This window comes from Eumetopias jubatus, unplaced genomic scaffold, assembly GCF_037043125.1.
Source record: "Eumetopias jubatus isolate StellerSeaLion01/CBP00866 unplaced genomic scaffold, mEumJub1_p1.0 scaffold_5, whole genome shotgun sequence".
NCBI classification, from domain to species: domain Eukaryota; kingdom Metazoa; phylum Chordata; class Mammalia; order Carnivora; family Otariidae; genus Eumetopias; species Eumetopias jubatus.
The window spans coordinates 21,827,196-21,971,374 of record NW_028274811.1 but is presented as its reverse complement, the minus strand read 5'-3'; the positions used below and the strand labels follow the sequence as shown (position 1 = coordinate 21,971,374).

Sequence of the window (144,179 nt, the reverse complement as noted above, 5' to 3'; positions counted from 1 at the left end):
ATGCATATGTCACAGTTACTTTTTATCAAATTTTCACTATGTGCCAAACCCCTTAGAGTTGCGTTACATGTAATGATTTATTTAATCCTCACAAACTAGGTATTGTTGTCCTAATTTTGCAGCTGAGACAGACTGGTTATATGACTTGCCTGATATCACACAGGTAGAAGGCGATGAATGAGGGATTCAAATGAGGGCAACTGGCCTCTGGAGGCCATTTGATTATCCTCTATGCTATTCTTGATATGGTTGGAAAATTCCTCATTTCAGTTCCTGAGCTAATAGTTACTAGTGTGCAATCACAGACAAGTCAGTTTTAAACAACAATTCTTGGCAGAATTGCCCAAGTTCAGACCCTTTACAAGGGGCACGATTTTATTCAATGGATGAACTTTTATAGAATCTAGGTCCTATCTCCTAATTACACGTCAACCTCCAGGAGGAGCCTTATATCCTCCAGAAAGTTGAGTTTGGTCTAAGGCATATAAGAGGCGCTCCATAAATATTTGGGCTTATGGGATGCTTTCCCATTTGATTGTAATTCCAGAATTCAGGCTTCATGAGGTGACCTTTCCACTTCTGATTTAAGACTAGTTTCCCCCTGGCAGTACTTCTCCCTCGCACCATACATCTGGTCAGTCTGCCCTGCGTTCCCTAGAGGTCCCCCCCTGGCAAGGCTTTGTCTTCATTCTTCTGAGAGCCATCTGCCTCTCTCTTGCTTTTATTTATTTTTTTAAAGATTTTATTTATTTATTTGAGAAAGAGAGAATGAGAGAGAGAGCACATGAGAGGGGAGAGGGTCAGAGGGAGAAGCAGACTCGCCGCCGAGCAGGGAGCCTGACGCGGGACTCGATCCAGGGACCCCAGGATCATGACCTGAGCCGAAGGCAACCAACTGAGCCACCCAGGCGCCCTCCCTTGCTTTTAAAAACAAAGTTATCACTCAGCCCTTGATGTAAATCTGCAGCTCTCCAGACCATGTTAGCTGAAGAGCTGAAGTTGTCAGGTGTAGCCTTCAAGATCGTCCCAGGAGGTCTGGGTGGGGCAACACAGGTCAGAACATGCATCGAAGGGCAACTTCCTTGCAGGAATACAGTGTGCTAAGTTCATATCTTTAACCTGCGTCCAACAGAGACAGCTAAATCTAGACATGTAGCTTTCATTATATTCTACAACAGCGAAGTCGCTGTGATATAGAAGCGGCCCAAAATTTCCACTCAATAGTACAAATGCCAATTCTGCCAGTTTCCAAATTCTATATACTTGGGCAATTCACTAATGTTTCCGAGCCTCGGTTTTCCCAGATGTGAAATGAGGATGGGTGTGCTAACCCTCCCCGTATGCTCTCCATGAGCGTGTTCTGGCACTTACTTAACTCCTGGGAACTCTTCAGCAGCTGAGTACGCCTTTTTAAAAGGTGATAATGAGGAATCAGGATCATCATTCTTGAAAGCTGGTTCTTTCTTCCCTTCCTCCCTGACTTTTTCTTCTTTTTTGTAACATTAACCAGGAGACAGGACTTTCAGAAACTTCACAGAGGAGTGAAGCGTTGAAAATGTCCATCTGAAAGCTAAATCGTGATTAAGACCTGTCAGCCGAAAGCAACCTGCAATGGGTTTATGCATTGTAAGTGTCCTCAACCTCAAAGATGTGGCACAGTCGAATGCAAAATGGCTAAGTAGGTAGAGGGGAAGAGGCTGGGGGTTTGGAAGTCAGCTGTGTGGGGGAATCTTCAGGAAGCATTGCCTCTCTGCCCATCATTCTTTCAGATGTAAAACTCAAGGCTCAGAGTCTTCTTCAGCCACTGAACTGCTAAGGCTCCACAGGGGATGGTGGAAAATTCTTCTCCAATTCCGTTAGCAACACACATTTTTGGATATAAAGCAAACGTTTCCTCTCCTATGGATTCAGTTTTTTTATTCCAGTGGCAAAAGCCATTTCCTTCTGACTCACTCTAATTGTAGAGCTGCCTTAGCTTGCATTTGGTTGTGCTGGTTAAATACTACTGATGGAAAAAAACTCCACAAATATGAGATGTCTTCAAAATATTAAGTACTAATAACTGATGATGGAAAATGTAACCTCCCCAAGGCAGTGAACTCATTCCCCCTCAGGGCGTCACTTTCTTAGTGTCTGCATTTTAGCACTCACTATTTTATAGTGTAATTCAGGGGTCAGCAGACTTCTCATAAATGGCCAGAGAGGAAATATTTTCGGCTTTGTGGGCCAGACAATCGTGGTATTTACTACGGAACTCTGTTGGAGCAGGAACCTAGCTAACACATATGCAAATGACTGCGTCTGTGTTCCAATCACAGTATTTACGGACACTGAAACTTGGCTTTCATATAATTTTTCATGTGTCACAAAATACTATTTTTCATTTGATTTCCCCCCAATCATTTAAAATTGTAAAACCAGCCATAGCTCCTCAGCCAGACAAAACCAGGTGGGCCAAATCTGACTCCCAGGCCATCGGTCCTCTACCACTGTTTTAATTCGTCTGTAAGTGCTTTGAAGGCAGCAACCCTATTTTCCTCAAGGAAGTACATGAAAATCAGCTGTTTCTAATACCAGCAATGAGTATAAATGATAAGGATCACAGGAATGTGCAGAGCAAGACAAGGAAGGAGAGAGGAAGGAAGAAGAGGAATATAAGTAACAGAAAGGTCACATCTTTAAGAGATGCTCGAATTGGACTGTACTACTGTGCAAGCATTTCTCGGTAAGTTATTTGGAAACATTACCTTTCTTTTCACTTTTAGAATTCGGGTCACAGTTGAACATGGATTGCTCAGCAGTGCTTCAAGAGGCTGCTGGGGCCTCGCCGTGATTAGCATCAGAACTGAAAAGATGGGATATGAGCCATGATTGTTAATGGAAGCAGCAGCTTCGTCCCATTATCATTCTGCATGACAGAGAGAAAAAAAAAATCCATATAGAAAGAAAGAAATCTCAAGCTTGTTTATGTGCCTTGACTAGCCTTAGTGTTGAAGAGCATTTTCAGAATAATTCAAATAAGGCTACATCTCTCTGAACCTAGAAAAAATATTGAGATGAAGAGATTTCTTCAGAGTTGCATGGTGCTTATGGGTTTCAGCTAGGCATCTTTAACCACAATGAACTCTGCTGATAATTTGTGGTGTGAGTTTATCTGGTGCCCAGGGGAGAAATGGGCTCAATGCCAGTTGAGAAAGTTTCCTGCTTGTTACTATCCTGATCACCATGGATACGTTCTTTCCAAATGAAGAGCAAGATCTCTAGGAGAGCTAATGCAAAGCCTAAGACAAAATCTTTTACTTTCAAATCTACATTTTAAAAAAAAATCACACTATTTCAGCTAGAAATTCATACAAATGAGTGCCTATCTACAAGTCTCAGGGCCTCGAAAACTTTAGCAACACCAAAGACATAGAAACTCTAGACTATTTTCATTCCAGGAGGAAAAATCTCAGAATTACCAGGTTAGAATAAGCTTTGGGTATCAGGTAGCATTCTTCAACATTTATTGGAAAAATACTTAGGTCACTTCAGTTGGAAGAAAACCCCAGATACCCTCCACACACACTAGATCTCCTGTCTCACTATTTATGGTCCCCCCACAGTAGATAATATGTTTGTGCCTAGTTCCCATGCTGGAAGACAGTTTACCTGTTAGACCCATTTTTTTTTTTTGGAAACTCACTGAAGATTTTGCTAGCCCACCAATAACTGAGAAAAGAACTTTAAAAATTTTGATGAGTTTGTAAAAAATCTGTGAGTCTTTTTCTCCCTCTGCGTTGGTGACTAACAAAAGCCTGGGAAATTTTGCTACAGGAAAAGCAAGGTATGAACATGACTCAGAAAAATCCAATCAAAAAGTGAGTTCCTGGAACACTCCTCTCATCTAGAAATTGAAGGGAAAAATAAATTTAGTTTGTTTGGTGCCTTTCGGGAGCAACCAGTTTTGAACCTGCAGCTTTTTCTTTGGCACAATATAAGCTCATTTTCTACCTCTCATAATGCAAGCTCTTCTTTCATCTTCCTTAGGCCAACCATACTTCTATCTTCTGTCTTCAAATATACAGCTCCTCCAACAATATACATACCCTAAAATCTTGCTAGCTACCCCTGAAAAAATGTGGGGGTATCTTCCAAATCTACTTACTCTGAATATGTATTCTCATGATTCTTAGTTTACCTACTAGAATAAGTAAATTTCTACTAAAGTAGCTAGATTATAATCAACTTTTTTGATGATACAATGTGAATATTTAGTGGAACTGTTGAATACTTAACATGTCTATCTGTGCACAGATTTTATATTTTAGATTGAAATTTAGGGTAGTGTAGGAACTGAGTTTAACTTATTTTGTTTCTCAGAATTGTCCCTAGACACAGTCTTCAGGGTTGACCCTTTGTATTGTCAGCTCACATGCTGACTTATAAGAGAGCTTTCTGTATTTCCCTACACCAAAACTTAACAACCTTGGGAGCACCTGGGTGGCTCTGTCAGTTAAGTGTCTGACTCTTGATTTCAGTTCGGGTCATAATCTCAAGGTCATGGGATTGAGCCCTGCTTGGGGCTCTGCACTCAGCATGGAGTCTGCCTGAGATTCTCTCACTCCCTCTCCCTCTGCCCCTCCCCCTGCTCCTACACACTTTCTCTCTCTCTCTCTCTCTCTCTCTCTCTCTCAAATAAAAATAAATAAATAAAAATCTAAAACAAAAACAAAAACTTAACCAACTTCATCAGCACTCTGCTCTGAACTAGCCGTCAGGAGGGAGTTGTGATTAGTACAATGATGTTAATGGATATTAATGTCTTAACATTATTACTTTCTCTGGAATATTGTGCTTTAATCAGGATTATATTGAAGAAAATCAGAATGGCAAGAATGAATCTATATCAGAGATGGAATTATAGGCAAAGAGGGAGATATATTTCAACCTGAGAGCTTTCTCAAGGTTCTCATATACAAGGAAAGAGGCACCTCACTCCCCACCAAAGCTAGCCTAAATAGCCCAGCCCAGAGGAGCACTTAACGCACAATCTTGATAGTAATGACTATGCACACAGATTGTAAGTGAAAAATATTCATGGCAAATAGTATACATGGCAATATTTTTAAGGTTATGATTGTAAAGGGTCTCTTAACATAATAATTCTAAATAATAAAAAGCCTCTATGTTGAACTTATTTAAATAATGCTGTAATTATCTGAATGTCATCACATTGGCCATATGCTTCAGCTATGCATGGACTTAGCATAATTACTCAATTCATGAATTTCAACCCACTGATACTTCTAATATCAAAACTTAATTTAAAAAAATTTCTTGGGGCGCCTGGGTGGCTCAGTTGTTAAGCGTCTGCCTTTGGCTCAGGTCATGATCCTGGGGTCCTGGGATCGAGCCCTGCATCGGGCTCTCTGCTCCGCGGGAAGCCTGCTTCACCCTCTCCCACTCTCCCCGCTTGTGTTCCCTCTCTCACTGTGTCTCTGTCTGTCAAATAAATAAATAAAATCTTTACAAAAAAAATAAAAAAATAAAAAAATAAAAAAAATTCTTGTATAAGTGGCTCAGTCATAAGCAGGTCATTAGTTGCAGTGAGAAAGGGGAAGAAAATCATTTATTTGCCTTTCAAGTAGCTCATATTTCAACCAGGCTTAGTTAATATTTGCCCCTGTGGTCTCTAATAAGGGCATAAGCAAATGTTTTTTAAATATGTGTTGCAGCCAAAGACAAAACAGTGGTGAATGACTATATCAAGGAAAATAGTTAGAAAATTCATAAATTAGTGTTCAGTTTATATTCCTGTGATTAAAAGGACAAACGATTTTCAGGTTAAGCAAAATCCCTGGCCTTGATTACAGGTATAAGTATTTGAGATTATTAACTGAACTTGTCACGGCTATTAAATTCCTATGAGCGCTCAAAATTTTAACAAAGGCAGAACATTTTTGCACTAAATAAACAAATGATTGGCAATGAAAATAAATGGATCTTAAGTCACAAATGTGTTTACGTTTTCCCTAGATGCCTGTAATAACAAGAATTCCTTTTTTTAAGTGTGCCATGCATAAATATATATTTATTTAGACAAGCTCTCAGGAAGAATTTAGAAATGTCTTTAGAAAAAGTGACATTGTTTAGAAACAGTGACAAATACATTTCATAAATATATATCCAAAATATTTAAAGGGGATGGCTCCTCACATTTTTAATTATATTCAGACTTTTCTGATGAGAGAAACTCTTTCTGCCAGAATTCACTATTTATTGCTTAAAATGTCTCATTTATTCTCACAGACTCATTTAGAAGTCATTTATTTTAGTAATTACTTTATAGCTGAAGGTAGGGAATATAAGTCTCTCTCTTTCTAATTCTTTCTCTTCTTGTAAGAAGGCAAAATGATCTGAGGAGTAAAGAAGAAAATCTAGCCTTCTGCATGGCAATGCAGTGTTGCAGTCTGCCCAGAAACACTACTTTGTGTCTAATTCTTAAGATACTTGTATCCATTCAGGTTTGGTTACTCTTAGTTGGATGCTCCTGGGGATCAACAAACAGGCTCCCAGATATCGAAAGGAAAAAAGAACACAAGCTTTTACAGGACCACATTCGTTTCTGGATCCCTTACCGGCCTGTGGGGAGCCGCGGGCCTGGTGACGGAGCACGACAGGAGAACTGACTTCAGGACCTGAGTAACGACAGGATAGGAACACGCTTTATCCAGACTTAGCTCGCTTTTCCCTGGAGTAAAGGGATCCAGCCTCCTTCAGACATATTATACCAAGTATTTCTTCCCGAGCCCTGCCAGCTCATTTCTGCGATCCCTCTAAATGTACTGACGAGGCGGGAGCGATTCAGTATGCTGGGAAACTCTAAAATCCACACTCTTTCAGTAATAACAAATAAACCTTTGGGGTTCTGATGGTCAGGCAAAAAAAAAAAAAAAGTCACTTTACACAGAGTATTGATGATTTATATTTTCATGCCAGGAAGGCAAAATGGACAATTTGGAAAAGATTATGTTGTTTCTGAAGGGTTTCGATTCCAACAGGACAGCAAAGGGAAATTCCCTGTCACCTCAAGGCCCTGCAATCCGAGCTCTCTGCAGGATTTTGCTCTTTAAAAGTCCCTCGGGGCGCCTGGGTGGCTCAGTCGTTAAGCACCTGCCTTCAGCTCAGGTCGTGATCCCGAGGTCCTGGGATCGAGCCCTGCATCGGGCTCCCGGCTCCAGCTCGGCTGGAAGCCTGCTTCTCCCTCTCCCACTCCCCCTGCTTGTGTTCCCTCTCTCGCTGTGTCTCTCTCTGTCAAATAAATAAATAAAATCTTAAAAAAATAAATAAAAGCCTTTAAGGCAGGATAGTTTTGGTAGCTTTCCCTTTCTCCTCTCTTGCATAAAATTAGGTGAGGAAACCTCCAAGCCTGAGGTATTGGGGTGTGGGGACAAGAGTGTGTCCCCTCTTGACCCCGGGCCTTCGGAGCTTAGTGGAGAAGATGAGGCTGCAGCTCCTCAGGGAATTTTCCACGGCAGCCGATCGGCTATACACTTGCAATGGGGTTGTTATTCAGGGTCTCATTCTCTTTTATCTCTTTGTGTCCACTGGCACACACACAAGACAGCAGAGAAAAGTGCGAGATGCACCCATGTTTGAGCCGGGCCGTAGGTCCTCAGAGGACCCCGAAGGCCTAAGGAGAGGCCACGCTAAAGGACAATGGACAGGCCGGGGAGGCATCAGCACGTTAGTCACAGCTCCCAGCAGGAACACTTCTGGGGTGAGTGGGTGCGGTGGTGCAAGTGTGAATGAGAAGTGAGAATACTCTAACACTTCATTTATGGATTTCACAGCGCGGCAATGGGGAAGTGAGAAGATTATTCACAGGAGTCTAACCAAAGTTTTCTTCTAGACTAATGGTATTCCAAAAACATATTTACTTAAGTCTCTTGAATAATGGGGAAATGTTCAAATGGATACAACTAATTGCTTTGTGTGAGTGTATGATATATACACACACATATAATCTTATAGAATTTCAAACATATATAGAGTTACAAATGAAAATGCTGTTAAGTTCCAAAAAATAAAAAAATAAAGATAATAAAAATGCTCTAAGTTCAATTAATAGAAATAGCGTGTGTATATGAATATGCAAATTCACATATACGTATGTATGCAATGTGAAAATCTGTCATAGGTATAATATGTAAATACCCATTATTTGTTAATATGTGGGTTCATATTCATATATACATATATACATGTATACATAGTCTGATTATTCTAATCATCCTATCTTAACATTAACAGGCCAGTCAGCCTCCCTCAGCAGTATTTTTCCTTCCATGACGAACCTAGAAATTCTCAATGACCAGGAACTTGAAATCTCCTCAACCACTTTACATATTCTGGGATCTTTAAATTAGACTCCAAATTTGTATTCCAAAATATAACAGTTCATAAAATCGTCCTTCACAATCCAATCCAAAGTGGTAGTACAAAGTAACAGAGTCATACATTAAGCACAGGGTACTTTGCTCCCTGATACACACAGACATACAGACACACAGACAGGCACTCAACTGAGTGACAGGCTCAAGTGCCTTTGCACATCGGGAATAAAAACACCCACCCCTCTCAATCCCACCCCTGGGCATGGCTTATCCCTGGGGGAGGAGGGAAAATAAAGAGGAGGTGGGAACCTTAGATCTGACTATTTACCCAAGAGACTGAGATTGAATCTACAAGTAGCTCAGATTGCCTAAAAGTAACTTGGATAAAAAATTCTGCTATTGGGCAGAATGAGAAAACAAAAGCATTCTATTCCAAGTTCAGAATTAAAAAATAAATGATGTTACATTTATTTTTCACCCCTGAAGTTTATGACTGTAAGTTACACAACCAACGGTGTGATTCTCCACTTCATTCACATTGTAAGATTCAAAGCTGATATTCAGAAACTTTGGGAATATCACATGGTACTCAAAAGAGTTGGTTGTACATAAGATAGGAGTTTTGGTGGGTGAACGCAGAGCAGACTGCATTAAAAGCTCTTAAGTCTTTAAAAACAAATTTTGATATATCTTTGAATTCACATGCTTTGTGAAAGTTACTGTCTGAGAGTATCACAATGGTCTTGTCTCATTGTTGATTTTCAGCTAAATAACAGGATTAGAGCGTATGTTTTCTAGATATACCAGAGACTCTACAAAATCGCCCATGACAAATACTATTTTCTTGAGTATAAACCACAGAAGATATCAGCTAAGAAATATATTTTTTAAGTCTGACATCAGGATTTGGGACATAAAACATAAACATAGAAACTACTTTGTCACAGGGACAATGCAAGTCCTCTATGTCAGCAAATAATTCAGGTAAAATGCAACTGAAGTATTCTGATCTCTCCTAGTCACGTAAAAATAAACTTAAATTGATTTTTTTCTTTGACAAAACAAAGTCTTCAAACTTCATTAGTAACTTTTATAAACAAAAGTAAAGAAGATCTTTTTCATTTCAAAAATTCCCATTAGTTATCATTATTTTATCTGTCAAATCTCAACACAAAAAAATTAAGGAGAGAAGACTTTAATAAACTGAATAGGTTCTTTGTGACAGCACTGTTCAAATTCTCTTGGAGGGTGAGCATGGATCACAATCAATTAGGAAGAGAGAAGACCCACCGTTGTGGGTGTGGAGGCATGTTCTACTTACCGGGAGTCGTTGTGGCTGGTGGGGCCATAACATGTCCTCCTGATGGGCTGAGGCAGAAAGAAAAAAACAATATGTCACCAGTGAAATTCTCAAAGACATTCCCTAATACTAGTATCATCCTAACTACTTACATATTCGGAAAAACTGACTGTAGTTTTAAACTAAGTAGCATTAATCTATACAAAAGGAAACATACCAAAACCATCTAATAACTGCATATTTCTTTGACAAAATCACTAGGACTCTAGATCTTAAGACTAGTAAATATAGGGGCATGCTTTTGGAGTGGCCCATGTGAGGAATGGCAACGAGAAATCTCCCAGAACTGAAGCGAAAATCACAGATTCACAGAGAACACCTCAGTTGCCAGTGTAAAACCAAAGATTCTATGTCCTTCAGCGTTGTTCTCCATATAAAGAGGAGGAGATTCCTTAAAGCACAACTGAGCTACAGACCTGGTCCTTCGTTATAAGGACCCTGTTCTCGCCCACTGCTTCATCAGAGAAAGAGGTTCCCAGCCTTCCAGATTTCCTGCCAGGAGTAACTTTGATACAGTCCTTGAGTCCATGAGGCATAATTATTGTGATCTCTTAAAACAAAAGTGGCAACCAACACATTCCCGGAAGGATACCCAACCCTCATTAATGGAGAAGTAGAGTAGAGAGTGAATGACTGCATATAAAGAGATTTATTCTTATTCAGGCAGAATTGTGTTTTCTTCTTCATTCTTGTCTATGGGAACCACAAGCTCTTACCGAGATTTCAATTAAAAAAAAAAAAATGACACCGATCTTTCGCGTGCACCATAACATTTTATTATGTCGTCATTTGTTCTCATCATATACCATCGTGGATCTCATCAGTGTTTCAGTGACTTCCACTGTACCCGTCTCTTCCCTCTGGGTGGGGGGAAGGATGGCAACAGAGTAAAGCAGGTGGCACTGTCCTTGGCTACAAATTTTCCATCTGAAGCTGTGGCCCATTCACCCTGCACGATGGGGAGAGAGCAGCCTTCTCGGAATCCCTCCTCACCTTTGTCCTAGAGGTCCCTTTCCCCTTTCTTCTGTGTGGGATTTCCTGTTTCCTGTGTCCCATGTTTTTTTCTCCCACTCCCTCAGTTTGGGTGGATCACAGTTTCTGGAAAATGACGTCTGTCATGTTTGATCATGTCTGTATTCTCTCCTCTCGTTGGATTGACATTTTGGCTCTGTATTGAATTCTACGCAGGAAATGATATTCTTTCTGAGTTTTGAAGGAATGCTCCCTTTTCTTGCTTACAGAATTGATAGGATATTTAACACTTTGTGTATGACTGTTTTTTCCATCTGGATGCCTTGAGAATCTTCCCTGTGCCCAGTCCTGACATTTCACACTGATGTGCCTTACGTGGGCCCACTTTCACTCATTGTTTGGGCCTCCTGGGAGCCGTTTTAATTTGGACATTCATGACTTTCAGTCCTGGGGAAATGCCTTCAATTCTTTTCTTGATGATTTCCTATCTTCCATTTTCTCTATTCTTGTTCTTTTTAAAATTCTGTTGTTGCACACTTAAATTTGTATTATTATAGATTTTCTGGACTGTTTTCTAAATTTCTTATCTCCTGTCACCTGTTTTCTGTTGTTTTTGCTCTACTTTTTGAACTGTTTCTCTGACTTTGTTTTCAACTCTTCACTTTCTTATATTTTAATCTCAAAAAAAATGTTTTTTGTTTTCTGAATTCTTTCTAGCATCTTGTTCTCAATTCATGGATACACTATCTTCTCTTAACTCTCTAAAATATGTATTAATAGGCTTTGGAAGATGTCTTTTTCCTCACCTGTTTCTTTTTCTGCCGAGTTGTTCATTCCCTGTTTGTTCTGGTTTTTATCTTCCACCTTGAAGGTCTTCTCTGGTTGGAAGGTCTGAATACGCTTGTGAGGCTTGTGGACTTTGAGCTTCATTATCGAGTGATGTGGTATGCCATTTGTCAGAAAACTATGACGTCAGTCTCTTTTAGGCTGCTCACACTCCCCACAGGAGAATCTTTCTCTGTCCTATTTGAATGATGGAAGCCTAGTGGGGCATCCAAGCACTTAGCATCCAATATGCATGAATTCACCTGAGCCTGTTGTTTGTGGGGTGGACAGCATATCCTTCATCTGCAGACTGGTGGTCTAAACTCTCATTACTGCCGCCTCTTTGGCCTCCCCATTTTGTTGTGGAATCCATTTGAAATTTGCTGCCTTAAAGTATTAAATGTGAGGAATATATTTCCTTCTCATCGACCACATACAGTCATTGACTCATTTATTATTCAGGTATGACAGAACACATAAAATGATCTCTACATACTGATGGGAAAACTGTGTCTCAGTGGTGACACAGGATCTCCTAACCAGTCCTCCGTATTTACTGGAAACCCTGATAATCATCTTGTTTCTCAATATGTCACCCTCTCTCAAGTTCCAATGCCAGCAAACTGAAATTAAGCAGTGCTTGTGCAAAGTAAGCACATAAAGCTACGGCAAATGTTTAACGTTAACTACAAGCTAAACTTGCACTTTCATTTAGTGCTGTTGATTAACAATAGCCTTCTTTGCCTTAAAGAAACTAGCTAAGGGAAACAATACAAAATGTAAGTGCTGGTGACAGTCATGAGAAATTCTTCAGTAGTACTTGTCCTTCAGTCATTTCTGCACTAATTTTCCACACCAAATACTCATTTTCCTTACGGCTTCCACTTAGTCTCTATATTTTTATTTATTATGACTTTTCTCTTCTGTTTGGCATTTTCTATTAGTGTTTTTCATTTTCCTTTCTTCTCCTCCAGCTCCTTTTCTACAACAGTTTCTCTTCTCTGTTTACAGAGTAAACCCATGATCAGTGACATCTTCTAGCCAACAGAGTCCACAATTCTCAATGAACCAACCAATAAATGATTGTCTGAACAGAGAGAGAAAGTGTGTGTGGGGGGGGGGGATGGGAGAATGTATAAATCCAGGAAGTAAAGCATGAGAGGGGTAAGAAGCCATCTTCATGAATATTCTATGGTTGCAAGGTGTTTCCATGCAAACCAGTTATGCTAAATGTACATAAAATGTAACACAAAGATGTGGAAGATGGATCCCTGGTTAAATTTCCTCCAGCTGGCGCTTTGCCCGACCCTGACATTGTTAGTGATGATTAGCATTCCACAACAGCCAAGTTCACAGTGTCTGGGGTTGTGCGCTTGTCTAGATGAACAGAAAGTCGTTCTGATCCTGTTAATATCATTAACAAAAAAATAACATGCTGGCAAGATTTGGGTTTGAGCTTCCATCCTTTATCTGCCAAATTTCCATTTTAAATGTAATCAGAACATATTTTTAATACTGAAAGCAGCTCGGTAATAGCTGACATTTTTGAGCATTCACTACAAGCCGTTGAGTGTACAAAGAACATACATTATCATATTTCATCCCTTCAGATCTCTGTGAGGTACTTGTGATTACTCTGCATATTTACAAGTGGGAAAACTGGCTCTTAGATTAATCATGCGCCCAAGGTCACGTAGCTGGAAAAACGTAAAATCTAGTTTCCATGGCTCCAGGGTCCATGCTCTTAACCACGATGCCTTAGTGTCTCTGATATTGGATAGAATATACTTTAAACAATCCATTAGAAACTCAGGGTAATAGTTTACTGTGTTTCTCCACATCGTTTTATTAAGAAAACATGATAGATGCTAATAAATAGTCATCCAATCCTATGAATCCTGAAGCATTCTTCATATGCCAAAACCGAGTAAGCACCGGGTGGCTCAGTCGTGAAGCGTCTGCCTTCGGCTCTGGTCATGATCTCGGGGTCCTGGGATCGAGCCCCGCATCGGGCTCCCTGCTCCACAGGAAGCCTGCTTCTCCCTCTCCCTCTCCCCCTGCTTCTGTTCCCTCTCTCGCTGTGTGTCTCTCTCTGTCAAATAAATAAATAAAATCTTTAAAAAAAAAAAAAGAATGTATTAGTTACATATTGTTGCCGGATGGGAAAAACATCCCTGGGTTTATTCTACTCTACTAAACACTTCTGACACCAGCGATGTGATTATCCTCACCAAGCAATTCTGACACTAACTGCCTAGAGTTAGCATCATCCCCAGGGTCAGCTGACTGCCCCCCTACTTCACATGCCAATCACAAGTAGTGGGTCCCCAGGTTACTCCCAACCTCTGTCTGACTCATCTACAAATCAGAGGTCCCAGTGACATGATAATGATTCTGAAAGACCAGGAGTTCTGACTCGGTATAAAACCCTGGCCCCACAGCCTGAAAGCTCAGTAATTCAAGCATGAGACTGTATCTGAATTGAAGTCTTACCATCTGTAAAATGGGTACTTACATTGCAGGTTTGTGATGAACAGAAAGAGAAACAACATATAAAAGTACTCAGCAAATGGCCGGCACTCAGTACATGTAGGTTTGCCTTTTCCTTTCACATAACTGGAAGAGGTTGAGACCCTAAGACAGAGAAGAAATGTTACCTGCTCCCAAACTCTTTAAATCACCTGGCCTGCTCTAAATGATAGGAATGGGAAGAGATGTCTAGTCTATAAAAGCTCTGTCTAGGGTAATCAAGGTGTATCTATATAAAAAGAAAATTTCTCTGAACTTCCAGAAAGTTTATAGGCAATGCTGTTTTAATAGCAGTTGATTCTATACCATATTCTATCATTTTCTAACGGTCTTTATGGGAGGGTGTTTTCTCCCTAAAATGTCTCTTAATCCTTCAAGGAATATTCCCCAGGTTCTTCTGTGTTCTCTACTGTTTATAGCAGTTTATAGCTACCATATTTTTCCCCAGTGCTCGCTTCGGCAGCACATATACCATATTTTTCCCCGTATCTTTTTAAAAAAAAATTTATTTATTTTAGAGAAAGAGAGAGAGAGAAGGGGGCAAAGAGCAGAGGGAGAGGGACAGGGAGGATCTCAAGCAGACTCCCCGCTGAGCCCAGAGCCTGAGGCTGGGCTGGATCTCAGGACCCAGAGTCAGGACCTGAGCTGAAGCCGAGAGTCTGACACTTAAGCAACTGAGCCACCCAGGTGCCTTGCTACCATGTGTTCTGATAAAAAATGGGGGCACTTAGTCTGATAAACAAATGGGTTTTTAGAATTTTTTAATTTACATATGAATCCTGCTAACATTATACAAATTTAATTGCATTCGTTATACTTTTAATTTCCCCTACAGAAAAAAAAAAAAATCCAGAAAACTAAACTCTCCATTAAGATCATAGTGTGTGGCCATGGCACTCATCATCCCTGGCATAATTCTGGGTACTCTGTACCTCTTGCTTTTACCTAGAAATCACAGCTCTCTGGAATTAAGATGAACCCTCAGACTTCGGGGTACAAAATCGATTTCTGGGCTGGAGGAAAAGGCATCCTTCCACTGAATGTTTGAAATCTCAACTCAAAAACCAATCTAATAGCCATTAAATAGCCACTTCTTTCCTATCCCAACATTTTTATCTAAAGAGGGTACAACAAGCACATAGTAAAAGGTATTCGAGACTGGAGAGCCTGACCTACAAAATCAATACTTAATAGTAAGAGCATAAAAGGAATGTTGCCAAGACAAAAAAGCCCAGCAGGCTCAAAGGTTTTCAAATTAATGGTCTTAAAATCTCAAACTAAGTAATTAAATGGGCAGTGGACCATGTGGAAAAAGAAACACTAAGGCAGGAAGAGCTCATGGCCACACTGTGGCTGTGTTGATTCAGTATGTCCTGGGAGGAGGTCAGCTGCTTCTCAGGAAAAGGACTTTTATCACGGAGATGTTTTCTTTTGAGGAGAGTATGAGCCCCAGTTGTGTCCAGCTAAAAAATAATTCAAATTTAATCACTTCCTGCTTTGATTTCCACTTACCTCCCCATTATGGATTTGCCTTCTAATACTAGGAAAGAGGCATCCAAGATATTAGATCCAACTCCACCAAGACATTATAATAGTCATGAACATTTACAAAACTAATCACATTGCTTTAATATAAGCCAAAAGCTGTTAGATATTCAGGGGGGATATCGGCAAATCCAAAATCCTACTGAGAGAATTGAAGATAAATTTCTCAGAAACTGTTTAAGACAGTAAAGTCATAGAGGATTCGAGGTTTATCATAACAAGAATAAACATCTACATTTAATCCAAGAAATAGAGACTATACATTATTTTCAAAATAACTGCAAAGTAAGAACTTCACAAAAACTGACATAGCTGGACCAAAATAATCTTCGGTAATCAAAAAGCAAAAATCACACAGACCACATTCTTGTGCTATGAAGCAATAACTCTATAAAATAGTGAAAGGAACAAAGCCTATGAAAATCGCAATTTAAAAAAATACTTCTCTCAATGACTCAAGTTCAAGAAAGAAATTAAAACCGAAGTGAAGAGCCTATTGCCCTCAAAGTAAACTGTGATGTTTTAGTCATTAAAGCAGAAATATAGATCAAAAGAACAGAACCCAGAAGCAAGCACTGGGGTTTTTGAGTCAATGGGGGAAGAATGTATAATTCCAAATGACTAGTAATTTGGAAAAGGAAAGAAAGCTGAAGTTCCTTTTCACACTGTGGGTAACAACTAAGTTTATCTGGATTACAAAGCTATCTTTTAAACTATAATTACATTAGAAGGAAATGTAGGAGACATATGTTGTAATATTATAAAGAGGATGGCCTTCTTAGGAAAGCTACACATTTTCAAAGTCATAAAGAAAAAGATTTGCTTACTTAAAAAGCGTAAAACTCCAATACGAAAAACAACAGTCTGGGAGAAACTATGGTTTGCGATATACAACAGACAATGGGATCCTATTCAGGATATGTAGGAAACCTATGAATAAATAATTACCTTTGGTCAGAGATGCCATATACAGACAGAAAGATCAGACCATAAATAAAAGTAGAACTCTGTAGCCAAGAGCCCAGGAAGTCACTTCCCTAGGCAGCAATTGGTCCAAAACAGCCAAGACTTGATTATTAACTGGCAGCTTCCCTAATTTTAACCCTGCTCCCATCTTTGGACCAACAGGAAAAAGCCAAATATGTACCCCCAACCAATCCTATGGGATGCCCTACTCTGATGAGCCTGCCTGCAGCTTCCGCACGCCAGCAACCTCTGATCAGGGCTTATGTGAAGCCTTCCCTTTTCCTATGCTAGGCTTTCCCTCTCCTTTGCCTGCCTTTGAATCTCTGCTAAAGGCAAGCGATGGTGGCTGGCTCCCTTGCTCTAGCAAACTCTGAATAAATAGACTCTGGGGGCGCCTGGGTGGCTCAGTCAGTTAAGCGTCTGCCTTTGGCCCAGGTCATGATCCCAGAGTCCTGGGATCGAGCCCCGCATTGGGCTCCCTGCTCAGCGGGGAGTCTGCTTCTCCCTCTGCCTGCAGATACTCCCTGCTTGTGCTCTCTCTCTCTCTCTCTCTCTCTGACGAATAAATAAAATCTTAAAAAAAAAAAAAAAAAATAGACTCTGCTTACTCTCCTGTGGGAGAGTCTTCATTTATTTCTGCAATGGGGACTCTATTCATTAATTTTCTATGTAGTTAAACTTAGAGGAAAAGCCGCGTAAAGACATATTCCTGGGTGCACATCGGTTGAGGATTGAGGCGTTTTCGCTTTTCTCTTAAACATGTCCGTGTGATTTAAAGAAGGACCTTTCTGTTGTGTTCCGCATTTCCCTGGTGGGAGCAATGCTATGGTTCCAGTGCTCTTCCAGTGCATCCCATGGGAAGGAGAATAAAAGTAACCCTGACCCAAAACTATGGTTTAGGTCACATGGCAAGGTCCTGGAGTTTCTCTGTCTCTGTGGCCCAGTGGCACAGCATGTCCACAGGATGCCATTTAAAGGGCTCCGCACACACACTTCTTTTGCCATTTTACACACTCTAAAGCAAGTACTGAGCTGTGCTAGTCAGTGCCTGTCTTAAAAACAGCAACTGAGGAAAGGGTTAATCATGGCAGAACCAGGGAGAGCCGTGTTTAACCTGTTTGACGTTTTTTGGTTGGTTGGGTTGGGATCGGTTTGCTATGTGGTCAGAATGTGCCAGAAAGAGAGCAGCATAAACAAGGGAACTAAAAACATCTGGACACCAAAGTCCTGGATGACTTTCCCCCAAAACACAGTGACAAAGGACAGGAAGCAGAGCTGGGGCCACGGGAGAAGAGGGACTCGGGCCTGGGGAAGCCTCATGGCTCCTGAAACCATTTCATTTAAGGAACATGGCACCTAAAGAGGGCAGTGAGTCCACGACCAGCGAGGCTCATGGTCTGTTGGCAGGATTTTAAAGTGATCAGTATCCAGGGCCCCTGGGTGGCTCAGTCGGTTGGGCAGCTGCTCAGGTCATGATCCTGGGGTCCTGGATCAAGCCCCACATCGGGCTCCCTGCTCCGCGGAGAGCCTGCTTCTCCCTCTCCCACTCCCCCTGCTTGTGTTCCCTCTCTCGCTGTGTCTCTCTCTGTCAAATAAATAAAATCTTTCTAAAAAGTAAAACAAAACAAAACAAAAAATTAAGTAATTGGTGTCTGCTAGGACTCTGACAGGTCTGAGCAGACCCGGGGCCACTTCTGTTTATTGAAAAAAGAAGAAATGCCAAAAAGGGGATGCTGTGTCGTGTCCACATTTTGCAGTGTAAAAAGTCCTGACTGTGTACCTTTATGACTACCTGAACAATGTTTGTGAATGAAGCCTGGGAGCCACACAGAGGGGAGAACCAAAGGTTCTTGAAGATGAGGATCCGTCCTATTAAGACGGGGCCATACATGTGATGAACAGTTATTTCTTTTCCATGTTTTGTTCTAGGTGGAATGTACTTTCTTATTTTTAAGGAGGAATTAACCCTCATTAACTGATTAACCTTTCATTTTGGTCTGATTTGCGTTTGTTTTCTTCCGCAGTGTCTATGCTTTCCTCCAACCATTATCCCCCTGGGATATCAGCTGGTAGGCTGCCACCTTCCAAATAGCCCCATGTCACCTTCCTAAGCAACCCGAGGCCACTGGAATGTTATGTCTTACTAGCCCTCCAAACTTACCATTTAAAAAATTCTGCGTAGATATCAGCTAAAATCAAAGTTACTTCAACCTCTATTCCAGCCCAGGGTCTTCAAGCAGATTTTGTTCCATTCAGATCATTTATTCTGAGAAGTAAAAATGTTAGAGAACATATTCTAATTCCGAAACATTATCACAGATGTCAGGAGCAAAGTTACTAGGAAATAACTATAAATTCTTGGAAAGGCAAACTGAAAGTAATTTGTCTCCCATAGAATCTTGATGAGTTTCAGTTTGTAATTTATAAAGATGTTTTCCTGCACCGGGACATTGTAGTCTAGTGAATAATCACCCAGTAGCAAAAATATTGAAAAACAGATTACAAAATCATGCCGAGGGTACTTTTAGGATCTTTACAAGTAAAGGTGAACTAGAGAACTTATGGAATCATTCCATGAAGCGCAGAGAGGTTTAGTCTTCTCTTTTTAAGGTATTTCCAAATATACAAATGTTTAACGAATTTGTTGCAAAAATTTTTAAGTCTTGACTCCCAATTTCAATGTGTAACTAAAGACTATATCTTAAAAGGAGAAGTTTCCTTGGGGTTACTTCTCTTTTTTTCTTTTCTAATTTAAATTTTAGATAGTCAACATACAGTGCGAATTGGTTTCTGGAGTAGAACTTGATGATTCATCGCTTACAGACAATACCCAGTGCTCAATGCGTCAAGTGCCATCCTTCGTGCCCATCCCCCATCTAGCCCATCCCCCCCCCACCTCCCTCCATCAACCCTCAGTTGGTTCTCTGTCTTTAAGAGTCTCCTATGGCTTGTTTTCCTCTCCTCCTTGGGGTTATTGCCTTTTATTAAATTTTTTTAAACAATTTTTTTTATGATGTTATGTCAGTCACCACACATTACATCATTAGTTTTTGATGCAGTGTTCCACGATTCATTGTTTGCATATAACACCCAGTGCTCCATGCAGTACGTCCCCTCCTTAATACCCACCACCGGGCTACCCCATCCCCCCACCCCCTCCCCTCTAGAACCCTGTTTGTTTCTTGGAGTTTGTTTCATGGTTTGTCTCCCCCTCTGATTTCCCCCCCTTCATTTCTCCCTTCCTTCTCCTAATGTCCTCCATGCCATTCCTTATGTTCTACAAATAAGTGAAACCATATGATAATTGTCTTTTTCTGTTTGACTTATTTCACTTAGCATCATCTCCTCCAGTCCCATCCATGTGGCTGCAAAAGTTGGGTATTCATCCTTTCTGATGGCTGAGTCATATTCCACTGTATATAGGGACCACGTCTTCTTTATCCGTTCGTCTGGTGAAGGGCATCTCGGCTCCCGCCACAGTTGGGCTGTTGCGGACACTGCTGCTATGAACATCGGGGTTAGTTCTAACTGAAAGTATATGGATGGAGTTTGGCATATGTTTTTTACCTAAAGATGTTTCTGATTTACATTAATCCGCATTTGTTAGTGGTCAAAGAATGACTTCTCTGAGATCAACATTAGCACTAACTCTGAAATATGTTCATCCTACTTTCCTCCAGCCCAGACCAGACCCACGTCTACTGCTGGCACTTCTGTACCAGGGCCTTTTCCAGACCCTGTGTTTCCCGGAGAGGACAAAGCCTTTTCCCTGGGAGCAGATCTGAGGACCATGGGCTCATATTAAATATCATTTATATCATCCATCTAAATAGTCCCCAAATCAAGGAGAAATATTAATTCCTGAGCATCAGAGTCATCATTTTAGGTCTTTTATGAAACCATAAGGTCTTTTAGACTCTAAATCCCTATTTCCTCTCAAATACATAACAAGTTGGTATATAATGGAAAGAGGGGTGTTATGGGGTGAATTCTGTACCCTCAAACTTTATATTTTGAAGGCCCAACCCCTGGTATCTCTGCGTGTGGCTGTCTCTGGAAATAAGGTCTTTAAAGAGGTGATTAGGTTAATTTGTGGCTTTCAGCGTGGACTCCAATCCAGTATGCCCAGTGTCCTTCCTTACAAGAAGAGATTAGAACAGGGACATACCACAGAGGAAAGGCCACGTGAATCCACAAGGAGGAGAAGCCAGCCATCTGCAAACTAAAGAGAGAGGCTTCAGAAGAAAGCAACCTCGCTGACATCTTGATCTCGAACTTCTAGCCTCTAGAATTAGAAGAAAACAAATTTCTGTGGGTGAAGCCGCCCAGTCTGAGGTACTTTGCTACGGCAGCCCTAGCTAATGAATACAGAGGATAAGACCTCGATTCACGGCCCAGATCTGCACTTTACTTGGATGAGTGACATAAACCCTCAAAATATCGGGACATCTATCCCCAAAGTGGACATAACGCTTTCATCAAGACCTCCTAACAGTTTTATGGTTTTAAATCCTGTCTCCACATGGCTGACCCTAAATGTCTATCTCTTACCTTTTCCCTAAATCCATACTAGTCGCCATCTGCCCCCCTCACAGCTCCACCAGGGAGTCTAACAGGCATCTCAGATTTCCTATCACCAAAACAGAATTCCTGGTATTCTCCACAAAAACTGAATTCTCTGCAGGAAGTGGAAACTCTCACATTCTGGTCGTTCGGGTCAAAATCTTAGAGTCATGCCTGACTCTTCTTTTTCTGATGACCCACATGAAATTCATCACTAAACTCTGTAATTTCTACCTTCAAAACATATTCAAATTCATGAATTGAGAGAAAGATCAATGGAATTGACTATAAAGTCAGGAATTTATCTACTTTAAAGCAAAAAAAGACATCATGAACAAGATAAAATGACAAGTGACAAACTGCAAGACAATGTTTGCAGCATCTACCTCAGGAAAAAAGGCTCTCATCCCCAATATATAATACATTTTTTTTTAATTGAGAGAAAATATTCTATAGAAAATTAGGCAAGAGACATGAACAGACGATTTACAAAAAGGATCTAAAAATGTCTGTTAAAAACATATGAAAAGATGTTCCATTTCACAAGAAGTGCAAATTAAAACTACACTGAGATACTATTTCTCACTCATCAAACTGGCAAAAAATGCAAGAGCTTGACAATACAATCTCTTGGTAAGGCTGTGGGGAAATAGGCACTCCCATATATGGCTGTTTGGAATATAAAGTGGTGTCACCCCAATGGAGGACAATTTGGCATGAAGTCACAAAATTATCCATGGATTTACCGTTGATCCAGTAGTCCCACTTCTAGAAATTCATCCCGAAGTTACACGTTCATCAATACAAAAATACACAGGCACAAAGTTATTCATCTGCAGCATCACTTGTAAGTGTAAAACACTGGTAACTTCCTAAATGTTCAAGTACAGGAGATTAATCAGATAAACTATTGTACCACACCCAGTGCAATACTATACGGCTGTGATTTCCAGGAGATAGCAGTGAGTGGAAAAAGCCAAGTACAAAAGACCATATTTAGAATGCCAGCATTTTCATGATAAAGAGAAAATAAGAAAATATACATCTGTTTTCTTATTACAAAAAAAATTCAAACAAACAAAACACACACAAGAACAATAAACCCAGAAAATAATGAAGTTGGTGGCCAATAAGGCAGAGGTGGTAGAGGGAAGAGAAGTGGGGGGGTGCTCAGAGATCATTTTGTATGGTTTTGGTTCTTGAAAGCATCTTAATATCCTACATAGCTGAAAATAAAATGGAATCAATACAGAAAAATAAAATTGACATTGAAAGCAAATTGAAACAAATGAATCTAACTGTAGGTCAAATGAATACCACAACTACACAGTAGAGAAGGAAGGAGGGAAGGAGGGAAGGAAGGAAGGAGAACCAAGGAAGGGAAGGGAAGGGAGGGAGAGGGACGGGAGCTATCCGTATCTCTATGGCCACATCTCATACTACCCCCTCACTTAGCTCCAGACACATGGACCTTCCTGCTGTTCCTTAGACATGCCAAGCAGCACCCACATCTGGGTGTTAAACATCTTTACAGGGCTCTTTCTTCTCACTTTCGGATTCTAGTCACACACAGGTCACCATAAGGGAGAGATCGGACCTGCCTACCACCCTCCTTTTTTCCTCTTTGATGTATTGTTGTTTTCTCTAGCACTTACTGGAAGATACATATATACCTATATAAAATATAGGTGGGGTGTGTGTGTGAGAGAGAGAGAGAGAGAGAGAGAGAGAGAGAGAGAGAACCTGGTACATAGGAAGTGCTCAATGACTATGTGATGAATGAACGGCTGGTATTGTTGGTCCAGACATGAGCACAGATGCAGCCCCGGATGCCAAGCAAATGTTATTTCCCATTCTTCATATGCCCTTCTTTGCTTTGGGGATTTCCTTTTTAAAGCCTAGAACCTAAAAACCAGTCAAGAAATTCAGCAAATATAGCGGGAGGCTATGTGTTCTGCCTCTAGCTCTTTCTGACTCATCAACTCAGCTTCAAGGGCCTGGAGTAGCTGTTTTTCTTCTTCCTATAGCTCTTCCATTTAAAATGGTAATCCCAGGTCTCATTTTGTACTTTCTCCTGTACAAGGATGTGAAGGTCACCCACTTAGAAAACTCTTCAGTTGATGGGAAATGCACTTAGAAGCAGCAACTAAGGCAATATAAATTGAAGATGAACTGAAGTTATTTATATTCAGGAAAAATGTGCTGGAGGAGTAAGGTAAGAAAAATGTGTCTCTCCAGCAGGAACGCTTTATACATGGTTACAAAATACCCAGTGGCCACCAACCACCAACTACAGTTACAACCTCCCTTCTTTCCAGAAGCAACTGGGGCAGGCAACCGGCAGGATAATGAAGCTGTGCCTGGGGCGCTTCCAAATGAGAGGCATCAAAAGGTCTGAGGAAAAACTGGAAACAATTTATATGTTGATGGCATTAAAGCGCTAACCAATGGAAACATAAGAACTCAATGGATTTGTTATGCTTCTTTCACAGTTCAGTCTTGTTTTCAGTTGGAATTCTAGAGTAGAGAAGCATCTTAATCTTTTCTGGGCTTTAATTTCTCAAGGTGGGTCATTCCAGGCTTTTCTAGACACCCATGCTGCTCTTCTGCAAATCTAAACTCCATCCTTCATCCATCAAAACCTTACCTTTCCCAGTCACACCTTCTCTGACCCAACAGAGAACACTTTCACAACATCTTGAAGCTTCCCCCAGCTGCAGGCAGTCTCCGTATTTTTCCAGAATAAAAATAGTCAGCCCTTGTAACTTCTTTTTTTTGGGGGGGGGTGGGGGAAGCTGGGAGAGGTGGGAGGCTGGTCACCAAATAAAGAGATACTAAGGTTTGATTCCCTTAGATACATGCATTTAGCTTGTGTGATACCCTGGATGGAATTCTCTATGTGCTAAAATGTAACCACAGATGTTCATAAACAGTAGAACAGAATTCCAGTGGAATGTGGGGCTAAATAAACCACCTCAGCACTTTTAAAAATGTTTTTTTATTTTTTATTTTTTTTAAGATTTTATTTATTTATTTGAGAGAGAGAATGAGAGACAGAGAGAGAGAGAGCACAAGAGGGGGAGGGTCAGAGGGAGAAGCAGACTCCCTGATCAGCAGGGACCCTGATGCGGGACTCGATCCCGGGACTCCAGGATCATGACCTGAGCCGAAGGCAGTCGCTTAACCAACTGAGCCACCCAGGCGCCCCCAAAATGTTTTTTTTTAATTTTTTAATTTTTGTGGATAGTCTGGGTCACTCAATATCTTTGTTCCAGAAGTCATTATAAATCTAACAAAAATAAGTTTAGCAAAAAAATTTAAACTGTAATCTTCATGATTCAAGGATTTAACTTTTAATCTTTTTATAATAGAATATGTTTGGATAATTCATTTGAATTACCCAGAATCATGTTTTTTTTTCCTTTCCAACTCAAAATAAAATGGATTTTTGTATCATTTCATAACACACTGTTTTTCATGCTGCTGGTCATGAAATTGACTTAGTGGGTCATAACAAGTGGTCTCTTAAAGAAATAGGATAAAATAGAGCTATCAGGGTATAGCTACAAGAAAGGAAATTATTTTTCTTAAAATTTTGTTGCAAAACTATGTAAATGTGTGTCTATACTATGTGTTAGGCTGCACTGTAAAGTGTACTTCTTACTGTGGATCGCAGAAAAAAAGTGGGTTTTTTTCTTTATGAAAACCATAGATTGAGGCACCTGGGTGGCTCAGTCAGGTAAGCATCTGACTCCTGAGTTTGGCTCAGGCCGTGATCTCAGGGTGGTGAGATTGAGCCCCACCTCCGGCTCTGTGCTGAGCATGGAGCCCGCTTAGGATTCTGTCTCCCTCTCCCTCTGCCCCTCCCCCGCCCCCCCAGCACGGGCAAGTGTGCACATGCACCTGCATCTCTCTCTCTCTCTCTAAAAAAAAAAAAAAAAGCAAAAAGCAAAAAGCAAAAACAAACCCAAAAAAAGAAAACTTTAAAAATTAAAAAAAGAAACCCTTAAGAAAACCATGGATCTGACATCTGCACTTGCATAAGCAGTTAGCAAACACCCATGTAACAAGTAAAATCTAAAAAAAGAAACACTACTATTTATGTGAACTAATTCATAGGAAGACAATCAAAAATGCTGGACCTTTCTCAGGAAAAATAGGTACTTTCCTACAAGGAAAATACATTCCTAACTTCTTAAAAATCACTGTCCTAAGTCAGTTTATAACCTGAAGGGTAAAAAAAAAAAAATCTTACTTACCTTAAATAAACTTAAGATTTATGATAACTGGGCTTTGTTGGCATTTTGAGGATTAATTTGAAAACTTTTTATTAAGAGGAAATGCAGACAGATTTATTGAGAGTTAAAAATCCTAAAAGAGCCCTTTCCAGGGCTTATTTCATTATGACAAAAACTGATGAAAACTCAGCGGTGACCATGACATCTTTGGCAACTTGATGAGTGATGGGTACTCGACGGATACTGCCCTGGGGTTTACCCTGGTTCTGCAACCTTCCGTGGCTTCCTGTGTTACGATTCCACAGGGAATCAGGCTGGGGAAGGAGAGGACTTCTCATGTCCTGTGGCAGTCCATATCAGCAGAATAAGATTCCAGCATGGGGGCTACTCTGGGACTGAATGAAAAAACGTGAAAGTTGCACGTAGAGACTTATGCTTGGGATAATGAGGGGCAAAAATGACTTAAGGCATTTCCTGAGACCCACTGAGATGACCCCAGACTTCTGAAACAGCCTTACGTATTGGGGGTCACCCCCGGTGCCAGTCTGGGATGTGGTGCTCTGACTGTGACCATGCATCCCATTTTGCCCTCTGTTGCCCAGTACCTGAGTAAAAACTAAACAGTTGACAGAAGTACCTGCATCTTGCTTTAATGCTTTTGGAAAAAAATCTTGGTGTAAAAATTATTCTAGTCCCTCAGTAAGAATATTTGAAACTGACTGACCAGCCTCTAGAAGCCTTGACAAGTCATTTTCAAAATGGCACAGACTATAAATGGGAAATAGAAACTGTTGTTTCGCCTGGGAAGGAGTCCAAAAGAGTAAGGTACTCCTAAAATGTATTTCACAGCATCTAAATATCCCTGCCTTCATGCTCTCTTTACAAGCAGTGGTATTGGTTTAAAAGCTAAGTTCCTAAGCCCGAACACCATAAATAAACCTTCACCAGAGAGACCCTCTGTGAGACAAGATGGTGTAAATATTAAAATTTTAACAGTGGTTGCAGCTTAAACGTTTTCTCCTCAGCTATGAGAATAGTGCCTGCTAACCCTAGGGCGTCCTGGTGCCCTGGGGTTCAAGAGAGAGCCTAGTGAAAAAAGTTTTGAGGGATACAGAGCATTTGTTTACTATGGTATACAGAATGGGATACATAATGGCCCCCCAAAGATGTCCACCTTCTGATCTCCACAACCCGGGAATATATAACCTCACATAACAAAATGGACTTTGCAGAAGTGATTACGGTAAGGAACTTGAGATGGAAAGATGATCCTTGTCATCTGCTTGTGCCCAGAAATCACAAGGGGCCCTCACGAAAGAGGCACAGGAGGAGTCGAAGTCCAAGAGAGAAGGTGTAAGCGAGAGTCAGATAGGAAGTAAGATGTTATGCTTCTCGCTCTGAAGCACAGAGGAAGGGGCCACGAGCAAGGAATGCAGGCAGCCTTGAGAAAAAGTTGAAAAAGTCAAGGACACAGATTCCCCCGTTCAAGCTTCCAGAAGGAAACAGCCTGGCCAAAACCTTGAGTGTAGCCCAGTGACACTGTGATTTCTGACTTCTGACCTCCTGAAGAGGAGAGAAGAAATCTGTGTTGTTTGAATGACTAGGTTCAAGTTAATTTATTACAGCGGTGAGAGGAAACTAATACGTTTACCAGGCTCCTAAAAAATAAAGGACAATAAAGAGGGGAAGGGCCTTGTATCACTTTTACTTTGGGTGAGGGTATTTGATTCTTAGAACAGCTGCAGGATCCCTCCCCACCCCCGCACCTTCCAAAACCCAAACAGGACTTACCCTGAGCCCTTTCCTTCAGTTGCTACTCATTTAAGAGCAGAATAAGGAAGATGAAAAATGTCCTTGGTCACCCAAACGATCTGAAAAATTCCATGATGGAAAAATGTTCTGACATAACATCTCAGGCAAAGTGCAGTTTTAAAAAGGTAAGCACACATACCGTACAGGATCAGCATAGGAAGAATCCTTACCGGAATATATGGGAACTGAAGTTTTGTGTATAAGTAAGACTTCCTGAATGTTATCTTAATTTTCAGGATTGCTCCTTAAATATATATTTATATTATAAATATATATTTTGCTATTTACTTTGGACTGAATCAGGTAATTCAAATGAAGTACAAATCAACCACATTCCAACAAATGAGGTAATTTAGCTATTTTAAATGAAAACTTATTATTTTCTCCATCATTAAAACTTCAAGAACAGTTTCATGCTGTCAGAGACATTTATTCTCCAAACTCTTTTTTCTTCCTTCTTAGTTTAGAGTCTACCACTAAGTGAAGGACTCTCCCTTAGCATCTTATCCCCTGATGTTAGTGATGCTTCAAACGAGGTCGGGAAAAATATAAATGCCACATGGTTTTGATCATTTGTTAATGTTGGGGCTTCGTATCACACACACACACACACACACACACACACACACACACACACACACACACACAAAATAGTAGGGAGAACAGGAATGTCAAATTCTCTGGAGTGTGACATTTCTGCAATAATCTCAGTGAAGCAGATATTTCTTCAGGTTCAGTGAAAGTGCTTACAAAACATAGAGAGAAATCCTGAAAAGTCAAATTTGCATAAGATTTGAAATATGAAAGTCCAAATGGTAGAATTCAAGAGCTTGCAGGAAAACCTAGGTCAAGATGTCATCTTATCCCGTTTTGTTTTGTTTCGTTTTTGTTTCATTTTGTTTTTTACAGGCGAGAGTTGGAACCCATGTAAAATACAGCCTGGGGTATAGAAGGTTCATGAAAGAAAGTATTCACCCTAAAAACTTGCAAATAAGAAAGGGCCATGCAGCAAGCTGGCAGCAAAATGAGAAACAACCTCTCAGAGAAAGGTCAAGAGATGATGTGGAGTGAAAAATCTCCAGGAACTGTCACTTTCTGAAAATGAAAATGACAAAAGTGACAAATTTCAGAGAGTCTGAGGAGAGCAAAGGACAGAGGTTGAAAAACACAAACTAGAACCACCTGCCTTCTTCCTCTGAGAGACCAGTGAAGGTCATTTCCTCAGAATCCCTTAGGAGTTCACCCCGAAAGAAAGCAAAGGGGAGACCCTTACCCTGATCATTGTTAATCAGGAAGAGGTGCCTCCTGACCAAGGTGAAGCCAAGAAGGCAGAAATCTGGGCTCTCTGAGCTGATGTCCATGGCCCCAGCCTTATTACCCGAGCTCCTTCGGTACTTTTTTCTTTCAACATTAAAAATAGGGGACCCTGGGTGGCTCAGTCGGTTGAGCGTCTGACTCTTGATCTTAGCTCAGGTCTTAATCTCAGGGTTGTGAGTTCAGGCCCTGTGTTGGGCTCCACGCTAGGCATGGGACCTACTTAAATTAAAAAAAAATTAAAATAAAAAAAAATAAAACTAAAAAGGCATAGAAGTGTCATACCAACCTGTTTCATAGTGATCTCCTGAGCAATGATGACCAAGCTTAAATCTACACCCTCAGTGCACACACACACACACACACACACACACACACACACAAACTCAGAGTAAAGAGTAAATAAGCCACTCCCCAGCTGGTGACACCTCACCCTGTCAGTAGCAGGGGACACTCTCTCTCCTCTTTCTTTCCCATCCTGTTGTCTCTTTCCATCTCCCCCTGCGTCTAGGTACTGGGGGAAGCATCAACAACATTAACTTGCACTGCTGATAATATTCAGGGGTTTAAAAGGCTCCCAAGCCTTGCCCTTTGTTGCGTTTTTAAGCATTTTGAGAAACAATGCAGCAACTCCGGTCACAGAGCCCCTGACTTGGGGCCAAATGGAAGCTGAACTGAGAAAGGTCCTGAAGGTTTTCATGTACAGATGCAAGCTTATCTCCCCAGCAGTCACCCCAGCCTCAAAGAGATAAAGACTTGAAAAAGCCTCTCTGTAGAGAACAAAATATGTAATACTGTCCAACCATGAAAATTCTTTGCTTTTTTATTATATCATCTCCACATTTGGGATGTGGTTTAAAATGTACAGCTAACCATCATTTAACAACTTTGAGATAAGTTTATATCTTTGGGGTTTGAATCATTTCTTTTAAAAGTTATTTTTAACGATGTTCATTTTTGGAGAAAGCACTAGAATACAATGTCATTCTGCAACAGCAGTTTTCCATCAAATGCTTTTTACTTTAAGTTGTGAAAACAACATTGATTATACTGCTGAACGCTGCTAAAAAAAAATGCTCTGAACCATAAAAGGATTTGGAGCCTTGTTTATTATCATCTAAATTGTACATTGTACACTTGACAGCAACAGATTATACGCTAAAAAGCCTTTGCTATCTAGACCAATAGATATTATAATAAAACAATTCAGAAGTTTTTGCAAAAGCCTGATTTGGTGGATTCCTAATCTAAAACAAACCTTTTTGTTCCCACAAGACAAATGCTGATTGTGTGCCTGCCTCGATTGTTTTGCCTGACGGTGTTTGGTAATCCTGGTCACCCAGAACAGCATTGAAAGAGATTAGAAGAAAGGACAGAGATGTTGAAAGTATCTGAATTCCATCCCCAAAGAGCCGCACTCCGAGGCACAAAGGCTGGTTTTTTTGTTTCCCCGCATTGCATCACAAGGAGGTATTTTTATGTTCCTCCTGGGAAATATCAAAGAAATTTCAGAGGGACAAACCTATTAGCATCGATCGAATGACTCCAAGAGTCTGTCCTAGTCAGAGCTAACATAATTTGCCTGGTTTCAAAGTTTATGTCCCTTTGGAAACAGAATATGAGTCCAAGTTCCCATGGTGGTGATCACGTTTCTTCAACCAAGTGAGACGAGGAGAGCCAACTGTATTTCTGTGTCTAAACAGAGGCTAGGAATGTCGAAAGCATGGGGACTGATCTCATGATTTCCTAACATCCCTGCGAAAACCAAGGATTGACTTGGAGTTTGTGCATAATGATATGTACAGATATAGGCTGGTGGTGGATAAAAACTAATGCAGAATTCACTCAGCTGGCTTTTGTGATGCAGGAAGAACCTGGTTTAGCTAACGTCTCCTATACTCTCGTATACAGAATGTCCTAGGCTGAACTTGTACATTGAATAGGTGAAAGAAAACCAAAGGACTTGAGTTACACCATGCATTTAGAACTCTTCTGCATTGGATCTATTGCCATCAGAAAATACGAGCTTTAAAGCTTTTGTATTGTCCAAAGAAATGTCCCATCCTCCGTGACCTTACAGATCTTGTCGCTTCCTATCAAGAGAGGGAATCTATGTCTCTTCCTCTTGAAGCTGGGTGGGCCTCTGACCAGTAGAATGTGGAAGGCGTTGTGCCACATGACGTCTGAGGGTAGGTCAGAAAGTACCATGCAGTGTCTCCCAGTCTCTCTTGGAAGAGTCACTCCTGGAGCCCGAAGCCTCGATGTCAGTGAGAAGTGCCAGGCAGCCATGCTGTGAGGAAAGCCAAACTAAGCGAGACAAAGAGACCTCATGACGAGGCCCCAAGACCACATGAAGAGAGAGAGGTGCCTGGCCAGCCCCTCGGCTGTTTCAGCCACCATCTGACCTTATTCGGACCAGACACCTCAAGCAGAACCTACACCCCCACCGCCCCCACCAAACTATTTGTGAACTCCTGACACACAGAAACCGGGAGCAATAGCAAATTAGTTTTGTTGTTTTAAGCCACTATGTTTTAGGTACCTGTTCAATAAGGGACCTTGCAGTAGATCCGTAGTGTAATGATCAGACTCTCCCTCCATTTCTCTCCATTCCAATTAGAACCAAGAAACTCATGAGAGAGGAAGATTATCTGCTGAGGGCTCATAGCTGTGTCCCTTTCCAGGAACTGCCCTCAGCCAAAGAGGGCTGCCTTTCTCCTCCCAAAGGACAGCCTGCATCCGGTACCGGTTGATGTCAGGGTACTAAGATCTGGCCTCCTTGCATTCATTCTGGCCACACAGAAGGCTGGTCCACAGCTCCAGAGCTCCTTGGTAGATAGGTCAAGACTTTGGTAGGAACTGTATAGACTCAGCTTCTTCCTTGGCTCCGTCCTGCTTCCCTCGTTACCTTATAGGTGTTCTTCCTCAGTCTGCTTCAATCATCTACTGCACACCAATCTCCATTTCAAGGACAGTTTCCAGACAACCCGAACTAAGACAGGACTTAGTCAAGTTAACTACCATTGGGAAAGAAGGTGAAGTCAGGCTCTAAGATTCTGTAATTCCCTGGTTTTTCCAATAGACAGCAATAATAATTAAAGATACACTGATTCTCCTAATGACATGAACAAAATTTTCTAATCAACTGACTATTACCTGTAGACCGAAATGGTTTCCCTGCCAGGCTCTAAGGCATTCTTTACTCATTCTGATACTTGTTGGACATGATCTAATTTGCCTGCCCAGAACCTATTCTGGCTTAGGAAGCTTTGAGTATATGATGTGTCTGAAGAGAGTATGTTAAAAATAAAGCTATTGTATTATGGATCGGCATTAACAAAGAAACACTTGAAACAAGACCACAGCCATTCCTAAATCTTGGTCTTGGATACATGGCAGAACTTAAATAGATATCTGCTATAAATAGTTAAGAAAGAACACTTTATACAGCAAAGCTTACGAGATGCCAAGGTGCCTTGTTTTATTTTTCGTGGAAGAAAATGTTTCATTTTCTTATTTGTTGTTTCATCTCTTATTTTATCCAGGTGTCTCCTTTCAGAAATGATTCATTATTTCCCAAGGACTATGAAAAGAAGACCGAATTCAGGGATCATTGCTAGAGTCAGATGGTATGGGGACAGCTCAATGATTTAAACCACAGGACTTTCTTATTTTTCAAACCAGGTTCTAGCTTCTACTTCAGGCATTTCTAATAAATTCATGAAGATGAGCTTCAGGCTTGTTTTCTCACTTGTCTGTCCTGTCTTTGCAGGTTCTTCCATATCTTTACACGAGCATGGCTCCCAGCAGGAACTACTGATTTCTTAAAATTTTCAAAGTCTTCTTGGAGCCATTCCATCAGCACTAAAAACAACTGGGAACACGCAATAATCTGCACAGTGTAGCATGGCATTGTCTGGCCTACTCTACTAACTTGGGAAACAAAATAAGGTACCACTCTCTTTACTGTTCAAAATAAGTTGCCCTAATTCCCCCAATCCACGTATGGGGGAAAGCATTTCTTTCATCCCTGGGGTCTTTCTTTGCAAAAGAAGTCCCTAGACTCAGAGGTGTTTGCTCAGTGCAATGGGCCAGTTTTGGTGACCAACTTTTCCAGGAGAGAGAACAGAACACCCTCCTTGGTCAGAGTCTTAGTCTGTTCAGGCTACTGTATGAAAATACCATCGACTGTGCGGCTTATTTCTCACAGTTCTGGAACCTGGCACTGCCAAGCTCAAGGCCCTGGTAGATGTGGTGTCTGGTGAGGGCCCTCTTCCTGGTTCGTAGAAGCCTGTCTCCTTGCTGTGTCCTTACCTGGTGGAGCTATCAAGGGAGCTTTCAGGGGTCTCTCTTGTAAGGGCATGAGTCACTCCCAAAGGCCCCCACTTCCAAATATCATCACGTTGGCAGTTAGGAGTTTAAGATACGAATTTTGGCAGAATACAAATATTCAATCTGTATCAGTCAGTCAAGTAGTTGATGCGCTTAAGCTGCAGTAGTTTATTTGTCACTGTGCCAGTGCGGTCCTTGCCTACCGAAGAAACCCCAGCACATCTGCCAATGCTGACCCGACAGGAGTTTCTCCCCATTCAGGGAAGAGCTGCATGGGTGTCTTGTCTCACCAAGGTTGCTCTCAGACCTATAGCTCTATAGACACCCAGCTCCTTACCCTACACACAAACTTGGTCACCATCCCAAGGTTACTCATGATGGCAAAGTAGCTGGGTCAGAGGTATCCAATCATCCAGAACATGTTCTGCCCAGAATGGCATCCCCCACCCAACGGCATTTACTACTATGGCTTAATTAGGGCACAGTCCTTAGAAAACGAGTCCCCATTGCTGCTTCACTACAGGTGTGGGGATAGGCCAGGATCCACTGACTCAGTGGTGCTGGTGGCATAGCCTCCTCAAAGCCAAGGGAGGTCAAAAACCACATTAGATCTCCCCATCCTCCCACTTCCTGACCCACGATTCCCAGTCAGCATTCTGTCTCATCCCCAGAGCCCACCATAAACAATCAAAATAAAGACCCACTGTCCTAACACACATAGATTTGACTCTCCATAATACACCAACCAAGAGTAGCAAGAGTCCTGAAATAATAGCATTACACAGTTCTCTGATTCAGGTCTATGGGAACTCTGGTATCTCTCCCCTCAAAATGTAGCGTGATACCTCTGGGAATTCTCAGAGGGGTCCTGCACATGTTCGGTGGAGCCCTTCTTTTCCATATTCAGTTTTCACTTCTCTCAACGATCACATCTATTTCCTGCTGCTCACTGTGGAACTCTCTCTTGTTATGGCTGATCCAAAGCATTACTTCCAACTGCAACCCACCCTCAGTCACCATTGACAGTGCCCACAACACCAGAGTGCCGCCCTGGCTCCTTCCTGGTCAGGTCGCTAGCTTATGACAGGGCCACTGGTGGTTCCCAACCAAGCCACATCAGTGCAGGTGCTATGCCCCCTGAGAGAGCCATGCTCCATCAACACCAGCTCTGGAGGCCTGTGCTGCTGGTATCCTATCCCCAAGAGCTCATTAGCTTTTGTCCCATCTCCCGTCAGCCCCTCTCCCTTGGACACGGGCCAGCATCCCCTGGGGCAATGTCGAATCGTGCTTCCCCAGAATTCACTTTGCTTTAGGGTATCTTCTTGCCTAGTGGGTGCCCCGATCAGACTGGGAAACAGAGCCTGGCAGGCCCATCCACAGACCCTCCTGACGTGTTCACACGTGCCTGCACGGGGGGCAAGCACAGCTTAGCCTCCCGAGGCAACCCCCACTGTCAGCCTGAGGCCGCATTTGCTTCACAGAGTAGGGATGACTGATGGCAGTGCACTCAGAACCTGTGGAGAGAGGCTGGGGTCAGGAGGTGCTGAGATCTCTTCAGCAGGACTGCATCGTGCACTGAAGTTCAACAGGATGAGATGAGAAGCCACCAGAAAGCTTCCTGATGACGAGGAGGAATGTTCAGAGACCACACCTCAGTTTAAATTTTTGCATTTCCCCCTTATCTCAATGCCAAAGACCCTTGTGATTATCCTTTAGGACCTACATTTTCCTGCAAGGATGAAGAACACTGCAAGCAGGACACCCTCCATGAGAGATGTCTCTTTTATGATAGCCTCCTCCGCTGGTCCAGGGATTTAGAGCATTGCAAGTCTTTGAGGAAAAAATTTCAACTTTCTAAAATCCATGAAGGGCAAACTGTCAGCTCTCTTCCTGAGGAGTCAATTAATTAAAGTTAGGTCCCCTCAAACACCGCCAAATGCCAGCTCCAGATGAAAGGACATGCACACGCATTACGCTTTGACCCCTTGTCAGCGGTCGAGTACCTGGCAGATTTGTGGAAAGTAGATTGTGTGCTGATCCAACAGAAATGGGTATTAGCTCACAAGGAAGGAAGATAAAGAGTTCAAGGACAATCTCAAGCATTTCAAGTTTGGCACTGGGACTTCATTTTTCCCCCCTCTTTTGCTCCTCTTTGCAAAGCTTTCATCTTGTTTCCCCACCCATGCACGTATGTCTCGAATCACTTCAGTACCTTCTCACGGGGGTGTGTCTGGGATGAACACTACTTTGAAGCCTGTCTGGTTTGGAGTTTTGAGTAGGCACCACTCTCAGCTAACGATACCTCCCCTTTCAGATGTGACAGAGATGTGATGTGATCCTGACAAAGCTCTGAGGTCAGCGCCAGGCACAGAGGTGAATGGAGCAGGTCACCATCATCGGCTAGAAGAGTTGGGTGCCCACATTGGAAAAAAAGTGGTTTTGCCATCATTTGAGCACCAGCCTAGTGGAGGTACTTAATGTGGTCCATGAAAAAGAGATTTCTTCTCTGCTTTTCATCTTCCACATTCCTGTTAAAAGGCAGTCTCCAGTCTTAGCAATTACCACTCCTTTCTACCATTAGAGATTAGTTTCTTAGATTACTTTCCCAAATAAGTAGAGGAAACAAGGCATAGAGCAGGAAAGTTGAAGAATGCCTGGTATCAAGAATTAAAAGAGAAACACGGCTAGCTTAGGGGAAGTGGGAGACAGAAGCAACAAACGGAATACCTGCTATGGACCACAACAACCCAGCTAAGTAGGTATCAGTTCCCGGCCCCCCCCCGCCGCCCCCCGCCGGTAGATACACATTATTTTGGGATTTTTAAACATGAGAAAACTGAATTTCAGAGAGGTTAATAATTTGTGCCACCATTGACTCTGAAGCTAAGATTCCACCTCAAGACAGCCCAATCCTTCCGCCATGCTCCAGCTCATCCCTTGGATCATTTTCCCGGGGAAGCCACAGCTGGGAGAGTCCCCACCACTTCTTACTTAGCCTGGGGAGGAATGGCCACAGATGCCTGGAACTGTCCCTGCTTTGTAACCTGCTGGTTGGGAGTCTAGTGGCTCTGTCTTAAATCACATGCCCTGTAATAATAATTAAAGAGAACTAGCATAATATTACTATTGTTTATCGAGGGTTGTGCCATGCCAGACACAATGCTAAGCAATTTACAAACACTGTCTCAAAGAGAATGCAACTTACCATCACTAGTCATTGGCATTTGACCTTTTCCTTGGAACCCAAAAGCCACATGATCTCAATGGGTGTTCAGGTCATGGAACCAGCTTGTTAATTGATCTAGAAACCGATTTCATTTTATTTTTCTCTGCCGATTAAACTCCGTCACCTGCCCTCTCCTGACCCTGAAATAAAATTGTAGGGATGTTTCTGATTTCCAATCATGCTTAGATAATAAAAGTTCTTCTGGTTAGCTTCAGACATTATTGAGTCCAGTCTAGTGGAAAATTATAGAGTTCAGGCTGTTTTAGGAGAGTCACAAAACTCCAAACTCGTTCAGAGTTAAAGCCTCTCGCTGTCGCCCCATCCGGGTCTGCTCTACCCTGGAATTCTGCCATGAGGAGGGGGAGGAGGAAATGTTGGGCCTCTTCCCTCTTGTCCTCCCTTCCCTCCCGCACAGTTTCTGCTCTAATTGCTCCGTGACTAGGCCCAGGGGTAGGGGTAGGGAGAGAAGCTACAGATGTAAATTGGTGTCCGTGCCCTGAGGTGGGCTTGATTCTAGTGGGGTATGTTAGCAGGTTCTAGGAGAACCCAGTTGGAGCCTTTGGCCACAGTGCCCTTGAACAAACAATGCCTCTTTCGTGGCCATCTATCACCCCCTTGGCCTCTGGGCTTCAGAAGTCTATGCCTCTGTGGGGTCCTTTTACTCCTCCAGACTATCCTTGTGGACAGGCCAGCTCTCTCCTGTAAGGCCCACATCTGATCCATGGAAACCATCATTTTGTGCTGCCATCTTGTTCACTCTCAAGGAGGTGCACTCTCCCACTGCTCTGCCAAATCTGGGCTGACCTAGCCTCACATTCGAGCCTGGGGATGGGGTGTGTCAAACTACCTGAGTGGTCCCTTGAAGCTCCTTTCACTGGTCTTAAGGGATAAAACTCTTCCCTCTTCAGTAGCAACACTTGGGATGAGTGAGGGAGGGAGACGGGAAATATGACAGCACTCCAAACTGCCTCCAAAGAAAATGTCTGAATTCTTGGTCTGTGCCACAGAGCTTCTGCCATCTCCTTAGCAAGTGGAATCTAATGTATTTGGCACCTCCTCTTTTATTCTCTGGTTGGAGGCTCAACTGAGATAGCACAGGGGCTTTTGAAGATCTATTACACTCCAGCAAGGGTGCGCATTCACGTTCCTACCCTTGTCTTCCACCCCTCACACCTGAGCGATTCTGTGCTTTGTGACAGTCAGAACTCCTCGTATTGTCAAGTTCTTGAGCAAGAGACATCCTGCTCTCTCTCCCTCTCTCGTGTCATGGCTCATACACACCCCCATCAGTTGGTTCTTGTTCCTTAAATACTTTACCATAAGCTGCTGAAAGCCTTTTTTTTTTTTTTTTAGAATTCCATTGCCAGCCTTACGGTTCCTCTCTTATGGCAGAAGGGAAGGGTTCTATTTGTACTCAAAAGATTCCCAAGGAAACCACAAACACAAGGCTGGGCTGAACTCCACAACAGAGAAGACACCGATGCATACAGCAGGAATATATACAACTGCAGGACAGACAGAGGGACAAGGAGAGGAATAAATGAGAGCAGATCTACAGACCCAAGGAATGGTAGGAGATAAAGATTTTGCTACCGATACCTGGAAACTACAAGAGAGACTCACATTTTCAAAAGTGAGACCACACCCAGCCATCTTTCAGTGTCATAACGCTAACCCAGGGACCTGGACTGTGCACCTGATATGGTCAGACTTTGCGTGTGATATGAATAGCCACTGAGAGAATATAAGGCTGAGAAGTCATCATTTCAGCTCTCAAATAGCACCCAGGAGTTCCTGAAAAGTTTTACATAAAACTACAACCATATGAAGCAAATTGGCCTTGTTCAACATTCAGGGCCCCCAGAGCTGTTGTAAGCCTTCCCACCTCATAAATCACGGTGTCCAAACCTGCGCTTCTAAGTGAAACATCACAAAGGAGCCAGCTACTTAGGAGTCAGAGTTTTCTTCAGCCGTCTTCCAGAGTTTAGAGTCGGCTTATTTGCAGCAGTAATCAGCTTTCTACTTCCCAGAGATCATCTTTGCTGGCAGTTAATCTGTAGATAATCTGGATTAAGGAGCTCTGGCCTCTTAATAAAATGAATCACCTCCACCTCTTGATGTGGCAGGTACAAGATTATGGAAACCTAGTTATTCACTACCTTCTACCCTCCTCAGCTTTCTAAGGAAGATTCTTTGAACTGCTCAGCTTCCCAGCCTTCATCTCTTAAAGAGGGTTGTAGGTAAAGGGAAGACAAGTACTTAGGGACACTTCATTTATTCACATAAATTCAAAGAAAGAAAGAATGAACGAAATTGAGCTCTCCAAAAAGGAAAACTTCCAGAAACAACAGGGAGAGGAGGAAGTAAGCTTGAGCATCGAGAGCACTGAAGAGAAAGCCAGCAAATCCTGCAGATGTGTAGAGACCGTTTGCTGGAAGAGCTTTGGAGAAGCCACTCCTGGGCGAGGTGGGGCTTTCCAGAGACGACCAGGTAAAGAGGTTTCTAGGCAGTTCTGTTAATGTGTTATGTGATGATGCAACCTCCCTTCAGACACCTTCACTAAGGACTCACATTACATTTCAAGACTTTTGGAAAACAGAAGTCTCTTTGGGCTGGACCTTAGAGCAGGGGTTGATGGACACAGGATAGGCGGCATGACAAAGGGTCACATTAATGAGATGATGACAGTTGACCTACCCTTGAGAATTAAAAGTCAAGAGCATTTAACCCTAACTCACATGTGCTTATAAAGACGAGTACCCACATGACCTGCCCATGCGTCCGGTTCCTCTCACCACAGTTGGACCCAGGCTGCCATCAAGCATCACTACAGCGATGGCTGAGCCCCACCATGTCTGCTCGCTCTTCCACCACCTCATTCAGGCCCCACCGTGTTGTTTCCTGGAGGAAATATTCCCCAAACATATAACCATTTCGGGCTGTGGATGATTTATTTTCTTCCCTGGATTTTTCTGTATCTCCCAAATATGCTGTGATAAACAAATTATATACATGGTTAAAATCCTTTGATATGCACATATATTATTTTACAAGAAAGCAAGCAGAAGCACCTGGATGGCTCAGTCGGTTAAGCATCTGCCTTCAGCTCAGGTCAAAGGAAGAGTGAGGTGAACAGAGTCAGAGACAGAAAAAGAGAGAAGGACACATATATGAAAGAGAAAGTAAAAGGATAATCCTTTTGTTGGTGTTGGGTAAAGAGGCTTTGTGAAAGTCTGCAGACAAAGGAAAAAAAAGCTAAGTGAGAGGGGAAAAAAATCAGCAAAGGAGAAGACTAATGAATGAAGCATCATTCCAGAGAAGGTGGGCAGGGAGGGTTCAGGAAGCAGCATGACTCAAGACTCACAAGTTTATTTAAAAAGTAAGAGTGCTGAGGGACGCATGGGTGGCTCAGTGGGCTAAGTGTCTGCCTTTGGCTCAGATCATGATCTCAGGGTCCTGAGGTTGAGCCCAGCGTCAGGCTCCCTGCTCAGCGGGGAGTCTGCTTCTCCCTCTCCATTTGCCTCTCTCCCCACTCATGCTCTCTCTCTCTATCTCTCATAAATAAATTAAAAGAGAGAGAAAAGAAAGCAAGCAAATCATCTTCTTAATTGTAATAGTGATTCAACAGCAGGTCAGTCAATTATAGTTGCTTATAGAATCCATGTCTGGACATTTCCAAAGAATAAAATCAATGATTTTGACTTTGGTGATTTGGAAGTTAGCCTTCTTGGACGCACGAACCTAGAATGAATCGTCCTTAACCATTACCTCTTCTTTTTCTGTAATAAGGAAATTCTACTTTCTCTTTGAGCTTCCTCTCTGCCAATCCACTTTTATGCTGTAGACTGAAAGATCTATGTCAGATGACACACACTTTGGCCATCTTCAGAAACCCACAGTGTTATTAGCAGAATTACATCCACACTGTTATGCAAGATTTTCGAGGTCTTCCATACACTGGCCACTTCACCTCTCAGATCCCACCAACCACAGCCGACACCTTACACACATTGCTGCCCCAGCTCTGGGTGTGAGACCCCCCACTCCCCCTTCCCCCTCACTGCCCACATCCCCTAGACCCTTGAAGGTCCAGCTCGGTTGTCCCATCCTCCCATGCACCCTCCCCTGTCAGCCATAATCCATGCTGTGCTGATAGCTTCCATCTTTAAATTCCTTTGACTTTAATCACTTGTATTATTTGCAGTTTTTTTCTGTCTCTGATTACCTACTCAGTCATCCTGCACGATTTAGCCCTGTAGTATATTATAGTATATTATAACAATCCTACTTACGATGCCACCATTGCAGTGAGAGAGAACCTGATGTTCAGGCCTCCCGTAAGTGGGCTTTACACAGCACCTTTGGGCAAAGAAGCTCACCTCATTCCATGGTCGTTCTGTCTGGCCCCCAGAGATCCACCTACTTCAGATTCCTATTTTAATTGCCTTGGAAGGGCTCTTTTACTAAGATTATAAAAGACAACCCAAAAGGGTAACTTAAGAAGCAATAGTTTCACATGATGGGTTACGGAATCAATCCTAATACTAAACATTTAAATGATGCATTTAAATTATACAACAAAATGGAGCCAAAGTTTGTTCTTTGGGATATTTATAGATGTCATACCTACCCATGAAGAATGGGCAGTAGTCAAATAAATTCAGTAAATACTGGGTTAAACAAACACATTTCTTTACTGTAGTGTTTTCTTAAAGTTTCAAAACACTGGCATTGGGAATCTCCCCGAGGGGGTTAGCTTAGTGCATGTGGGTGTTTCTACAAGGGAGTTGACCACAGGCCCATTTTCCTATGGAGTGACTTCTGGAGAGCATGTTCCAAGGCACTCACTCTGTCTGACACTGATGTGGTTCAGACATTCCCTTCCTAAGCCCTAACACCGGGGGCTCTGGAGGCCCACAGCCTGGCTTTCACTCATAACTTCAGCAGTTCTGTAAGCCGAGGACACTTCTGCGATGCTCCGCGTCTCATCTGTAACATGGGAACCATTACAGAACACGGTTCAAGAGATTTTGTGGGAAGTTAATATATGCAAAAGGCTTACACAGAATCTGACCTCTAGTGCATACTCTGGGTGATAATTAGTGCTAATCCTCAAGAATTCCATTTCTCCAATGATAGCTATCGCCGGGACTCCTAGCTATGGGGAGGATCCATGTAAGTCCTAAACCATCCGGAAGTCGAGCTCATGATTTTTGAAAATCACTTACTGTATTTGCCTAAGAAAAAGTTTCCTTCTGTTCTTTGGTGAGAAAAAGAGAAAATGGAAGAGAAGAGAACAGCCTCTGGGCAGGGTGTGACCTCAAGGAGTTATTTGCTATAACTCTGCATCAGGGGGGTCAGCAAACTTCTCCTGTCAGTGACCAGACAGTAACTATTTTAGGCTTTGCAAGACATAAGGTGTCTGTGATAAGTCCTCAACTCTGCCATTAGCGCGTGAAAGGAGCCATAAGCAATATGTAACCGAATGGGCATGGCGATCTTCTGGGAAAATTTTATTTGCGAAATCAGATAGCTGGCTGGATTTCACCCACGGGCCTTGTTTGGTGACCTCTGCTCTGTTATTAACAACCCGGAATGTCCCAGCCAGGGGGGTCTCTGTCCACCAAATGTGGGGAAGGAATCTGACCCTTCTGGGAGCCAGTAGAAGTCAGAGAAGCCAGTCCAAGGAAAAGGCCAATAAATTTTGGAGAGAAGAGCAGGAAACGAATACACGGTCCCGGTGACACTGTAAACTTTCGGGTCAACTCTGTCGAAGCCTGCCCTACCTCTTGCTTATATAAGCCCATAAATTCCTGTCACTGTTTAAGCTGAATCGAGGTGGGTTTTCTTGTCGTGTGCAAACCAAAATCTTCTACTGAGACGACTTGATTACAGCTACATTAAGTACATCAATGAACACTTCATGGTGGATGCTCTGGGTGTTAGATTTGTGTTTTCTCTGTAGTTAAAACTTTCGCTGACTGACTCAGAAAAGAAGTTTAATGACGAAATCCCATTCCAAAATGAATTCAGAGTCATTCATCTAAAAAATGTCTAAGCACTTTCATCATTTCTAAAGTGCTTGAGGACATTATCTTTCAATTATCTGTTATTTCTAGTTTACTTATAAAGCTCTCTTGTATTTTGGTTTTATTGCTTCTGGCTCTTCTGTCATTCTACATGATAAAAACATGCAAATTCACCCATCAATCTATAACCCCTCAAAGGTCTGACTCTAGTTGAGAAGGACTCTGAATAAAATCAGCAGAACCATTTGCCATGCCCTCGTAAAACAGCTTTTTCTTGTCAGGTTTCTTTAACGCCTCAGAGTCAGCCCTAAACAAGAAGCTCCAAGATGCTGTGGCCACCATTTCTCTCTTGTCTAAAGCAGACAGGGCGGTCAGGGCCCTCAGGCAAGGGTCCAGAAGTGTTTTCCAAGTCCACTCGAAACTCTGCATCTTGAACACGAGAAATGGTAAAGGACTTACTTATGGCATTTACCCCACAGCTGGGGACCGTGACTGTGAGGTCTCTGAGTGTATGGCAGAAACCCCACAGTATACATCACCACATCACCCATCCTCACGCGCACACCCCCCCCAGACATTCCCTGTGTTTGTGGAGCCTCACTGACTTGCAGGCCATCTCTGGAGGATTGATGGGTAAATAACCATCTGCACCTTGTACATCAGTTCCCACAATGGCCAAGTGACAGCACTCATCAGACCCAAGATCCCATTTGGACATTAGGGATGGGTCACTGATTTTGTTCATGTGCTGAGTCGGTTGTCTATGCTGCTGTAACAAATTGCCATAAACTTGGTAGCCTAAAACAATACAAATTTTGTACCTTACAGTTCTGTAAGCAGAAGACTGATGTGGGTCTCACTAGACTAAAAACAAGATGTCAGCCGGGCTGCACTGCTTCTGAGGGCCGTAGGAAAGAGTTTTTCCTCATCTCTTCCAACTTCTAGAAGCTGCCCACAGTCCTTGGCTCATGGGTCCTTTTAATTTCCCAAACCAGCAAACAGGGATGCAGCCACATCGAATCACTCCCCACTTATTTGCTGCCTCCTTCTTCCACCCAGCTAATCCAGGATCATCTCCCCATCTCTCAAGGGCAGATGATTAGCAATCTTAATTCTGTCTGCAATCTTAACTCCCCTTTGCCGTGTTAGCCTAACGCATTCATAGGTGTTAGGGGTTAGAACACGGACATCTTTGGGGGCCATTCTTCTGCCTCCCGTGAGGGGGACAGCTAAGGAAAATAAAATATATTGAATGACAGGTGATATTAAGGGCAATAGAGAAAGGCAAGGCAGGAGCGGGAACTGGGTATGCAGGACCTGTGTGTTCTTCTGTACGGCTTGATCCAAGAAGGTCTCCTGATGACGGGACAGCTGAGTAAAAATCTCTGAAAGATCAGGGAACTAACCAAGAAGGTGTGTTCGGGGAAAGCGTTCCTGCAAAGAGAACAATTAGTGTCAAGTCCCCGAAATGAGCTAGTGCTAGGAGCATGGAGGGACAGATGGACACATGCAGAGCCAAAGCTGCAGGGGGGGCACGGAGGGAATGAGAGAAGATGCACAGAGATGGAACCAGGGAGCATCACATCCCACTTTGCAGACTAGGGAAAAGATCTTTGGATTTGACTCAGTGTAAAATGAAGACATGGGGTTTTTTCCTTCAGTATTTTTAGAAACATCTTATTTTTAAATAATTTTGGATTTCTGGAAGTATTGCAATGTTAGTCCAAAAAGACCCCATCTACTTTTCACCCAGTTTCCCATCATATCAACATCTTACATAACCCTGGCATTTATCCAAACTAATTAGTGTTGGTACAAAGCTATTAACTAAACTACAGACCTTACTCGCGTTTCACTATTTTTTGCACTCCTGTTCTCTTCGTGTCAGGATCCAATTCAGGATCCCATGCTGGACTTCGTCATGTCCCCTTCGTCTCCTCTGATCTAGGACAGCTTCTCATCCTTCTCTTGCATTTCATGACTATTATGTGTTTGAAGAGTACTGGTCAGGTATTTGGGAAATGTCCCTTGATTTAGGTTGGCCTGGCATTTTCTCATAATTAGGGGTTGGGGTTATGGATTTGGGGGACGATTCCACAGAGGTGAGTGTCCTTCTTTTCATATATCATGGGGCACGTGATATTACCATGGTTAACTACCGGTGGTTCATTAAATTTGATCCCTTGATTAAAGTGTTGTCTGCCAGGATTCTCCACCGTAAAGTAAACTCTTTCCCCTTTCTATAGTCTCTTCAATGGAAATGAATCCTAGGTGTAGCCCACATTGGAATGGAGTGAATTAAGTCCCACCTCCTAAACTGAGAATTATCAAAGAATTTGTGAATATATGTTAAAACTGCCACAGTAATTAATGAGTATTTCACACTTTTGCAAGATACTTCGAAGCTATGGAAATACCCTGCCTCTTAAAGTTTTGCCCGTTAGTATTAGCATCCATCAGTGGGTCTTGACCATAACAAGTAGTGCTCGAATGGTCATTTTCTGTTTGCTTCATTCCTGCTATGTTTGATATTTGGAATTCTTCTCTAAGGAAGATTTATCCTTTCTCCCCTATTTATTCATTTATTTATATCAGGATAGGCTCATGTATAATTGTTTTGTTCTTTGGATTGTAATCCAATACTATCATAATTTCTTGGCTTCTCCGATTGTTCTGGCTTTGGACATTGGGAACTCTTTCAGATTAGTTCCTGTGTCCACTTGACACACCCCCATTTCTTATTTTGTTTTTAGCATATTCATATGTCTTGGTACTACAAGGTTGTAGTATTATTTCCTTGGTCCTACAAGATTTCTTCGTACTCCAGACTCATCTTGAATTTTCTCTGTACAGCCCTAGAATCAGCCATTGCTCTTAGCAACGCTGGTTCCTCCAATCAGAGCATGGTATTAAGAAACCAAGATCTGGGGCACTTGGGTGGCTTAGTTGGTTAAGCATCTGCCTTCGGCTCAGGTCGTGATCACAGGGTCCTGGGATCAAGCCCCGGGTCAGGCTCCCTGCTCAGCAGGGCGTCTCCTTCTCCTCCTTCTTCCTCTGCCCTTCCCCCTGCTGCTCATGCTCTCTCTCTCTCTCTCTCTCTCTCTCTCTCTCAGCTTCTGTCTCAAATAAATAATCTTAAAAAAAAAAAGAAACCATGATCTGGGTACAGGTGTGTCATTGGAGGGATTTGGGCAGAACAGAGAGATACTCTGACTTATGTTTTTAAATGATCAGTCTTATTTGCTGGATTGAAAATAGTGACAGGGGGATGATTGTTGCAATGATCCAGACTCCCCGACTGTAATCTAGAAAGGTTGTATGGCGAATAATCCAATCACTACAAAGTGCCTCAGTTCCCCTTCCATGAGCCCCCACACAAACCATAGCTATTCTTCATTCATCAAACTTTCATTGACCCCCTCTGCGTGCCAGGCATCATGCAATCTGCTGATGATGCAGATATGAAGCAAAGCATTCCTTCTCCCCGGGATGCTCACAGACCGGTGCCACAGGTGCAGCACAGTGTGATAAGGAAGGGAGTAAAAATTTGTAAAAGGTCAAGCGTTGGCATAAAAGAGAGAATAACTTTACTGGAAGACCAAGAAAGCAGAACACAAGTTTAAGAAAGTAGTTCTGGAGTTGTATTCACAGGGTTGGAATCTGGGTTCTCTGATGTATTTCGCCGATGACTCTGACTCTTGGAGCCTCAATTCCCATATCTGAAGGAAACATTATCTCCTTGCGGAGACCATGCCATACCCACTGTGCAGTTTTGTCTTCACCCCCCATTTCCTGGTTGTCCTGCAGCTGGAGGGGAACCATATGTGATATTGTGGGCAAAAGAATGTGGGGCAGAAGTGGTGGGATATGGATATGGGCACCCAGAGACCTGGCCCCTAAAACCTCCCCGCGATCTTCCCTGCACTCCCTCCCTTCTGCGCAAAAGACTCCGGGATGGTTGAGGCACAATGAAGCACATGCTCACTGCTTGAAGGACAGAGCCGCACAACCAGGAACACGGGCTGCAGACCTCGGCACGAGAGCGAGAAATGCTGGCTGCAGATCTGGGATGGCATATTGCAACAGTTGGCCCGTGCGGATTAGTACACCGGCTCCAAGTTTGCTGGACCACCTAAGGGAGATGGAAAGCACGTGATGAGCTCTGCGTAACGGAGAGCCGTAGTTATCCTAGCCATGATATACAGAAGGAGACCCACGAAAGAGCTGGGACTTGGGGCTATCTGCTAGATGGATGGAAGGTGAGAGGAGCCCAGAGTTTTGAGCAGAGAGTAAAAGAAGGACAAGTCAGAAAAGGAAGAGAGGGAGAAATAGTGTAAGAAAGGAAGGAGGGAGGGGCATATGACGTGGGACAAAGGGAAGCAAGGGCTGTCCAAACCATTGACAGAGCAGCTGCCCCGGACATGTTTCGCACCCCCCCCCCGCCCCGGGTCCAGCCGGTGACATGGACAGTGGCGTGTCCAGGCTCCCTGTGCCTGACAGAGCTGCTCGGAGCCTCGCTGATACTCCTCCCTCTGCTGTTCCAGATCCCGACAGAGGAACTGGAGGCCTGGCTTTTTCATTTGTTTGAACCTGCTGGCAAGATCCTTCCTGGACACTTGTTTTTACTATTTCAAATGTGTTTCTTTTATCACCTTCCGGTCACAGGAACAGTCTTAATGGAGTATAGGATCCAAATTGGGAGCAGGAGGCTCCACTAAGGAAAAGGCAACCAAACAAAGGATAGAGGTGTCCTTTGTCTCTCTCTGGCCTGTCAGAACAAAGCACAAATATGTAGAATAGGGGCTGGAAAAGCTGCAAAGGATGCTTTCCCTTAACGCCGTCCTCTGTGAGCAACACAGACGATTCCCTGGGCCTTGGGGCTCAACATGCAGCCAATGCAGCTGTTTTTCTCTGTGCACAGGAATGTGTGAGGGGAATCCCAATGCTTTTAAAAAGCGCTACCTGTTTATCTTTTTGCTAAACTTAGCGTTCGCGGAACCAACAAGTCATTGTTCAAGGTTGTTGAGCTCTGAGGTTGGTTAAGTTATGGCTTCTGCTTAGGTGATGAAAAGGAACCATGCCCACAAGCAGAAAATTGACACCCAGCCGATCGGAGCAAATCTACCTCATTTATTAGAGAAATCTTATCCCTCAGAAAACCACATGTTAGGAAAAATATAGCAGTGTTTCCAGGCAAAAGGACCACCCCAGCCTGAAAAACAGGAAATCACTAAAACAAAGAAAACCAGATCCAAATAAAATTTGGAGGCATGTGAAATTTATGAACTCTTTACAGTGAGATGTTTACGTTCCGGCCTCAAAAATTTTTATGTCCATGTCCTCCCCTCCCACCTCCTTGTCTTGAGGGTTTTCCAGATTTCCTGTCTACCAGTAAGCATTTGGGAGGAATGTTTCCTGCCAAAGGACCCACTTTGAGCAAGCCCCAACTACAATACAGGCTTCTGAAAGAGCCCTATGTGAGTAAATTAAAGCGCATTGGCCCATCCTGCCCTTTTCCTGGAAAGGAAATCACATCTCCTTGTGTGTATCTGTAAATCAAAACCCACTTGTCTATGGTGTTCTCTTGAGCATGCCAAAACAAAACCCATGCAGGCTTGGCTTGGATGAGGGCTGAGCACACCAAGATCTATTCACGCCTCTGGACTTTCAAGAGAATCATATGGTCCAACCAAGGTCGACAAGATGATTGCAGCCCAATATCAAAGGTTAGTTTTTAAGGGTACAGTTTCTTAAGGGACAGTTTTGTCCCTTAAAACAATTACTCAGAGAAAAGAAACATCTAATCTGATTTGTGGTCATAGCTCTTTAAGATAGACGATGGGTGTTATATAGTGAATCGGCTGTAAAGTCTAATTAAGAAAAAAAGAAAGGCTCCTGGTAGTATGGGATTTTACTCCCAGGACATACTGCAGAAATGTTTCAATACTTAAATGCACAAGCTTCCTCCGTGTCTCAGCTGCCATAGCCTTTGGGAGGAAAATTACCTTCCTTTCTTTAGCTTCCTTGCTTCATTCTTTCTTCTTCTACTTCTCCCACCTACTGCCCTTTTCTTTTCCCCGTTTTTTTTTTTTTTTTTTTAGGAAAGAAAGGGAAACAGAAATATACTAACATTCATTGAGCACCTGCTTTGAGACGAGAGTTTTCCATGTATTATTCAGCGACTATAAAGATTCCTTCCCTTGACTTCATCTGGAAAAATCTGTCATGCTTCCAGTGAACTCACTTTTAAAAGAAATTTATTTTTTTTAAGTAACAAAGGCAATATATCAAAAGCAATGTTTTAAGAAGTCAAAGTCCTCTGAATGACCAATATGCCCGACCATATCTAAAAAGCTGCCATACCTGTGTAATTTTCAGAGTATACATTTTCTGGTTTTGATACAAAAATGCACACACACACACGCGTACATGTTCTTCTTTTCATTCTGTAAGTCGTATGCTAAGTTTTATTGGTGGCTTGTTTTCTCTCTCTTTCCCCTTACGGGACTTGATTAGTCTCTAGGAATAAGGAGTAGCTTAAGCATCTTGAGAGAAGCAGCTTCTCTGCCCTTCCCTGTCTTATTCGTCCTCTGCCACCTCCTTGGCCTCACACTCTCTCCGGCTCAGCTCCCCTAGCTCCACATCTGCAAGTCTTCCTGCTCCATCTTCCAGGGAGCAGGAGTGGAGGAAGGGAACCTAGTCCAAGGAGGCAAAGAAGAGGAATTACTCAGTATTTTTCCAGAGAAATATCTATTATTCCTTCAGATTAAACATTTATGGAATAAGACATTTACTTGAATGGAAACAGGTTGAATTTATTTAAAGGATTATGTGGAATCTTGATAAATTAACAGTGTCCCTTTTATGCACCCATTTTCACCTTGACACCCCTGCCCTCGCTTGGCCCATGTCCCCCGCACACCTCCCCAGGCAGCCTGTGGCCTTTCAAAGGACAGGGTCTGATGTCGCTTCACAGACTTGCTACTCCAAAAGAGAGGGAGCAGTCTGCAATTTTCCCAGAAATTTCATTCATTCTTCATAATAGTCAATTCCTTCTTTTACTGCTTCATCATCCTTTCTCCCACGAAGGAAATGAGATTAACCTTCAAATACGAGTTCATCCAAATAAAGTTTTGAAGGGAAGAAAGTCTTACTCCTGAAGTGAGTTCTCTCTCCGGCTGCTTCAGCCCCTCGTGTTGGGCAGGTGCTCTCCCTCGAGCTTCTAATAATAACAACAACTCACACGTGTTGAGCTGTTTCCTGCCTTGATCTTCACAAATGTTAAGAGGGAGGGACTCTTGTATCCTCATCTTATCAGGACAACACTGAGGCTAGCACACGGCCCCTATCCCTGTCTGAAAATCCCTATCTTTTCCCCAACTGCGCTTTGGCTTGGGCGAAGGGGCTCTGGAAGGACGGCCCACAACCTTGACCACAGCCCCCCGTGCATCGCCCGCGTGCTCGAGAGGCCTCGTTTTAAAACAGATGGAGCCGACGGTAGCAATCACCCGCACGCTTATGGAGAACCAGCTCGGACCCGCTTTTCCGCGCACGACGTCATCTCACAGCCGGGCGGGGCTCGCCAGGTCCCGTAACGGCGGCAGAGATGGGGTTGCAAGTAGAAGGCGCTGTCCTTAAATCCGGAAAGTTTCTTCTGGTCCCAGGACTTCACGTGGTAAGGCTGGGAATCTCTGGGAGGAGGAGAAAGCGTGTTCCATTTTGTGCGTGTGTTTGGCCCCAGGGCCCTTTGTGCGGGACCCCTGGGACATTCTGGTCACGGGTGGGCTTGAACAGTTTTCCTGGTTGTGCGTGTGAGTTTATCAGGATGTTTGGGGTTTGGGGGCTTTTTTTTATTGTAGAAAGAGCCAGCAGAACTGGAAACATGCCTGGGGGTGGCAACAGAGGAAAGAGCTAGGAAGAGATGGTGGTGGGGGTGCACTTGGGTGAGTGGTTTGACCTCTGGCAACCTTGGCTTTCTCATCTACAAAATGGGTTGACGACCTCTCCTGTCCGGTGTCGTGAGCATCAGAGGAGGCCGGTGCTTGGTACAGGGGATGCACCTGGTCCGTGGTTGCTGTTAGTGCTTAGCCTCTTATCTTTCCTAACGAGCAGGAAGACCTTGGACAAGTTTTGAAAATCCACTTAGCCTCATTGGTTTCTCTATAAAACAGGAATCATACTTTCTCTTCTTAAGGGTGTTGAGTCGATATAAAACCGAGCCCAGCGCCAGGCCCTGCGTGGTTCCTCCGTCTGTGAGGTCACCCTGTCCTCCTGCCACCCCTGTCTGATCCCACGAGGCCCCTCGAATGTATTTGCCCTGTCCTAGAGATGTGTGGATTCAAAGGGCAGGAAAACCTCAGACTTCCAAACCCACCCCCTCCCCCGCACCCCGCCTTTACCTTCTATTTGGCCTAATTCCTTTCTCCTGGGTTCACTTAGCCCCTCCATCAAGCGTCACACAGTGTGGTGAGAAGCCAAGGGTTGGATTTCCATTTTTAGAGTCTATGGCACAAGGCGCTCTGTGATTGAAGATGCCGCCCGATGGCACTCACAAACCCCTAATGCACCTGCTCCCACAGCCCATGTTGTCCTCTCTCCCGGGGGGGCCTCCTACAGCTGGCGTGACACGGGGGTGCCTGGGTTGGCCAGGTCCCTGCACTTCCATTCAGTACAGAGTACCTGTCAGTCCTCAACAGAAGCGAATAGTTCGTGATGAATACTCACTTTCTGTTTTCTCCAAAACACAAGGCTCTGGGTTGGGGAAAACATCACAGGTAAAACGATGAGCTTATTTTGCTTGGATAAACTCAAATAAGGTCTTGGCACAAGGGTCAGCCCCCAGAGGCAAAGCGAGGGGAAGGAATCTGGACCGTTAGCAGCTTCTTTATGACCCTGTATTTCTGTGCCATCCCTCCTTACATGGTTCCATACATCAAATGTCTGAGCAGCTTTGCTAAATTTCAGTAGAAGAACCTAATACCTTGGTTTCATAGAGACACCTATACTCTCCTGTGGAGAGTGGGGAATTTTGCAGGGTTTTTTTATGATTTTATTTATTTGAGAGAGAGAGAGCATGGGGGTGGGGTCAGAGGGAGAAGCAGACTCCCTGCCATGCAGGGAGCCCGATGCGGGACTCGATCCCGGGACCCCAGGATCATGACCTGGGCCAAAGGCAGACGCTTAACCAACTGAGCCACCCAGGTCCCTTATTCTGCAGGTTTGCTATCCAGGAGAGGCATTCTGCCCACACCAACTATTGTGTTGCAGAATCTGAAATACAACCCTGTGCAAAGCTGGTAGGTTTCACGGATCATCTAGCACATAAGAGGCAGATACGTGGTAGCGTGATGTAGTGATGTGAGTCTGTGAAAAACATCTCTTCTGCTTATCTCCAGCTCACTGGATTTCTGAATTAAGAGAAAAATCTGAAAACACTATAAACTCAGTAACAGAAACGAAGCGAATGAGGGTGGGATAGTGGGAAAGTACCTCCTTGGGAGTCTTTCATGTGACCTTTTGCTGTATTTCAAGAATGTTGGGCACTGTAATACCTAGACATTCTACATGCAACTGGTGCCCTCTAATGGCAGGGAGTAATCTCCACCATGCAGCCTCTCATTTTAAAGCTTCGAGAGATCCACTCTTCCTAATTTATCCTACCCCAGATTTACAGGGAGGGACGAGAAAATGAAGGAGCCAGAAGTCAAGAAGGTGCTTTGGAGTGCCTTTGTAATTCAGAAAGTAAACCCCAGCAGGAATCCTTGGGTTTACAAGATAAGGGTCTGAAATGTCTTGGAGGGTTCAGCTTTCTTCCAGAGATGAAGACACTATTCTGCCAGGTATCTCTGGGAAACTTCCTAGCTGGGAACAGGTTTTCCATGTTGTCTCAGAAAATTCAGATAAGCTCCAAAATCACACAGTTCCTCTTGGTTCTGAGAATGGTGAATAAGGGGGCAGAACTCAAACATGGCACAATCCCTCGCCAGAACGGAACATGGACCTCCTGTGAGCTGAAATCCCCCCAAGCCAGCAGGAGACCAGAGATGATATCTACCTAAGTCTCCTACATAGGCATCCACTGTCCAAAGTCTTCCTTCCATCAAAATGGCTCTTGGGCCTGGAGGACCATCTTCACTGCTGGTACCCACCTGTCCCCCAGGGCAGAGCGTACCCTCCTTCCGAGCTGGCCTCATCACCTAAATTACAGAACCTCTCCCATTCATCTGAATTGGACACTGCACTTCAATTCAGGCCTTGGTCATTTTGCATTGTGACTTTCTTATGTCTTCCAAGTTGGGTGCCTTCTCCCCTTCTCATTTGTCTTTTGCACGGCTCCTCACTGGTTGGTTGGTTGGTTGGTTTAGAAAATTTATTATCTGGTGATCTTAGGGAAAAGTACAATAAGATGACATGACCCCAGGTCACTTCTTGAGCTGCTTTTTCCCTTTCCCCAGCTCCTCTTGCTGTGCTCACACATGCTTTGTCCTCTGTGCAGAACATGGCAGACTGCTGGTCATCCTTCACGTCCTGCAAATGCCCTCTTCTCCAGGAAGCATCCCCAATATCGTAATGGCTCCTGCCCATGATCCCACACCATCTGCCAAGACAGCAGCACTGTTCACAGGAGTCTTGCTGTCACTTGCTTATGCATTTATCTCTACTTTGACCTCCTCTGGAGCAAAACTCTAGTTTTTTGTTTTCTTTTTTAAATTTAAAAATTACTTTCTTGTGATAAAATACGATGCTCAAAAAGCAGTACATAAAAATTTGCTAAAACTATTAGAACAATATAACTGAACATGCTTTTTAATTTTTTTTTTAAGATATAAGGGGCATATAACATACTAGTTTCCAGGGTACAACCTAATGATTCAAGATTTGTATATTGTGTAATGATCCCTATAGTAAGTGTTAATAACATCGGTCACCATGTACAGTTAAACATTTTTTTCCTGCAGCTCCTGGGTTGATCAGTCATTTAAGCCTTGGGCTCTCCATATTGGCTCAGGTCATGATCTCAGAGTCCTGAGATTGAGCCGCACATTGGGCTCCTCACTCAGTGGGGAGTCTTTTGGAGATTGTTGCGCTCTCTCTCCCCCCCCCACCCCCGCTGCTCCCCCACCCACACTTGTGCTCTCTCTCTTTCTCAAATCTTTAAAAAAATTTTTATTTCCGGTGATGGAATTTTTAAGATGTATTCATAGCAACTTTGAAAGATGCAATACAGAATTATGGTCACTATGTTATATATTACCTCCCTATGACTTATTTTATAGCTGGAAGTTTGTACCTTTTGACGATCTTCAGACATTCCACCCACACACCCACCCCCTCCTGCCTCTGGGAACCACCAGTCTGTTGTTTGTATGTATGAGCTAGATTGTGTCTTGTTTTTGTTTTGTTTTAAAGATTACACATGTGAGATCATAGCATTTTTGTCTTTCCCGGACTTACTCTGCTTAGCATAAACAGGCTTCTTACTTGATTTGCCTGAGCTTCCTGGCAGATAGCAGTGTGTGCACAGGCTCATGCACACACACAGGCGCACACTATGTAATATTACACAATTGTGAAGATGAGCTTCATTTTATCAATATGTCAGCCGTCAAAATAGAAGGACCTTGAAATTCAGTGCCTGTAAGGATAGGGTTTGAATCTTCCTGCCACTTCTTAATATCTGAGTGCCTTTAGGCAAGTAATTAACCATTTTGAGCCTCCGTTTTTCATATGTAGAAAGGAGATAATAGGACCTTCTATGAAAAGTGAAGACTAAATTAGTTAATATGTGTGAAGTGCCTAGGCTTATCTAGAACTAGGCCCTCATTGAATGGAGTTTTATCAGTCCGTCTGATACATGGTATACAAAAGTCTATAATTCACTGGATTTGCTCTTTCTGTAGCAACAGTGGAAACTCAGAAAAATCTAGTTGTCTCTCTGATCTCATGCTGAATATATATTTTCCACCATGATTCCATGCACATTTTCACTTGGACTTGGCATAGACTGCTTTTTTAAACTAATAAACGCTTATGCAAAAGGCAATTATTACTTCATGGAAATGTTTGTCTACCATTCCTTGGTTTCTTACCAAGAAGCAGGGGGAAAGTATATTTTTACTACTAGGCAAAGCAATCACTCCCCCTGCCCTTCTATATATCCACTGGGGCGAAGTCAGCTGAAAAAATAATAAAATCTTATCCAGAGACCTCTACTTCATCATCTTGTCTCAGAAACTCCTGCTGGTCACACCTAGGTCACACACCCAAAGTGGCGTATTCTAAAGGAGACAGAGAGACAACATCCCCTAATTTACTGCCTGCTTTTTCATAGCATCAGATTCATAAAACATCGCCTGGGTGGCTGGCTGTCTCACTGTCTTGAGGGGTCCAGGAAGGAGACATGAGTTGCCAAGTCCCCGCTGACAGGAATACTTGCCTACACCCTTTTAAGGCATTTAGCATAGGCAACGTGGCAGGGGGAAAAGATCCAGCTTGCCAACAAACCATTACGCAAATCTAAAAATGTGGTATTAAGTTTTGCTCCATAAGTGTTCTTTCCATGACAAGCCCTGTTGATTAAGCTTCAAAATTATTTCAGTTTTTATGTTATAGAAGAGACTTAAGAATCTCATTAGCTCTGTTGGTTAGAAACATTGGAATTTTTTCTACCCGTTGTTTTCATGTTAAATAAAGCAGTGATAAGGAATAAAGCTAGAGGGACAGTTTTAGGCTGTTGCCCTAGATCCTAATGTTCTGCAAAGTGTTGGAATCTGCCCTGGGTGTACCAGCTCTGCAAAGGCAGAAGGAAACTCATCTTTATGTTATTTGGTGGAAAGCCTGAGTGAAACAGCCCAACCATTGGAAAATAAAAAAAAATAATAGGTCATCTTAGTGACAATTGAATTGAACTGATCTCAGTATCTACACATTATGTAGCATCCCTTGCAATTTCTATAATAACCAGATCTGGAGTTGAGTTGGTACAGTCCTACACCTTGGGCCGCACCACACCTAACCATCCTACAACTCCTCATTTTAAAGCTCTCAGGGGAATCGACAGATAGATTTGTATAATCTGTTACATTCCAGTAGGGTCACAACTGGAAGCCCAGAGGCCAGATCCCAAACCTTTGTCATATTTTCTTTAGTCGGGGTTTTGGGAATTGGGCAGTTGTATACAACAATCCAGACATGTAGATTTTCTTGAAAAAAATTGGATGGTCTGGCCACACAAAGGCCCGAAATCCCACATGACAGCAGTCAGCTGAAGCTGAGAGCACCTCTCTCCCATGGGTGGGTTATGGCTTCTCCAGGGTGGTTGCTCCACCCAGCTCACCTCTGCTGCCTTCCTGCCCCCTGCAGGCCCTTGACTTTGCCTATGCTGGTTTACACATGCCGTTTCATATACAGTGACAATTAGTTTCTGTGTTCGTTTGCTAGGGCTGTCATGACAAAGTGCCACAGACTGGGGGGCTTAATCAATAGAAATGTATTTTCTCCTGAAGAGAAAATGTATTTTCTCTCTAGAAGTTCTGAAGGCTGGAAGTGCTGACATCAAGACGTTGGCAGGTTTGGTTTCCTCTAAGGTCTCTCTCCTCGGCTTGCAGATGGCTGGCTTCTCCCTGTGTCTTCACACGGTCTTCCCTTTGTGTTTCTGTGTCCTAATCTCTTCTTATAAGGGCACCAGTCATACTGGATGAGGACTTGTCCTAATGGCCTTATTTTCATTGCCTCTTTTAAGACATTTCCAAATACAGTCTCATTTTGAGGTACAGGGGTTAGAATTTCAACAGTTAAAATTGGAGGGGCACAATTCAGCCCCTAACAGTTTCTTAAAGATTACAAGTAAGCCAAGTATCAAGTTCCTTTCATTCTGCTACAACCCACAGTTACGTAGCAATTAGTTACGACAAAATCGGTAAATGGGTAGATTGCATAATCTGGAAGTCTGGTTGGTTCATGTAGCACCCCCAAATTCATCATCATAAACACAGGTGAGGACCAGAAGCTCTGGAACACTACACTGGTTCACCCCATGTTGTTCTTGTTGGCTTAGACCCCTGCTCTGACTTGGAAGTGCTCATTGCATAGTTCTCCCCCATCATTCTGTGTTTTGTCCTTTTTCCATAACTAGGTACCCTCAACCCTTTATTACTACCTTCCCTTGACACGAAGCTACCTTCAGTATTTTTTAAATTGAGATGTAATTCATACCTTATATTAGTTCCAGATGTACAATATAATCCAACAGTTTTATATATTGTGAAATGATTTCACCATGGTAGTCTACTTAACATCCATCACCGCATATAGTTAAACTTTTTCTTGTGATGACATGTTTTAAGATCTACTCTCTTAGCAACTTTCTCATGTACAATACAGTATTAACTATAGTCACCATGCTATACACTGCATCCCCATGTCTTACTTGTTTTATAACTGGAAGTTGTAACTTCTGACCCCCTTCACCTATTTCATCCAACCCCCACCCCTGAGCTCTGGCAACCACCAATATGTTTTCTATTGAGTTTGGTTTTCGGGGTGTTTTGTTTCTGTTTTTAGATTCCACACATAAGTGATATCATACAGCATTTATCTTTTGAGATCTGACTGACTTAGCATACTGCCCTCAGTGTCCACCCATGTTGCAAATGGCACGATTTCTTTCTTTTTCGTGGCTGAGTAATACTTCATTGTGTATGCATTCCACATTTTCTTTATGCATTCATCCATCAGTGGACACTTAGATTGTTTCTATGTCTTGGCTATTGTAAATAATGCTGCAGTGGACATGAGGTGTATATACCTTTTTAAGTTAGTCTTTTCATTTCCTTTGGATAAATATCCAGGAGTAGAATTGCTGGATAATATGGTAGTTCTATTTTTATTTTTTGTCAAAACTCCATACTGTTTTCCATAATGGCTGCACCAATTTGTATTCCCACCAAAAGTTTTTCAGCACAAGGTTTCCCTTTTCTGCATATCCTCACCAACACTTGTTATATGGTCTTTTTTCCAGTTGTTTTGGGATATAATTAAAATATAGCACTACATACATTCAAGGTGTACAGTATGATTTCAGCTGCATAAATCACGAAATAATTACTGCTGTAAGTTCAGTTAACGTCCATCATCCGATACAGATAAAATATATATTTCTTCTTCCTTGTGATGCAAACTCAGGATTTACTCTTAACAACTTCCATATATGACCTACAGCAGTGTTAACTATATCCATCACTTTGTAGATTGCATCCCTGGTGCTTATTTATCTTATAACTGGAAATTTTGATGTCCTTCATTCAACTTTCCCTGCCTCTGGTAACCACAGATCTGATCTCCCCTTTTCTATGAAGAGGTTGGATTTTTTTTATTGGTTTGTTTGTTTTTATTCCATATGTAAGTGAGATCATAGAATATTTGTCTTTGACTTATTTCACTTATAATGCCCTCAAGTTCCATTTATATTATCACAAATGGCAGGCTTTCCTCTTATTTAAGGCTGAACTATATTCTATTGTGCGTGTGTATATGCACACAAATACACACATACACACCCCAAATTTTCTTTATCCATTCATCCACCAAATGACACTTAGATTGTTTCCATGTCTTGGCTATTATAAATGCTGCTATCAACATGAGAATACAGGTATCTCTTTATTGTAGTGTTTTTGTTTTCTTTGGATATATTCCTAGAAGTGGAATTGTTGGATTATACCATAGTTCTGTTTTTAATTTTTGGAGGAAACTCCATGCTGTTTTCGAGAGTGGATGCACAAATTTACAATCTCACCAACAGTGCATGAGGGTTTTCCTCTCTCCAAATTCTCATTAGCTTTTGCTATTTCTGGTCTGTTTAATGTTAGCCATTCTGACATGCATGAGGTGATACATCATTTTGATTTTGATTTGCATTTCCCTAATGATTAGTGATGTTAAGCATCTTTTCATGTACCTGTTCACCATTCATGTATCTTCTTTAGAAAAATGTCTATTAAGGACTTTTGCCCATTTTTCAATTGGATTGTTTGGTTTTTTGCTATTGAGTTGTAGGAGTTCTTTATATATTTTGGATTTTAACTCCTTATGATATATATGGTTTGCAAATATTTTCCCATTCTGTAGATTGTCTTTTCATTTTGTTGATCATTTATTTTGCTGTGCACACGCGTTTTAATGTCCCACTTTTATATTTTTCATTTGATTGCTTTCATTTTAGTTGTGATAACCAAAAAATCTCATTACCAAGACTCCTATCAAGATGCTTTTTTCTTACCTGTGTCAAGATGTTTTTTCCTTACGTTTTCTTCAAGGCAATTTATGGTTTTCAGTCTTACATTTAGGTCTTTAATACATTTCAAATTAATTTTTGTTAGTCATGTGAGGTAGGGGTCTAGTTTCATTCTTTTACATGTGACTATCCAGTTTGCTCCGCACCACTTATTGACGAGACTGTCTTTCCTCCATTGGGTATTCTTGGCTCCCTTATCAAATCTTAGTTAATTGTGTATGCATGGGTTTACTTCTGGACTGTTGATTCTGTTCCACTGGTTTATGTGTCTGTTTTTATGCCAGTACCGTAAAAACTGGATTTGGATGAGTATAGCTTGATAGAATAGCTTAAAATAAAAAAGTGTGCTGCCTCCTGCTTTATTTCCTTTGTCAGGATTGTTTTGGCTATTGGGGTCTTTTATGGTTGCATATAAATTTAGGATTGTTAGGATTCTTTAGAGATGCCATTGGAATTTTGATGGAGATTGCATTGAATCTATGGATGGCTTGGAGTAATACATTTGTATGGTATTCTTCTAATCCATGAACATGGGACACCTTTCCATTTATTTATGTCTTTGATTTCTTTCACTGGTGTCATAGTTTATAGAGTACAGGATTTTTCACCTACTTGGTTAAATTTATTCCTAAGTATTTTGTTTCAGATGCTATTGTAAATGGGATCATATTCTTTATCTCTTTTTCAGATAATTTATTGTTAGTGTATAGAAATGCTACTGAGTTTTATATGTTAATTTCCTATCTTGCAATTTTACTGAATTCATTGATGACATCTGAGAGGTTTTGCTGGAGTCTTTATGATTTTCTTTGTATAAAGAAATCTGTCTGTAGCTAAAGATAATTTTATTTCTTTCTAATGCTGAGCCTATCTTTCTTTCTTTTTTGTTGTTTTTTTTTTTTTTCCTGATGGGTCTGGCTAGTACTTCCAGTACAATGTTAAACAGGAACAGTGTGAAGAGACACCCTTTTCTTGTTCCTGATCTTAGAAGAAAAGCTTTTACCATCTTTTACCATTGAATATGGTTTACCTGTGGGCTTGTTGTATATGGCCTGTATTATGTTGTGGTATATCGCTTCTATTCCTGACTTGTGAAGACATTTTGTCTTAAATGAATGATGAATTTTGTCAGATGCTCTGTCTGCTTCTATTGAGATGATCATATGATTTGTATCTTGCATTCTATTAATGTGTTACATAGATTGATTGATTTGTGTATGTTGAACCATCCTTGCATCCCAGGGATATATTCCATTTGATCTTAGTGAATGATCCTTTTAATATGCCTCTGAATTATGTTTGCTAGTATTTTATTGAGAATTTTTGCATCTACATTCATCAGGGATATTGGTCTCTAGTTTGTTTTTTTTTTTCTGGTAATATCCTTATCTGGTTTGGCGTCAAAAATAATTTGGAAGAGTTTGAAAAGGATTGGCATTAATTCATTTTTTTTTAAAGATTTTATTTATTTATTTGACAGAGAGAGACACAGCGAGAGAGGGAACACAAGCATGGGGAGTGGGAGAGGGAGAAGCAGGCTTCCCACGGAGAAGGGAGCCCAGTGTGGGGCTTGATCCCAGGACCCTGGGATCATGACCTGAGCCAAAGGCAGATGCTTAACAACTGAGCCACCCACGCGCCTCTGGCATTGATTCGTTAAATGTTTGATAATATTCGTCTGTGAAGCTGTGGTCCTGGGTTTAACTTTGTTGGAAGATTTTTCTGTTACTCATACAATCTCTTTACTAATAATTGCCCTGTTAAAATTTTTTATTTCATCCTGTTGCAGTTTTGGTAAATTGTATGTTTCTAGGAATTTTACCTTTTCATCTAGATTATGAACTTTGTTGGCATATATTTATTCATAGTAGCCTCTTAGGATCTTTTGTATTTCTGTGGTAACAGTTGTATTGTCTCCTTTTTCATTTATAATTTTGTCCATTTGGTTCCTCTTTTTTCTTTGGTTAGTCTAGCTAAAGATTGTCAATTTGGTTTATATTTCCAAAGAAATCAACTCTTAGTTGTGTTGTATTATTTTCCTGTTCTCTATTTCATTTTTTCTTCTCCAATCACTATTTCCTTCCCTGTGCTAACTCTGGGCTACATCTGTTTTATTTCTCTAGTTCTTGGGGGATAAAGTTTGGTTATTTATTTGAGATCTTTTTTTTCCCCTTAAAGGCATTTATTGTATGAACTTCCCTTTTAGAACAGCTTTTGCTGCATTCCACAAGCTTTGGTATGTTGTGTTTCCATTTTTGTCTCTCTGGAGAAATTAGTTTTCCTCCTGTTGCTGACTTCTAGTTTCATACCATTGTAATCAGAGAAGATACTTATTATGATTTCATTCTTGAATTTGCTGAGGCTTGTTTTGTAGCCTAACATAGGTCTGTCTTAGAAATGTTCCATAGGCATCTATAAGGAATGTGTATTCTGTTGTTATTGGATAAAATGTTCTGCTTATGTTTGTTAGGTCTATTTGGCCTATAGTGTTGTTCAAATACATTGTTTCCTTATTGATTCTCTGTCTGGGTGATCTATCCAGTATTGATAGTGGAGTATTAAAGTTCCCAATTATTATTGCTATGTATTTCTCCTTTTAGTTCTTAGTTTTTTCTTTATATACTTAGGTACTCCTACACTGGGTGCATAAATATTTACATTAGTTATATTTATATAACAAAATGTTTAATATATTATACATACACACATATATGTTGGTGGAGATATAAATATGTAAATATGTGTAAATGTAACAAGATGTTTTATATGTATGCGTGTATATACATATGTATATATATGTGTGTGCGTGTATTGATGGATCAATTCCTTTTATCATTATATAATGCCCTCCTATGTCTCTTTTACCACATGTAAAGTCCATTTTGTCTCATATAAGTAGAGCTACACCTATTTTGGGGGGGGCTGGGGGGTTCCATCTGCTTGAAGTATCCTTTTCATCCGTTTACTTGCAGCCTGTGTGTCTTTAAAGCAAAAACAAGTCTCTTGTAGGTAGCATATTATTGGATCTTGTTTTTTTATCCATTCAGCCATGTGACTGATGTCCTTTGATTGGAGAGTTTAATATATTTATTTGGGGACAAGTATTAATATATAAGGACTTAGTATTGCTGTTTTGTTCATTTTCTGGATGTTTTATAGATCCATTTCATTGTTTTGTGAGGTGAATGTGATAATCACTGTATTACAGAAACTGGTACCCTACTGTTTTTGTGTGTGTTTTGGTGTCTTTTAGTATCAGTATGCTTTGACTTCTCAATCTTTTTTTTGTGTGTAATCACTGTAGGTTTTTTTCTTGTGGTTACCACGAAGCTTACGTAAAGTATCTTAAAATTATAACATCCTACTTTTAACTGACACCAACTTCAATAACATTTCCAAATTTTATACTTTTTTTGAGATTTTATTTATTTGAGAGAGAGAAACAGAGAAATAGAACACAAGCAGGTGGAGGGTCAGAGGGAGAGGGAGAAGCAGGCTCCCTGCTGAGCACAGAGCCTGACAAGGGGCTCGATCCCAGGACCTGGGATCATGACCCGAGCCAAAGGCAGACACCCAACTGACTGGTGCCCCTAAATTTTATACTTTTACTTCTCCTTTCCCTCACATTTCAGACTATTGATGTTACGTTTACATATTTTTATATTGTGCAGATAATAACAGACTGTAGTTAGGTTTGTTTTTAGTAAGTTTATTTTTAACTCCTATACCAGAGCTCTAAATAAATAAGGCAGTATCAGTACCATATTCCAGAATCTAACTTTGACTATATATTTATCATTACCAGTAAAATTTTCAATATTTTCTTATGTTAACTAAAGAACTGCCTTTAGCATTTCTTATAAGGTGGGTCAAGTAGTGATGAATTCCTTGAACATGTGTTTTTTCAGGGAAGTCTTTCTCTCTCTCTCTCCTCATTTCTGAGGGACTGCTTTGCCAGGTATAGACTTCTTGTTTGACAGGTTCCTGTTTCAATATTTGGAATATATCATCACATTCTCTCCTGGTCTGAAATGTTTCTCTTAGAAATCTAATAATCTTATGGGAGTTCCCTTGTAAGTAATTTCTCTCTTTTCTCCTGATGCTTTCAAAATTCTTTGTCTTTGAACAATTTAATTATATTGTGTCTTCATACAGCCCTATTCAGTTCAATCTCTTTAGGGTCCTTTGGCCTCATGGATTGGATGTCCATTTCTCTCCCAAGTTTGGGGAAGTTTTCAGCCATTATTGCTTAAATATGCTTTAAAGTTCTTTTTTTTTTTTTTTAATCTCTATACCCAACATGGGGCTCAAACTCATGACCCTGAGATCAAGAGTTGTGTCCTCTACCAACAAAGCCAGCCAGGCACCTCTTTAAATATACTTGCTGTCCTATTCTCTTTCTCTTTTCCTTCTGGAATTCACATAATCACAATATTATTTCTTTTGATGGTATCCTATTATTCCTGTAGGTTTTCTTCAATCTTTTTCATTTTCTCTTTCTAATTTTTTTTGTTCCACTGACTAATACCAGATTTCTTGTTTTCAAGGTCACTGATTGTTTCTACTAAATGGTTGAGTCTGTTTTTGAAGCTCTCTTTTGAATGTTTCAGTTCAGTCATTGTATTTTTCAGCTTTAGGATTTCTGTGTTCTTTGTATATTCTTATAGTTCACTGAAATACTTTAAGAGAATTATTAAGAATTCTATGTTGGACAGTTTATAGTTCTCCCTTTCTTTAGAGTCAGCTATTGGAGCTTTATTAGTTTCCTTTGATGGTGTCATGTTTACCACATTTTTTTAAGATTCTAGAGTTTTTTACATTAGTATCTGCACATTTAAGTAAGTGGCCTCCTTTATTAGACTTTATAGGTTGGCTTTGGCAGAGACTGTTTTTTACCAATCAGCTCAAGTTGGGTGTCTAGACGTGTCTGCTGCTAATGGCTTTGGGCAAGCAGGGTTTGCTCTCAGGGTCTATTTTTAAACAAGGTTGCTGCCAATGCTCTGAAGTCAGAAAGAAAGGACATGCTGCTGGCTCAAAGGAGTTGGGTAGGACTACTGACTACATGAGGTTATAGAAGGAGCTATGAATTTTCCCAGGTTTTCTTGTCAGGCTTACCAGACAGGAAGACTAGATACTATATTCAGGGGTAGATGGGGTTATGAATTAGCTTCTCTGCTTTGGAGGAGTAGCAGGATGCAACCCAGGCCCTGCACAGCTTATTGTTTGCTGATACTAATCAGACAAGACTGTGTGTTGAAGTCCCTGGCCAGACAGGATCAACAGTTCTGCTACGCAAATGGGAAAAGCCACAGGCTATGCTCTATATTCAAGTATCACTGTAAGCAGGGCTGTTGGATGCACTGCATAGCCTACCATACGCTTCGGTTAGGTTTTCTGGTAGGGTGGCCTGAAAGCTATATTGAGCAATGGGAGGGATATAAATTAGTTTTTCTACCAAGGTGCAGTAGGAGAACCAGCTCCAAGGCAGGTAAGGCTTATATATAGAGAGAGAGATAGATAGAGATAGATAGAGATAGATAGAGATCTCTATCTCTATCTATCTCTATTTATCTATCTCTCTCTCTATATATCTCTATATATCTATATATCTATATCCATATATATATAGTTATGTCCATTTCTCTGTCCATATATATACATGTATATGTGTATATATATATATCTATATATATATAGTTAGTTATATAACTATGTAACTTTCCAGTTGTTCCTACCAGGCTTCTTATCAGGTGGGGCTGGGATCTTGACTCATCAGTGGCTGGAGCAATGACTGCTCCCCTACACGGACAAGGGAACACCAGGATGTAGGCCTGGGAAATTCCTCTTAGGAGGATCCAAAATAGGCAGACCTGCACCCCAAAGAGTTCCCTGGTCTGGGTGTACTATGGCTTGGTTCTGATCATGAGCAAAACTACTGGTTGGGACTACTACTTGGGTTCTACAGGTAGGAAGTTAGTTGACCAAGATCTGAGTTACGGTAAGCTTCTCCTTCTCCATCACAATCAGATTTCTGGTGGTGAAGCCCTGCAGACACTCCTGCAATCTCCTGAGAGGTGAGACCTGAGAGGAGACTCCGAAGAAACAACACTGAGGGGGGGGGGCCTGGAGGCCCAAATAGGGCTCTCTTTGCCCCCTGGATGAACCCTAGCTTCAGGGAAGACCTCAAGGCATGTGTTCTTGTGCCAGCCTAGGGGAGGGACAATGCAGTCAGCATGTAGCCTCTCCTCTTGCCCTGCTCATGCTATTTTTCTGGGTTTCTTTAGTGCAGAGGGGTGCTTCACTCTCATCCTCAAGTTTTAGAGTTCTCTCAGTGGTGTCTTGCCCAAGAATAGTTGTTAATTTGTGTGTGTGTGTGTGTGTGTGTGTGTGAGAGAGAGAGAGAGAGAGAGAGAGAGAGAGAGAGTGGGAGTGAAATAAAGCATGTCCAGTGTCACTATCTTGGTTGTTCTTTGTTGTGTTTATTGATAGTAACCATTCTAACAGGTACAAAGTGATACATCATTTTGATTTTAATTTACTTCTCCCTGATCATGAGTAACGTTGAACACCTTTTCATGTTCTTTGAACATCTGTGTTCCTTGGAAAAATGCACATCCAGATCCTCTGCCCTATTTTAATGGGATTTTTTGTCCTTTTGCTATTGAGTTGTATGAATTCTTTATGTATTTTGGATATTAACCCCTTATTAGATAAATAATTTGCAAATATTTTTCTCCCATGCTATAGGTTGCCTTTTCATTTTGTTGATGGTTTCCTTTGCTGTGCAGAAGCTTTTTAGCTTGATAAAGTCTCACTTGTTTAGTTTTGCTTTTTCTGTCTTGCTTTTGGTGTCAAATCCAAAAAATAATTGGCAAGACCAAAGTTAAGCAGTTTATTGACAATTTTCTTCTAGGAGTTTTATGATTTCAGGTCTTGAAATCTTTAACCCATCTTGAGTTAGTTTTTGTGTATGGTATAAGATAGTGGTTCAGTTTTATTCTTTTCCATGTGGCTGTCCAGTTTTCCCAGCACCATTTTTTGAAGAAGCTATCATTTCTTCATTGTATATTCTTGCCTCCTTTATCCTAAAATAATTGATCATATATGTGTGAGTTTATTTCTGGGCTTTCTACTCTATTACATTGATCTACATGTTTTTTCATACCTTTGTGATACTTTTTTTTTATAAAATTTTTTTTAAAGATTTTATTTATTTATTTGAGAGAGAAAGAATGAGAGACAGAGAGCATGAGAGGGAAGAGGGTCAGAGGGAGAAGCAGACCCCCCGCTGAGCAGGGAGCCCGATGCGGGACTCGATCCCGGGACTCCAGGATCATGACCTGAGCCAAAGGCAGTCGCTTAACCAACTGAGCCACCCAGGCGCCCCTGTGATACTTTTTTGATTACTAGATCTGTAATACATTTTGAAATCAGGAAATGTGATGCCTTTAGCTTTGATCTTCCTTCTCAAGATTGTTTTGACTGTTAGGGGTCTTTTGTGGTTCCATAAGAATTTTGATTTTCTATTCTCTTTTTATGAATGCTATTGGAATTTGGATAGGAATTGCATTCAGTGTGTAGTTTGCTTTGAGTACTATGTGTATTTTTAACAATATTGATTGTTCAGTTCATGAGCATGAAATATTTTTCTATTTGTATTTTCTTTAATTTACCATATCAGTATCTTATAGTTTTGCATGTACAAGTCTTTTAACCCCTTAGTAAAATTTGTTGCTAAGGTATTTCATTCTTTTTGATGCAGTTATAAATGGGATTGTTTTCTTAATTTCTCTTTCTGATAGTTTATTATTACTGTATAGAGATGCAACAGATTTTTGTGTATTGATTTTGAATCCTGCAACTTTCTGAATTTGTCAATTAGTTCTAACAGGTTTTGATGAAGTCTTTAGGATTTTCTATATAGAATATCATGTCATCTGCAAATACTGCCATACTGCCAGTTTTCATTCTTTCTTTTTGATTTGGATGCAATTTATTTCTTGTCAATTGCTCTGGCCAGGACTTCTAATACCATCTTGAATAAAATTGTTAAGAATGGGTATCTTGCAGTTTCCTATTCTTAGAGGGAAACCTGTCAGCTTTTCACCATTAATATGATGCTAACTGAATTTGTTATGGACTTTACTTTGTATATGGACTTTATTAGGTTGAGGTACATTCCCCCTGTACCCAATTTGTTGAGTGTTTTATCATACACGTATATTGAAATTTGTCAGGTTCTTTTTCTGCACCTGCTGAGCTGACCATATAATTTTATCTTTCATTTTGTTAATGTGGTACATCACATTCATTTGTGAATGGTGAATTATCTTTGCATTTGTGGAATGAATTCCACTTGATCATGGTGTATGATCTTTTTAATGTACTATTAAATTCAGTATGCTTATATTTTGTTCTCTTTTTTACATTTTTTTTTTTGAGAGGGAGGTGAGAAGGAGAACAGAAGGAGAGGGAGAGAGAATCCTAAGCAGGCTCCATGCCCAGCAGGAAGCCCAACGCGGGGCTCGATCTCACAACCCTGACTGAGATCATGACCTGAGCTGAAATCAAGAGTCAGACACTTAACTGATTTAACCACCCAGGCGCCCCTGTTCTCTCTCTCTCTCTCTCTCTCTTTAGATTTTTAATTTTTATAATAATCTCCACACCCCATGTGGGGCTCAAACTCAGGACCCTGAGATCAAGAATTCATGCTCCTCCAACTGAGCCAGATAGGCACACCAGTATGCTTATATTTTGTTGAAGATTTTTGCATCTATATTCATCAGGGATATTGGCCTGTAGTTTTATTTTCTTGTGGTATTCTTGTCTGGTTTTATTATCAAGATAATGCTGGCCTCATAGAAAGGTTTTGGAAGTAGTCCCTCTTCTTCAATTTTTAGAAAGAGTTTGAGAAGAATTAATATTAATTTTGCTTAAATCTTTGATGGAATTCACCAGTCAAGCCATCTGATGGTCTTTGGATTCTTAGAAGACTATTGATCACTGATTTAATCTCCTTACGCTGCTCATATTTCCTAGTCCTGATTCATTCTCAGTAGCTTGCATGTTTTTCAGAATCTGTTTCTCCTATGTTGTTCAGTTTGTTTTATAGTATAGTAGTGTCTTATGATCCTTTGTATTTCCCTGCTATTGGTTGTAGCATCTCCTCTTTCGTTTCTGATTTTATTTGACTCTCTTATTTTTCTTGACGAATCTACATAAGGGATTGTCAGCTTAAAAAAAACAAAAGCTCTTAGTTTCATTGATCTTCTCTTTTTTTTGTCCTTATTTCATTAATCTGGTCTTTGTTAGAACCTTGCTTCTACTAACTTCAGTCTTCATTTCTTTTTTCCAGTTTGATGGAGGCATAAAATAGAGTTCTTTGTTTATTTGAGAGCTTTCTTGTTTTTGATGTAGGCATTATTGTTATGACCTTACATCCTAGAACTGCTTTTGCTTTACCCCATGAGTATTGATATGTTGGTATGTATTTTCATTTGTCTCAAGTTACTTTTTATTTTATTTCTTCTTTGACCCATTGGATATGCAGGACCATGTTGTTTAATCTCTACATATTTGTGAATTATCAAGTTTCCTTATAATTGACCTAAGCTGTTACAATCAGGGGCACCAGGATGGTACAGTCGGTTGGGGCATCAGACTCAGTTTTGGCTTGGATTGTGATCTCGGGGCCATGGGACTGAACCCTGCTTGAGGTTCTGTGCTCAGCGCACAGTCTACTTGGGACTCTCTCCCTCTCCTTCCTCTGCTCCTCCCCACCACACAAGTGCTCTCTCTCTCTCAAATAAATAAATCTTAAAAAAAGTTTTAAACTGTTACAACCAGAAAAGCTACTTGTTATGATTTCAGTCTCATTAAATGTATTAACACTTTTTTGTTGTCTAATATATGATATATCCTGGAGAATGTTTCATGTGCACTGCTTTTAGGTGGAATGTTTTGTGAATACCTATTAAGTTCATCTTACCTAATATTTCACTTAATCCAGTATTTCCTTATTGGTTTTCAGTCTGGATAATCTGCCACTGATGAGAGTAAAATATTGAAGTTCCCTACTATTTATTCGTCCCTTTTGGTTTGTTAATGTTTGCCTATCTATTTAAATACTCCTAATTAATTTGGGGTGCATCCTCTTATTTGATCACTTTATTACTGTATAATGATCTTGTCTCTTAATATAATCTTTGTATTAAAGTCTCTTTCCCTGATATAAATATAGCTATATCTGCTTTGTTCTGCTTTCCACTGGCACAGAATGTCTTTTTCTGTCCCTTCGCTTTCAGTCTGTGTGTCCTCATAGCTGAAGAGAGTCTCTTATAGGCAGCGTATTCTTATGTCTTTTTTTTTTAAATTCGTTCAGCCACTCTGTCTTTTAATTGGAGAAGTTAGCCCATTTATTTATTTTTTACTTGAGAGAGACAGACAGCACAAGCAGGGGGAGGGGCAGAGGGAGAAGGTGAGGAAGAAGCAGATTCTCCATTGAGCATGGAGCTGACATGGGGCTTGATCCCAGGACCCCGAGATCATGACTGGAGCAGAATCAGACACTCAACCAACTAAGCCACCCAGGTGCCCCTACTTTTTTCTTAAAATATCTTTGATTTTTAAGTAATTTCAATTTCAGGGGCTTAACATACAACCCTGAGATCAAGAGTCCCATGTTCCACTGATTGAGCCAGCCAGTCACCCCTAGTCCATTAACTTCTAAAGTAATTATTGATAGGTATGGACTTAATGCTATTTTGTTAATGATTTTCTGCCAGTTTTATAATACCTTTGTTTTTATATTCTTTTCTTGCTCTTCTTTTGTGATTTGATGATTTTCCACAGTGATGTGCTTAGATTCCTTTCAGTTTATCTGTTGTGTATCTACTATAGATTTTGGGGATTTTTTATTTACGTATAATTAACATACAGTGATGTATTAGTTTCAGGTGTGCAACATAGTGATTTGACAGTTCTATAAATTACTCAGTGCTCACCACGATAAGCACCGTCACCATACAACATTATTACAATATTGTCTGTATTCCTTATGCAATATTTTTATCTTTGGGACTTATTTTAAAACAGGAAATCTGTACCTTTTACAGTCCATGAGTATGGAATATCTATTTATTTGTATTGCCTTAAATTAATTTCATCAGTGTTTTATAGTTTTCAGAGTATAGGTCTTTTACATCTTTGGCTAAGCTTATTCCTAGGTATTTTATTTTACTTGATGCAACTGTAAATGGAATTGTTTTCTTAAATTCTTTTTCTGTTACTCCATTATAGTGTGTAGAAAGAACAGATTTCTGTGTATTGAGTATCCTACAACTTCACTGAATTCATTTGTCAATTATAATGGTTATTTTGTTTTGTTTGGTGTAGTCTTTGGAGTTTTCTATGTATAGTATTGTTATCCACAAATAGGGACAGTTTTACTTCTTCCTTAACAATTTGGATGCCTTTTATTTATTTTTCCTGGTCTGATTGTTGTGGCTAAGACTTCCAGTACTATGTTGAATAAAAGATTGGACATCCTTGTCTTTTTCTTGATTTTAGGGGAAAAGTCTGGTTTTCATCATCAAGTATGATGTTAGCTATGGGTTTGTCATATATGGCCTTTATTATGTTGAAGTATGTTCCCTCTTAATGCACTTTGTTGAAAGTTTTTATTGTGAATGGATGTCTTACTTTGTCAAATGCTTTTTCTCTATCGAGAGGATCATAAGATTTTTATCCTTTCTCTTGTTAACGTGATGTATCATATTGATTTGATTTGTAGATATTGACTCACCCTTGAATGCATGGAATAAATCCCATTTGATTGTGGTAATATTTACATTTGTTCTATCTTCTCAGTGAATTGATCCATTTATCATTATATTGTGCCATTTGTCTAAATTACAGTCTTTCTTTAAAGTCTACTTTCTCTGATACAAGTAGAGCTTCCCTGATTTTTCTTTTTGTTTGTTTACCATTTGCTTGAAATACCTTTTCTCATTCCTTTATTCTCAGTCTATGTCTCTTTAAGGCTAGAGTGAGTCTCTTACTTGTAGGCAACACATCATTGCATCTTGTTAGTTTTTTTCCCCATAGAGCCATTCTTTGTTTTAGAGAATATAATCCATTTACATTTTAAGTAATTATTGATACTTATTGATAATTATTTGGTATTTGATAATTTTGTCCGTTATTTTCTGGGTGTTTTGAAGATCCATTGTCCATTGTTTCATATCCTCTCTTGTGTTTTGATGTCTTTTGGTATCAGTATGTTTTGAACTGTTTGTAATGTTGTTTTGTGTACTCTAGATTTTTCTCTTGAAGTTACCATGAAGCTTACAAAAAATATCTGAAAATTATATTTTAAACTAAAAATCAACTCAAATAGCATTCTTAAACTTTATGCTTTTCCCACTCCCATTTTAAGTTACTGATGTTATAGTTTGCATATTTTAAAATATTTTATATCTAGTAACAGAATAGTGCATAGTTATTTTTACTATGTTTTAAAACTTTTAAACTAGAAGTATAAGTGCATTATGTACCAACATTCCGTATTACAGAATCTAACTTTCACTGTATGTTTACCAGTGCCAGTGAGTTTTATGCTACCTTCTTTTGTTTTTTTTTTATGATGTTAATTGGCTTCTTTTTATTTCCACTCAAAGAACTTCCATTAGCATTTCTTGTAAGGTAGATGTAGATGAACTCCCTCAGCTTTTGTTGACTCAGGAAAGTCTTCATTTCTCTATTTCTGAAGAACAGCTTTCCAGGATATAGAATTCTTGGTCGAGTTTTTTCTTTCAATATTTTGAATATATCATCCCATTGTCTCCTGCCTGGAACATTTCTGTTGAGAAATGGATAGTCTTTGGGGGGTTCCTGTGCATGTAACTTTCCTCTTTTCTCTTGCTAGCTTCAAAGTTATTTATCTCTGACTTTTCACAATTTAATGATAATATGTCTCTGTGCAGCCCTATTTGGGCTCAACCTACTTTGCGTCCTTTGGCTCTTATGTATCTGGATTTCTTTTTCTCTCCCCAGGTTTTGGGAAGTTTTCAGCCATTTTTTGCTTAAACATACTTTGTCACTTACTCTTTCTCTTCTTCTAGAATTCCCATGATGGTGGGTAATATTTCTTTTGATAGTGTCCCATTAATAGTAGGCTTTGTGTGTGTGTGTGTGTGTGTATAAAACTATATATATATATATATAATTTTTTTTTCCTGACTGTAGAATTTATGTTTCTTTCAGTCACAAATTATTTCTTCATGGTCAAATCTACTTTTGAAGCTCTTTTTTGAATTCTTCAATTCAGTCGTCATACTGTTCAGCTCTAGGAATTGTTTGGATTTTTGTTGTTGATAGTCTCTTTCCAAGTGGAACTTACCATTTTGTGCATGCATTTTTCAAATTTCATTAAGTTGTGTGTTCTTGTTGTTCACTAAACATTTTTAAAAGGATTATTCTGGAAAACAACAGTGGGGGCAAAAAGAAAAAGGTAATTCAGAATTTTTGTCTGATAATTGATAGATCTCCATTTCTTTAGGGTCAGTTATTGGAGCTTCAGGTTTTCTTTGGTGCTTCCTGTTATCTTATTTTTAATGATCTTGGGTTCCTTATTTTGATATTTGCACATTCAAGTAAGTGGTTCCTTTTCCATACTTCACAGGTTTGAGTAGGCCTAGACTTAAGTTCTTCAGCAGTAAGCTCTATATGGCTTTCTGGAAATATCTGCTAGGAACATCCTTGGGGTGGTAGGGCTTGCTATCAGGGTCTAATTTGGGTTGAGGCACCTGTCCAAGCTCTGCGGCTAAGGTGGGGTGTGGCTGTCTGAGAATAGTTGGGTTAAACTGCTGGTTTGATTCCTTGCCCAAGTCAAGTGGTAGTATGGGCTCCACAAGTTGCCAGTTCTCTGGTCAGGCATAGTAGACGGTTGGGCCTAGGTACTATACTCAGCAGCTGGTGGAACTACGAATAGCTTCCATGCCCAGGCAGGACAGCAGGCCGGAGCCCAGGACATGCATAACTCATTGACTGGGGACCTGAATCAAGTGAAAGTGTACACTGAATTTCCTGGTCAAACAAGGCCGCTGGTTTTTTTCTATAAATGGGTAACGTCATGGGCTACTGGATGGGCTACCCAGCTTCCCATGGCTAACTTCTCTGGGAAGGCAGGCTGAGGCTTTATTTAGCAATGAGTGAGGCTGTGAATTGGTTTCCCTGTCCTGGCACAGAGGGAGAACCAGCTCCAAGGCTGGTAAAGCTTTGTCTTCTCTCAAACCAACCCATTTCTCAAATTTCCTAGCTAAACAGGGTTACCAGCTTTGCTCTGCAGACTATCAGCTCTGCCTTCCAGGTTCTCTGCTCAAGAATTGATGGGGTACATAGCTGTCCAGGTGTTTGAGTCTGGCTTTCTGGTTTGGTGGTGTTGGGAGTTTTACTTAATGGTGAGTAGGGTATGAATTAGCTCCTCTGACTGGTAAAGCAGGGGAACCCTCCACACCTGGCACTGGCTTCAATTTGTGGATGATCAGCTTTGCCTACCATTCTCTCTGCACAAGCATTGCCAGGCTATGCAGCTTCCAGGGGTTCCTGCCGGCCTTTCTGGTCAGATGGGGCTAGGAGTTACACTCAGCAGAGGGCTGGGCTCTGGTTCAGCTACCCTGCCTGGGTGGGGGCAGTCCAGGATCCAGGGCTGGGGAGGCTATTGATTGGAGGACCCAAAGCAGGCAGACCTACACTGTGCTGAATTCCCGGGTCAGACTGTGCCACACACTTGGTTCTGCAGATTAGCAAACTGCTGATCGGGACCACTGCTTGGGTGCTGCAGGTAGGAAATCGGATGCATGATGGTCAAGTCCTGCAGATTTGCCCGCAATTCCTCGGAATCGAGACTACAGTGGGGGCTCCCAAGAAGCAACCCATAATGCTGGGGTAGCTAGATGTCCACCCCGGGATTTCTTTTCCCTGTCGGGGAACCAGAGGCTCAGAGGGGGATCTGTCAGTGGTGCTGTGCCAGCCTTGGCGGGAGGGGCAATATAGGCAAGCGGCTAGCTGGGCCTCTTCCCCTTCTCACGCCGTCTTTCTAGGTCTCTGTGGAGCAGGGCTGCTTCAGCCTCACCCCCTCGTTCTACGATTCTCTCAGTGGTATCTCGTCCATGAATAGTTGCTAGTTGCTCTTCCTGCGAGGGAGAGTGAAGTCAGGAGCGACCTATGCTGCTATCTGGGTGACATCACTCTCTATAAAGTATCTTAGGACGTGAAGAATGAGTCAGGAATGGTATCACAGCAGTGGTTCTCAGAAGCGTGGCCCTGGAGCAGGAGGACTCAAAATATTAAAATATATTTTACAAGGTATGTGGTATCTTGCTTGAAGACTAGTTAGACAGTAACAACATTTCTGGCTCTAATCCTAAAAATGATACTCAAATGTAAACCTAGTTTCTGGTTTCTTAAATTTGGGAGCAGAATATTCAGTGACCACAAATATATTCTTATACCAGAAGCAAAGCCCAGAGCAGCAATTAAAACTAAAATGAAAAATACGGAGTCAAAAGTGTTCCTTAAACATAATGTAAAACTGAAAGTATACCAGGGCAAAGTCTCAAGCTGTTGTTCGAATTAAGTTTAGAATTCAACAAATATTTACAGGATTAGCTATGTACCCCTAAGTTCGTGAAGCATGTATGTAGGATGTTTCATAAGCGAATGGTCTGGGAAGTGACAGCCTCCACTTCAGTCATGTGCCTGTAACTCAGTCGCTGGGATGATACTGAGTAAGTAGCTGATCCTGTTTCAGTTACTGCACCTATAAAAAGATTCTACTCCAGTACCTAACCAGCACTACGCATTTCTCACTTGTTAGTTCCTTTTTCCTACTGCTTTAAATTCTTAGTATGTATTCATGACAAGGATAATTTCAAAAATTTCCTTTATGTGTGAGTTTTTAGACCTTGATATTGGTCTTGCTAATTTTGTTTCTCTTGCCTAAACTTTTTTCTCCTCCTCCAGTTGATTCTAAAACAAAGTATAAATTTAACAGGGCCTCTCCTGGGTCCCGAATTGGTATTTTTCTAGTGTACTGAAAACAATGTTGTTTTCCTTTGCGAACAAACAAACAAGACACTCAAATGAACATTTCACGGTCTTTTGTAAAGTACCCCCTTGCCTACCAAATCAAAACAAAAATCTCTGCCCTGAGATCACAGGCTCAGAATAGCAAATATAATAAACTTTTCTTTTTTTTTTTTAAAGAAGATATGTGTGGAAGTTAAGGGTAAATTAAAGCCCCCAGTCAAGACATCTCAGGAACACAGGCCCTAACTTCTTGCCCATCACCTCCATCTCCAGAGTATTCGCTACCCTAAATATCCTGAGTTCTCTGAACAGGAAGTTAGCAATTCTGGTATATTTGAATTGTTACCACTGCACTTGAAAGATGTGTTTTAAGTTGCTATTCTGTAAGAATTGTTGGCAGCCAGGAGCCCAGTGAGACAAATGAAAGTAATGTAGATCCTTCTAACAGAATATTAATATGACTTAGCATTTAAAAAATCACTTTACAACTTTGGGAAATAAAATGAGGTATTATTTATTTATGACATATTTACATACTTACAAAACTGTTCTTATCCAATATATCATCCTGCAGTTTCTTAAGAATGAACATCATATTCTGGGAGTAAAAACCCACGTTTCTTAATAATTTTTACATAACCCAACATCTTGTGGATCACAAAATACCCATCAATTTGGCTTCAGAGAACACAAATACCTGTTGAGAATTTTTTGTAGTCAAAGAACAAAGTAAATTCAACCACATAAAGTAATTAAGTTGACCCTGAGTGTATCACTAATTTGCATAATTTTTGAATACATGCATACCATACTTTCCTTAAACTTACCAGTATACTACCATTTGGTTTAAATTCAGTCATCTCGATTTTCTACCTCATTAATCCTTAAGATAAAAAGGAACAAAGAATGGGGAAGTAATTAAGAGACGAGGAGGAGAAAACTAGAACTGCCTGAAGCTTTCCAACTGTGGCACAGCCCTGGTCCAGGCTTATTAGCCGAAGGGTTTTGAATGGAGTCATCGGAGTTCCTTCTGTCACCTAAGGTTGACATTACATTTCTCTTGCTGCTCATTTTTCCTGGTGGCCTTCACACTGCTTAATTAAAACAAAAAAGTGTACCAGCAGAGAAAATTCACAGAGTGATTCCTGGAGCATTTCAGAGGAACAAAGTATCGCAGACCCAACCACAAGACAGTGCTGAAGAACCGTGTTAGAGACCGGTTTTCCTGCGAAGCTTGAGGGACCAAAAGAGCAAAGAGCCCCAAGTCTGACCGTCCCTCAGAAATGCTAGTGTCGGGAGGGAATGGAGCAGGAAGGGCAAAGAACCAGGGGCGGCTGGGTGACTGGTGAGGGGAAATGTGGCCTCGGACCAAGGGCTCGCATATATCTCAGGCCCACGCTCACCATGGGCCTGCCCGGCTCGAGCCGCCAGGGTGCGTACGAAGTGATGAGTGACTTTTCTTGCCCCTCATACGACAAAGAAATCTAAAGATGAAAAAATAAGCATGAGGTGGGGAAAACAGAGTGTGTGGAATCAGTCATGCTTGGATGACTTTCAACGGTAACTGGGGGCCAAAAGAAGTGTCAGAGGTCAAAAGTGGATCCTGGGTTTATCTTTTTCATGTGCCTTTCCCTAATCCTCCTCGCCCCCTCACACTGTTCCAAAGAGCAGAAGGTTCAGCGGATGAACAGGGCTGGGAAAATTACCTGGCTTCACCCAAGCTACAGAATAACTGAAGAATTTGAGGACTGTGGGAAAACTGTCCTCTAAGGGGATGTCCATTGTTTGTGATTCTGTGAAAACAGCCTTCAGAAACATAAACTATCTGAGACTTGGTAAAATAAAAAGAAAAACATTTTTTTTAGGATCTCTAAGATTCCCTATAACGGGAGGGAAAGTGACATATCTGCACCTGCATATTCCAAGTATGGGCATCCTTCATCCCTAATTGTGATTTGTCACCAGGCCAATGCCATGATAAAATCCTGTTAGAAAAGTGTAGCTTTTTTAAAATAAAGGATAAAAGCAAGTGGTACAGAAAGGCCTCTCTTTTTTATTAATCAGACGGAGAAAACATAAAGTCTTGCACAAATAGCAAGAAAAGAGGGGAGAAAAGCATTCTAGCCCTATTATGCCGCAGCAACTGGTTACATGTCTTTTCTCTCCTTACTTTTAATGACAAACAAGTCTTAATTTCACCAAGCAATCATACAGTGCTTGGAAATGAACATATAGTTGTGAAAATAATGCTTCTCATCCTTGGGTAAAAAAGCAAAAATCAAGTAAGTACCCAAAGTAATACAAAGCAAACATTACCTGTAGTGACAGTGTGGGGTAAGAGCTTCAATACCCTTTATAAGATTGTGCTACTTAATTTACAGCCAACGAACTGTATAGACGAGTAAATAAAAATTATATTACATTTGTGTAAGAAACTATCTTCAAAAAGTTATAGGAACTTGCATACATAGAGTCCAAAGTATAAGACAAACTATTTAAATTTTGATTTATATAAATCCAAAAATGCTAAAATATATTATTTGGGATTAGCGGGGGGAGAAGCTTTCACTAAATACAAACATGATGGACTAGATAAACCAGTTGAATATTAAAACAGTTTCACTGAAAATTTCCATAAAGAGTAAAGGCAGAATGGCACCAAGTTAGAAAAGCAGTGTTTAAGGCAAACTAAATATTAAGTAACCTTAACTAAAAGAAGAGGCATTCAATTCCATAAATAACAATTCCTCTGAAAAATTTCTCTACGACACTTGAGAATATATGAGTGGAGGCAGAAATAATGGCCGTTGTCAGAGTTCACTTGGAAATACTGAATAGTATTATATAAAAATAACCGAAATGCTTCTGATTTAAAATACCTTCAAATCATGGGCCACTTATTGTCATATAGCAAGGGAAAATAAAACATACTACTGCAATGCTTGAGTCTAAATCTGTGAAATGCCAAAGCTTACTTTAAAAAAAAACAAAACTTTTTTTTTTAGATTATGTGTGTATGTACATGATAACCAAAAAAACCAAAAAAACCCACATTATTTTGGCCCATGTAAAAAGTATGCATAGAAATGTGCGCCATCTCTCTGCAAGTAAGTGTCTGAGGGTCAGCTATTGAACACACAGCTCAATGTCAGACCTGAGATGACCTGCGCACACAAAAAGCATCAAAGACTGAGAAGACAGAAATCATGAAATAAACAATGACATGTTCTTAAACGAGTCGTATCTTCTTAAACAAAATAATCAAGTACATATCATTAAGTTAAATGTGTGAATTTGCACCTTACAAATTTGGTGTATCAAACTGTCCTATAAAAATATTTATATATTTTGTTTTCTAAGAACTGTGGTACGTGAAATGACACAATCACGGCAAGGATCTGCTTCTTTGCAGCTCCTGGAATGACACCGTGCCTTTCTAGGAAAGATCAAGTGCAGCCTACAGGCAAATTCTCAAGACTGCTGCATCCACTGGAGCTCTCCACCTGGGGATGGGACAAAGTCTTTACCGCCAAGTTCCAAGCGAAGTGGTGTCTGGGCCCTGGGTGAGTCTTCCGTCACACGGTCCTGGGGGGCAGGCGCTGTTTGTACATGCCAGCAATGGCTTTGGCCGCACTATAGATCATCTGCCGGCGAGACATGCCGGTGAATGTCAGGTGCCAGTCGGTCCGCGTCACGTTCACTAAGCTCTTTTCCAGGACTTCACCCACTGTCACCAGAAGGCCTGACCACCTCAGACTGTAGTCCTGGGGAGTGAGGCTTTGAGCCTGGGGAAAAATGAAACTGGGTATGATTTATAGTGCATTGAAAAAAATGACTGGAACTAGCTCTAAGTGACATCCCAACGTCTCTTTATTACTTTTAGTATAGATGATGACAAACCCCAAGAAACGAGCTATGCGGGCAGCTCTATGATGTGACAAGGCTACAGAAGAATCAGAACACTACTGCACACACCTCCTCCTCTGTTCAGTGTCCACAGTAAACTCATTTTGTTGTTCAGTGTCCTCTCAGTCTTCATCTGATGATGCCATCTGACAGTGCTCAGTGTCCAAGGGTTTAGGTTCCAGTCCGAGTCCCTGCTGCTTCAGGTTAAGAGGGAGAGGAGTGCTGAGAGAGCGCCCCTCCACCCCTAACCCTTCCCATCCTTTTCCACGGGCCCTCCCTCATCAGTGTGTTCTTCTGAGCCTTCCCATCATCTGAAATGTTCACTGACATCTTTTTTTTTTAATTTTATGATGTTATATTAGTCACCCTACATTACATCATTAGTTTTTGATGTAGGGTTCCACGATTCATTGTTTGCGTATAACACCCAGTGCTCCATGCAGTACGTGCCCTCCTTAATACCCATCACTGGGCTAACCCATCCCCCACCCCCTCCCCTCTAGAACCCTGTTTGTTTCTGAGTCCATCATCTCTCATGGTTCGTCTTTCCCTCCGATTTCCCCCCCTTCATTTTTCCCTTCCTTCTCCTAATGTCCTCCATGCCATTCCTTATGTTCCACAAATAAGTGAAACCATATGATAATTGACTTTCCCTGCTTGACTTATTTCACTTAGCATAATCTCCTCCAGTCCCATCCATGTGGATGTAAAAGCTGGGTATTCATCCTTTCTGATGGCTGAGTCATATTCCACTGTATATATGGACCACATCTTCTTTATCCATTCATCTGTTGAAGGGCATCTTGGCTCTTTCCACAGTTGGACTATTGTGGACATTGCTGCTATGAACATTGGGGTGCATATGGCCCTTCTTTTCACTACATCTGTGTCTTTGGGGTAAATACCCAGGAGGGCAATTGCTTGGTCATAGGGTAGCTCTATTTTTAATTTATGAGGAACCTCCACATTGTTTTCCAAAGTGGCTGTACCAACTTGCATTCCCACCAACAGTGTAAGGGGGTTCCCCTTTCTCCACAACCTCTCCAACATTTGTTGTTTCTTTCCTTGTCCATTTTTGCCATTCTAACTGTGTAAGGTGGTATCTCAATGTGGTTTTGATTTGAATTTCCCTGATGGCTAATGATGAGGAACATTTTTTCATGTGTCTGTTAGCCATTTGTATGCCTTCTTCAGAGAAATGTCTTTTTGTATATTCTGCCCAATTTTTGACTTTTTTTTTTTTAAAGATTTTATTTATTTCACAGAGAGAGACATAGCGAGAGCAGGAACACAAGCAGGGGGAGTGGGAGATGGAGAAGCAGGCTTCCCGCAGAGCAGGGAGCCTGATGTGGGACTCGATCCCAGGACCCTGGGATCATGACCTGAGCCAAAGGCAGACGCTTAACGACTGAGCCACCCAGGCGCCCCTTGATTATTTGTTTTTTGGGTGTTGAGTGTGAGAAGTTCTTTATAGATCTTGGATACCAGCCCTTTATCTATAGTGTCATTTGCAAATATCTTCTCCCATTCTGTGGGTTGCTTGTTTTGTTGACTGTTTCCTTTGCTGTGCAGAAGCTTTTTATCTTGATCAAGTCCCAAAAGTTCATTTCTGCTTTTGTCTCACTAGCTTTTGGAGATGTATCTTGAAAGAAGTTGCTGTGGGCAATGTCAAAGAGGTTACTGCCTATGTTCTCCTCTAGGATTTTGATGGACTCCTGTCTCACATTGAGGTCTTTCAACCATTTTGAGTTTATCTTTGTGTGTGGTGTTAGAGAATGGTCAAGTTTCATTCTTCTGCATGTGGCTGTCCAATTTTCCCAGCACCATTTATTGAAGAGACTGTCTTTTTCCCATTGCATGTTTTTTCCTGCTTTGTCGAAGATTATTTGACCAGAGAGTTGAGGGTCCATATCTGGGCTCTCTATTCTCTTCCATTGGTCTATATGTCTGTTTTTGTGCCAGTACCATGCTGTCTTGGTGATCACCGCTTTGTAATATAGCTTGAAATCGGGCAACGTGTTGCCCCCAGCTTTGTTTTTCTTTTTCAACACTTCCTTGGCGATTCGGGGTCTTTTCTGATTCCATACAAGTTTTAGGATTGTTTGTTCCAGCACTTTGAAAAATGTCATTGGAATTTTGATCGGCATGGCGTTGAAGGTATGGGTTGCTCTGGGTAGCACAGACATTTTAACAACGTTTATTCTTCCAATCCATGAGCATGGAATGTTTTTCCATCTTTTTGTGTCTTCAATTTCTTTCGTGAGTGTTCTGTAGTTCCTAGGGTATAGATCCTTTACCTCTTTGGTTAGGTTTATTCCGAGGTATCTTATGGTTTTTGGTGCTATTGTAAATGGAATCATTTCTCTAATTTCTCTTTCTACAGTTGCGTCGTTAGTGTGTAAGAAAGCAACTGATTTCTGTGCATTGATTTTGTATCTTGCCACATTACTGAATTGCTGTATGAGTTCTAGTAATTTGGGGTGGGGGAGTCTTCTGGGTTTTCCACATAAAGTATCATGTTGTCTGTGAAAAGAGAGTTTGACTTCTTTTTTGCCAATTTGAATACCCTTTATTTCTTTTTGTTGTCTGATTGCTGTTGCTAGGACTTCTAGTACTATGTTGAACAATAGTGGTGAGAGTGGGCATCCTTGACGTGTTCCTGATCTCATTGTTAATATTTGCTGTCGGTTTTTCATAGATGGATTTTATGAACTTAGGATGTTCCCTCTATCCCTATACTCTGAAGAGTTTTAATCAGGAAAGGATGTTGTATTTTGTCAAATGCTTTTTCTGCATCAAATGAGAGGACTCTTCTCCCTCCTCTTATTAATGTGTTCTATCACATTGATTGATTTGCGAATGTTGAACCACCCTCGCATCCCGGGGATAAATCCCACTTGGTCGTGGTGGATGATCCTTTTAATGTATTGTTGGATCCTATTAGCTAGGATTTTGTTGAGGATTTTGGGATCCATATTCATCAGGGATGTCAGTCAGAAATTCTCCTTTTTGATGGGGTCTTTGCCTGGTTTGGGGATTAAGGTAATGCTGGCCTCACAGAATGAGTTTGGAAGTTTTCCTTCTGTTTCAATTTTTTGAAACAGCTTCAGGAGAATAGGTATTATTTCTTCTTTGAATGTTTGGTAGAATTCCTCAGGGAATCCATCAGGCCCGGGACTCTTGTTTTTTTTGGGGGGAGGTTTTTGATCACTGCTTCAATCTCGTTACTGCTTATTGGCCTATTCAGGTTGTCAATTTCTTCCTGTTTCAGTCTTGGCAGCTTATAGGTTTCCAGGAAGGCCTCCATTTCATCCAGATTGCTCAGTTTATTGGCATATAGTTGTTGATGATAATTTCTAATAACTGTTTCTATTTCCTTGGTGTTAGTCGTGATCTCTCCCCTTTCATTCATAATTTTATTAATTTGGGTCCTTTCTCCTTTCTTTTGGATAAGTCTGGCCAGTGGTTTATCGGTCTTATTAATTCTTTCAAAGAACCAACTTCTAGTTTCATTGATCTGATCTACTGTTTTTCTGGTTTCCAATTCATTGATCTCTGCTCTAATTTTAATTATTTCTCTTCTAATGCGTGGCTTAGGCATTGTTGCCTGTTCTCTAGTTCTTTAAGGTGTAGAGTTAGTTGGTGAATTTGGGATTTTTCCATTTTTTTTGAGTGAGGCTTGGATGGCTATGTATTTCCCCCTTAGGACCGCCTTTGCAGTATCCCATAGGTTTTGGACCGATGTGGTTTCATTCTCATTGATTTCCATGAATTGTTTAAGTTCTTCTTTGATTTCCTGGTGGACCCATTCTTGAGCAGAGTGGTCTTTAGCTTCCAAGTGTTTGAATTTCTGCCAAATTTTTTCTTGTGATTGAGTTCCAGTTTTAAAGCACTGTGGTCTGAGAATATGCAGGGAATAATCTCAATCTTTTGGTATAGGTTGAGACCTGATTTGTGACCCAGTATGCCGTCTATTCTGGAGAAAGTTCCATGTGCGCTCGAGAAGAATGAATATTCTGTTGTTTTAGGGTGGAATGTTCTGTATATATCTATGAGGTCCATCTGGTCCAGTGTATCATTCAAAGCTCTTGTTTCCTTGTTGATTTTCTGCTTCGATGATCTGTCCATTGCTGAGAGTGGAGTATTGAGGTCTCCTACAATTAACGTATTGTTATAGATGGCTGCTCCCACGTTGGGGGCATAGATATTTACAATTGTTAGATCTTCTTGTTGGATAGACCCTTTAAGAATCATACAGTGTCCTTGTCTCTAATTACAGACTTTAGTTTAAAATCTAATTTGTCTGATATAAGAATTGCTACCCTAGCTTTCTTTTGAGGTCCGCTGGCATGGAAGATGGATCTCCATCCCTTCACTTTCAGTCTGGATGTATCTTTAGGTTCAAAATGAGTCTCTTGTAGGCAGCATATGGATGGGTCCTGTCTTTTTATCCAATCTGCAACCCCGTGCCATTTTATGGGAGCATTTAGGCCATTCACGTTGAGAGTGATTATTGAAAGACAGGAATTAATTGTCACCATGTTGCCTGTGAAGACGTTGTTTTTATAGACTGTCTCTAAATTTCTGTTGTATATCACTCTTGGGGTCTTTCTCCTTTTATACAACCCCCTTAATATTTCTTGCAGGGCCGGCTTAGTGGTCACATATTCTTTCAGTTTCTGCCAGTCGTGGAAGCTCTGCATCTCGCCATCCATTCTAAATCACAGCCTTGCTGGATAAAGTATTCTTGGCTGCATGTTCTTCTCATTTAGCACCCTGAATATGTCTTGCCAGGCCTTTCTGGCTTGCCAGGTCTCTGTGGATAGGTTTGACGTTATTCTGATGTTCCTCCCTCTGTAGGTAAATCTCTTCCGCCTAACTGCCCTTAAGATGGTTTCCTTGGTTCTAAGATTTGCAAGTTTTACTATTACATGCCGGGGTGTTGGCCTGTTTTCCTTGATCTTGGGAGGGGTCCTCTCTGCCTCGAGGACGCGAATGTTTGTTTCATTCCCCAGATTAGGGAAATTCTCAGCTACGATTTGCTCAAATACATCTTCTAGTCCTCTCTCTCTCTCTCTCCACTCCCTCCGGGATTCCAATTATTCTGACATTGGAACGCTTCATGGTGTCACTTATTTCTCTGATTCTATTTTCATGGATTCTGAGTTGTTTTTCCCTGGCCTCCTCTTTTTCCCTTTTTATCTATTATTGTCTTCCAGGTCGCTTATTCGTTCTTCTGCCTCACTTACCCTAGCTGTTAGATTATCTAGATTGGACTGGATCTCACTGATAGCATTTTTAAGTTCTGCCAATTCAGCTTTCATTTCTGCCCTTACAGACTCTATGTTGCTATTAATTGATTTCTCCATTCTAGCCATTGTCTTCACAATTGCTACCCTGAATTCCACCTCTGACATCTTGGTTAGATCTGCATCCGTTTGTAAATCTGCAGCGTAAGTCATAATCTCTGAGTCTTTTCTATTTTGGGGGTTCCTCCTCCTAATCATTCTGTTGATGGGTGGTTGAGGGAATGTATAGCGTCCCAATTATTGACCAGAACCCAAGCAAGATGCACCTGTTTTCTAGGGACCTTAGAGTTGCTGGCCTCTTGTTTTCCCAGCCTGTCTTCTGGGGGAGGGGCCTGCCACGCTGTTACTCAGGCAACCCTGTTTGGGCGGAGTTGCCCTGCCCCCCTGTGGTGGGGGATGGGCTCAGTGGGAATCAGTTTTGGGGGCTTTTGTTCTCTGGCAGCTTTGCCTGGCGGCTTTCCGCATCTCTTCCGTGAGTCAGAGCAGAAGAGACCGTTTCCAACCCTCTGCCTCAGGGCAGAGAGATCACAGTCTGTTCTTCAGTGAGCTCTCCAGGCCACACTGTCTCTTGTTTCTGTCCGTGCTGCTATAAACTGCAGCGTCCCGGGCTGTGCACCCCTCCACAGCGCTCCCAGTCCTGCCTCCAGGTCGGGGCACGTCTCTGCCCTTTGTGCTTCTAAAACCGCCAGCCGCTCCCAGTTCACATGCGCGACAACCCCCCCTCCCCCCGGCTCTGGGTTTCTGCCCTGGGGGCTGCCCTAAAGTCCTTGCCCCGCCGCTACAGGTCTGTAAGTCTGTGCCCCGTCCCCAGCGCGTGAGGCTGTCGCTCACCGGCGGTGTAGGATCCCCACGGCCAGGCACCCTCCCGCTGCCGTTTATCCGATGTCTGCCCACGGAATCACAGCTCCCTGCTCTGTACCTCAAAACCAACTGCCTGTGATACTCTGTAGAGATCCAGATCTTCTTACATCTCGGGCTGGTTTCGTGGGTGCTCAGAGTGGTCTGGAAGATATCCAGCTCAATTCCGGGGACCAGCTGAAATAGGGTCCCCTACTCCTCCATCCTTCCTCTCCCCCTTCATGGACATCTTTACCTATACACTGTCTACTTCATTAGGTGTCTGAGGTTCTAATGTTTGATCAGTTGATTTTTGTGTTGATTTTCCAGCACATATATATTCTAATCAGCTAACAGTTAACAGCATGGTAGCTATTTCTAGCAAACACATTTCAATTCTATTGAAATCCTTTTTTCTCCTTTAATATGTTCATGTTTGAACTGCGTAAATTGGTGAGCTATTGCTTGAACCATCAGGCCGTTTCTGGGATAAACCAATCTTGGCCAGGCTGTTCTGTTCGTGATATTGTGATTTACAATTAAAAATACATACAACTGACCCTTGAACAATGTAGAGGTTAGGGAGAGTGACCACCTGGTGTAGTTGAAAATCCACACTATAACTTCTGACTCCCCCAAAACTTAATTACTAATAGCCTGCTGCTGACCAAAAGCCTTAGCGATAAGTCAATTAACACCCCCTTCGTATATGTATTATATACCATATTCTTAAAGTCAGCGAAGCTACAGAAAAAATGTTAGGAAAATCAAAGAGAGAAACTCAACTCCGTGACAGGAAGAGAGGCTGCAAGTTGATTAAATAACCAATGATGAATGACTGAATCGATCATGACTATACAATGAAGCCTCCAAAAAAACCCCAAAAGGATGGAGTTGGGAGAGGTTCTGGGTTGGTGAACATGTGGAGGTTCAGGCAGAGTGGCAGGCTAGGACAGACACGGAAGTTCTGCACCCTTTCCTGGGACCCTGCCCTCCGCATCTCTTCCATCTGGCTGTTCCCAAGTTCTAGCTTTTCATAATAAGCAACCTAGGGAGTAGAGAGCCTTCCTGAGGAGGAGGGGGTTGTCAGAACCAGTCTGTAGAACCAGTTTATCACCTGGACTTGTCACTGGCATCTGCGATGGGGAGGGGGCAGTCTTGTAGGACGGAGTCCTTATTCTGTGGGATTGGATACTATCTCCAGGTGTAGAGTCAGAATTGAGATGAAATGTCTGACGCCAGCTGGTATCCTAAAATTCCTTGGTGGTGTGGAAAAACCCCTCCCATACATAGGAATTGGGTCCGAAACCTCAATAGTTGGTGTCAGAAGAGGTATTTGGCTAGACCAGCCCTGGCTCATTGAAAGGTGTAGCTTAGGAAGAGCAGGGAGGAAAGGATGAGGGCTGAAGAACCTTTGGTTGCTGGGTGGTCACTGCTGGAATGGAGCAGCATCGGGGCTGCACTCTGTCACTAAAGGTAAAGTTAACAATGGAAATCAGAGATGGAGCCATCTCTTGGAAAGTTGGTTTACTGAATACATAAAGAAATGCACACTATTAAGAAAAAGGCAAAACAGTCCAACACTTGGTTGTTGTTATCTACCATAGCTAAAGTAAAAGTAAAAGACAATGCTGGTATGCTAGCAGGGACTAATTTTCTGGGCCATTGCCCCATGTGGAGCTTAACTGAGGAGTATGGCAAAAATCCGAGTGTGCCTGGCGACCTCTACTGGGGCTTGGGAGTAGAATATTTCCATCTGGGGGGCATTTACTAGTAGACATTATTAAAACTACCCCTTTCACTGAAGGACATAAAATGATTTTGAGATGTGAAATACCCATAATGTCTAGGATGCTGTTGGAGAAACATCCTAACAGGGATGGCAGTGGTTTATGTAGAGGGTCATGATGCCTAGGGAGACAATCATGAACAAGGCACCTCTTTTTCCTCTAGGACTCACTTTGAGGCCATGGGAAAAGCTGTAAGAACCAACTGCCATGTAGACAGTGCCCTGTGAACAACTCTCAACAACGCAGAGCTAGCTGCTCGGTTTGTGGACAGCAATTCCAAGGTGAGCGGACAACAGTGTATCTGGAAGGCCACCACCCTGATGGAGAAAGGTTAAAAATAATCAGCTCTGCATGCTGAAATGCACCCTATTTTCTCAGCAGTGACAGAGAAAATGCCCCATGTTTCGGTTTTTACTGACTCAGAGACAGCGGCCAATGGTGTGGCCACACGGTGAGGCAGGAAGGTGTAATGGGAACATAACGTATTTAAACGATGCCCCTATGGGGCACAGGCCTCTGGAAATCACTCTGAGAATGTGAGGGTACAGGGAAGTAGGAGACGGTCCCACTGGCACTTCCGGGGTTGGAAGGGGAGCAGGACGGACAGGCCAATATCCCTGCCTGAGGTGGCCACCTGGCGCCACAATAAAAGAACCCAAATAGAAGGTGATATTGTACCAATTTGGATGGCTGAGCATCCTCTCTTCAGAGCAAGGAATACACCTGACAGCTCATTCTACTCTGACAGAGAATGGAACCGGGCAGTTGAAAGCCTGGTGGTCTAAAGTGGGGCCGAGAAAGGCATGAAGCTGCTGGCTTACATGACTTCAGGAGCGTGACACACAGCATGAGTGGGATGAAAAGGAGTGTCCCCACTGGACACACCCCTGTTTTCCTGTGGATCTGGGGCAGGGGGTGGTCAAGGATGATGGTAATGACTGTGCAATTCTGGCAAAGGGAGGAGGCCGCTGATGAAGTGACTTTTTTTCCTTCCCCAGATCACGTCAAACTTTTCATTCCCATGTGATGTTGCAAATCCAGATGTGGGAAACGGATGATTCCTAAAGCAAGAAACGGTAAGTCTGTTTTTAACCTTTATGTTACACTTCCTAAGGGCCTGAGGGGCAGGATGTGCCTCTCTCTCTGGCAGAACTGGGGCCACAGCGCAGGTGGCGACACGGCCTGTGGCGGAGCTGGCTCACTACAGGCGTGCGTCCTTCCATTGCACCTTGCTTGAGTGGGCTTTGCAGAGACTGCATTTTTTACAGAGACCTGTGTCAACAGAGTTGCTACACACCTTTCCAACAGCATTTGTTCACTTCTGGTCATATCCAGGTTATTCTCAGAATATTTCAAACTTTTTCCTTATTACAGTGATCTGTGATTGGTAATTACAACTTGCTGAAAGCTCAGATGATGGTTAGAATTTTTAGCAATAACATTTTTTAATTAAAATGTGAACTTTTTAAAATATGCTATTTCAGATTTAACAGACTATAGTATAGTGTAAACATAACATATATGCACTGAGAAACCGAAAAACACACTTCATTGTGATACTGGCCTGATCTCCGCGGTTGGACCCAAACCTGCAGAGTCTGAGCTGTGCCTGCAGTTCGGCCAGAAGTGGACTGAGTGCGGAGGCACTTGCAGTCTAGACTAGTAGTGCTGCCTCCGGCAAGACCAACATAGACTAAAAGTAACGTGCGTCCAACAGGTAGAAAGTTTGGGTATAGACTGAAAACAGGATAACCTGTAGCTGTGGGTAAAGGATTGAATTAATGGGTTATATAATGAGGGAAACGGAATGTTACGCTAACACCTCAAAAGAGACTCAGGATAAGAGATGACACAGTCTCTTCGCTCAATTACTCCACCTGTGTACAAGGGTGAAGCCATATCACTGATCCCACTCCTGTTTTAGGAACCTGACAAAATAGAACAGAAGGCTGCAAACCTGAGTGGCCTTTCCCTGGGACACATTCTGACAGGATGTGATGACAGTCTGGATAATTATCAATTACTGACTTAACGTGCAAGTTATCTTTTGACCTTTGTGATTATTTTGCTATAAGGAATCTGAAGACCAGGCCTGGTGTGTAATGCTATGGTTTATAATAAGGAATACATATTTGATCCTGGACCCCAGTTTGTGGCACAGTACTCCTAACAACCTTGTAATTTTTTAAGCAGGAAGACAAAGGTGTCTTTTGTTAGAGATGACATCCTTAAGGATGAGTGCCAAGGAAGGCCACCATGTGATTAGAGGGCTAGAACTTTCTGTCTCATTCTCCCCAACAAGTCAGGGAGGGGTGTGCAAGAGAGGGTCTGGAGGTTGACCCAGTCAACAAATGCCACTGATTCAATCATGCCTATGTAACAAAGTCTCCATAAATCCCCAAAAGGATGGGGGATGGGTTTGGGAGAGCGTCTGAGTTAATGAACATGACAGATTTGCGAATAACGAAGAGGTCAGAGGGCATGGAAGCTCTGTCTCCCCTCCCCATACCTTGCCCTTTGCATCTCTTCCAATTGGCTATTATGAGCTGCTCTAGCAAATTAATTGAACCCAAGGAGAGAGGGTCATGAGAACTTCTGGTTTATAGCCAAACAGCTAACAACCTGAACTTATGATGTCTGAAGTGGGTGGCAGGGGAGACAGTCTTATACCTGTAGGATCGGATGCTATCTGTAGGTTAGGGTTAGAGATCCTACAGGTGTAAGACCGTTGAAATGCAGGACACCCAGCCAGTGTTGGAAAATTGCTTGGTGGCATTGGGGGGGGGCAACCCCCCATATTATAATTGGTTCTAGAACGCTTTGTAATGTTCTTGTAATACAATTTATAATTTTATCTATTAATTGTAGTATTAATTTTGACATTTAGGTCTGAAGTGACAGTATATTGTAATTTTTGGGGGGGGTAGTTTAGGCTAGTCTCATAAAATAAAATGGAAAACTTTGTCACTATTTTCAGAATGGAAGTAACTGACAGTATTTGCTGTCTCTGAAGTCAAAAAGTCAGTTTCATGTGGTTCATTCAACCTAATATTTGAATCAACTATGGCAATTTTTATTTTCCTAGAAAATCAGCCACTTCATCTAATTTCTTGATTTAACAGTCTGTATAGTATTCACTGAAAATCACCTTCATATTGGGATGAGTTTAATGTTACCATCTATAAATTTCTCTGAACTTTTGAAAGGAAATTAAGTAAGTAAAAGGTTCAGTAAAATTTAAAAATTCTTTGGCCTCATGAAAACTGTAAAGCCCTAAGAGAGCCACTGGTTGCTTTCAGGGATTCTATAAACATAAAAGCCAAATTTATACTTGAGAACATTCATGCATTTTCTTGGGAGAGAATCCAATAGCTTTTATCAGATTCTCAAATGCCTAAGACCCAAATCACTTTAAGAGACAGTTTTGAAATGACATTTAAGAACAAATGTGATGAAAATTTTATGAAATGGAAGGAAAACGTCAACAAAATGCCCTTTTACATGGAGTACTAAGTCTCCCACGTAAACCAATATTTACATTCTATTTTGTTCAAGAAAGGACGAAAGGTAAGGAACCAATCATTATACATCATGCTTCCATTCTTCTAAAATCTATGTGACAGGTAAACTAAGAGTTATGCTTTCAACAAACCTAAAGACACGTGCTTTTCACGTAAGGTTTCTAAACAGGTTTCCACTTGTTAACAAAAGACGAACAAATAGACAAAGACAAAAGATACGGAAGTAATGGGGGAACCAAAATGGTAGATAATGAAAAGTAAACAGACCACTAGCAGAAGACGTAAATCGTTTTTCTGCTCTTACAGTAGTGAACAGAATCATAAAAACAAGAGGAAAATAGTGATTAAGCCTGTCACATATTACCTTTTCAAAGACAGCTGGAAAAGAAAAGGAGGAAGGTAACAACATGAAAGAAATTGGAAACTGAAAAGCAAAGAGAAAAGGCTAAAAGTGAAAAGAAGCCACAAAATCAAGAATACGTAAGGCCTATCTCACACAAACTTGTATTCTGAAAACAGTATTTCAAGTTTCTCTGGAGTATGATGTAAAAGGAGAAAACGAACCTGCTGTACAAATTCCAAAGGCACGGGTGTGGCCTGTGTAAAGGTCTCTAGGTGAATGCCATGGACGGGGTCCTCCACTATCAAACAGCCAATGTCAAACCACCTGCAACAGAATGATGAGGACTGAGTTGTTTACGTGCCAAATAAAGGTTACGGTGACCAAACAACAACTAGTATCATTCAGATAAAACATTGGAGTTCAAAAAGGAAGTGTTTTTTCTAATCAGTTTTCAAGAGGATAATTCATAAAAAGTATATATAAAATGACCTGCTGGCTTAATTCCAAGAGGAGGGAGGACAACAAAGAAAAAGCACCTGAAACTTATCCACGTAAAGTTTTTCTCGCTGAGACTAAGGGAGGATGGAAAGAGGAGGATTCAAAAAAGCAACAGACAGTCACTCATCTGAATATGCAAATACTTGATCATGGGTAACTTTTTAAAAATGTCACTTGCTAAAATACAGGAAATTTTATTTTACCATCTCTATGGTTACTATGTAGCCCACTTGCAAAGTTACTAGCAAGTTAAATAAGCTCATTCAGAGGAAATAACAAATCTTTATTCCTGATAATCTGTCTTTGAAAACACTTCATGAAATCAAGAAAACTTTCTTCCATTTAAAGTTACTCACAAATTATAAAAATACATTTTATAATTGCCTTAAGTCATCTGTAACGCCACCAGCATTTTAGATAACCAGAATTATGCAACCACCAGATGCCATGAAATCATGAGTTTGGATAACAAGAGGATATATAGAGCAAAAAAGTTCAGTCTATTTTTAAAAATATGTAGATCTAATGAAATGTGATAAAATACGAAATGAATTAGGTAACTTCTATTTACATATTCAAAGAAAGAGCAAAGTAAAATATAGAATAACAGTTTTGCTGAGAATTAAAGTAAATGTCTGTAGTATTCCTATCCTAAAACTTGGTTTCAAATAAACAACATTAAATAAGGACATGAATTTTATTTGGCATACTAATCAGTCAGATGCAGATAGTAGAGAACAATCGTGGTGATTAAGCTGTCAGGCATGGACTTCCTGAAAAGCAGACTCACGGAAGGTAAAAGTTCCTTCTGTGATGCTGGTGAATACACATTAGAAGAACTCTAAGGTCCTCCTTGTTATCTGAAATTGTCGTGCTCTTGGCCATATGAACTGGAATATCCCACTTAGTAGCTACAACTGCAACCACGGTCATGCCCAAGAAAACCTCTACCATTTCTCTCACTAATGCTGCTGGCTGGGGAAACACTGGGCTCGGCTCTCCTCTCCTCGTTACTGTCCTTCAACTCCACAGGCACGCCCCACCCCACCCCACATTCATGGACAGTCACTAAGGCTCTGTCTCCCTCCCTTTCCCTCTCCAAGCAGCTGCTGAAAGAACTCTTGACGGATCCTACAGGGGTCACTTTGACTAAAAAAGGGCTTAAGAAGAATTGTGGTTCCAAGATGCTTGGATTTCATTTACCAGCAAAAATCTCATTAACAGAACGTGGGAACTGCCACTCTGTTTTACAAAAGATAGACCATCTACCACCATCGGTCAATTCTCAGGAAAAAAAGGACATTTTAACACACCATGCACACAACCTAAGATTTTTTCAACTTGGTGGGTTAACCTGAGAATAAGGATAGTCCATGCTTACACAGGCTTTTGTCCAGGTAAGGTACACGTCATGTTAGTTTTTCTCATATAGCAGGATCTGAGGCAGAATTCAAAGACAGGCAGGTCTGTCCTAGCTCTATTCTTTGTTAGGGCTAAACCCATTTTGGGATCTCTTCTTTTGAATGTCTGGCTCTTCCTGGATTAGTTTCTTCTCCGTAGTAAGCATGTTTTTGACTTTATCTTCTGTGCACTTATTTCCCACAGGACCATGGCAGACAGAAGAGCCAAAGCAGGAACGATCAAGAGGTATGGATTCTGGCTTTGCTCTCCATTCACATGGCCTCACTCTTGCTCCTCTGTACCTTCCCGTCACAGCCCTTCCATTCTCTCCTCTTTAATCCGCACTAGACACCAGGCATTTCCTAATACTAGAGTTTACCCCTGAACAATGTGTAGGTTTAGGGTTGCTGTGACCCCCTGGTGCAGTTAAAAATCTAACTTTTGACTCTCCAAAAACTTCTAACAGCCTACTTTTAACCAGAATTCTTACTGATAACAGTCTATTAATACATATTTTGTATGTAACATATATAATATACCGTATTCTTACAATAAAGTGAGCTAGAGAAAAGAAAACCACAGGAAGAAAAATACATTTTTAGTACTGAACTGTACCAGAAAAACCCAGGTGAGTGGATCTGTGCAGTTCAAATCCATAATTTTCAAGAGTCAACTGTTTTTTACTATCCCTAATCTTCCTAATATGCTACTGTATTTGTCAGAAGGCATTTGGTAGGAAAAATACCACATACCACATCTAGGTATGATGGGACAGTTGATGGCAGACCAATGCTCCCCCAATGAAAACCTGGATGAGGTACACAGTTCCTGCACCTAATGGTGTCAAAGAGCCAACTGGGGCAGGAGGACAAAATGGAGTAACACTGGGGATGGGGAAAAGCTTTCGGAGTGAGGTGAAGACCTTCAGCTGGACCTGAGTGCCACCCAGCCTGAACTCAGCAACTAGACGAGAAGTGAAGGAAACCTACCACTAACACCTCCCTAAAGGTAGGGAAATGGTTAGAATTTTCTCTGGGGTTGGAGGTGCTCAGGAGCACCATGATGTACGTTCCCTTTCCACTCTGACAATACAGACAGGAGCAGAGTCAGGCATTCTAGCCGGCCGGCTACTTAGTGATCCCTGTGCCCCCAGTGCGCACACACCAGCTCAAGTCAGCCTGCCATGGCAGCCCCAGCACTGGGCACAGCGGGACATGCCAAGGCTCATTTATACACATCGACGGCACAGGGAACATCCCTACGAAAGGTCACCCTTTCAAGACTGAGAGAGGTAAGTGTTTTACCTAAATCACAAAGTCAAAAGGAGGAGACAGGAATATGCTTAAATGAAACAGAGATTCAGTCTACTGGATAAAGTGCATAAATTCAGAAAATATAAAAAAGAGCCAATCAGAGTTAAATACAATGAGTGAAATGACAAATACACTGGAGGGAAGCCCCAGCAGAGGAGAGGACATGGCAGAGCAGTGATCTGGAAGACAGGGTATCATAAAGCAGCCAAGCCGAAGAGCAAAAAGAAAACCAAATGAAGATAGGTCACATGGTCTCTGGGACAACCTTAACCATACTATACATATACTCGCATTATAGGGGTCCCAGAAAAGAGAGAGAAAGGAGCTAAAAATTTCCCTAACCCACGGAAGCAAACAGAGATCCAGGTCCGAGAATCACAACCCAAAGAAAGATGAACCCAAGGAAGCAAACAGAGATCCAGGTCCAAGAATCACAACCCAAAGTAAGATGAACCCAAGGAGGTCCACACCAGGAAACATAAACAGAATATCAAAAATTAAAGAGGATCTTAAAGCCATCAAGAGGGAAGCACCTAGTTATAGACAATACAAGGGAAACCCCATAAAGCTACCAGCAGATTTCTTAACACAAATTTTGCAGAACAGAAGGGACTGGAATGATCTAGTCAAAGTAGAAAGAGGAAAAAACCTACAATCAGGAATACTCTACCTGATGAAGAGGTAAGTAATTGATCACCGCTAAACCGACCTTTTAAGAAATGTTAAAAAGACTTTTCTAAGAAAAGAAAAGGCCATGCCTAGAGATGAAAACTAGAAAAGGAAAAAATTTCACAGGTAAAAGCAAACACACAGTAAAGGAAGTAGATCAATCACTTACACAGCTATTATGAACATTAAAAGGCAAAAGTAGTAAAATCAGGGGGGCGGAGCAAGATGGCGGAGGAGTAGGAGACCTGGATTTCGTCTGGTCTCAGGAATTCAGCTGGATAGGGATCAAACCATTCTGAACACCTACGAACTCAACAGGAGATCAAAGAGGAGAGTACCAACAACTCTCTGAACAGAGAAGCGACCACTTACTGGAAGGTAGGACGTGCGGAGAAGTGAATCCGAGGCGATATTCGGGAGGAGAGACGGCGGGGGAGGGGCCTCCGCCGGCCACTTCTGGCAAGTGTTAGAGCCACGGAGCACAAATTCAGACCTTTTAAGAAGTTGGCTCGGCTGAAGGACGTCGCTGCAGTGGCTAAGCAGGGGGTGGAACCCTCGCGGGACAGTGTGGTCTCAGGACCCTCGGGGTCACAGAAAGACCGGGGGTGCCTGAGTGCGGCAGAGCTCCCAGGTATCAGAACGGGGAAGCCGGCTGCAGAGACGGAGCCGAGGCGCAGGCTCTCAGCTCGGGGTTGCCATAAACTGTGATCCGTGGCCCAGTCGGACCACTGCTCCTCCAGCAGGGACCCAACAAGCGGCAGAGCTGGGGACACTCCCCTTCCTTCCTGGGGAGGAGCGGCGCGGGAACGCACCGCAGGGATCTGCTGGGTTTGGAGACTCCACACGGGGTCGGGTGCCAGAGATAGCAACGCTCGGTCATAGGCCGGGTGAGCACGGAGTGCGGCCGGAGACCGGGGAAACGGGAGTGACTGCTTTTCTCTGGGGGCACACTGAGGAGCGGGGCCCCGAGTTCTCGGCTCCTCCGGGTGGAGATTGGGAGGCCACCATTTTCACTCTGGTCCTCCAAGGCTGTACCGAGAGCTTGCAGGGAACAAAAGCTCCTGAGAGCAAACCCAAGCAGCTTGCTTAGCCCGGACCGACAAGGGCGGGGCAATTCCGCCTCCAGCAAAGACATTTGGGAACCACAGCAACAGGCCCCTCCCCCAGAAGATCAGCACGAACAGCCAGCAAGCCAAGACCAAGTTCACCGATCAAGGAGAACGGGAGAACTCCAGCGCTAGGGGAATACTGCACATAGAATTCATGGCTTTTTTTTACCATGATTCATTAGTTCATCAAAGTTAATTTTTGTTAACTGCTTTTTTTAATTTTTCTTTTTCCCTTTTTCAACCAACATCTTATCAATCCCTTTTTTAAAAAAAAATTTATTTTTAATTTTTAGAGTCATATTTTATCCCTTCATGGTAGTTACCCTTATTTTTGGCATATATATAAGTTGTTCTCTCTTTAAAATTGAGATACAGTTTCTTCTAACAGATCAAAATATACCCTAAATCACTAGTGTATGGCTTTGTTCTAGTCTCCTGCCTGATCACATTCTCTCCCTTTTTCTTTTTTTTTCTTAAATCTTTTTTTCAACTTCTTATCAAGTCCTTTTATAAAATCTTTTATAATTTTCATCTTTACAGTCATCTTCCATCCCTTCATTGTATCAACCCTTATTTTGTACATATATGTCTTTCTTCCTTTAAAATTTTACGAGGCACTTTTTTCTAACAGACCAAAATACGCCCAAAATCTACTGTGGCACTGATCTATGCACTAGCCTGATCATATTTGATCATATTCTGCTTTTTTTGTATTGTTCTGTTTTTGTTTTTATCTTTTTTTTTTTTCCTCTTTCTTTTTTCTTTCTTTCCCTTTCTTTTCCCCTGGTTTCAGGTCTTTTCTGATTTGTATACAGTATATTTGCTGGGGATGTTGTAAACCTGTTAGCATTTTGTTCTCTCATTCATCTATTCTCCTCTGGACAAAATGACAAGACGAAAAAAATCACCTCAGCAAAAAGAACAAGAAGTAGTACCGTCAGCCAGGGACCTACTCAATACGGACAATAGTACGATGTCGGACCTAGAGTTCAGAATCATGACTTTAAAGATACTAGCTGGGCTTGAAAAAAGCGTGGAAGTTATTAGAGAAACCCTTTCTGGAGAAATAAAAGAACTAAAATCTAACCAAGTCGAAATCAAAAAGGCTACTGATGAGGTGCAATCAAAAATGGGGGCACTAAATGCTAGGATAAATGAGGCAGAAGAGAGAATCAGTGATATAGAAGACCAAATGATGGAAAATAAAGAGGCTGAGAAAAAGAAACAACTACAGGATCACGAGGGCAGAATTCGAGAGATAAGTGATACGATAAGACGAAACAACATTAGAATAATTGGGATCCCAGAAGAAGAAGAGAGAGTGAGGGGGGCAGAAGGTATATTGGAGCAAATAATAGCAGAGAACTTCCCTAATGTGAGGAAGGAAACAGGCAAAAAAATCCAGGAGGCACAGAGAACCCCTCTCAAAATCAATAATAATAGGTCAACACCCCGACATCTAATAGTAAAACTTACGAGTCTCAGAGACAAAGAGAAAATCCTGAAAGCAGCTAGGGAGAAGAGATATGTAACCTACAATGGTAGAAACATTAGATTGGCAAGAGACCTATCCACAGAGACCTGGCAGGCCAGAAAGGACTGGCAAGATATCTTCAGAGCACTAAACAAGAAAAATATGCAGCCAAGAATACTATATCCAGCTAGGCTGTGATTGAAAATAGAAGGAGAGATAAAAAGCTTCCAGAACAAACAAAAACTAAAGGAATTTGCAAACACGAAACCTGCCCTCCAAGAAATATTGAAAGGGGTCCTCTAAGCAAAGAGAGAGCCTAAAAGCAGCAAAGATCAGAAAGGAACACAGACAACATACAGTTAACAGTCACCTTACAGGCAATAAAATGGCACTAAATTCATACCTTTCAATAGTTACCCTGAATGTAAATGGGCTAAATGCCCCAATCAAAAGACACAGGCTATCAGATTGGATTAAAAAACAAGACCCATCCATATGCTGTCTGCAAGAGACTCATTTTAGACCCAAAGACACCCCCAGATTGAAAGTGAAGGGGTGGAAAACCATTTACCATGCTAATGGACACCAAAAGAAAGCTGGGGTGGCAATCCTTATATCAGACAAACTAGATTTTAAAACAAAGACTGTAATAAGAGATGAGGAAAGGGCGCCTGGGTGGCTCAGATGGTTAAGCGTCTGCCTTCGGCTCAGGTCATGATCCCAGGGTCCTGGGATCGAGTCCCGCATCGGGCTCCCTGCTCAGCGGGGAGCCTGCTTCTCCCTCTGCTTCTCTCTCTCTCTCTCTCTCTCTCTGTCTCTCATGAATAAATAAATAAAAATCTTAAAAAAAAATAAAGATTTAAAAGAAAAAAAAAGAGATGAGGAAGGACACTATATCCTACTTAAAGGGTCTATCCAACAAGAAGATCTAACAATTGTAAATATCTATGCCCCGAACATGGGAGCAGCCAATTATATAAGGCAATTAATAACAAAAGCAAAGAAACACATTGACAACAATACAATAATAGTGGGGGACTTTAACACCCCCCTCACTGAAATGGACAGATCATCTAAGCAAAAGATCAACAAGGAAATAAAGACTTTAAATGACACACTGGACCAAATGGACTTCACAGACATATTCAGAACATTCCATCCCAAAGCAATGGAATACACATTCTTCTCTAGTGCCCATGGAACATTCTCCAGAATTGATCACATCCTAGGTCACAAATCAGGCCTCAACCGTTACCAAAAGATTGGGATCATTCCCTGCATATTTTCAGACCACAATGCTTTGAAACTAGAACTCAATCACAAGAGGAAAGTCAGAAAGAACTCAAATACATGGAGGTTAAAGAGCATCCTACTAAAGAATGAATGGGTCAACCAGGAAATTAAAGAAGAATTAAAAAATTCATGGAAACCAATGAAAATGGAAACACAACTGTTCAAAATCTTTGGGATACAGCAAAGGCAGTCCTGAGAGGAAAGTATATAGCAATACAAGCCCTTCTCAAGAAACAAGAAAGGTCTCAAATACACAACCTAACCCTACACCTAAAGGAGCTGGAGAAAGAACAGCAAATAAAGCCTAAACCCAGCAGGAGAAGAGAAATAATAAAGATCAGAGCAGAAATCAATGAACTAGAAACCAAAAGAACAGTAGAACAGATCCACGAAACTAGGAGCTGGTTCTTTGAAAGAATTAACAAGATGGATAAACCCCTGGCCACACTGATCAAAAAGAAAAGAGAAATGACCCAAATCAACAAAATCATGAAAGAGGAGAGATCACAACCAACACCAAAGAAATACAAACAATTATAAGAACATATTATGAGCAACTCTATGCCAGCAAATTAGATAACCTGGAAGAAATGGGTGCATTCCTAGAGATGTATCAACTACCAAAATTGAACCAGGAAGAAATGGAAAACCTGAACAGACCTATAACCACTAAGGAAATTGAAGCAGTCATCAAAAATCTCCCAAGAAACAAAAGCCCAGGGCCAGATGGCTTCCCAGGGGAATTCTATCAGACATTTAAAGAAGAATTAATACCTATTCTCCTGAAACTGTTCCAAAAAATAGAAATGGAAGGAAAACTTCCAAACTCATTTTATGAGGCCAGCATTACCTGGATCCCAAAACCAGACAAAGACCTCATCAAAAAGGAGAATTACAGACCAATATCCTTAAGGAACATGGATGCAAAAATTCTCACCAAAATACTAGCCAATAGGATCCAACAGTACATTAAAAGGATTATTCACCACGACCAAGTGGGATTTATCCCTGGGCTGCAACGCTGGTTCAACATCCGCAAATCAATCAACGTGATACAATACATTAACAAAAGAAAGAACAAGAATCATATGATCCTCTCAACAGATGCAGAAAAAGCATTTGACAAATTACAGCATCCTTTCTTGATCAAAACTCTTCAGAGTACAGGGTTAGAGGGTACATACCTCAATATCATAAAAGCCATCTATGAAAAACCTACAGCGAATATCATTCTCAATGGGGAAAGGCTGAGAGCTTTTCCCCTAAGGTCAGGAACGCGGCAGGGATGTCCACTCTCACCACTGCTATTCAACATAGTATTAGAAGTCCTAGCCACAGCAATCAGACAACAAAAAGAAATCAAAGGCATCCAAATCGGCAAAGAGGAAGTCAAACTCTCACTCTTTGCAGATGATATGATACTGTATGTGGAAAACCCAAAAGACTCCACCCCAAAACTGCTAGAACTCACACAGGAATTCAGTAAAGTAGCAGGATATAAAATCAATGCACAGAAATCAGTGGCATTCCTATACACCAACAACAAGACAGAAGAGAGACAAATCAAGGAGTCGATCCCATTTACAATTGCACCCAAAACCATTAGATACCTAGGAATAAATTTAACCAAAGAGGCAAAGGATCTGTACTCAGAAAACTATAAAATACTCATGAAAGAAACTGAAGAAGACACAAAGAAATGGAAAAACGTTCCATGCTCATGGATTGGGAGAACCAACATTGTGAAGATGTCAATGCTACCTAGAGCAATCTACACATTCAATGCAATCCCCATCAAAATACCATCCACTTTTTTCAAAGAAATGGAACAAGTAATCCTAAAATCTGTATGGAACCAGAAGAGACCCCGAATAGCCAGAGGAATCTTGAAAAAGAAAAGCAAAGCTGGCGGTATCACAATTCCGGACTTCCAGCTCTATTACAAAGCTGTCATCATCAAGACAGTATGGGGCGCCTGGGTGGCTCAGATGGTTAAGCGTCTGCCTTCGGCTCGGGTCACGATCCCAGGGTCCTGGGATCGAGTCCCGCATCGGCCTCCCTGCTCCGCGGGAGGCCTGCTTCTCCCTCTGCTTCTCTCTCTCTCTCTCTCTGTCTCTCATGAATAAATAAATAAAACTTTAAAAAAAAAAAAGACAGTATGGTACTGGCACAAAAATAGACACATAGATCAATGGAATAGAATCGAGAGCCCAGAAACAGACCCTCAACTCTACGGTCAACTTATCTTTGACAAAGCAGGAAAGAATGTCCAATGGAAAAAAGACAGTCTCTTCAACAAATGGTGTTGAGAAAATTGGACAGCCACATGCAGAAGAATGAAACTGGACCATTTCCTTACACCACACACAAAAATAGACTCCAAATGGTTGAAAGACCTAAACGTGAGACAGGAGTCCATCCAAATCCTAAAGGAGAACACAGGTAGCAACCTGTTCGACCTCAGCCACAGCAACTTCTTCCTAGAAACATCGCCAAAGGCACGGGAAGCCAGGGCAAAAATGAACTATTGGGATTTCATCAAGATAAAAAGCTTTTGCACAGCAAAAGAAACAGTCCACAAAACCAAAAGACAACCGACAGAATGGGAGAAAATATTTGCAAATGACATATCAGATAAAGGGCTAGTATCCAAAATCTATAAAGAACTTATCAAACTCAACACCCAAAGAACAAATAATCCAATCAAGCAATGGGCAGAAGACATGAACAGACATTTTTCCAAAGAAGACATCCAAATGGCCAACAGGCACATGAAAAAGTGCTCAACATCGCTCGGCATCAGGGAAATCCAAATCAAAACCTCAATGAGATACTACCTCACACCCGTCAGAATGGCTAAAATTAACAAGTCAGGGCACGACAGATGTTGGCAGGGATGTGGAGAAAGGGGAACCCTCCTATACTGTTGGTGGGAATGCAAGCTGGTGCAACCACTCTGGAAAACAGTATGGAGGTTCCTCAAACAGTTGAAATTAGAGCTACCGTTCGATCCAGCCATTGCACTACTGGGTATTTACCACAAAGATACAAATGTAGGGACCCGAAGGGGTACGTGCACCCCAATGTTTATAGCAGCAGTGTCCACAATAGCCAAACTGTGGAAAGAGCCAAGATGTCCATCGACAGATGAATGGATAAAGAAGAGGTGGTATGTATACACAATGGAAGATTATGCAGCCATCAAAAGGAATGAGATCTTGCCATTTGCAACGACGTGGATGGAACTGGGGGGTGTTATGCTTAGTGAAATAAGTCAATCAGAGAAAGACATGTATCATATGACCTCACTGATATGAGGAATTCTTAATCTCAGGAAACAAATTGAGTGTTACTGGAGTGGTTGGGGGTGGGAGGGATGGGGTGGCTGGGTGATAGACATTGGGGAGGATATGTGCTACGGTGAGCGCTGTGAATTGTGCAAGACTGTTGAATCACAGATCTGTACTTCTGAAACAAATAACGCAACATATTTTAAGAAAAAAGAAAAAGAAGAAGATAACAGGAGAGGAAAAATGAAGGGGAGTAAGTCAGAGGGGGAGACGAACCATGAGAGATGATGGACTCTGAAAAACAAACTGAGGGTTCTAGAGGGGAGGAGGGTAGGGGGATGGGTTAGCCTGGTGATGGGTATTATAGAGGGCACATTCTGCATGGAGCACTGGGTGTTATGAACAAACAATGAATCATGGAACACTACATCAAAAACTAATGATGTAATATATGGTGATTAACATAACAATAAAAAAATTAAAATAAAATAAAATAAAAACAAAAGTAGTAAAATCAATCATATCTACACTAATTAAGAGATCCAGAGATTCACAAAATAAAAAGATACAAAATACATCATATACATAAAAGAGGAATGAGTAAAGTGCTTTCTAAATGTGTCTGAACTTAACAGATCAACTTCATAGACTACATAACTTAAAATGTTGTATAGGAATCTCATGATAACTACAAACCCAAAGCCTATTATAAATACACAGAAAATAAAACTACAACATAATACTACAGAAAGCCATCAGTCACAATAAAAGAGAAGGGAACATGGCAGAACTACAGAAACTACAAAACAATGAAATGGTGGTGAAGTCTGCACCTATCAGTAATTACTTCAAATGTAAATGTCTAAATGCTCCAATCAAAAGACATAGGGTGACTGGATAAAAAATAAGACCCATCTATATGCAGCCTAAAGGAGACTCACTTTATACCTACAGACACACGGAGACTTTTAAGTGAAGGGATGGAAAAAGGTATTTCATGAAAATGGAAGCAAAAAAAACCAAGAACTGGGAAGCATGACATGTATCAGAGCAAACAGATTTTGAAACAAAGACTGTAATAAAAGATGAAGAAGGCATTACATAATAGTAATGGGATCAATCCAACAAGAGAGTAGAATAATGGCAATTATCTGTGTACCCAACACTGGAACATCTAAATATGCAAAACAAGTATTAGCAGATCTCAAGGGAGAAAGTGACAGTAAAACAATAACACTAAGGGATTTTACCCCTCCCCCACTTATATCAATGATCATCCACACAGAAAATCAGTAAGAAAATGGTAGCTTCCAACCAGATGGATTTATTAACACATCTATATGCAACATTCCTTCCAAAACCAACTGAAGACATTCTTTTCAACAGCAAATGGAATGTTCCCAGGATAAATCATATGTTAGGCCAAAAACAAGTCTCAATAAATGTCAGAGAATAAAATCCTATCAAGCACCCTTTCCTACCATAAGGCTATCAAACTGGAAATCAATTACAAGGGAAAAAAAACTAGGAAAAACAGGAACACATGGAGGCCAAACAATATGCTACTTACTAAACCAAAGGGTCAACATAGAAATCAAAGAGGAACTGAAAAAATCCTTGGAAACAACTGAAAATGGAAACCCAATGGCTGAAAATCTTTGGGACACAGCAAAAAGCCTACCTCAACTAAAAAGTTCCACCTTATAACCTAACGGACCTAGGAAAAGAACTAAGCTCAAAGATCATACAAGGAAAAAAATAATAAAGATCAGAGTGGAAAGAAAAACCAAAAAAAAAAAAAAAAAAGTCAAGAGCTACTTCTTTGAAACCATAAACAAAATCAACCTTTAGCCAGACTAATCAAGAAAAAAAAGTCAAAAAATTTTAGAGATACTTGTGACTACTATGAAAAATTATATGCCACCAAATTAGACAACCTGGAAGAAATATATACATTCCAAAAAACATACAAGACTGAATCAGGAAGAAACAGAAAATGTGAACAGATTATTTACTAGTAACAAAACTAAGTAATCAAAAAGCCCCCAACAAACAAAATCCAGGACCAGGCAGTTTCACAAGAGAATTCTGAGTTATTTAGAGGTCTATCCAGAAAAACAGAAAAGGAAGGAAAACTTCCAAATTCCAAATTCATTCCACAAGGCCAGCATTACCCTGATAGCAAAATTAGACATGAACACTACAAAAAAGAAAGTTATAGGCCAATATCCCTGATGAACACAGATGCAAAAATCCTCAAAACATTAGCAAACCAAATTCAACAATACATTAAAATAATCACAACTGAGTGGGACTTATTCCAGGGATGCAAGACTGGTTCAACATTTGCAAATCAATGTGATATATCACATTAACAAAACCTGGGATAAAAACCGTATGATCATTTCAGTAATTGCAGAAAGAGCACTTGATAAAATTCAACATCCGTTCATGATAAGAATTCCCAATAAAGTGGGTTTAGAGGGAAAACACCTCAACATAATAAAGACCATATATGACAAACCCACAGGTAACATCATAATGGTGAAAAACTAAAAGATTTTCCCCTAAGACTGAGACAAAGATGTCCACTCTGACCACTTTTATTCAACAGAGCACTAAGTTCTAGCCACAGAAACCAGACAAGAAAAAATAAATAAAAGGCAACCAAATTGGGTAAGGAAAAAGTCAAACCATCAATAATGAAAGAGAATATGATACTATGTATAGGAAAACTTAAAGATGCCACCAAAAAACTAAACTAATAAACTCAGTGAAGTTGCAAGATATAAAATCAACACATGGAAATCTGGTATATCTCTGTATACTAATAACAAAGTAGCAGAAAGAGAAATTAAGAAAACTTGCCATTTACAAGTGCATCAAATGAATAAAATACCTAGGAATATATTTAGCAAAGAAGGTGAAAGATGCCGTACTCTTAAAACTGTAAGACAATGAAGAAAAAGGGAAGGTGACACAAATGGAAAGATATTCCATGCTTACATAGTAAAATCAATAGCATTAAAATGTCCACACTACCCAAAACAATCTACAGATTCAATGCATCCCTATCAAAATACTGGTAGTATTCTTCACAGAACTAGAGCAAATAATACCAAAATATGTATAAAGCCACAAAAGACCTTGAATAGCCAAAGCAATCTGGAGAAAGCAGCTTTTCACCCTACCATTCAAAGCTCTTCACACATCTGTCTCCAAACCACTTCTTGATTTCCTAAATCCAACAAATGATCAGCAAAGCTAATGTAACCACTGACCCCAGAATCCTCTTCATCATCTTCAAGCTTTTCTTCCACTCAGAATGTCCTATTCCTGCCACTTATCCAAATTTTACCCACTCTTCACAATCCCGCACAAGTCCCAATCACTCACGAATCTCATCTGACGCTACCTCTACACTCAGTTATTTTTCCTCGAATTGTATATAACATTTCCTATCAGCAAAAAATTACACATTATTTTATGCACTTAAAACTGTTCATCTGTGTACATATTTTCTCCCAACTGGCCAACAGTATAACCTCAGAGTTGGAGAACGTTTTTAATATACTATAGCCATAAAGTACCAGGCACAATGCTACTCAATACTAAATAAACAAAAAATGTAACAAAACCAAATGTGATTACAAAAGAGACCAATTTCAACAGCTGGGAAGCTCTTTCAGTATAAATAAATTCAGCATGTTAAAAATAATTTCTTCCATAAAAAAGCCATCTAAAGTACAAAGCCCTTCAAGACCATAACGAATCCTATTCTCTGAATATTCTCCAAACTAAGTAGATAAGCATCATTGCTAGATTTCAAACCTGGTGACTGCCACCGGGCCCTGTTGCACATACCTTCCATTATGCCGAGTAACTGTGTGAATGACTATGTTGGTTACTGGTGATCAATTACCTCTAAGCCAATACAGAATTGTATCCTCTCAAATTTAGTGCTATCATATTCAGTGATTGTACACACAATCTTACAATGCAGGCATTACTATCTCCAGTTTATAATTAAAAAGGAGAAACCTGGGTAGAAATGTGAGCTGAGCTTTAGCGATCACACAGCTAGTTAAATGATATAGCTAGACCAGAATATAATTTTCTCTAAAATAGGATACATTTTTTTACTAGGTATTCAGTGTCAGCCCCCCAGGACCGATTGTATTTTGCTCATAAGACAAACAAAAGGGTAAGCCTCTTACTGAATAATTATATGCCACCAAACTAGACAACCTAGAATACATGGATACATTTCTAGAAACATACTACCTACCAAGACTGAATCATGAAGAAATCGAAAATCTGAACAGAGATTTCTAGTGAGGAAATTCGAGTTAGTAATCAAAAACTTCCCAACAAACAAAAGTCAGGACCAGACACCTTCACTGGTGAACTCTACCACACATTTAAAGAAAAATCACTACCAATGCTTCTCAAAGTCTTCCAAAACAATAAGATAAGGGACATTTCCAAACTCATTTTACAAGGCCAGCATTACAGCATATTAAAATCAGACAAGGACACAACAGAAAAGAGAATCAAAGGCCAATTTCCATGAGAAACATATAAGTAAAAATTTTCAACAGAATATTAAACCAAATTCAACGATATATTAAAAGGATCATACACATGATTTAGGATTTATTCTACAGAGATGTAGAGATGTTTCCACATCCACATATCAATGTGATACAACACATTAACAAAATCAAGGGCAAAAACCATACGATCATCTCAACAGATGCAGAAAAAGCACGTGATAAAATTCAACACAACTGTTAATGATAAAAACTCTCCAAACAGGTTTAGAAGGAATGTACTCACAATAGTAAAGGCCACATATGACAAGCCCATAGCTAGTATCATATGCAACAATGAAAAGCTGAAAGTGTTTCCCCTAAGATCAGGAACAAGACAAGGCTGCCCATTCTTTCCACTTCCATTATTCAATATGGTATTGAAAATCCTTACCAGAGCAATTAATTAAGCAAGGAAAGCAAATAAAAGGCATCCAAATTGGAAAGGAAGAAGGAAAACCGTTGCCTATTTTCAGATGATGCTACATACAGGAAAACACTAAAAACTAAAAAAAAAAAAAAAAAAAAAAAAACTCATAAATGAATTCAGTAAAGTTGCAGAATAAAAAATCAATATGCCAAAATCTGTTGCAATATCTATATACTAATAAACTATCAAAAAGAAAAAAATGAAACAATACCACTTACAATCACATCCAAAAGAACAAAACACTGAGGAATAGATTTAACCAAGAAGGTGAAAGATCTCTACTCTGAAAACTATGAGACATTGATGAAAAAAACTGAAAACTCAAATATATGGAAAAATATTCCAGACTCAGGGATTGGAAGAATTAAAATTGTTAAAATGGCCACACTACTCATAAAGCAATCTACAGATTCAATGCAATTTCTATCAAAATTTCAACGGCAGGGCGCCTGGGTGGCTCAGTCATTAAGCGGCTGCCTTCGGCTCAGGTCATGATCCCAGGGTCCTGAGATCGAGCTCCGCATCGGGCTCCCTGCTCAGTGGGAAGCCTGCTTCTCCCTCTCCCACTCCCCCTGCTTGTGTTCCCTCTCTCGTTGTCTCTCTGTCAAATAAATAAATAAAATCTTAAAAAAAAAAAATTCCAACGGCATTTTTCACAGAAATAGAACAACCCTAAAGTTTGTATGGAACCACAAGACCCTGAATAGCCAAAGCCATCTTGAGAAAGCAGCAGCATCACTCTTTGATTTCAATCTATATTACAAAGCTATGCTCATCAAAATAGTATGGTATTGGCCTAATAACAGACACAAAGATCAATCCAACAGAATAGAGAGCTGAGGGATAAACCCACACATATATGGTCAATTAAAGGAGCCAGGAATATACAATGGGAAGACAGCCTGTACAATAAATGGTGTTGGGGAAATTGGACTACTTACACCATACACAAAAAGTAACTCGAATGGATTCAAGACTTGAACTTAAGACTGGAAACCATAAAACTCCTAGAGGACAAGAGGGAGTAAGCTGCTTGGTATCAGTCTTGGTGATATTTTTTGGATTTGACACCAAAAGCAAAGGCAACAAAAGCAAAAATCAGTAAGTAAGACTACATCAAACTAAAAAGGTTCTACACAGCAAAAGAAGCCCATCAACAAAATGAAAAGGCAACCTACTGAAGGGGAAAAAACATTAACAAATCACATTCCTCATAAGGTGTTTAACATCTAAAATAGATTAAAAAACTCAAAGAACTCAAGAAAAAACAATCCAATTAAAAAATGGGCAGAGGCTCTGAATAGTTTCCCAAAGACATACAGATGACCAACATGTACATGAAAAGATGCTCAACATCACTCATCATCAGGGATATGCAAATCAAAACCATAACGGGACATCACCTTACACCTGTTAGGATGGCTATTACCAAAAAGTCAAAAAAGTAAGTATTGGAAAAGATATGGAGATAAAGCAAGCCCTTGATGAGAATGTCAACTGGTACAAAACAATATGGAGGTTCCTCAAAAAATTAAATGAGCCATATTGATCCAGCAATTCCACTTCTGTGTATTTATCTGAGGAAAATGAGAACACTACCTTGAAGAGATATATGCACCCCCCCAATCCATGTTCAGTGCAGCATTATTTACAATAACTAAGACATGGAAACAATCTAAGTATCTGTCAATGGAAGAATGAATAAAGAAAATGTGTGTACACACGTATACACACACACACACACACACACACACACAATTATTCAGCCATGGAAAAAGAAGAAAATCTTGCCATTTGCAACAATATGAGTGGACCTTCAGGGCATAATACTAAGGGAAATAAGTCACAGAAAAATACTGTATGATCCCACTTTTACGCAGAATAAAAAAATATGAACTCACAGATACAAAGAACAGACTGATGGTTGGAAGGGCGGTGGGTGGGTGGGGCAAGTAAAACGAGTGAAGGGGGTTGTTAAAAGAAACTTTCAGTTATAAAGTCAGTCATGAGGATAAAATGGACAGCACAGTGACTACACTTTATACTGTACTGTATATCTGAAAATTGCTAAGAGTCATTACAAGAAAACCAACTTGTAATTATGTTAAAAAAAAAAAAAAAAGCCTCTTACTTGTCAGGTAGCAATTCCGCAATGAAGTTTTCTACTGACACAGCAGTTTGCTTTTCATGGATCACTCCAGTTCGACGCAAGCTGTCTATCCGTTCCTGGGCACCCTGAATGACAACCATGTAGGTTAGAAACCATTTCTAATTATTCAGTATTAAATATACTAATATGGTTATACAAGTAATAAACAAATATATTTACACACGAACACCTATATACCCATTGTAAACATTCAAACAGTGCAGAAGTATAAAGAGTAAACAGTACAAAAGTCCAATCATGTTCCCCTCAGTATTAACAGTTTATAGAGCATATTCCAAGTTATTCCCACATACACTATTATTTTGGTTGCTACTACGAAATGGATTTTTTTATATTAATGTTCTACTTGGTTATTACTAATAAAATGAAACTATGTACTTCTTGTTGATCTGCCAAGGGGATATCTTACTGATAAAAATCTTTTTTCAGTCCTAGTAGTTTTTAATTAATTTTTCCTTGAGGTATCAAGGTAGGCAGTCGTATCAAAGTGAATGTTTTTTTCTCTTGCTTCTGACTTCATTTAAATATAGCCTTAAAATCACCAAAATGGCAGCTGATTTATATTTAACTGCAAATGTATACATTGCACCAAAACTTATTTACCATTTATGCAACAAAACTGAGGGGCTGAGAATACTGTATAGATAACTCAAAATCATCAATACATTTCTTATGGTAGAAAACTACAAGTTTTTAGTAAAGTTGCTATTTACTACTTTATCTGAATCACTTCATAAACAGTGATCATAAGAGAAGTGACAGTAAGTGTTCAAAAAGCAAGACATAATGCATTCTGTTTTTGAATAAAACTACCATGGATGATACATTAGCGTACTTTTCCTATGGACAGCAGAGAGAAGTAGTGAATGAGAAAAAGTGGTCAATTCTCATCAAATGAAAAATTTAAAAGCTAGGACACTTCTAAAGACAACTAGACTTACTTCAGAGACAACAGAAATAAAGAAGAGAAGGTGACCAGTGCATGAAAATGGGTAAACCAATTTAAGACACTGGCTTATAAAAGATTAAGGATGAAAGAAGGTATGCATTAAGCTATACTAATATCGACTGTATTTTTGCTCATTCTTATCTCTCTAGTACCACGCACAACTGTCTAACCCTAGAGACATTCAGTAAGAAAATACTACATGAAAAAACGAAGAAGGGAAGAAATAAGGGCCTTCTTAAAAATTTTTATTACTCATGTTAAGAATCTGAATGATGTAAATCTACTAACAGTGAATGAGGAGGCAGCTGATGAATTTGAAAGAAAACGTAACAGGTAAGATGTTATACTGGATAATGTAAATTTGCCTAAATCATTTTCCTCCCAAGAGGAAATCAGTTATGGTTGAATTTTGATTATGAGTAAGTTTAAATAAATGTTAATTCAGTAAAAACTATTAGGGAGTTAGTGGGATATTTAAGAGATTCATCCCTAATTCTTTGAAGATATCTAAGCTAAGCACTACAACAAAATATTCCTAGATTTGTTTCCAGGAAACTAAGTTTGTTCATTTTTTTACTATACTACAACTTAGGACTTTATATTTCATAAGGAAAATGAAGAGGGGGTTATAATGTGCCTCTTCTCCTCTGATGTTAATTAAGTGTGGCATCTTTTGGAATCACAAAAATAGACACTTTAAGATCAGCCCCTACCAATGTTTTGAGAATAAAATTTTAACTTTATTTTCAGAAGTGTAAGGAATCAAGAATCAGGTAGTTTTGAGGCCACACTGAAGTAATTATCTCAAACAGAAGATACAGAAAGGCCCCCAGAGCTTATCCTGTACTCTGAGAGTTTATACTAAGCGATTTGGTTTAATCAAAATTCCATGCTTCTTCTTACCTGCATATAAATATTACCTACATCTTTGGTAAAGTAAGTTGTTTTTTTTAAGATTTTATTTATTTGAGAGAGAGAGCACGAGAGGGAAGAGGGTCAGAGGGAGAAGCAGACTCCCCGCTGAGCAGGGAGCCCGATGTGGGACTCGCTCCTGGGACTCCAGGATCATGACCTGAGCCGAAGGCAGTCGCTCAACCAACTGAGCCACCCAGGCGCCCAAAGTAAGTTATAAATCAGTGGTCATAACTATGACTGGCTCTGCAATGAAATTAATGGTTGGCACATAAGTTTCAGAAGCTCCCTAATGTTACCTATGGCAGATTTATTTCTTTAAATCTAAGTTTTCCTTCAGTCATTTACTTCAAATAAAGTCTGATGGGGAGTAAAACATCTGGGTTCAAATTTTAATACTGTAGGATTCTACATTACTTTTCTTCTCATTAGCTCCCTCTACTGCTTCTGAAAAAAACAGCTGATAAATTTGTAAATGATTTTCCCATGCATGCATCAGTTTCAGTGAATTTTGATTTTAAGCTTTTATTAAAAATTATAGAAAAGAAACCCGAATATTTGAATTTGAAGGGCAAAAACCAACAGCAAAAATGAATCTGTCAAACACTAATAAAACCACCACATAAACTGAAGTATTAATATTACCTAGAAGATGAGGTTTTTCTTTTAGAAAAAAATCTCAATCAGCCTTTTAAGAACAGCACCTAATGATTTTAAGTTATCTTCTATGTAATAATATTTAATGTAACAAAATATTTAAGACACATGTTTTAAAAACCATGAAAATTTTGAGTTATATTCCAAATATCACATGGTGATTTATCATCAAAAATTAATGACCTATCAACTGACAACTCTGTCTGGTCCCTTTTCAGTTTTGATGGGAACAAACAACTGGAAACCACATGACTTGCAAAAGGGTTTTACCCAGTCATTATGTTATTTGTATTCCCAACATCAAAAACAATTTTGGATTGTCCCTTCAGATGACACTCAGGAGTCTTTTATGTTCGGAGGCAGTGCATCACATGACTATTTGGTGGGTAAGACGTATGTTTCATCTCCCAAAGGGAGAGAATAGGGCTTCCTAAGAGGGAGATGGGAAAGGAGAAAAAGTTGCCTTAATCACAGGTACATATTCAGGCAGAAAATTTTTAGGCAAGAGTATACATATGGAAGCTGAAGAAGCTGGGTTCCTTAAAACTCTCTGGGTCTCCTTAGATCTTGTAAAATCTTTGTGTATCAACAGAGGTTCCTCTAGACCTGTTTGAAGACCACTGTTTGATTGTGGAGGTTCGATCAAGGTACTGTAACAGGTGGGTCGCTGGAGTGCTATTAAGTGAAAAATCTTTATTCTTCTCGTGAAACTGATAGGGTGTTAAACCAAAATTGGAAAGCAGATCCTACAATGAAAATGTTTTCTGTATTAGACTGCTAACTTGAGGAAATAAATGATTAATTTTAAAAACATACCCTTACACTTTTAATTCTGATGTTTACAGTTTAGACATTTTGATAAAACTGCTAGATATTCATTCTAAAGGACATCTAAGAGTTCACATCTGTGAACCAAACCAAAATTCCTGCTCTTAAGGACCTTAATTCTTGTGGGAAAACACTATAAAACACAATGACAGAGTGTAGGAGAAGGTGCTGAGTACTACAGGAAAGAAAACAGAGGCACAGAAGGGTGATCTTGGTACACAAGTGTGGAATGCAGTACTAAACAGGCAGTCAGGACAGGCCGCGCCGTGCAAGGAAGATTGAAGACTTAAAGAAGGTTTAAGAGAGCCAACCAAGTACACATTTGAGGGAGATGTCCCCGAGAGAAGAAAGAGCTAGTGCAAAGGCTAAGCGAGGGCATGCCAGTCAAGCAGGAAGAGCTAGAAGGGAGCCAACGTGCCTGGCGTGAGTGAGCAAGGGGAAGACCAGCCGGAGAGGCAGCCAGACAGGGAACAAGCGCCACGTCAGCCAGACTGTGTGGGGCCGTGGAAGCCACCGTCAGGAATGTGGGTTTACAATGGGTAAAATATAAAGTACTGAAACACAAGTGACACGCTCTGACCTGTGACCTGAAAGGATCACCTGGCTACTCCATTCAGAAGGACCTAGAGGGCCATAAGGTTACCCTATCAGACAACCCTAAAATCGGAGGGCCTAGTAGAAGGCAATGGCAAGGTTCCACCAAGACAGTGCAGTGGCGGTGGGCATGTGAGAAGCAGTCAGATGCTGGACACACTGTGAACAAGTGTGGAGGACAAACAAGATTTCTTAATGAACTGGACATAGGTAAAGAGAGGAGTCAAGGGTGACTCCAAGGTTTCTCACCTGAGAAAACGGAAGGAGAGTTCTGCCATCAATGAACGGAGATGGACAAGGCCAGAGGAGCAGGCTTGGAGGAAATTAAAGTAGATGGATGCTAAACATGGTTAAGTTTGAGCCATTCACGTTAAGGGGTTGAGAAGGCAACTTTTACATAAATCTAGTTGACATGAGAGGCCTGTGCTGGAGATAGAAACTTGAAACTGTCCAGACACAGATGGTATTTAAAGCCACCAGACACTATCAACTCACGAGGGAGGCAATGTAAGGACAAGATCATTAGGGGGAACCAGCAAAGGAGGCACAGGGGAGTGAACAAAGAGTGAGGCAAGGAAAAAAACAAAAGTATGGCACTTCAGAAGTCAAGTGAAAGAAACATTAAAGAATAATAACTGTCTCAAAAGCCAGTGACAAGCAAAACAAGATGGGAAACACTGCTGGCCTGCACAGCATTCTCTGGGGAGTCAGGCTAAGCACCTGACTGGGCCGGGTATAAGAGAATATGAAGGAAACAATTAGAGATAAAATGTTGGCAATTCTTTGGAGGAGTTTTGCTGCAAAAAGCAGCAAAAAAATTAAGGTGGTAGATGATGAGAAGAGGAGGTTAAAAAAAATCTGTTCAAAATTTCTTTCATTTGCTTTAAGTGGGAGAAATATTTGTATGCTGATGACCTGTTCACTGTTCACTTGTTCTTGCGTGTCTATATGCTGGTGGTAAAAAAAAATGTATGAGAGGACAGGGTTCTTGGAACTTTAACCTTCACTGGCTTGAGGGGCCAGACCTAGTTCACCGGGAATGGAACTGGTTTCACGCAGATGTGTGACAAGTTTTTTAATAGGAACAGGCCAGAAGATAAACTGTAATATTGAAGTGGTGGTGTATGTGGGTTGTATGAAATTTCTCTTTAAAATAAGTTACCCTATCATCTGTCCCTGTCATGGAGGATCTATTATCTATAGGCTTGATCAGAAGATCCTCTTCTCTCACTATGGAAAAACTAAGGAAGCCTCTTCCTATTGATGTTATTATTGATAATATTTAACAGGTCTCTATTAAAAGAGACCTTGGCAAACTCTGGTTATATAGAGGTGTTATACATACCCGTAAGGTGCCAGGCAGTCAGGTCCTTAAGGCAAGGGAATTAAAAGGATGGAGAAGGGTAAGAATCAAAGCAAGGGAAAGCTTTCCGGATGAATGCTGAGTCCCTTCACCAAGTACAAGAGAAAAGGAGAAGGTTAATCTAGAACCTGCCTACTGGAACCCCATTACTACTCTGGAAACTTTCAAATATGTTAGAGTCCCCAAAACCATGAAGAAATACGTAAGTGTAAAGTATTATTAATAGTGATAGTAACAAAAAGCTTAGAAAATTCTAATGGTACTGTAATTTCAGTACAAAAAAAATTTTTTTTTTTTAAAGATTTTATTTATTTGAGAGAGAGAATGAGACAGAGAGCACATGAGAGGGGGGAGGGTCAGAGGGAGAAGCAGACTCTCTGCCGAGCAGGGAGCCCGATGCGGGACTCAATCCAGGGACTCCAGGATCATGACCTGAGCTGAAGGCAGTCACTTAACCAACTGAGCCACCCAGGCGCCCTCAGTACAAAATTTTTAAATTCAGTAGGACTTAAAGGTTAGCACTAGATTAAGATTTCTTTTAGGACTAACTACTCTCTCTGTGTTCTCTGCAAGTGTTTCCTCCCCTGCCCAAGCATCAAAACCTACCCTGAGTTTCTTTAAATTAAAACTCCACTGTATCTTCATTACACAACAGTTGTCTAAATAAAAACCGAGATGATCAATACCTCAGAATGTAAAAACCCATTAGCTCCATAAAAAGCAAAAGATTATCAGAATTATGAAAAAATTAACTGCCAGTTTCTTTATGCTGAAAAATGGTGTTGTATTACTCACTTTTAATCCAGCCGCATAGCCCACTGGCTGTGGGGCAATATTGGACTGTCCAGCTTCCCCTATGACCACAGCTAAGCCAAAGACCTCCTGGAAAGCATCTCGGACGGCAGCAACTTTTACTTCTTTATTTGAGGTCACTACAATATCCAGTTCACCTCCAGATTCTACAAAGATCAGAAGAAAATTTCAATTCCAAATTAATATAATGAAATTCTCATAAGCAATACCATATGCTAACATTTTATTACATAATGATTACTGACCTCACAAAATACAGCAAGATACAGATGATGAACTTTTTTATAGGCTGAGGAAACTAAGATTGATAAGGCCTTGCCGAAGGTAACACAGCTACTTACTTAGCAATGATGTCGGGACTCAAACCTAGGTCTGTCACATACCAGAATCTTCTTTTCACTATACAGCTGATCCATCACACACGTTTTCATCTCCTCATCTAACAGCATCTCATTCCAAGTGCTAGGACCCAAACCACCACTTTTCCTGACTTAAAAATGAGCACTTAATGCATTATCTGAGGGAGTCTCATCTGCAAGCAGAAGATAGCACATATCTTCTAATGGTTCTGAGTATCCAATCTGCCACAGACAGAACACAACAGTTTTTTTTCTATGGACTACTGTTCCGGAATGTATTAGTAGCCCCACCTTAAAACAGCATTTTGTGGTCAAACAAGCTTGGGAAATACTTTACACACTTCTTTCTTAGAAATTCACAATGAACATTAACATCAAGATTCTGAGAAAACCAAAAGTTAAAATTCCTGACTTTAACCCAGTACCTTCCATACTTAATGTGTTCATGGAATATGTTAACATCTAATAACCACTCCCAAAAAGTTTTCCATAGATGTCAATTTGGGAAATAATGTTCCAACAGCTATGAAAAAGAGTTTCATTTTCTACTATATCACTCTATTAATTTCACAGGATCTCATTTTCTAGTAAGGTTAAACTTTGGATAAAACATTGCATTTTTTAAGGCTGCAAATTAAGATGGTTTTTCTGCTGTTGGTTAATAAAGACACACATCCATTATACACAAACTTCTAATACCATGGGGATGCTGGAGTTCCTAGGCCTTCAACTATTGAGCTATCACAGAAATGAACTATGTGGCTTGTGAAATACAAGTTACACATTGAGGATACACTAGAGAAAATGAAAATGAAGACTGTTATTGATGATTACAAGTAATTTGTCAGAGTTGTAAAGAAGCCTGCACTAAATGAGGACTGCCATGAAATGTGTTTATCTAGAAAACAGTTTAAATGTGGGAGTCAACTTTATCATACAACCACATCATTAAAAGAAAAAAAACAGCAGATGCCACAAATGGGATATTTAGTTATAAATTATACAACTATTACTGTCCTAATATGCAAGCATATAAGGAAATGGAAATACCAACATATATAAAACTTGAAATTTAAAAAGGCTAAGATGTGAAATATTTTTTAAAACCTTTTTATTTTCAATTATTTTTAAAACCTATGTACCATGTAGACAAAGTAATTTGATCAAAATACACCTAATTTTTAAAAAAATCTTTATCTAACATTTCGTGACATACTGAGTTCAAAGACCTAGTTCTAAGCATAGTGTATTTTGCTACTTAGTATTAATGGCTATCACTAGTAAATAGATTTATCCAGAAAGCTGTTTGTATGGTAAACCATTTTGCCCCAGAAACAATGCTATGCTTTTCCCTAATATGTTGTGGAACAGCTGATAGTATCTTCAAAATACATGGGCTTTTTATCAAGTATCTTTTTTCCTAATAGGATGATCTATAGATCCCATCTTTACTAGAATTTCGTAAGTTACGAAAACCTAAAAGCCACTGACTCCCATAGGAGAGAAGAGAATACACTTTTTACTTATTTTTTCCTCCTTGTGGGACACGTCTCTTGACCCTGAGTACCGTTCCACTGCACTTCAGCTCAAAAGGCTTTTTCAGCCTTTTTGTAATCAGTAGTGCCACCTTTAATGATGATGGGAAAAGTAATTCTAAGAACATAGGAAGCTAAACTGTGTTAAAATGCATTTCTAACAGTTCTTGTGCTTTCTTGATACATCTGAAACTGTTATAGTGATTTCTAGAATATTTCTGTAAAAATACCTTAAGCTTTAATTCAAGTTTTGTTACATCAGAATAGTTTTGCTTTTGCTGCCTGTCAATAAGGTGTCAACTTTTTCACATCAGTTTTATTGCTTTTTATAGCTAACTGATTAAGACTATATATTGTTATGATTTCGCTAATAGACATTTCATTTTCTATCTTCCCCTATAACCCCATCCCCTTCGTCTTTTGCCTTTTTCTCGATGTCAGGCTGACTACTGGCCTGAGAATAAGCCTTGGGTTTGAGTCCTGACTTCATTAGCTCTGTTAGCTTGGGGAAGTGAATGAACTTGTTTCTTCACAGTAAAGTATCTGCCACCTCACAGGGCTTGTTCTAAGGATTAAGTAACTGCTTTCACAGTCTAACACAGTACCCATTAAAGTAGCAAGGACTCCAAAAATACTAATCCTTCTTTCCCTCATTCAAAATACAAGCTTGTGAAGAAAAGAATATATACGACATATTAATTATGTCAAATTCAATTACTATGAACATGATAAAGCCATATCTAGGGCAGGGTCCAGTTTCTAAATCCTCTGGTAGTTATGAACACAAAAAACAATTCAGATGACTTAATACTTGATTCAATTTTATACTTTCAGGGAAGCAAAGTGGCTAAGTGCAAAAACAAACTGAATATGGGCCCAGTCTAGCTCCACCAAGCTGTGTGGCCTAAGATAATCATCTCTCTGAACCCAGGGGTTCCTCACCTCAAACTTGAGAAAAATACTTACCGTGCAGAGTTCCTAAGTACTGCCTGGCAGAGCAAGAACTTACTAAATGGTACTTCTTACTAAGGTCTTATTCTTTGACATTTACTAAACTGTAAACCACCAACAGCATCAAGACTCCCGAAAGCTACTGACTTTTTATTGCTACTGAAAATCTCTGTTCTAGTACCTCTATTCTAGTGCACAGCTTTGGCTTCCAAGTTGTTATCTTTAACAGAATGACTAATAATTGCTCATTGATCCTGCTAAGCAATTGTTTCTTCACACACTGGGACACGTACATTTAAAATTAAATGGCAGACAGCATGTATGTCTATGTCATCTGTCCGGAGAATTCTTGGGAAGGAGGATTCAAAGGTGGTTAAAATAGCTTCCCCACCAAACTTACTAATCAGATATTATTATAAATAGATTAACTTCCTCTAAAAATATTATTCCCAGGTTAAGCATAATCACACTTAATTGAAACAGATAACTGGACAATTATCAAAATCAAATATAAACAAAGCATCATTTCAAGTGTCCTTAGTGAATAAAGTAAAATACATACAAAGCAACACTAACTGTATTTATAATTGAAATGTATTACTTACAACTGAAGTATACTAATTAGTATACTAATGCATATTGGTTTTACTCCTCCCAAAGTTCATTCTGTGGAGTTTTCAAAATTTATTTGTGACTAAGAAAAAGATAAATTAATAATACCAACACTAAGACTCACCATCAACTTACAACATAAAAGGACTTCCACTGATTACAAGACTATGGAATCACAGTGAGAGGCTGACAAAGGCAAATACTTTAAAAACATACAGCAGATGCTGCTCCATCTTAAGTACATACTGATATACGGAGCCATGCCAGGGTCCAGCGTTGTAATCATGCTTTCTACTGAATGTTTTGTTTTATCAAGCACAGATTTCACCATAGGATTTCCGGCCACACCCTGCACAAGACAAATTAACATATAAATGCCCATTCTAAGCAAAGAACACCTGATGGTGAGAGAAAACTTTTTTAAAGTTTCTGATACATCGCAGACCTGTAATTTGTTAAAATGTAAGAAAAACAAGACTACAGCAATGTCAAATTGCTCTTAAGTTTTCAAAATGCTCACTCTCACCTTCTCTCCTCATAGACCCATGCAGCCAGTCTGCAGATCACACTGTGAGGAGCACTGACCTGGGAAGTAGGTATGCACACACATTATGTGTGTTCATTTTATGGATGTATATATTTATATGTATCCATTTTATACATGTATACATACGCATTTTATTTCTCTGTGTATTTTATTTTTTTATTTTTTTTAAAGATTTTATTTATTTGAGACAGAGAGAATGAGAGAGAGAGAGAGAGAGCACAAGAGGGGGGAGGGTCAGAGGGAGAAGCAGACGCTCTGCTAAGCAGGGAGCCCGATGTGGGACTTGATCCCAGGACCCCAGGATCATGACCTGAGCTGAAGGCAGTCGCTTAACCAACTGAGCCACCCAGACGCCCTTTCTCTGTGTATTTCAATTTCATTTCACATCTACTTATTTCTATGAAAGACCAGGTAAAACTTATCCATCAAGGTCCCAAATAAAAACTATAATTAGTCGTCTCCAAAGACTCATACCTGGTTCCTTAAGAAAAAAATAAAAATATTAATATTTCTCATCCTTATTCCCCAGAAGTTACCTATTAATATATATTACTCTATCTTCTACTAATGTTTCTTTTTTCCTACTTCATATTTGTTGTGTTAATTCCCAAATTCTCTTTTAACGCAGATCTATTCCTCTGAATTCTTAAAACCATACCATTAAACAGAAGGAATCAGGTCTGAGTCTTCCCTTAACATGCTATATTTCTCCAGTGGTAAAAAGGACTTCAAGGGAGCCGTGCCCCGTGAGATGGCCTCTGGCTAACAGGCCACCATTCCACCTCTTCCAACCTACCACTGAACCAAGGTGAGTCAGAAAAAAGCGGAGTCCGTAACGCCGGTATTTAAAACTGTCAACCAGGGCGCCTGGGTGGCTCAGTTGGTTCAGTGACTGCCTTCAGCTCAGGTCATGATCCTGGAGTCCCAGGAGCGAGTCCCGCATCGGGCTCCCTGCTCGGCGGGGAGTCTGCTTCTCCCTCTGACCCTCTCCCCTCTCATGCTCTCTCTCTCTCTCATTCTCTCTCTCAAATAAATAAAATCTTTAAAAAAAAATAAAAATAAAAAAAATAAAACTGTCAACCAATCTTACGTGGGATATTAGAAGAATGATTTACAAGACATGTAGAGTTGAGCTGGGTACAAGTGCTAACGGACACACTGACACATGCTCTTAACCAGAGAAATAAGGAATAATCCCTGTATGAAGAAAACTTTAAAAAGTACAGAAGGATTAAAAAAAAAGGAATCTTAGAAAAATACCATCTTTGTGAAACATAAAGCTCAAATGTAGTAAATTAGTTAGCCACCTACCAATTTAAAAATATTTAATATATAATTAAGTTGTAGCCAAACCCTCAGAATATTGGGAGGAATGTGACAGAGTAATCCCAGAATTCATTAAGAGAAATAAACAGAAAAGACCAGTAAAGAAAAATTCTAAGTAAAGAGAAACTGGCAAACTTATAAAACTAAATACTGATATATCGTTATGAACGCAGAGACTTGGAACTGACCTTTCTTTCTTTACTCATCAATGCATATTCCCCATCCCCACCTGAGCAGAGTAGACTTTCAATAAGTATTAGTATAATAATAAACAGAGTTAACAATAACTAAAATAGTAGGGCACTACTGCAGGGACAGGCCAAACAGAACAGAACACAGAGTCCAGAAACTGACGTTAACACACAACTGCATAACTCCGATAAAGATGACATATCAAAACACTGTGATATGATGCTGGAACAGCTGGGTAAGTGGCTGGAAGAAAATTAAGTTTGACTTCTACCTTATGTAATAAAGTTAAGTGTCAGAAACATTAAATTGGTAGGTATCAAAAAAAATGAAACCATAGAAGAAATCACAGAACATTTACCACATACTGTGGTGGGAAAAGGCCATTCCTAACATAAAAAAAATGGAAAGAAAAAAAAGACTGAAAAAAAGACTACTGAAAATTTAGAAGCTTTTGTGTCACAAAAGGGTAATAAAATTTAAATGTATGATAAAAGAGAAAACGTCAATAAATGACAGCGTGTAATAAAATATTACTACATGAGGAGCTCTTACAAATTCATTTAGAAAGGAAAATCATCCCAATTCAGAGATGGGCAAAGAACACGACTAGAGACTTCACAAAGAAAAAATACAAACGACAAAAAAATCATATGAAGAAATGTTCAGATTTAGTAACCAAAAAAAGCAAATTAAAACGAGGTTATGTTTTTTTGATTATCAAATTAGAAAACGTTCTATTTCAAATTCATAATCAGTGCTGGCAAGTGAAAAATGCTGGGACAGTCTATTTTGGTATAACCCTCCTGGAGAGTCTTTTTTATCAGTAATTTTTAAAATGTTCACTCTGACATTCATCAGGAATTGACCTCAATAAAACAGAGATGGGCATAAAGATCTGCATACAAGAGTGCTCATCATAGCTGTATTTGTAAGAATTACCATTAGAGGACGCTGAAGTACATTAGTAAAATATGGGAAATAAATGCCCCATGGCATGGAGGGCAAAAACAGCCATAAAGAAAAAAAAATTTTCTGAAGAATATTTATGACTGGGAAGATGTTCCTGATATATGCTAGACAAAGACAAACAAAAGATACAAAATAGTGTCCACATGTTACTACCCCATTTTGACTTATCAAAAAAATTACACCTACACAGATATGCACATAAAAAAGACTGAGGAGAACTATAGAAAAGTAGTAATAAGAACAAAAAGAATTATTTTTTCATTATACCATTCTATATTTTCAAAATCATTGGAATGACCATCTAATAGTTTCAAAATTAAAAAGTTCCGTATAACTTTCAAACTAAATACCCCTTACCTTAATAAAACCCCAGAGTCCACCAGCAGATGCCTCATCCTGACCTCTACCAACTCGAGGATCTTCTTGCTCCTCTGGAAAAGTAATGGCTGATGTGGTTCCCGGTCCCTGGGCCAGAGATGTCAAACTGGCTTGCTGAGTAATGGGAGTCGGCAACATACCTAGTAAATGGCAAAAATTTCTAATATATGTAATTTATTTCATAAACTATTTTCTATAAAAAGATACACTTTAGGAGATGAGTAGCTCAAAATAGCTTTAGTAACGTAAACATATACTCAGGCATTTCAAGACTGAATTATGCACTCCAAGAATCACCTAAACCTTCATAAAATACAAATGAAACAAAATTCTGAAGAAATTTCTTGCCCTTTTTGTAGGCTTTTTAACCAAACATTCTGAAAATGGACAAAATATCAAAAAGTACTTCCTGTTGGTCCTATTTAGCACCTGGATGTGGGCAACTGTAATTCTAATCCCTTTGATGCATAAAAATAATTGATGTGAGCACCCAAGCCTATCATGTAACAATTAGTACTTATTTCATATGCCCTACTTTGACTCAAAAAATAAAATTCACATATTCAAAGACAGAGACATAATGCTTGTACTATGCAAAATATTTTATTTGTAAAAGTAGATTAGCAAAGTTGGATAATAAAAATCGGAACAAAGTTGCTTCTTTTCCTAAAATGAGAAGTAACAGGCAAAAGATGACGAGGATGAAGTTTTTTTTTTTTAATTTATTTATTCATGAGAGACAGAGGAGGGGAGAGAGAGAGAGAGAGAAGCAGAGGGAGAAGCAGGCTCCCAAGGAGCAGGGAGCCCGATGTGGGACTCGATCCCAGGACCCTGGGATCATGACCTGAGCCGAAGGCAGACACTCAACCATCTGAGCCACCCAGGCGCCTGAGGATGAAGTTTTGATACTAGTGTCCAACAACCATTCCAGGAAAGCCAAGAAGGTAGGTGTAACCAACTTAGAAAAGATGGCCCATTACCATAAACTTAAGGCACACATGAGCTTTTATTTGGTTTTAAATTTTTACCTGGCTAAATAAAACTACTCCCTACTCCCTGGACCATTCTTGTCCAGATAACCTTTTAAGTAAAGCTTTAAAAAAAGACTCTCAAATATCACCCTGGTGTCTCTCTATTAAGTATACAAAATATTAAAACAAGTATTTGGAATTTTATCTGACACTACATACACTATACATACTCTACATTTTACAACACACAAAATTTATCATTTACTAGTAACATCAGCTTTATTTTGATAATATAAATGACAAAACATGAGAACAGAAAACTCCAGAGATCAAAGACATGAGTTAAAGGTAATGTAGCAAAAAAGAAAAAAAGTTAAAAAAAAAGTAATGCAGAAATACTGAAACACTCAAACAGTACTGATGAGAAAGTGAAATGGTGCAACTGCTTTGGAAAACAGTCTAGCAGTTTCTTGAAAGTGAACAATTCCATGCTAGTTATATACCCAAGAGACATGAAAATATGTCCTCACAAAAACCTGTACACAAATGTTCATAAAAGCAGTATGTGTAATACCAAAAAGTAGAAACAACACAAAAGTTCATCAGTGGATGAGATGAATCAACAAAATTGGAAGGAAAATCCATACTATGGAATACGGAGCCATAAAAAAGAATACAGTCCCATGCTACAGCGTGGATGACCTTAAAAATATACCGAGGGGACCCCGGGGGGCTCAGTCGGTTAAGCGTCTGCCTTCGGCTCAGGTCATGATCCCAGGGTCCTGGGATGGAGCCCTGCATCGGGCTCCCTGCTCAGTGGGGAGTCTGCTTCTCCCTCTCCTCCCTCTGCCCCTCCCCACACTCATGTGTTCGCTCACTCACTCTCTCAAATAAATAAAATCTTCAAAAAAAAAAAAAAAATACTAACTGAAAGAAGTTTGTCACAAAAGACTGACCATCATATGGTATGATTCCATTTATATGAAAGATCCAAAATAGGTATATTCAGACACATAAAACAGATGAATGATTGTTTGGGGCTGTGAACATTGGGAGCAAGTAGGGAGTGACTAACAGGTAGAGGGCTTCTTTTTGGGGATGATTAAAAGGTTCTATAACTGATGAGAGTGATGATTGCACAACTCTGTAAATACCGTGACAACTACTGAATCGTATACTTTAAAGGGGTAAATTGTATGATACGTAAATTATTTACCAATAAAGCAGCTACTAAAAAATGTATTTAAACATTAGCTGTAGTCATTTATTTCAAAGTATCAGTAAGAGAGAATTACCTGTTACCGGAGGTGCAGAGAATGACGGCATCAGGGGCGTCTGGGGAGCTCTTCCTGCGTGTCCCCTTGTAATGTCGTAAGCTGCCCCAACGGAAAATCCCGACGTGGGAGGACCGGAAGAGGGTGCGGATAAAAGAGTGCTTGGGGCAGACGATGTAGCCGGGAAGTGGGACAGAGGAGGATTACTGAAGGCAGCAGCAGGTGGTGGAGAGACAGGAGGTGGGATGGAAGTAGCAAGGGCTGGAACAGAAGGGACCGGTGAAGGTGGCACGAAGGGCAAGGGTGCCGAGGGCCTCACAGGAGGGAGGGACGGCTGAGGGGTGGAGTACGCGTGTGGCGGCAAGGACTGTATGGACGACACATTCGGAGAAGAGAAAGAACTGGTTGCAGCTAGAAGATGGGAAGGAAAAAAACCCACAAAATTGGAAATGCTTTTCACTTAGTTTTCAAAGTATCTCATTACTTTTTTATTGCAAAATTTAAAAATTTAATAGACCATAACCCAATAACTATTTTTTAATGTGTTATTTAAAATATACAACACATACGACTAAGTGCAAATGACTTTCGACTCCCGTAAGTAAAAGTAGCAGTTACATAAAATTAAGTTATAGTCCTGTTCGTAAGCAGATCTTTTTGTTTTCACTCATTTTGCTATTTTTTAAGAAAATAGAGCGGTTTTTCACGCCTGCTGCCTTCAGCATAAAAACCTACACAGTGACTCAAAAATTTTGGTCAGAAGGCTAATCATCACAAAGTCTTCGAACACAAGACAAAACTAACATATGCTTTTTAGGGTATTTTTGTCCTAAGAAGATGATTTACAGTCAGTATGAATATAGAGAACAAAAGTTTACCCAAAGCAAAATATACTTTTAGGCTTAAATAAAAAAGGTCACTTCCCTTCACCCTGGCAAAAGATGAGAGATGTTTTCATCTATGTATTTTTTCTTTTAATTGACTCTGAGAAAAGTTAACAGTGTCGCTCCTACCCTCCAGACACAGGAGGTGCTGGCACCGCCACATACCTAAAGGCAGAGGGGTGGAAGCCACAGCGGCTGCGGCCAGTCCCGCAGGGTGCGGTGGAGGGGTCCCCGGGGGGGTTGTCTCTATTCCGCTCTCTTCCATCATTTTTCTTCAGTTACGGTTTACTGTAAAAATAGAAAAATGTAACATATATTGCACAGTAATCAAGTGTATTTTTAAAGAACAATTTTAGAAAGAAATCATCAAGACACAGAGGTCTATACGATTTATAATACCACTTATTTCTGGGTAAAGGATCTGTCAAAATTCCTAGGAAAACAGTGTCGTGACAATGTTTAATATGCACGTAATATGCACATAACATTTTCACATACTTTTATAATTGGGAAATAATTTTATGTTAACTATTTGTAAATTTCAAACAGTAACTCACTAATTTAATTTTCTGCCACATGAATATACTTAAGACTTTCGTCTACATTCCAGTTACTATTACATTTCAAATAAAAATATATTAAGTTTTTTTTTTTTTACTTCTTCTTTCCCCGTTAAACATTATATATATGGGCTATTTCTGTTAACATGAAAAAAAAAAACTGAAATGTGCTCAATTCCCAGTGTCCCTAGTTCACATTTAAAATCATACTTAGTAATGGCTAAATGATATGTCTCATTTTTTAGAAATGTTAACTTCAGCAAAAATGTTATATGGTAACTAAACAGCAGAGTCCTAAGATAAAAATGGATTATAAAATGTGGGAAAACGTCCTTAAAAATTACAAACTTTCAAGTGTGTCTCAAGTATAGAATCAAAACTTCTAAATAAAACTTCTGTTTTTGACTTTGATGTGTTTAGTCATTTAACAAATACTCAGTGAAAGTCACTTGCTTGATAAGCACTATACTGGTGCCTCTGGACATACAATGTAAGCAAAAACAAACAGGAAACTTACAGTCCAGTACAGGAGAGGATCAAGTAATACCACTAATGTACAATGAACCGTAGCCTTAATTATGTGGTCTGAGGGTAAGAACACCATCCTATTTGAGAAGAATACGATTTTCAGTTGAGTGTGGAAAGGAAGTCACATATAAACAGAGATCTGAAAGATGTACAGAATTTAATTAGGCAAGGAAAAAGAAGTAAATAGGGAAGATTTCAGAAAAAGTGAATATAGGCTATGTATACCAGCCCTGTAAGGCAGGGGGGTCAAGACACATTCAAGAAAACCCATGTGGCAAGGAACAGGAAAAAAAGAATGAAGACTGGAGACACAGTCTTCACAACAGTCTTATAAACCACGTCAAGGAGCTGGGTTTTTTAAGAACAGAAAGGCACCATACAGCTTTCAAGGTGGGGATGACATATTTGTCTTTTAACTTTTTTGAAGAAATTTTAGATTCGTAAAAAGATGCAAAAATAGACCAGAGTTCCTGAGTATCCTACACCCAGCTTCTCCCACCAACAGCATCTTACCTAACTGCAGTAGGGTGATCACACCCAGGAAATTAACACTGGTGCAATACTAGTAACTAATGATTTTATCTGGATTTTCACCTATTTCTACGGGTGTATGTTTCTGTGTGTGTGGTTCTATAAAGTTTCGTCATATACAAAGACTCATATAACACCACAATCAGGATTCAGAACGGTCCCATCACCCTAAAGAAACTTTCATGGTGCCCCTCTGTCACAGCCTCCCACTAACCGCAAGCTGTGACAACGGACTATTCTCTATCATTTTCTCATTTAATGAATGTTACCTAAATAGAATCATACAGCATATAACATTTTAAGATCGGCTTTTTTTTTTTAGTCTATACAATGCTGAGACCTATTCAAGTTGTTGGATGTATCACATTTTTTTTTTAACTGCTGAATAGTATTCCATTTTATTGATGTGCCACAGTTTACTGATCTGGTGAAGGGCATTTAGGCTAATTCCAGCTTTTGGCAAGTCATATTTGTGTTCTGAAAACATTCCTTTGACCACAGTATGCAGGTTGGGACATAGGGCAGTCAAAATAAATGCAGAGAGACTATTAAGAAGGATAGAGGTAATTCATACAGGAACTGAGAACTCCCAAGACAAGTGCCTCTCAAGTGCCGGAGGGGAGGAGAGTGATCTTGCCTCCCAGGGGTCACTGGGCAACGTCTGAGACATTTCTGGTTGTCAGAACTAGAGTGACTACCGGTACCTAGTAGGTAAAGGCTAGGAATACCACTAAAAATTGCACAATTTACAGAAAAACCCTCACAAGAAAGAATTATCTGGCCCCACATAGCAATAGTGCCAAGAGTGAGCAGCTTTGCCCCAGACTAGTGTGATGACAGGGGAGAGAGGGAAGAATGAGTAGATTCAAAAACTGGATATGGGGCATGACTTGCACAACTAACTGTATAGATGGCTATGCATTCACTAAGACAGGGAATATGGGAAAAGGTCAAGATGTCTGATGTCTTCTTTTTTGGGAAGGGGTATTATGCACTGTTTAAAATTGGACATACTGAGTTTAAGCTCCTTGAAACACCCAAATAGAGATACTGACGTGATCTGCGGTTTAGCAGTAAGTGTAGGTTTCTTCAGTTTACTGACAAGTCTCTAAAGTCATGTTCTGGGATAAGGTTATCTAAGAAGAGAACACCACGTGAAAAAGAAAAGATGACCCAACTGATCCTTGAAAAAGTGCCTGGCAAAAGATGAGCTTGCAGAGAAGAGTGAGATGACCAAAAAGGGGAAAACCAGGAGAATGTGGTGTCCAAAAGCCAAAGAAGTTCCAAGGTGGGAATGGGCAGCAGGGTCAAATGCTGCAGAAATGCCAAAATAGGGTGATATCTGAAAAAATGCAGTCGATTTTCCAAAGTGAAGATATGAACACAGTGAGAGCAGTTTCCATGCAAAGAGCAGGGCTGGAAGCCAGTTTCCCCTGGACTGAGTAGGGGGGAGGTGAGGTAGAAATACACAACACTTTCAAAGAGTTTAGTTGTGAATGTAGAGGAAACATCTATGGCATTTAAATAGAGACCAGGGATCAGGGAGGCACCATCTTTTCACTCAGTACCTCTACACCAAAAGGAGATAACCTGGAACACAAACAGGGGACTTCTGGGGACCTCACTGCTTCCTGCCAAAGCTACCTCTTTTCATCTCCCCATTTTCCTCCTTACAGATGCTACCAAATCCTTACACTGGCCACTGGAAGTCACATTTAAAGATAACCTTGATCCCTAAAATTAATGAATGTGTTGGCAAAATAGCCTGTGCAATAAAAACAACTTATAACCTGCAATAAAGGGTCAGTTTCTTTCAGTCTTTTAAAAAGACACACTAGGAAATGGCTTAATTGACGTTATCAGGCAAATTTTGTGTGCATAAACATTATGCCTTCTTACTGAAGGAAAGCTACAGTGGTAACAGTGAAGTGTCAGCTGGTAAAGGTTTTAGTGCATACCGCTCGGCAGCATAAAAAGTGTTACTAACGTATCAACATTAAAGAAAGTGACGAAAATGGCTTAGAAAATTGAGTCCTCAGGCTCTGGCTGACCCTCCTCTTCCAACTTGCTTCCATTATGGTTTTTCTGGTACAAAGTAAATGGCTACTTATGAGAATACAATAAAGAAATGGAATAATGCAGCTTTGATCAAAGTAAAAGCATTAAAAGCAATTATTATTGATGTTCTAACAGATAACGAACGCCAAAGCAGGATGTGAGTTTTGTCTCTACATTCTCAGCTCTGATCCCAAAATAAACTTCCATAAATGTTAACTGAATGAAATAGTGGCGTAAAGGAAAAAGACCGGAACGCCAAAATGTCATGCTGGCAAGCAAGTACATGGTGTCACTCAAAAATACCTACTCTGAATGGCAGAAATGGTTATAAATTTTGCCAATCTAGGACAGGACCTATCTTGCAAATTTGCCGGAAACCGGTCCCAAGAACGAACAAAGAGCAGAATGCAAAAGCTGGGGGGAACCTAGGGGAAAATAAGCTACTTCCCACGGCCGTTCCTGGTGTGTGGACCCAGGAGTCGGGAGAAGGCGGGAACAGCCGAAATCCCGTGCCAGGAGATAGCGGCCTCCCCGCAAGCTCTGCCACGTCTTCAGGCCGGGCCGGGCCGGGCTAAGGTCAGCGGGCGCCAGCCGCCCGTCCCTCTCCGGCCGCCAGCGCGCTGGAAGGCGGAGCCAAACGGCCAGGGGCGCCGGTCTGGGTCCGCGCCCCGGAGCAACGGGCCGGAACCAGACCCACGACCCGCACCCACAGCGCTAAGCGCGGCAGGGACTGCTCGTCTGGCCAAGGGCCCCGTGCCCCGGCCGCAGCATGCACGCTCACACGGCCCGCGCGCGGGACTCGACGAGTGCGGGCCTCCGACGCGACCCTGACCATCCCGCGGCGCCGGCCGGCCAGCCCGCCCACCTGGCAGGGACTGCGCCCGTTGGCGCCCGCATCCCATCGCGCCGCCCGCCAGCACCCGCGTCGCTGCCAGGCTGACGCTCACCTGGAGGCCCGAGGGAGTGTCTGCGTGGGAGCTGCAAGGTGCGGGACAGAGAGCTCGGGGTGCTAAGACTACGGCTCCGAGAAGACCACGAAGATGCCGGCAGGAGCTCGCCGCCGCGCGTCCCCGCCTCCAAAATGGCCACCGGAGGCGCACGCCCCTGCGGCTGCCACGTCGACCGCGCGCCACCTCGCCCCGCCCCGCCCCGCCCCGCCCCGCGCCTCGCCCCGCCCCGCGCCTCGCCCCGCCCCGCCCCCTGGGAGCCTTGTCGCGCCCCGCCCCTCCCGGGAACGCAGGTTAAACTCGTCTGAGTACTTGTGACCTGAAGTCCCGGGCTCCGGCCCCTTCAAGAACATTTCCAGTAGCACGGTCGTGCTTCCCTCTCCACGACCCTACACGCGGGAACGGCACCCTCGTTACCTCCTGTCTCCCTAACTATATCTGTAAGATGAGAATATTATCTACCATCTCTAAGTCAGACACGTAAGAGTCAAAATGAGGAGTATGAAAGCACTTTTTTAAACTGCTGAGTGTTAAACACATGAAAAATTGTTTTTGTTGCTTCCAAATTCCTTTAGGAACCCATTTACAGATTTCACATTAATAGAGCTCTTGGACTTGACAGTTGTGAGCATTCTAAAATGCCTCATTAAAAAGTTGACAGTATTTAACGCTGCCCTGACTTCAGATCTTCCTTTGCAACTACAGTGGGTTGTTTCTTTTGGTGGTGACTCTTAATCCATCCACAGAGAATGTGTGTAGGTAGTTATCTAGGTTACTTTTCTAAAAGCGCTGTTTGGGTGGGGCTGAAAGTAGTTACCATCCCCATCTTCTTTGGTCGACACCCTTAATAGCTATAAGGTTTACTGGTTTCTTCATTCATTCAACAAATATTTATTAGTGGCAGCAATGTACTGAGCATTAATACTGGAAATGTAGAATGAACAAGACAGACAATGTCCTGACACAGGGAGAGAGAGGCTATGAACAGGAAAATAGACTGTTTACGACGGGCACTTTCAGGATAATCAATAAACCAATATGTTATGGACAGTAATTGGCCACTTTGGATAGGATGGATGAGCAAGGCTTCTCTGAGGAGGTGGGATTTGAGCAGAGACCTGTCAGGAAGCAGGCCTGTGGTTATCTGGCTAGAAGGAAGGTCACACAAAGGCTCTAAGGGAGGGTGCTTGGCACCTTTGCAGAACAACAAGGAAACTGAGACTGGGTGGTAAGAAATGAGGTCAGAGAGATAGCAGGGCCAGATCATATCAGCGTTGCAGGCCCTGGTAAGACCTTTGGGTTATATTCTGAGAGAAATGGGAAGTGGAAAGTTTTGAGCAGAGGACTGGCAAGATTTGACTTCAGTGTAAAATCACTCTCTGATTGCTGTGACTCTAGCCGACAAAAGGACTAAAACAGGATGGCCAATAATACCACGTTGGTGGCTTGTGTAGCTCACTGGGCAGGAGGAGGTGATGCATGGTCTAGTTACATTCTGAAGGTTGAGTTGTCATGATTTACTGATGGATGGAACATGAGCTGTGTCAGTTTCCCAAGACTGCCCAACAAATCACAACTGGTTAGATAAAAATAACAGTCACTTTTCTTCTCTCACAGTTCTAGGGGCCAGAAGTCCAAAATCAAGGGTCAGTGGGAACTCTCCAAAGGCTCTGGGAGAGAATCCTTTCATGTCTCTCTAGTTTCTGGTGGATCCCGATGTTCCTTGGCTTGTACCAGCAAAACTGTAATCTCTAGTTGTCTTCACATGGCCTTCTCCCTAGTATATCTGTGTCTCAAACCTCTCTTGATCTCAGCATACCTATCATTGCATTGAGGGTCCATCCTAAATCCAGAATGGTCTCATTTCAAGATCCCACTTCAAGATCCTTGGGTCTAAACCCACCCAGGTCTAAACCCGACTCCCAAATAAGCTCACAGTCACAAGTTCCGGGTAGATGTATCTTTTGGGGAGGCCACTATTCTGCCCACTACATGGGCCATGAGAGACAGGAGTCTAGCAAATAAGCAAGATCATCACTTTGAATTACATTTAAAACATTTCATGTTTTACTTGCCACTTCTCATTTAAACTTCAAAAGAACTTTGTGTGGCAGGTAGTATTATTGTCCCAATATTAGAAATAAGGAAACTAAGGCTCTGAGAATCGTGTATAGATCTGGAACCGAAACCCAGAATTCTTTAGCTGCACCCCAACTGCTTGCCTGCCTTGGGGTAGTAAGAAAATGTGGTCTTAGATGGAGGGCAATGAAGGGCACTGATAGAAAATCACAGCCTAATGGCAGAAAAATGATCTGCTTAGTTTTTTTGGTTACTGCAAACAGACCTCACCAGGTTTTTTCCTTATAGGAAGTCCCTCATATATAATAGAGTCCATTTTTGAGCAATAATGAGGGATTCGGTATTATGGTGGAATTTTGATTTTATCACACACAGGCAAACAGAACTATTTTCCCACATGAGTTGAGGCTTTTTTTCTAGCTTAATTCAAAGTCTTTTCTTAAATATTATCAAAACAGTCCATAATATGTATAATATTCATATGAATACTGAAGCATGTATTTTCAGGTGGGAAGGAGAAGAGGCTGGGACTCTGGGCATCTACAGCATTAACCAGGAGTAAAGGCAGAACTGAACCCGGTCAGAAATACCACGGGCTCTGCTGAGAAAATGGTCCACGAGCTGCACAACCACGAAGGACACTTTAGTGGATGTACCAAGAGTACTGGCCAAAACCCAGAGACCAGGAGCCCACACCCATGCAAACAGGATATATAATTTCTTTCAGCAACTAGGAAGGAGAAGTGTTGACCCAAACATTTCATGGGACATACTTGTACTGAACAATTATTCATTGTTTATCTGGAATTCAAATTTAGAAGGCAAGCAAGGTGTGACTTAGAGTCTGCAAGGCAATGCAGTGGAGTTTAGGACATAAGTCTTGGTACCAGCCAACCTGGATTTGAATCCTGGCTCTAGTACCTGCTAGGTCAACAGCTAGCCTTGAGCATGTCACTTAAACTCTGCCTTGATTTCTTCACCTATATAATGAGAACTTATATTAATACTGACCTTGTAGTTTTTTGCTTGGGGTTAAATGACTTTGTACGTGTAAAGTGCTGACAACTGTGAACAGTGCCCCACGCAGTGTTCTCTCTGTGTTAGTTTGCATTCCTTCACTTATAAATTGTCTCCGTATTCACCTGACAGTGACTTTTAAATCAAAAAGAATTTTATATAGGTGAGGTTGAGTTGTAAATTCCAAAGAAAGGTTTTATCTGCTTGTTTGTTGTCAACTAAAATTTTCCTTTAGTTATAAATAGAGTGGCTCTCAATTTGGCCAGGACACCCCCAATTTCTGACGGCTGCCCTAATAGAATTATTAAAAGTTCCCACCTTTTGTTCTCCAGAGTGTTCCAGTTTGGGCAGTATGTCTTATGGTCATTCTAGTTACAGATATATTGAGAAGTTACTCTTCTTTAAAAAGAGAAGTTTCTCTTCTTGCACAAGTGGGTTACAGTGTCAACGTTTCAATACCGGCCTCTCAGCCATACACATGTAATGGTTGTTACCAGAGTCCATTTCTATTTGCTACAAAGAAGAACTAACTTCTCTTTCTAAAATATATATTTATAAAAACATTCGAGGACTCCTCATTGCCTGAATGATAAAATTTTAAAAATCCAACTTACCTTTACTTACTAGATACTTTACTCTTTCTGATTCTTCCTCCAGCCACCAGCTGCACACATCTGCCCCCCTCCAGAAACCATATAGAACGCTTAGCTTCTATCAGTCCCTCTGCCTGAAATGCTTCCCCCCACCAGCCCGCTTCTACCTTCGACTAATAGATATACCTCATCTTTTAAGGATCTGCTCAAAGTTTTCTTCCATCATAAAACCTTTCACACTGCATCTTTGTTGGCTGTGCATGTCTATAGCCCATCTTTGTTTAGGAGCTCCTTGATGGTAATAACTTTGTCTGTAGAATCCCAATACATCCACATTGTTACATAGAGTACTCTGTGAACATTTTATTGAATTGATTTGAATTTCCGACGAGGCCCGATATATAGTATACACCCTGCAAAAAGTCTTCATAATGCTTTTTCTCCTCTACATATGATTTTACAAAAAAAAATAATCTTGTAGGAAACAGAACACTTGTGTCTCCTTTGGAAAATTAGAAAATTCACTTTGAACAAGGAACCCTGCAACCAAAATGAGTTCTCTGCCCAAGGAAACACTGTTAATATGCAATAACATATTACAAAGGATTTAAAATTCTTTTCCAGACTTTCACATTTTTACGAAGTTAAAAAGTTTGCATAACTTCAACCCACAGTTCCCAGTACAAAATAACTCCTAAACATTTGTATCTTGTGGGAGTGTTTCTCCAGTCTTTGAATTCATAGAACACTTCACTTTTTCCCTGTAGGTTTTCCATTGCTTTAGAAAAGAATAGGGACCATAACACAGATGTTCTTACAAGCACCTTCATTTTCAAACAATGGTTAAAGCTGACAAGTTGCATCCATTCCCTTGAGCAATTCAGTATTTCTCTAAGGCTTAGAAGTGAAATTTGGGGAAGAGAGCCTAGGAGAGGAACCGATCCAATCCCTGAAATTCACATGTCATCCCAGCTGCTTGTGTGCAGGCATCCGGTGTCCTCCTTCCTGGGGTCCTACAGACCCGCTTCTGAGTAGGTCATCAGGGTAAAGTGGAAAACACACTGGCCTGGGAAACCAATACTATCGCTAGTTAACAATGCAACTCTGGGGTTACCTTCTCCGAACTTTCATTTCCTCCCCTGACGAGTGAAGGATAGATAGCTAAGGGATTTCTGCAGGGCATGTTCATTATGGTTGGCTTCCTAATGAGACGAGCAGAGAAAATGCTAAGACATTTGTACTTACCAACAGAGATGGAAAATCCTAGACGAAATCTTAGAACCTGGAATTGAGGACTGGATGAGCAGGGGGATGATATATATTGTGATTAAGGAGGTTTTTTCCCCCCCAGGAATGGAAGGGTGGTTTCACTTCAGAAAAATGTTTAACCTGAGAAAGGGCATCTACGGAATAACACGGCAAATATCATACTTAATGGCAAGATATTAGAAGCATTTTCCCACACTTAGAGTTCCAGCCATAACAACACTCCTGAACTCTACGATTCAGTAGCTTTACTTTGGTGTCTAGTCAGGAGACTAATTAAAACTCTCAATGTTTAAAAACAAAACAACACTGTCCCATCTGCACTTCCCTGGTCAGCAAATGACAATTCTGCTTTTCCAGTAGCTCTTATACAAAAACCCTTTGGCTCACAGTCAACATCCACAGCGATAAGTCATGTGGATAGACTCTGCCCCTAATTTGCTGTGAGGAAAATGGCACTCTCCTCTCCCAAACCCACAATTCTGGTGTAAGCATGAGAATAGAGATGAATTCTACCACCTATCTGTCCAGTGTTCCTCCAAACTGTCAAGGTCAACCCCAGTAAGGAAAACCTGAGACACACACAGCCAGGAGGACTCGAGGCAAGACTACCAAATGCAATGCCCACCAAGTAAGAGTAAGAAAAGGCTCTTTATTCAGAGCTGAAGGGGAGTCAGCCACCACCACTTGTGTTTGGCAGAGACTCAAAGGCAGGCAGCGGGCTGCGAAAGCTTTAGAGAGGCGAGAAGGGAGAGCTTCGGGTACACCCTGATTACAGGTTGCCGGAGGAGGAGGCTGCCGACAGGCCAGCTAGAAGCACGGCATTCTGTGTGGCTGACTAGGGCTGTGTAGGTGGCCTTCTCTGGTTGGCCCTCAATCGGAAGCTGTCAATTATTAATCCAACCCTGGCCACTCGGGGGCTGATTGCTACAAGGGTGGCTTGTCTATACAGTCTGGCCACTGTCCATGTGTACATTCGGTCTCTCAGGGGTATCCTGGTTGAGATCCTGGAACTGAAAAGGACGTGAGGTTAAAAACCAAGGAAATCTGAATGCAAGTATGGACTTTAGTTAATAAGGGAGCAACAGTGTTTCATTCACTATAACACACGTGCCACACTCACGTCAGAGGTTAATAACAGAGGAAACTAGGTGTAGGTATAAGGGAACTCTCTGGACGATCTCCTCCATCTTTCTGTGAATCTAAAGCTGGTGTGAAAAGTAAAGTCTATTTCTAAAATCACCGACCCTGCACTTTCTCTCACCCTCCACACCTAACCCTTGGGCACATCCTTCGTCAGGATTTGACCACAGCCCCCGCTGCTGTCACCTGAGCCCCGACTTCCTCATCTGTCACCTGGAAGTCTTCACTAGCACCCTACAGGGGCCCACCTGTCTCCACTCCTGCCTCTACGGTACTTTTCCACAGAGCTGCACAGTGTGCAGCAGGATCCAGCCTCTAGAACCTCTCTGCGTCACCACCCACCAAACTTCCCCTTGCTCATCTGCTCCCACACTGGCCGTGGGGCTGTTTCTCAAGGGCACCCACGCCGCTCACACCTTGGGCCCTCCGCTTCCTCTTCCTGAGCACTGCTTTGCTTCCTCATGTCGTTTGAGTCCCAGAGAGACCCTTGCTCAACCCCTCACTTTATTTTCCTTCCTAAAGCTTAGCACTTTCTGACATTACCATATAAATGGAAATATTTCTTTGCATCTTGTTCACCACCTGCATTATAAACGTAAGTGTCTGTGAACTCAAGAACAACTTTCTGTTTTGTCACCACTGTGTCCGCAGTGCTGCCCTCAAGAACTTCGTAGGCAAGCGACAGTTGTTAAACGAATGAATACATTACGGGGATGTATTGAGGGTCAGATGTAATGAGGCTCTTCTTCTTTCCTAAAGTCTCACAATTTGGATTCCATCAAATTAAAACTCTTCTTGCAGAGATGAAGTTCTTTTGTTTACTTAGATATAAAATACATTTTATTTAGTGTGGGTCCGTTAAACGTGGCTTCAGAAACTCCATCTGAGGTGGGAGTTCAGTCAGATTCCTCACATAATCTGTCAGCACAGGCACGTGGCAATGTCCGTGGCTTAAGTTTCTAGATGTCACAATTCCTGGAAGCTTTTGCAGATATTCACTCAACCAGTGTTTACTGACTGAAACACTATGCCAGAAACCATGGGCCAAAAATAACATGAACTAATTCCTGCACTGAAAGAGATCACAGTCGGTAGGAAAGATAATGTACCCAGAGCATGAAAACACAGGGAAGAAAACTGGGGGTCTTCTAACCACTCTGCACAAAATGCCAGGGAGACCACAAACCGTGGGACAGTAACTACATGGTGCTGTGGGAAACACCTGATCTTTTCCATACAGCTTTGGGGATAGGAGTCCTTGCTGCTGGCCCTCAGGAGACGGGTCTCCACGGTTTTGTCATGCACCATTACTTTTGGGACTAGGCCGTTCTATTTGGAGACTCTCTGTTCCCTTGGATCCATTAACTGCACTAATTGCTTCTCCTACTCCCTCCAACTGCAACTTCTGTCTTATAAAACTTATTCTTTTGTTTTAGTCCTCCTGCCTTCTTCTTTGAGAAATACCTATTTTGCATGCAGCTCGTGCACTGGAGTCACCGAACAAAGGTTTAAATCCCGGCTCGGTCACATTTTGTTCCTGCTCTCCCCAGACACACACTCATGAGAGCCAAGGGAGACACTTCTCTCACGTTCCTGCTATGGAGACGGGCAGGAAACAGCACGGAGTTGACAAATCCTCACTCTCTAGCTTGCTGGAGTCACTGGGTACCACCCCTCAGGGCCCTCACTCCCTCCATCTTCCTCTATAGCTCCCCCGCCCCCCACAACCAACACATTCCACTTTTTTAAAGTCTGCCAGCCCCATGTGTGCATTCCCTATGTGTAGACAAGAGAAAGAATCTACTCCAAGAGCTTTAACAGAAACCCTCAGTCCTGCATGTCTGTCTCCAATGCTTCTTTAAAACCTCAGTTCCCATTTCTAACCACCTAGAAAACTCACCATCTTCTCAAATTCAATCAGCTAAAAGATAAACTCATCCTATCCATGAAACTTTTTTAAGATTTTGCCTTTTCCATTTCATGAATACTTATCACTATTATCCAGTACTCAGAAAGACTGTTTGACAGGTCTCTCTCTTCCACCAAGCATATGCATCAGGTCCCAGACCTGCTAAAGCTTTGACCACGGTGAAGCTCCGTGGGCCCATAGGAAGGTAGGAAGACTTCCAGGTGAGCCACGATGAGGTCGGGGCTAAGACGGGAGCAGTGGCACAGTGGACCCGTGCTCCAACACTGACCCTACGTAAGTCGGCAATTTGCTCTTTCCAGAGACTGCATCCTAAAAGCACAGATCTCCCTTATTTAGTAAGCATAAGTCCAGATTTTTGCTTCACATGTTAAGCACTTTTTCAAAGTTTGATTTGATTTGGTATTGTTTTCATAGGTAATATATGGACAGAGCATAAAAATCAAAGGTTCAGAAAACTGTGTAGTGTTAAGTTTCTCCCACCAGCCTGTTCTCCAACCTCCTAGTTCCCTTCCTCAGAGACAACCACTGCTCTGTGTATCCTAAGCACACAGGTATGCTATTCTTTCTCTTGGGTTTTCTACACGACTGGAAATATTATACCTTAGTGCTTGGGGTGTGTGTGTGTGTGTGTGTGTGTGTGTGTGTGTGTGTGTGTAAAATACCACATCTCTCTCTACACACACACACACACACACACTCGCACACACATATATAGATCTTGGAGCTCATCCACTATCACTATGTTTACAGCTATTTCATTTTAAACAGCTACATACCCTTCCATTAAATGGACTACATTTGTCAACAATTTCTTTAACTTGCACCAATTCCTGAACATAGTTGATTCCGATCTTTTGCTAATACCAGCAAATCTATATTGAGTCTACTTAGTTATGTGTCATTTTACATACATACAAGCATTTCTGTTGAATGAATTCCCATAAGTAGAATTACTTGATCAAATGGTATTTATATCTAGAATTTTGATAAATACTTCCAAATTGCTCTGCATTGAGAATTTATTAATTTATACTCTCACTGGCTAGGTATGAGGCCTGCTTCTCTAACTCTTCTCCAACTATACTTCGTTATCTAGTGTTTGAGTCTTTGCTGATTTCCAAGTGGAAAATGTACCTCTTTGCATTTATCTTGTGAAGAGTGAGACTAAGTATTGTATGCGGTTGAAAGTCATTTGTATTTCTTTTGTTGATCTTTATCTTACATTATATCATTGATTTTTAAAAATAGATTGTAGGAGGTGTTTATGCCATAAAAGAATTAGACCTATTATGAGAAACATTACAAATATCTTGCCTTCTTTGTAATTTGGATTTTGACTCTGTGGGGTTTTATGTGTGTGTTGCCATATAGAAATTTCTGCTCTTTCTAGAGTCAAAGTTATTAACTTTTTACAGCCAATTCATCTATATTAAAGTAAAAGATGACATTTTCACTAGAACCCTGTGTTATAAATAGATTGTGTTCGAGAAAATTGACCTCTTTATGATGCTTTGTCTTCCTATCTAATGGTCTTTTTATATGCCCCGATAGTGTTTGATTTTTTACAAAATACAGAACTTTAGTATTTAACTTTTTCTTAGGTATCTTACCTTTCAGCTCGCAGTTGCCAATAGTCTTTTCTTCTACTGCATTTCCTAACTGAGTATTGCTTACACATAGGAAGGCTATTCATTCTATCACATCAATTTTGTAGCCATTCACCTCATAGAACTGGCTTGTTTCCAATAGCCAATGAATTGATTTGCTTTTATTTACTCATCCTTTACCATATTTACACTTCTTAAAGTATTTTTTAAAGATCTTATTTATTTGTCAGAGAGAGGGAGCACAAGCAGAGCAAGGGGCAGGCAGAGGGAGAAGCAGGCTCCCCACTGAGCAAGGAGCCTGATGTGCGACTCGATCCCAGGACCCTGGCATCATGACCTGAGCCGAAGGCAGAGGCTGAACAGACTGAGCCACCCAGGCGTCCCCATATTTACACTTATTATTTCTCTCATCTAACTTTCTTAAACTAACCAAGATTTCGTTTGTTTGTGTGCTACAATATGGTCCGTTAACTCCAATATTTTATGGGTGCGTGAAAATAACGTGAAGGTATGATAACTTAATTCTATGCAAAGCCAGTATACCTATTACTTTCATTATTTATATATCCCATGGACAAACACTTCTTCTTCCCTTGCTATGTCATGAACTGAGATGCAGGAATTAAAATCTTCGATACCTAATAGGTCTCTATTTCCTCTTGTGTTTCCTGAAATTTTTCTTTAACTATGCTGCTACAAGGTTATTTGATTCATAGTTCTCCATAATGGTGAGATCACCAAAATGGATTGTACCCTTCACCGTTTTCTTCACATTTGCCTGACAGGCCTTTGCTCATTCTTTAATTTTCAATTTTTAGGAGTTATTTTATTTTAGGTCTATCTCTTGAATTTTGGAAATATAATTAAATTTTGCTTTATGATTCAAATGTTGATTTTTTTCTTTCCATGAGGAGTTAATCAACTTACTTTTACTTATATGACATATATGTTTACTTTTTGTCTGACATCATATTATCTTTTGTTATATTTTTATAATATTTTCTTATATTATCTATAATGTAGTATATGTGTGTGTATTATCTGATAATTTAGAAAGTTCATATTTTGTTTTAATGATTACCCTTATAATTACTACTTTATGCAATATATTTGACTGCCTATAAAGCGTCTATGGAAGATGAAACCAGAATATGCCCATGGCCTTGCCTTACGGCTACCCACCCATTTTAGCTAGTTATATATTTTTGGTAGTATCTCCCCATATGTATGTATGTTTGTTTGTTTATTTATTTATTTGAGAGAGAGACAGAGACAGAGAGCATGAGTAGGGTTGGGGCGGGGCAGAGGGAGAGGGAGAAGCAGATTGCCCGCTGAGCAGGGAGCCCGACTTCGGGCTCGATCCCAGAACCCTGAGATCATGACCTGAGCTGAAGGCAGATGCCCAACCAACTGAGCCACCCAGGTGCCCCATCTACCCTTATGTTTTTAAATCAAACACCTGTGCTATTTGATTTCTTGGTTTAAAACAGTTCCCAAGAGTCTTCTTCATCTTCCAGGCTGTAACGCCAACCTTAAACCCTTACCTCATCCGAGAAGCAAAACCAGAGACTAGGACAAGCCAAAAACCCAGTCCCTGCAGCAGAAAATCTGACAGGGCAAATGCAAAAGTCAAATCAGCGGCAATTGGCCATTCTGAGATCTTAGAGTTTCAGAAATCTGGAGAGAGAGGAGCAGGGAGGTATGAAGGGAAGCAATGCTTTTCAGTTATGTTTGGAGAAGTAAAATAAAATGGACTTTGCTTTTAAGACTATTCACGAAAATGAAGTGCTCTGTGCCATTTTTCAAGTGGGAGCCTGTGAAGGAGGTCAGGGAAGAAAGGTCACGTTTTGAGCATGCAGGTTTGGCTGCTACTATCTATAGAAGCGAGGGTGTTTCTAGCCATAAAGCTCAATCCTATAATTGAAGATTAAGAGGTAAAATGGGCTTTGCTTCTTGGTAGTGCCCAAGGTCGATCTCGTTAGATCATCTCCTGCAACTTCAGCTCTACTTTGGATTCTGCCCTGCTCCTGGCAAGGACTTGCCCCATCCTGTCCTCTGACATTTAATATCAAGTATTCACATCCACAAAGAAAAGGAAAGCTAGAGAAGTTAGTAAATGTGGAGTGCCTGATGTGTACCAGGCTCTCTCTGGAGCTTTTCAGGTGTTAGCTCATTCAAACCCCCTCCTGTTACTATGTTTCCATTCAGGGAGTCTCTAAAAGGTAAGAGCCAAAGCCCACACACATTATAAGCGGTAGGATTCAAATCTTTGCCAGATTTCAAAACTCTCTCTCTCTTTTCCTTGTTAATTACAACTCTGTATCTTAAAGCAGTTTTAGGTTTATAGGAAAATTGAGTAGAAAGTACAGAGAGTTCCCATATACCACCCCCTAACCAAAGTTTCTCCGTATTAATATTTTGCATTAATGTAGTATGTTTGTTACAAGTGGTGAGCCAGTATTGATGATACAGTTTCACTGTCCTACAATTCCCCAGTGCTTCACCTGTTCATCTGTCCCTCCCTCACCCTGATCCCCTGGCAACCACTTATCCTTTTAATGACTCCACCAATTTTGCCTTCTCCGGGACATCATACAGTGAGAATCATACAGTACTTAGCCTCTTCAGACTGGTTTCTTTTACTTAGTATTGTGCATTTCAGTTCTTCCTTGCCCTTCCGTGGCTCGACGACTCATCTCTTTTTATCACTGAATAATATCCCGTCGTATGGGTGTTCCACAGTTTGCTTATCTATTCACCTATTGAAGAATACCTTAGCTGTTTCCAAGTTTTGACAACTATGAACAATGCCTCTATAAGCATTCATTTTTGTGTGGACAAAAGTTTTCAGCTCATTTGGGCAAATACCATGATTGCTGAATTGTAAGGCAAGAGCATGGTTAGCTTTGCAGGAAACCACTCAATTGTCTTCCAAAGTGGCTGCCATTTTGCCGTCCCACCAGCAATGAATCAGAGCTGCTGTGTTCTTCCACATCTTTGTCAGCATTTGGTGGTGTCAGTGTTGTGGACTTTAGCCATTCTAAGAGGTGTGTTGTGTGTAATGGATGTTTTAATTTGCAACTCCCTAATAACATGTGATGTTGAGCATCTCGTCAGATGCTTATTTTCTATCCGTATATCTTCTTTGGTGGTGCGCCTGTTCAGATCTTTTGGCAATTTTATTTTGTTTTTATTTTTTTTTTTTCAGATCTTTTGGCAATTTTAAATATCAGGTTGCTTGTTCTCCCATCCTTGAATTTAGGGTTTAGATTTTTAAGAGGTGAATTTGGTCTTTCAGGAATTGTTCTATATCACCTAGGTTATCAAGGTTGTGGGCATAGAGTTGTCCCTAATACTTCTTTATTATCCTTTTAATGTCCCCGAGACTGTGGTGATAACCTTTATTTCATTCTGACATTAGTAATTTGTGTCATCTTTTAATCTTAGTTAGCCTTGCTAGAAGTTTATCATTTTATTGATTTTTGTCAAGGAAACAGCTTTTGATTTCATTAATGTTCTCTATTAATTTCTTTTTTTTTAATTTTATTATGTTATGTTAGTCACCATACAATGCATCATTAGTTTATGATGTGGTGATCCATGATCCATCGTTTCTCTATTAATTTCTTGATCTCAATTTTATTGATTTCGGTTCTAATCTCTATTTTCATTTTCATCTAGTTCAACATATTTTAAATGTCTCTTAAGATTTCCTTGACCCTTGTGTTACTTAGAAGTGTGCTGCTTAATCTCAAGCAGAGTGGGATTTTACAGCTTCCCTTCTGTTACCGCTTTATTGATTTCTAGTTGAATTTCACTATGGGCTGAGTGATACATTTTATGATTTCTCTTCTTTTGAATTTGTTAAAGTGACTTTTGAGGCCCAGAATGTGGTCAGTCTTGGTAAATGTTCCATGTGAGCTCAAGAAGAATGTATATTCTGCTGAAGTATTCTGTAAATGTCAATTAAATTAATTTGATTGATGGTGCCGTTCAGTTCAACGGGGTCCTTGCTGATCTCCTGCCTGCTGGATGTGCCAGTTTACTGATAGAGGGCTATTGAAGTCACTAATTGTAATAGTGGATTCATTTATTTCTCCTTGCAGTTTTATCAGTTTTTGCCTTATGTATTTTGATGCTCTGTTGTTAGTTGCACACAGTAAAAACTTGATGAAGTGAACTTTTCATCACTATGACCTCTTTATCCCTGATAAGTTTTCTTGCTCTCAAGTCTGCTTTCTCGGAAATTAATAGAGTTACTCCCACATCAAGTTACTGATAAAGGAAGCACAGCTGATCACAGAAACATCCACTGTAAAATATCATTTTTTCACCAACCTTTCAGCTTTCATGGCTTCTTTTTAAAAAAGACTATCTCTCTCTACTAGACTATAAGCTCCTTAAGAACAGGGCCTTTGCAGGTGCCTGGGTGGCTCAGTTGGTTAAGCGACTGCCTTTGGCTCAGGTCATGATCCTGGAGTCCCGGGATCGAGTCCCACTTTGGGCTTCCTGCTCAGCAGGGAGTCTGCTTCTCCCTCTGACCCTCTTCCCTTTCATGCTCTCTATCTCTCATTCTCTCTCTCTCTCAAATAAATAAATAAAATCTTTAAAAAAAAAAAAAAGAACAGGGCCTTTGCTTTATTGTTGTAACTCAAGGGTCCGGGTACTCAATATAATAGTTGATGATTTGAACTGAATGAGATCATGACATTTTAGCAATAATTACACATTTTTAAGAACATTAAAAGCACAATTTAACTCATTTATTAATGAAATATGTGCAAATTCAAAAAGCAACCTGAAAGAATTGAGAAACATGAAAGTGTTATTTAACAATAAATATTCGTCAGCATATACACATGGAGAAGACATTCTCTTCCTGTTGTAAGTAAGCTGTTACTTCTCAAGCACATAATGACAGACTGGCCTAAACAGTATTGAGAGCCAGTGCTTTCTAAATTCTATAATTGTAATAATTTAATCTATTAACTTGAAAATATCTTTGTGTCATTTTTGTAAATACCCACTAGGGGGCGAGATAATGTGCCCCGTGAGTAACATGGGTGAAAAGAATGGGCTTTTACCACAGCATCAAGAGGGTGCACGTGAATCCTTCGCACCATGGACACTCCACTTAAAGTGAAGGAGCCATCTGAATACTTAAAAATTTAAATAAATCTTACGTGAAATCGATACTTAATTTGTCTGTTTCTGGGAATATTCTCTTTGAGCCAGAAGAGGGAGCTCAAAGCTTATTTTTTTTTTTTCTTTTTGACTTTAGCCCTTGACTGCCTAGACTCTTCATCTTTTAAGACCCTGAATTTTCCTAGACGTTTTAAAAGATCATTTGAAGTTCAGGTAATGTGCCCTTATATACCTACTTGGT

The 144,179-nt window shown here is 40.7% G+C and overlaps 1 protein-coding gene across 2 annotated transcripts; it reads right to left on the bottom strand.

Moving 5' to 3' along the window:
- Positions 1–74,973: 74,973 nt before the first annotated feature.
- On the bottom strand, positions 74,974–129,286 carry PRRC1 (proline rich coiled-coil 1). 2 transcript variants are annotated; one of them, XM_028103654.1, is made up of 9 exons: positions 129,159–129,286; positions 124,700–124,822; positions 123,672–124,061; positions 121,385–121,545; positions 118,240–118,342; positions 114,519–114,682; positions 108,382–108,485; positions 90,403–90,505; positions 74,974–78,260 (listed from the first exon to the last, which is right to left on the bottom strand). In XM_028103654.1, exons 2-9 carry the CDS (start codon positions 124,800–124,802, stop codon positions 78,051–78,053), a joined length of 1,338 nt encoding a protein of 445 aa, XP_027959455.1. In that variant the 5' UTR covers positions 124,803–124,822; positions 129,159–129,286; the 3' UTR covers positions 74,974–78,050. The 2 variants fall into 2 exon arrangements, with proteins under 2 accessions (XP_027959455.1, XP_027959456.1); XM_028103655.2 differs by lacking the exon at positions 74,974–78,260 and adding an exon at positions 85,813–87,378.
- Between the last annotated feature and the right edge of the window lie 14,893 nt (positions 129,287–144,179).

Excerpts from the sequence above, each read along its gene's own strand:
- PRRC1 (XM_028103654.1), bottom strand. The coding sequence starts at position 124,802 with ATGATGGAAGAGAGCGGAATAGAGACAACCCCCCCGGGGACCCCTCCA. Across the intron at positions 108,486-114,518 it reads GCTATGCGGCTGGATTAAAA|GGTGCCCAGGAACGGATAGA; the intron begins GTGAGTAATACA and ends GTTGTCATTCAG. Across the intron at positions 78,261-90,402 it reads CTTTGGAATTTGTACAGCAG|GCTCAAAGCCTCACTCCCCA; the intron begins GTTCGTTTTCTC and ends ATTTTTCCCCAG.